The 144,179-nt window shown below is 49.4% G+C and overlaps 2 long non-coding RNA genes across 4 annotated transcripts in view; one reads left to right on the forward strand and one right to left on the reverse strand.

Moving 5' to 3' along the window:
• The window catches only part of LOC132822189 (uncharacterized), a 141,984-nt gene extending 115,495 nt beyond the window's left edge, over positions 1-26,489 (reverse strand). For both annotated transcript variants that reach the window (XR_009645416.1, XR_009645415.1), the window contains exon 1: positions 26,294-26,489. This is a non-coding gene — a long non-coding RNA (uncharacterized LOC132822189). The remainder of the gene's footprint in view (positions 1-26,293) is intronic.
• Positions 26,490-54,110: 27,621 nt separating this feature from the next.
• LOC132822190 (uncharacterized) lies at positions 54,111-109,169 on the forward strand. 2 transcript variants are annotated; one of them, XR_009645418.1, is made up of 4 exons: positions 54,111-54,304; positions 78,748-78,876; positions 80,570-80,782; positions 107,870-109,169. It is a non-coding gene; the product is annotated as an uncharacterized LOC132822190 (long non-coding RNA). The 2 variants fall into 2 exon arrangements; XR_009645417.1 differs by lacking the exon at positions 107,870-109,169 and having other exon boundaries at positions 80,570-81,119.
• Positions 109,170-144,179: the final 35,010 nt, after the last annotated feature.

The following is a 144,179-nucleotide window of genomic DNA, read 5'->3' on the forward strand; positions in this document are numbered from 1 at the left end:
GACACTGATCCTCTGATAATGCTGCACTCCCTCCACACTGATCTCTGACAATCCTGCACTCCACCCACACTGACCCTCTGACAATGCTGCAATCCCTCCATACTGATCCTCTGACAATTCAGCACTCCCTCCACACTGACCCTCTGACAATGCTGCACTCCCTCCACACTGACCCTCTGACAATTTTGCACTCACTCCACACTGACACTCTGATAATGCTGCACTCCTCCCACACTGTTTCTCTGACAATACTGCACTCCCCGCACACTGAATATCTGATGATGCTGCATTCCCCCCACACTGACCCCCTGACAATGCCGCACTCTCCCCACACTGACCGTCTGATAATGCTGCACCCCTCCACACTGACCCTCTGACAGTGCAACACTCCTCCACATTGACCCTCTGGAAATGCTGCGCTCCCTCCATACTGACCCCCTGACATTTCTGCACTCCCTCCACATTGACCCTCTGACAATGTTGCACTCCCTCCACACTGACCCTCTGATAATGCTGCACTCCCTCGACACTGATCCTCTGACAATGCTGCACTCCCCCCACACTGACCCTCTGACAATGCTGCACTCCCTCCACACTGATCCTCTGACACTTCTGCATTCCCTCCACACTGACCGTATTAAAATACTGCCCTCCACCAACACTGACCCGCTGACAATGTTGCACTTACCCCTCACTGATCTTCTGATAATGCTGCACTTCCTCCACACTGTTTCTCAGACATGCGGCACTCCCTCCACACTGATCCTCTGACAATGCTGCACTCCCTCCACACTGACCCACTGACAATGCTGCACTCCCTCCACACTGATCCTCTGACACTGCTGCATTCCCTCCACACTGACCCTCTGAAAATGCTGCCCTCCCCCAACACTGACCCGCTGACAATGTTGCACTTACCCCTCACTGATCTTCTGATAATGCTGCACTTCCTCCACACTGTTTCTCAGACAATGCTGCACTCCCTCCACACTGATCCTCTGACATATCTGCACTCCCTCCACACTGACCCTCTGAAAATGCTGCACTCCCGCCACACTGATCCTCTGACAATGCTGCACCCCCTCCACACTGATCCTCTGACAATGCTGCACTCCCTCAGTACTGACCCTCTGACAGTGCAGCATTCCCTCAGTACTGACCATCTGACACTGCGGCATTCCCTCAGTACTGAACATCTGACACTGTGGCACTCCCTCAGTACTGACCCTCTGACAGTGCAGCACTCCCTCAGTACTGACCCTCTGACAGTGCAGCACTCCCTCAGTACTGACCCTCTCACTGTGCAGCACTCCCTCAGCACTGACCCTCTGACAATGTAGCACTCCCCCCACACTGATCCTCTGACAATGCTGCACTCCCTCCACACTGACCCTCTGAAAATGCTGCACTCCCTCCACACTGACCCCCTGACAATGCTGCACTCCCTCCACAATGATCCTCTGATAATGCTGCACTCCCTCGACACTGATCCTCTGACAATGCTGCACTCCCTCCACACTGACCCTCTGACAATTTTGCACTCCCTCCACACTGACCCACTGACAATGCTGCACTCCCTCCACAATTATCCTCTGATAATGCTGCACTCCATCCATACTGATCCTCTGACACTACTGCACTCCCTCCACACTGACCCCCTGACAATTCTGCACTCCCTCCAAACTGACCCTCTGAAAATGCTGCACTTCCTCCACACTGATCCTCCGACAATGCTGCACTCCCTACACACTGATCCTCTGACAATTCAGCACTCCCTCCACACTGACCCTCTGACAATGCTGCACTCCCTCCACACTGTTTCTCTGACATTACTGCACTCCCCCCACACTGAAGCTCTGATGATGCTGCATTCCCCCCACACTGATCCTCTGACAATGCTGCACTCCCTCGACACTGACCCTCTTATAATGCTGCACTCCCTCCACACTGATCCTCTGACAATCCTGCACTCCACCCACACTGACCCTCTGACAATGCTGCAATCCCTCCATACTGATCCTCTGACAATTTTGCACTCACTCCACACTGACACTCTGATAATGCTGCACTCCACCCACACTGTTTCTCTGACAATACTGCACTCCCCCCACACTGAAGCTCTGATGATGCTGCATTCTCCCCACACTGACCCTCTGACAATGCCGCACTCTCCCCACACTGACCGTCTGATAATGCTGCACCCCCTCCACACTGACCCTCTGACAGTGCAACACTCCTCAACATTGACCCTCTGGAAATGCTGCGCTCCCTCCATACTGACCCCCTGACAATGCTGCACTCCCTCCACATTGACCCTCTGACAATGTTGCACTCCCTCCACACTGACCCTCTGATAATGCTGCACTCCCTCGACACTGATCCTCTGACAATGCTGCACTCCCTCGACACTGATCCTCTGACAATGCTGCACTCCCCCCACACTGACCCTCTGACAATGCTGCACACCCTCGTCACTGATCCTCTGACAATGCTGCACTCGCCCCACACTGATCCTCTGACAATGCTGCACTCCCTCGACACTGATACTCTGATAATGCTGCACACCCTCCACACTGATCCTCTGACAATTCTGCACTCCCCCGACTCTAACAATCTGACAATGCTGCACTCCCCCCACACTGACCCTCTGAAAATGCTGCACTCCCTCCACACTGACCCTCTGACAAGGCTGCATTCCCTCCACACTGACACTCTGACAATATTGCACTCACTCCACACTGACACTCTGACAGTGCAGCACTCCCTCGACATTGACCCTATGACAGTGCGGCACTCACTCCACACTGACACTCTGACAATGCTGCTCTCCCCCCACACTAACCCTCTGACAATGCTGCACTCCCCCCACACTGACCCTCTGAAAATGCTGCACTACCTCCACACTGACCCTCTGACAAGTCTGCATTTCCTCCACACTGACCCTCTGACAATGCTGCACTCCCTCCACACTGACCCTCTGATAATTCTGTACTCCCTCCGTACCGACACTCTGACAGTGCAGCACTCTCTCAGTACGGACCCAGTGACAGTGCAGCTCTCCCTCAGTACTGATCCTCTGACAATGCTGCACTCCATCCTCAATGACACACTGACAATGCTGCACTACCTCAACACTGTCCCTCTGATAATGCTGTACTCCCTCCACACAGACCCTCTGGCAATGCTGCACTCCCTCCACACTGATCCTCTGACAATACTGCACCACCTCCACACTGATACTCTGACAATGCTGCACTCCCTCAGTACTGACCCTCTGACAGTGCTGCATTCCCTCAGTACTGACCCTCTGACAGTGCAGCACTCCCTCAGTACTGACCCTCTCACTGTGCAGCACTCCCTCAGCACTGACCCTCTGACAATGTCGCACTCCCCCCACACTGATCCTCTGACAATGCTGCACTCCCTCCACACTGACCCTCTGAAAATGCTGCTCTCCCTCCACACTGACCCCCTGACAATGCTGCACTCCCTCCACAATGATCCTCTGATAATGCTGCACTCCCTCGACACTGATCCTCTGACAATGCTGCACTCCCTCCACACTGACCCCCTGACAATGCTGCACTCCCTCCACAATGATCCTCTGATAATGCTGCACTCCATCCACACTGATACTCTGATACTACTGCACTCCCTCCACACTGACCCCCTGACAATTCTGCACGCCCTCCAAACTGACCATCTGAAAATGCTGCACTTCCTCCACACTGATCCTCCGACAATGCTGCACTCCCTCGACACTGATCCTCTGATAATGCTGCACTCCCTCCACACTGATCTCTGACAATCCTGCACTCCACCCACACTGACCCTCTGACAATGCTGCAATCCCTCCATACTGATCCTCTGACAATTCAGCACTCCCTCCACACTGACCCTCTGACAATGCTGCACTCCCTCCACACTGACCCTCTGACAATTTTGCACTCACTCCACACTGACACTCTGATAATGCTGCACTCCTCCCACACTGTTTCTCTGACAATACTGCACTCCCCGCACACTGAATATCTGATGATGCTGCATTCCCCCCACACTGACCCCCTGACAATGCCGCACTCTCCCCACACTGACCGTCTGATAATGCTGCACCCCCTCCACACTGACCCTCTGACAGTGCAACACTCCTCCACATTGACCCTCTGGAAATGCTGCGCTCCCTCCATACTGACCCCCTGACATTTCTGCACTCCCTCCACATTGACCCTCTGACAATGTTGCACTCCCTCCACACTGACCCTCTGATAATGCTGCACTCCCTCGACACTGATCCTCTGACAATGCTGCACTCCCCCCACACTGACCCTCTGACAATGCTGCACTCCCTCCACACTGATCCTCTGACACTTCTGCATTCCCTCCACACTGACCGTATTAAAATACTGCCCTCCACCAACACTGACCCGCTGACAATGTTGCACTTACCCCTCACTGATCTTCTGATAATGCTGCACTTCCTCCACACTGTTTCTCAGACATGCGGCACTCCCTCCACACTGATCCTCTGACAATGCTGCACTCCCTCCACACTGACCCACTGACAATGCTGCACTCCCTCCACACTGATCCTCTGACACTGCTGCATTCCCTCCACACTGACCCTCTGAAAATGCTGCCCTCCCCCAACACTGACCCGCTGACAATGTTGCACTTACCCCTCACTGATCTTCTGATAATGCTGCACTTCCTCCACACTGTTTCTCAGACAATGCTGCACTCCCTCCACACTGATCCTCTGACATATCTGCACTCCCCCCACACAGAACCTCTGACAATGGTGCACTCCCTCCACACTGATCCTGTGACAATGCTGAACTGCCCCCACACGGATCCTATGACAATGCTGCACTCCCTCCACACTGACCCTCTGACAATGCTGCACTCCCTCCACACTGACCCCCTGACAATGCTGCACTCCCTCCACACAGACCCTCTGACAATGCAGCACTCCCTCAACACTGACGCTCTGACAATGCTGCAATCCCTCAGTACTGACCCTCTAACAGTGCTGCACTCCCTCAGTACTGAAACTCTGACAGTGCAGCACACCCTCAGCATTGACCGTCCGACAGTGCTTCACTCCCTCAGTACAGACCCTTCGACATTGCAGCACTCCCTCAGTACTGACCCTCAGACAGTGCAGCACTCCCTTAATACAGACCCTTCGACATTGCCGCACTCCCTCCACACTGATCCTCTATTAATGCTGCACTCACTCCACACTGACCCTCTGTCAATGCTGCACTCCCCCAACACTGACCCCCTGACAATGCTGCACTCCCTCCACACTGACCCTCTGGCAATGCTGCACTCCATCCACACTGATCCTCTGACAATGCTGCACTCCTTACACACTGATCCACTGATAACTCTGCACTCCCTCGACACTGATCCTCTGACAATGCTGCATTCCCTCCACACTGACCCTCTGACAATGATGCAATCCCTCCACACTGACCCCCTGACAATTCTGCACTCCCTCCCCACGGATCCTCTGACAATGCTGCACTCCCTCCACCCTGACACTCTGACAATGCTGCACTCCCTCCACACTGACCCTCTGACAATGCTGAACTCCCTACACACTGACCCGCTGACAATGCTGCACTCCCTCATTACTGACCCTCTAACAGTGCTGCACTCCCTCAGTACTGAACCTCTGACAGTTCAGCACACCGTCAGCACTGACCTTCCGACAGTGCTGCACTCCCTCAGTACAGACCCTTCGACATTGCAGCACTCCCTGTGTACTGACCCTCAAACAGTGCAGCACTCCCTCAGTACTGACCCTCTGACAGTGCAGCTCGCCCTACAAACTCATCCTCTGACAATTCTGAACTCCCTCCACACTGATCCTCTGACAGTGCTGCAATCCCTCCATACTGATCCTCTGACAATGCTGCACTCCCTCCATACTGACCCTCTGACAGTGATGCACTCCATCAGTACTGACACTCTGCCAATGCTGCTCTCCCTCCACACTGAAACTCTGATATTGACGCAATCCATCAGTACTGACTCTCTGACAGTGTGGAAGTGACCATGTTCTGAGTCTCCGACAGTGTGTCCCAATCTCAGGACAATACCTCTGACAGTGCAGCACTCCCTCAGTACTGACCCTCTGACAGTGCAGCACTCCCTCAGTACTGACCCTCCGACAGTGCAGCACTCCCTCAGTACTGATCCTCTGACAATGCTGCACTCCCTCCACACTGACCCTCTGAAAATGCTGCACTCCCCTAACACTGACCCTCTGACAATGTTGCACTTACCCCTCACTGATCTTCTGATAATGCTGCACTCCCTCCACACTGTTTCTCTGACAATGCTGCACCCCCACCACACTGACCCTCTGACAGTGCAACTCTCCTCCACATTGACCCTCTGGAAATGCTGCGCTCCCACCGCACTGACCCCGTGACAATGCTGCACCCCCTCCACACGGATCCTCTGACAATGCTGCACTCCCTCCACACTGACCCTCTGACAATGCGGCACTCCCTCAGTACTGACCCTCCAACAGTTCTGCACTCCCTCAGTACTGAACCTCTGACAGTGCAGCACTCCCTCCACACTGACCCTCTGACAATGCGGAACTCCCTCCACCCTGATCCTCTGACAATGCTGCAATCACTCCATACTGATGCTCTGACAATGCTGCACTCCCCCGACACTGAACCTCTGATGATGCTGCATCCCCCCCACACTGATCCTCTGACAATGCTGCACTCCCTCCCCACTGACCCTCTGATAATGCTGCACTCCCTCCACACTGACCCTCTGACAATGCAGCACTCCCTCCACACTGACCCTCTGACAATGCTGCATACCCTCCACACTGACCCTCTGACAGTGATGCACTCTCTCCACACTGACCCTCTGACAATGCTGCACTCCCTCCACACTGATCGTCTGAAAATGCTGCACCCCCACCACACTGACCCTCTGACAATGCAGCACTCCCTCCACACTGACCCTCTGACAATGCTGCATACCCTCCACACTGACCCTCTGACAGTGATGCACTCTCTCCACACTGACCCTCTGACAATGCTGCACTCCCTCCACACTGATCGTCTGAAAATGCTGCACCCCCACCACACTGACCCTCTGACAATGCAGCACTCCCTCCACACTGACCCTCTGACAATGCTGCATACCCTCCATACTGACCCTCTGACAATGATGCACTCCCTCCACACTGACCCACAGACAATGCTGCATTCCCTTCACACTGATCCTCTGAAATTGCTACACTCCCTCCACACTGATCCTCTGACAATGCTGCACCCCCTCCACACTGACCCTTTGACAATGCTGCACTCCCCCAACACTGACCCTCTGACAATGCTGCACTCCCTCCACACTGACCCTCTGACAATGCTGCATTCCCTCCACATGACCCCCTGACAATGCTGCACTCCCTCCACACTGATCCTCTGAAATTGCTACACTCCCTCCACACTGATCCTCTGACAATGCTGCACCACCACCACACTGACCCTCTGACAGTGCAACACTCCTCCACATTGACCCTCTGACAATGCTGCACACCCTCCACACTGATCCTCTGACAATGCTGCACTCCCTCCACACTGACCCTCTGACAGTGATGCACTCTCTCCACACTGACCCTCTGACAATGCTGCACTCCCTCCACACTGACCCTCTGAAAATGCTGCACTCCCTCCACACCGATTCTTTGACAATTCTGCACTGCCTCCACACTGATCCTCTGACAATGCTGCACCAACACCACACTGACCCTCTGACAGTGCAACTCTCCTCCACATTGACCCTCTGGAAATGTTGCGCTCTCTCCACACTGACCCCCCTGACAATGCTGCACTCCCTCCACACTGACCCTCTGACAATGCTGCACTCCCTCAGTACTGACCCTCTAACAGTGCAGCACTCCCTCAGTACAGACACTTGGACATTGCAGCACTCCCTGTGTACTGACCCTCAGACAGTGCAGCACTCCCTCAGCACTGACCCTCTGACAGTGCAGTACTCCCGCCACCCTGACCCTCCGACAGTGCTGCACTCCCTCAGTACAGACCCTTCGACATTGCAGCACTCCCGGTGTACTGACCCTCAGACAGTGCAGCACTCCCTCAGTACTGACCCTCTGACAGTGCAGCACTCCCGCCACACTGATCCTCTGTCAATGATGCACTCCCTCCACACTGACCCTCTGAAAATGCTGCCCTGCCCCAACACTGATCCACTGACAATGCTGGTATCCCTCCACACTGATCCTCCGACAATGCTGCAAACTCTCCATACTGATCCTCTGACAATGCTGCACTCCCTCCACACTGACCGATGAAATTGCTACACACCCTCCACACTGACCCTCTGACAATGCTGCACTCCCTCCACACTGAACCTCCGATAGTGATGCACTCCATCAGTACTGACTCTCTGACAGTGTGGAAGTGACCATGTTCTGAGTCTCCGACAGTGTGGCCCAATCTCAGGACAATACCTCTGACAGTGCAGCACTCCCTCAGTACTGACCCTCTGACAGTGCAGCACTCCTTCAGTACTGACCCTCCGACAGTGCAGCACTCCCTCCGGACTGACCCTCTGACAGTGCAGCACTCCCTCAGTGTTGACCCTCCGACAGTGCAGCACTCCCTCAGTGTTGATCCTCTGACAATGCTGCACTCCCTCCACACTGACCCTCTGACAATGCTGCACTCCCTCAGTACTGTCCCTCCAACAGTGCTGCACTCCCTCAGTACAGACACTTCGACAGTGCAGCACTCCCTCAGTACTTACCCTCAGACAGTGCAGCACTCCCTCAGTACTGACCCTCTGACAGTGCAGCAGTCCCACAGAACTGACCCTCTGACAGTGCAGCTCTACCTCAGTACTGATCCTCTGACAATGCTGCACTCCCTCCACACTGATCCTCCATTAATGCTGCACCCCCACCACACTGACCCTCTGACAATGCTGCACTCACTCCACACTGACCCCCTGACAATGCTGCACTCACTCCACACTGACCCTCTGAAAATGCTGCCCTCCACCACACTGACCCTCTGACAATGCTGCACTTACCCCTCACTGATCTTCTGATAATGCTACACTCCCTCCACACTGTTTCTCTGACAATGCTGCACTCCCTCCACACTGACCGTTTGATAATGCTGCACTCCCTCCACACTGACCCTCTGACAATGCTGCACTCTCTCCTCACTGATCCTCTGACAATGCTGCACTCCCTCCACACGGATCCTCTGACAATGCTGCACTCCCTCCACACTGACCCTCTGACAATGCTGCTTCCGTCCACACTGGCCCTCTGGCAATGCTGATATCCCTACACACTGACCCTCTGACAATGCTGCATTCCCTCAGTACTGTCCCTCCAACAGTGCTGCACTCCCTCAGTACTGAATCTCTGACAGTGCAGCACACCCTCAGCACTGACCCTCCAACAGTGCTGCACTCCCTCAGTACAGACCCTTCGACATTGCAGCACTCCCTGTGTACTGACCCTCAGACAGTACAGCTCTCCCTCAGTCCTGACCCTCTGACAGTGCAACACTCCCTCCACACTCTCCCTCTGACAATGCTGCACTCCCTCCACACTGATCCTCTGAAAATGCTGCACTCCCTCCAGACTGATCCTCTGACAATGCTGCACTCCCCCGACACTGTTTCTCGGACAATGCTGCACTCCCTCCACACTGATCCTCTGATAATGCTGCACTCTCTCCGCAATGATCCTCTGACAATGCTGCACTCCTCCACACTGATCCTCTGTAAATGCTGCACCCCCACCACACAGACCCGCAGACAATGCAGCACTCCCTCCACACTGACCCTCTGACCATGCAGCACTCCCTCCACACTGACCCTCTGACAATGCTGCACTCTCTCCACACTGACCCTCTGACAGTGATGCACTCCATCAGTACTGTCTCTCTGACAGTGTGGAAGTGACCCTGTACAGAGTCTCCGACAGTGTGGCCCACTCTCAGGACAATACTTCTGACAGTGTAGCACGCCCTCAGTACTGACCCTCTCACAGTGATGCACTACCTCAGTACTGACCCACTGACTGTGCAGCACTCCCTCAGTACTGACCCTCCGACAGTGCAGCACTCCCTCAGTACTGACCCTCTGACAGTGCAGCACTCCCTCAGTGTTGAACCTCTGACAGTGCAGCACTCCCTCAAAACTTACCCTGTTACAGTGCAGCACACCCTCAGCACTGACCCTCCGACAGTGCTGCACTCCCTCAGTGCAGACCCTTCGACATTGTAGCACTCCCTGTGTACTGACCCTCAGACAGTGCAGCACTCCCTCAGTACTGACCCTCTGACAGTGCAGCACTCCCTCCACACTGACCCTCTGACAATGCTGCACTCCCTACACACTGATCCTCTGACAATGCTGCACTACCTCCACACTGACCCTCTGAAAATGCGGCCCTGCCCCAACACTGACCCACAGACAATGCTGCAATCCATCCATACTGATCCTCTGACAATGCTGCACTCCCCCCACACTGTTTCTCTGACAATGCTGCACTCCCCCAACACTGAACCTCTGACAATGCTGCATTCCCTCCACACTGACCCTCTGACAATGCAGCACTCCCTCCACACTGACCCTCTGACAATGCTGCACTCCCTCCACACTGACCCTCTGATAATGCTGCACTCCACCCACACTGATCCTCTGACAATGCTGTACTCCCTCCACACTGATCATCTGATAGTGATGCACTCCCTCACTACTTATTCTCTGACAGTGTGGAAGTGACCATGTACTGACTCCGACAGTGTGGCCCAATCTCAGGACAATACCTCTTACAGTGCAGCACTCCCTCAGTACTGACCCATTGACAGTGCAGCACTCCCTCAGTACTGACCCTCTGGCAATGAGGCACTACCTCAGTACTGACCCTCTGATGGTGCAGCTCTTCCCCAGTATTGACCCTCTAACAGCTCAGCTCTCCGTCAGTATTTACCCTCCAACAATGCAGCTCTCCCCCAGTACTGACCCTCTACCAGCGCAGCTCTCCCTCAGTATTTATTCTCCAACAATGCCGCTCTCCCTTAGTACTGACCATCCGACAGTGCAGCTCTCCTGCAGTGCAGACCCTCTGACAGTGCAGAACTCCATCAGTACTGAACCTCTGAGTGTAGCAGTTTCTCTGGATTGACCCTCTTACACTGTAGCATTCCCTCAATACTGACCCTCTCACAGTGCTGCACTCCCTCAGTGCTGACCTTCTGACAGTGCAGCTCTCCCTCAGAACAGATCCTCTGAAAATGCTGCACTCCCTCCACACTCACCCTCTGACAATGCTGCACTTCCTCAGTACTGTTTATGGTCATTTAAGCGGGCATTGGATAGGCATTTGGAAGTTATTGGGCTAGTATAGGTTAGGTAGGATTCGGTCGGCGCAACATCGAGGGCCGAAGGGCCTGTACTGCGCTGTATCCTTCTATGTTCTATGTTCTATGTTCTATGACCATCCAACAGTGCTGCATACCCTCAGAACTGAACATTTGACAGTGCAGCACTCCCTCAGCACTGACATTCAGACAGTGCTGCACTCCCTCAGTACTGAGCCTTCGCCAGTGCAGCACTCCCTCAATACTGACCCTCTGACAGTGCTGCAATCCCTCAATACTGACCCTCAGACAGTGCAGCACTCCCTCAGAACAGATCCTCTGAAAATGCTGCACTCCCTCCACACTCACCCTCTGACAATGCTGCACTTCCTCAGTACTGACCATCCAACAGTGCTGCATACCCTCAGAACTGAACATTTGACAGTGCAGCACTCCCTCAGCACTGACATTCAGACAGTGCTGCACTCCCTCAGTACTGAGCCTTCGCCAGTGCAGCACTCCCTCAATACTGACCCTCTGACAGTGCTGCAATCCCTCAATACTGACCCTCAGACAGTGCAGCACTCCCTCAGAACTGACCCTCTGACAATGCAGCTCTCCCTCAGTACTGATCCTCTGACAATGCTGCACTCCCTCCACACTGACCCTCTGACAGTGCAGAACTCCCTCCACACTGACCCTCCGATAATGCTGCACTCCCTGCACACTGACCCTCTGACAATGCTGCACTCCCTCCACACTGATCCTCTGACAATACAGCACTCCCTTCACACTGATCCTCTGATAATGCTGCACTCCCTCCACACTGAACCTCTGACAATTCTGCACTCCCCCCGCACTGATCACCTGACAATGCTGCACTCCCTCCACACTGACCCTCTGACAATGCTGCACTCCCTCCATACTGATCCTCTGACAATGCTGCATTCCCTCCACACTGACCCTCACACAATGCTGCACAACCCCCAGACTGACCATCTGACAATGCTGCACTCCCTCCACACTGACCCTCTGACAATGCTGCCATCCCACACACAGACCCCCTGACAAGGCTGCACTCCCAGCACACTGATCCTCTGATAATGCTGCACTCCCTCCAAACTGTTCCTCTGACAATGCTGCACACCCCCACACTGATCCTGTGACAATGCTGCACTCCCTCCACACTGATCCTCTCACACTGCTGCACTCCCCCCACACTGACCATCTGACAATGCTGCTCTCTCCCCACACTGACACTCTGACAATGCTGCACTCCCTCCACACTGATCCTCTGACAATGCTGCACTCCCTCCACACTGACCCTATGACAATGCTGCTCTCCCTCCACACTGACCACCTGACAATGCTGCACTCCCTCCACACAGATCCTCTGACAATGCTGCACTCCCCCCACACTGTTTCTCTGACAATGCTGCACTCCCCCAACACTGAACCTCTGACAATGCTGCATTCCCTCCACACTGACCCTCTGACAATGCAGCATTCCCTCCACACTGACCCTCTGACAATGCTGCACTCCCTCCACACTGACCCTCTGATAATGCTGCACTCCACCCACACTGATCCTCTGACAATGCTGCACTCCCTCCACACTGATCATCTGATAGTGATGCACTCCCTCACTACTTATTCTCTGACAGTGTGGAAGTGACCATGTACTGACTCCGACAGTGTGGCCCAATCTCAGGACAATACCTCTTACAGTGCAGCACTCCCTCAGTACTGACCCATTGACAGTGCAGCTCTCCCTCAGTACTGACCCTCCGGCAGTGCAGCTCTCCCCCAGTACTGACCCTCGACCAGCGCAGCTCTCCCTCAGTATTTATTCTCCAACAATGCAGCTCTCCCTTAGTACTGACCATCCGACAGTGCAGCTCTCCTGCAGTGCAGACCCTCTGACAGTGCAGAACTCCATCAGTACTGAACCTCTGAGTGTAGCAGTTTCTCTGGATTGACCCTCTTACACTGTAGCATTCCCTCAATACTGACCCTCTCACAGTGCTGCACTCCCTCAGTGCTGACCTTCTGACAGTGCAGCTCTCCCTCAGAACAGATCCTCTGAAAATGCTGCACTCCCTCCACACTCACCCTCTGACAATGCTGCACTTCCTCAGTACTGACCATCCAACAGTGCTGCACTCCCTCAGAACTGAACATTTGACAGTGCAGCACTCCCTCAGCACTGACATTCAGACAGTGCTGCACTCCCTCAGTACTGAGCCTTCGCCAGTGCAGCACTCCCTCAATACTGACCCTCTGACAGTGCTGCAATCCCTCAATACTGACCCTCAGACAGTGCAGCACTCCCTCAGAACTGACCCTCTGACAATGCAGCTCTCCCTCAGTACTGATCCTCTGACAATGCTGCACTCCCTCCACACTGACCCTCTGACAGTGCAGAACTCCCTCCACACTGACCCTCCGATAATGCTGCACTCCCTGCACACTGACCCTCTGACAATGCTGCACTCCCTCCACACTGATCCTCTGACAATACAGCACTCCCTTCACACTGATCCTCTGATAATGCTGCACTCCCTCCACACTGAACCTCTGACAATTCTGCACTCCCCCCGCACTGATCAACTGACAATGCTGCACTCCCTCCACACTGACCCTCTGACAATGCTGCACTCCCTCCATACTGATCCTCTGACAATGCTGCATTCCCTCCACACTGACCCTCACACAATGCTGCACAACCCCCAGACTGACCATCTGACAATGCTGCACTCCCTCCACACTGACCCTCTGACAATGCTGCCATCCCACACACAGACCCCCTGACAAGGCTGCACTCCCATCACACTGATCCTCTGATAATGCTGCACTCCCTCCACACTGTTCCTCTGACAATGCTGCACTCCCCCCACACTGATCCTGTGACAATGCTGCACTACCTCCACACTGATCCTCTCACAATGCTGCACTCCCCCACACTGACCATCTGACAATGCTGCTCTCTCCCCACACTAACACTCTGACAATGCTGCACTCCCTCCACACTGATCCTCTGACAATGCTGCACTCCCTCCACACTGACCCTCTGACAATGCTGCTCTCCCTCCACACTGACCACCTGACAATACTGCACTCCCTCCACACTGATCCTCTGACAATGCTGCAGTCCCTCCACACTGACCCTCTCACAATGCTGCACTCCCCCCACACTGACCCTCTGACAATGCTGTACACCCTCCACACTGTCCCTCTGAGAATGCTGCACTCCCTCCACACTGATCCTCTGATAGTGATGCACTCCCTCAGTACTCACTGTCTGACAGTGTGGAAGTGACCCTGTATTGGCTCTCCGACAGTGTGGCCTAATTTCAGTACAATACCTCTGACAGTGCAGAACTCCCTCAGTACTGACCCTCTGACAGTGCAGCGCTCCCTCAGAACTGACCCTCCGACAGTGCAGCTCTCCCTCAGTACTGACCACCTACCAGCACAGCTCTCCCTCAGTATTTACCCTCCAACAATGCAGCTCTCCCTCAGTATTGACCCTTCGACAGTGCAGCTCTCCCGCATTATATACCCTCCGACCGTGCAGCTCTCCCCCAGTACTGACCACCTACCAGCACAGCTCTCCCTCAGTATTTACCCTCCAACAATGCAGCTCTCCCTCAGTACTGACCCTCCGACAGTGCAGCTCTCCCGCATTATATACCCTCTGACCATGCAGCACTCCATCAGTACTGAACCACTGAGTGTAGCACACTCTCTGGACTGAACTTCTTACATTGCAGCACTCCCTCAATACTGAACCTCTGACAGTGCAGCTCTCCCACAGTACTGACCCTGCGACAGTGCAGCTCTCCCTCAGTACTGAACCTCTGACAGTGCAGCACTCCCTCAGTACTGAACCTCTGACAGTGCAGCTCTCCCACAGTACTGACCCTGCGACAGTGCAGCACTCCCTCAGTGTTGACCCTCCGACTGTGCAGCACTCCCTCAGTACTGACCCTCCGACAGTGCTGCACTCCCTCAGTACTGTCCTTCTGAGAGTGCAGCACTCAATCTGTACTGACCCTCTGACAGTGCAGCACTCCCTCAGTACTGACCCTCTGACAGGGCGGCACTCCCTCAGTACTGACCCTGTGACAGTGCAGCTCTCCCTCAGTACTGATCCTCTGACAATGCTGCACTCCCTCCTCAATGACCCTCTGATAATGCTGTACTCCCTCCACACTGACCCTCTGGCAATGCTGCACTCCCTCCACACTGATCCTCTGACAATGCTGCACCCTCTCCACATTGATCCTCTGATAAGGCTGCACTCCCTCAGCACTGACCCTCCGATAGTGCAGCACTCCCTCAGTACTGACCCGCTGACAGTGCAGCACTCACTCAGCAGTGTCCTTCCGATAGTGCAGCACTCCCTCAGTACTGACCCTCCGACAGTGCAGCACTCCCTCAGTGCTGACCCTCTGACAGTACACCTCTCCCTCAGTACTGATCCTCTGACAATGCTTCATTCCATCAGTCCTGACCCTCCGACAGTGCTGCACTCCCTCAGTACTGTCCTTCTGACAGTGCAGCACTCACTCTGTACTGACCCTCTGACAGTGCAGCACTCCCTCAGTACTGACCCTCTGACAGTGCGGCACTCTCTCAGTACTGACCCTGTGACAGTGCAGCTCTCCCTCAGAACTGATCCTCTGACAATGCTGCACTCCCTCCTCAATGACCCTCTGATAATGCTGTACTCCCTCCACACTGACCCTCTGGCAATGCTGCACTCCCCCGACACTGATCCTCTGACAATGCTGCACTCCCTCCACACTGATCATCTGAGAGTGATGTACTCCCTCACTACTGACTGTCTGACAGTGTGGAAGTGACCATGTACTGACTCTCCGGCAGTGTGGCCCAATCTCAGGACAATACCTCTTACAGTGCAGCACTCCCTCAGTACTGACCCATTGACAGTGCAGCACTCCCTCAGGACTGACCCTCTGGCAATGAGGCACTACCTCAGTACTGACCCTCTGATGGTACAGCTCACCCCCAGTACTGACCCTCTACCAGCGCAGCTCTCCCTCAGTATTTTCCCTCCAACAATGCAGATCTCCCTCAGTACTGACCATCCGACAGTGCAGCTCTCCTGCAGTACAGACCCTCTGACAGTGCAGAACTCCATCAGTACTGAACCTCTGAGTGTAGCAGTTTCTCTGGATGGACCCTTTTACACTGCAGCATTCCCTCAATACTGACCATCTCACAGTGCTGCACTCCCTCAGTGCTGACCTTCTGACAGTGCAGCTCTCCCACAGTACTGACAATCTGACAGCGCAGCACTCCCTCAGTTCTGACCCTCTGACAGTGCAGATCTCCCTCAGTACAGATCCTCTGAAAATGCTGCACTCCCTCCACACTCACCCTCTGACAATGCTGCACTCGCTCAGTACTGACCCTCCAACAGTGCTGCACTACCTCAGAACTGAACCTTTGACAGTGCAGCACTCCCTCAGCACTGACCTTCAGATAGTGCTGCACTCCCTCAGTACTGAGCCTTCGCCAGTGCAGCTCTCCCGCAGTACTGACCCTCTGACAGTGCAGCTCTCCCTCAGTACTGATCCTCTGAAAATGCTGCACTCCCTCCACACTCACCCTCTGACAATGCTGCACTCCCTCAGTACTGACCCTCCAACAGTGCTGCACTCCCTCAGAACTGAACCTTTGACAGTGCAGCACTCCCTCAGTACTGACGCTCTGACAGTGCTGCACTCCCTCAGAACTTACCCTCTGACAATGCAGCTCTCCCTCAGTACTGATCCCCTTACAATGCTGCAATCCCTCCACACTGACCTTCTGACGATGCTGCACTCCCCCCGCACTGATCACCTGACAATGCTGCACTCCCTCCACACTGACCCTCTGACAATGCTGTACTCCCTCCATACTGATCCTCTGACAATGCTGCATTCCCTCCACACTGACTCTCTCATAATGCTGCACTCCCCCCACACTGACCATCTGACAATGCTGCACTCCCTCCACACTGACCCTCTGACAATGCTGCCATCCCTACACACAGACCCCCTGACAGGGCTGCACTCCCAGCACACTGATCCTCTGATAATGCTGCACTCCCTCCACACTGATCCTCTGACAATGCTGCACTCCCCCCAGACTGATCCTGTGACAATGCTGCACTCCCTCCACACTGATCCTCTGACAATGCTGCACTCCCCCCACACTGACACTCTGACAATGCTGCTCTCCCCCCACACTGACACTCTGACAATGCTGCACTCCCTCCACACTGACCCTCTGACAATGCTGCACTCCCTCCACACTGACCCCCTGACAATGCTGCACTCCCTCCACACTGATCCTCTAACAATGCTGCATTCCCTCCACACTGACCCTCTCACAATGCTGCACTCCCCCCACACTGACCCTCTGACAATGCTGCACACCCTCCACACTGACCCTCTGAGAATGCTGCACTCCCTCCACACTGATCCTCTGATAGTGATGCACTCCCTCAGTACTCACTGTCTGACAGTGTGGAAGTGACCCTCTACTGGCTCTCCGACAGTGTGGTCCAATCTCAGGACAATACCTCTGACAGTGCAGAACTCCCTCAGTACTGACGCTCTGACAGTGCAGCACTCCCTCAGTACTGACACTATGACAGTGCAGCTCTCCCCCAGTACTGACCACCTACCAGCACAGCTCTCCCTCAGTATTTACCCTCCAACAATGCAGCTCTCCCTCAGTACTGACCCTCCGACAGTGCAGCTCTCCCGCAGTATATATCCTCTGACCGTGCAGCACTCCATCAGTACTGAACCTCTGAGTCTCGCACACTCTCTGGACTGAACCTCTTACATTGCAGCATTCCCTCAATACTGACCCTCTCACTGTGCAGCACTCCCTCCGTACTGAACCTCTGACAGTGCAGCTCTCCCACAGTACTGACCCTCTGACAGTGCAGGACTCCCTCAGTACTGACCCACCGACAGTGCAGCACTCCCTCAGTACTGACCCTGCGACAGTGCAGCACTCCCTCAGTACTGACCCACCGACAGTGCAGCACTCCCTCAGTACTGAACCTCTGACAGTGCAGCTCTCCCACAGTACTGACCCTGCGACAGTGCAGCACTCCCTCAGTGTTGACCTTCCGACAGTGCAGCACTCCCTCAGTACTGACCCTCTGACAGTGCACCTCTCCCACAGTACTGATCGTCTGACAATGCTTCACTCCATCATTACTGACCCTCCGACAGTGCGGCACTGCCTCAGTACTGTCCTTCTGACAGTGCAGCACTCACTCTGTACTGACACTCTGACAGTGCAGCACTCCCTCAGTACTGTCCCTGTGACAGTGCAGCTCTCCCTCAGCACTGATCCTCTGACAATGCTGCACTCCCTCCTCAATGACCCTCTGATAATGCTGCACTTCCTCCACAATGATCCTCTGATAAGGCTGCGCTCCCTCAGCACTGACCCTCCGACAGTGCAGCACTCCCTCATTACTGACCATCTGACAGTGCAGCTCTCCCTCAGTACTGGACCTCTGATAATGCTGTACTCCCTCCACACTGACCCTCTGGCAATGCTGCGCCACCTCCACACTGATCCTCTGATAAGGCTGCGCTCCCTCAGCACTGACCCTCCGATAGTGCAGCACTCCCTCTGTACTGACACTCTGACAGTGCAGCACTCCCTCAGCACTGACCTTCCGATCGTGCAGCACTCTCTCAGTACTGACCCTCCGACAGTGCAGCACTCCCTCAGTACTGACCCTCTGACTGCACCTTTCCCTCAGTACTGATCCTCTGACAATGCTTCACTACATCAGTACTGACCCTCCGACAGTGCTGCACTCCCTCAGTACTGTCCTTCTGACAGTGCAGCACTCCCTCAGTACTGACCCTCTGACAGTGCGGCACTCCCTCAGTACTGATCCTCTGACAATGCTGCACTCCCTCCTCAATGTCCCTCTGATAATGCTGTGCTCCCTCCACACTGACCCTCTGGCAATGCTGCACTCCCTCCACACTGATCCTCTGGCAATGCTGCACTCCCTCCACACTGATCCTCTGACAATGCTTCACTCCATCAGTACTGACCCTCCGACAGTGCTGCACTCCCTCAGTACTGTCCTTCTGACAGTGCAGCACTCACTCTGTACTGACCCTCTGACAGTTCAGCACTCCCTCAGTACTGACCCTCTGACAGTGCGGCACTCCCTCAGTACTGACCCTGTGACAGTGCAGCTCTCCCTCAGTACTGATCCTCTGACAATGCTGCACTCCCTCCTCAATGTCCCTCTGATAATGCTGTACTCCCTCCACACTGACCCTCTGGCAATGCTGCACTCCCTCCACACTGATCCTCTGACAATGCTGCACTCCCTCCACACTGATCATCTGATAGTGATGCACTCCCTCACTACTGACTCTCTGACAGTGTGGAAGTGACCATGTACTGACTCTCCGACAGTGTGCCCCAATCTCAGGACAATACTACTTACAGTGCAGCACTCCCTCAGTAGTGACCCATTGACAGTGCAGCACTCACTCCACACTGACCCTCTGAGAATGCTGCACTCCCTCCACATGGATCCTCTGATAGTGATGCACTCCCTCTGTACTCACTGTCTGACACTGTGGAAGTGACCCTGTATTGGCTCTCCGACAGTGTGGCCCAATCTCAGGACAATACCTCTGACAGTGCAGCGCTCCCTCAGAACTGACCCTCCGACAGTGCAGCTCTCCCCCAGTACTGACCACCTACCAGCACAGCTCTCCCTCAGTATTTACCCTCCAACAATGCAGCTCCCCCTCAGTACTGACCCTCCGACAGTGCAGCTCTCCCGCAGTATATACCCTCTGACCGTGCAGCACTCCATCAGTACTGAACCTCTGAGTGTAGCACACTCTCTGGACTGAACCTCTTACATTGCAGCATTCCCTCAATACTGACCATTTCACAGTGCAGTACTCCCTCCGTACTGAACCTCTGTCAGTGCAGCTCTCCCACAGTACTGACCCTGCGACAGAGCAGCACTCCCTCAGTGTTGACCCTCCGACAGTGCAGCACTCTCTCAGTACTGACCCTCCGACAGTGCAGCACTCTCTCAGTACTGACCCACCAACAGTGCTGCACTCCCTCAGTACTGTCCTTCTGACAGTGCAGCACTCACTCTGTACTGACCCTCTGACCGTGCAGCACTCCCTCAGTACTGACCCTCTGACAGGGTGGCACTCCCTCAGTACTGACCCTGTGACAGTGCAGCTCTCCCTCAGTGCTGATACTCTGACAATGCTGCACTCCCATCTCAATGACCCTCTGATAATGCTGTACTCCCTCCACACTGACCCTCTGGCAATTCTGCACTCCCTTCACACAGATCCTCTGACAATGCTGCACCCCCTCCACACTGATCCTCTGATAAGGCTGCACTCCCTCATCACTGACCCTCCGACAGTGCTGCACTCCCTCTGTACTGACCCTCTGACAGTGCAGCACTCCCTCAGTACTGACCATCTGACACTGCGGCACTTCCTCAGTACTGACCCTCTGACAGTGCAGGTCTCCCTCAGTACTGATCCTCTGAGAATGCTGCACTTCCTCCACACTGACCATCTGACAAAGCTGCACTCCCTCCACACTGATCCTCTGACAATGCTGCACTCCCTCAGCACTGACCCTCCAATAGTGCAGCACTCCCTCAGTACTGACCCTCTGTCAGTGCAGCACTCCCTCAGCACTGATCTTCCGATAGTGCAGAACTCCCTCAGTACTGACCTTCCGACAGTGCAGCACTCTCTCAGTACTGAGCCTCTGACAATGCTTCACTCCATCAGTACTGACACTCCGACAGTGCTGCACTCCCTCAGTACTGTCCTTCTGACAGTGCAGCAATCCCTCAGTACTGACCCTCTGACAGTGCGGCACTCTCTCAGTACTGACCCTCTGACAGTGCGGCACTCCCTCAGTACTGACCCTGTGACAGTGCAGCTCTCCCTCAGTACTAATCCTCTGACAATGCTGTACTCCCTCCACACTGACCCGCTGGCAATGCTGCACTCCCCCCACACTGATCCTCTGACAATGCTGCACTCCCTCCACACTGATCATCTGATAGTGATGCACTCCCTCACTACAGACTCTCTGACAGTGTGGAAGTGACCATGTACTGACTCTCCGACAGTGCGGCCCAATCTCAGGACAATACCTCCTCCAGTGCAGCACTCCCTCAGTACTGACCCATTGACAGTGCAGCACTCCCTCAGTACTGACCCTCTGGCAATGTGGCACTACCTCAGTACTGACCCTCTGATGGTGCAGCTCTTCCCCAGTACAGGCCCTCTAACATCTCAGCTCTCCGTCAGTATTTACCCTCCAACAATGCAGCTCTCCCCCAGTACTGACCCTCTACCAGCGCAGCTCTCCCTCAGTATTTACCCTCCAACAATGCAGCTCTCCCACAGTACTGACAATCTGACAGCGCAGAACTCCCACAGTTCTGACCCTCTGACAGTGCAGCACTCCCTCAGTACTGATCCTCTGAAAATGCTGCACTCCCTCCACACTGACCATCTGACAATGCTGCACTCCCTCCACACTGATCCCCTGACAATGCTGCACTCCCTCCACACTGACCCTCTGACAATGCTGCACTCCCTCCACACTGATCGTCTGATAATGCTGCACTCGCTCAGTACAGACCCTCCAACAGTGCTGCACTCCCTCAGAACTGAACATTTGACAGTGCAGCACTCCCTCAGCACTGACCTTCGGACAGTGCTGCATTCCCTCAGGACTGAGCCTTCGCCAGTGCAGCTCTCCCTTAGCACTGACCCTCTGACAGTGCAACAGTCCCTCAGTACTGACCCTCTGACAGTGCTGCAATCCTTCAATACTGACCCTCTGACAGTGCAGCACTCCCTCAGAACTGACCCTCTGACAATGCAGCTCTCCCTCAGTACTGATCCTCTGACAATGCTGCACTCCCTGCACACTGACCCTCTGACAATGCTGCACTCCCTCCACACTGATCGTCTGACAATACGGCACTCCCATCACACTGATCCTCTGATAATGCTGCACTCCCTCCACACTGAACCTCTGACAATGCTGCACTCTCCCCACACTGACCCTCTGACAATGCTGCACTCCCTCCAGACTGATCCTCTGACAATGCTGCACTCCTCCACTCTGACCCTCTGACAATGCTGCACTCCCTCCACTCTGACCCTCTGACAATGCTGCACTCCCTCCACACTGACCAACTGACAATGCTGCACTCCCTCCACACTGATCCTCTGACAATGCTGCATTCCCTCCACACTGACCCTCTCACAATGCTGCACTCCCCCCACCCTGACCCTCTGACAATGCTGCACACCCTCCACACTGACCCTCTGAGAATGCTGCACTCCCTCCACACTGATCCTCTGATAGTGATGCACTCCCTCAGTACTCACTATCTGACAGTGTGGAAGTGACCCTGTATTGGCTCTCCGACAGTGTGGCCCAATCTCAAGACAATACCTCTGACAGTGCAGAACACCCTCAGTACTGACCCTCTGACAGTGCAGCGCTCCCTCAGAAATGACACTATGACAGTGCAGCTCTCCCTCTGTACTGACCCTCCGACAGTGCAGCTCTCCCCCAATACTGACCACCTACCAGCACAGCTCTCCGTCAGTATTTACCCTCCAACAATGCAGCTCTCCCTCAATACTGACCCTCCGACAGCGCAGCTCTCCCGCATTATATACCCTCTGACCATGCAGCACTCCATCAATACTGAACCTCTGAGTGTAGCACACTCTCTGGACTGAACCTCTTACATTGCAGCATTCCCTCAGTACTGACCCTCTCACTGTGCAGCACTCCCTCAGGACTGAACTTCTGACAGTGCAGCTCTCCCACAGTACTGACCCTGCGACAGTGCAGCATTCCGTCAGTGTTGACCCTCCGACAGTGCAGCAATCCCTCAGTGTTGACCCTCCGACAGTGCACCTCTCCCACAGTATTGATCCTCTGACAATGCTTCACTCCATCAGTACCGACCCTCCGACAGTGCTGCACTCCCTCAGTACTGTCCTTCTGACAGTGCAGCACTCACTATGTACTGACCCTCTGACAGTGCAGCACTCCCTCAGTACTGACTCTCTGACAGTGCGGCACTCCCTCAGTACTGACCCTGTGACAGTGCAGCTCTCCCTTAGTACTGATCCTCTGACAATGCTGCACTCCCTCCTCAATGACCCTCAGATAATGCTGTACTCCCTCCACACTGACCCTCTGGCAATGCTGCACTCCCTCCACACTGATCCTCTGACAATGCTGCACCCCCTCCACACTGATCCTCTGATAAGGCTGCACTCCCTCAGCACTGACCCTCCGACAGTGCAGCACTCCCTCAGTACTGACCCTCTGACAGTGCAGCACGCCCTCAGTACTGACCATCTGACACTGCGGCACTCCCTCAGTACTGACCCTCTGAGAGTGCAGCTCTCCCTCAGTACTGATCCTCTGAGAATGCTGCACTCCCTCCACACTGACCATCTGACAATGCTGCACTCCCTCCACACTGATCCCCTGACAATGCTGCACTCCCTCCACACTGACCCTCTGACAATGCTGCACTCCCTCCACACTGATCCTCTGATAATGCTGCACTCCCTCAGCACTGACCCTCCGATAGTGCAGCACTCCCTCAGTACTGACCTTCTGACAGTGCAGCACTCCCTCAGCACTGACCTTCCGATAGTGCAGCACTCCCTCAGTACTGACCCTCCGACACTGCAGCGCTCCCTCAGTACTGACCCTCTGACAGTGCACCTCTCCCTCAGTACTGATCCTCTGACAATGCTTCACTCCATCAGTCCTGACCCTCCGACAGTGCTGCAGTCCCTCAGTACTGTCCTTCTGACCATCTGACAGTGCAGCACTCACTCTGTACTCACCCTCTGACAGTGCAGCACTCCCTCAGTACTGACCCTCTGACAGTGCGGTACTCCCTCAGTACTGACCCTGTGACAGTGCTGCACTCCCTCCTCAATGTCCCTCTGATAATGCTGTACTCCCTCCTCACTGACCCTCTGGCAATGCTGCACTCCCTCCACCCTGATCCTCTGACAATGCTGCACCCCCTCCACACTGATCCTCTGATAAGGCTTCACTCCCTCAGCACTGACCATCCGACAGTGCAGCACTCACTCAGTACTGACCCTCTGAAAGTGCAGCACTCCCTCAGTACTGACCATCTGACACTGCGGCACTCCCTCAGTACTGACCCTCTGACAGCGCAGCTCTCCCTCAGTACTGACCCTCTGACAGTGCAGCACTCCCTCAGTACTGACCATCTGACACTGCGGCACTCCCTCAGTACTGACCCTCTGACAGCGCAGCTCTCCCTCAGTACTGACCCTCTGACAGTGCAGCTCTCCTTCAGTACTGATCCTCTGACAATGCTACACTCACTCCACACTGATACTCTGACAATGCTGCACTCCCTCCCCACTGACCCTCTGACAATGCTGCACTCCGTCCACACTGATCCTCTGATAATGCTGCACTCCCTCAGCACTGACCCTTCGATAGTGCAGCACTCCCTCAGTACTGACCCTCTGACAGTGCAGCAATCCCTCAGCACTGACCTTCCGATAGTGCAGCACTCCCTCAGTACTGACCCTTTGACAGTGCTGCACCCCCTCAGTACTGACCCTCAGACAGTGCAGCACTACCTCAGTAATGACTCTCTGACAGTCCTGCACCCCCTCAGTGTTGACCCTCTGACAGTGCAGCACTCCCTCAGCACTGACCCTCTGACAGTGCAGCACTCCCTCAGCACTGACACTCTTTTTTTCTATTTCATGGAGTCTTGTGGAAATGTGGAGACATAGGGTTTACAGATTCTGCGGAAGCATGAGAGAGACACACAAACCAAGCCCTGTCTGAAACTCTCTGTAATAGACTATTCAGAGGCACAGAGTCACAGAGATGCACAGCTTGGAAACAGACCCTCCTGTCCAACGCATCCATACTAACCAGATATTCTCATCTCATTTCATTCCCTTTGCTCGCACTTGGCTGATATCCCTCTGAACCCTTCCTATTCACATACTCATCCATTTTAATGTCACAATTGTACCAGCCCCCATCACTTCCTCTGGCAGCTACCTGCATGCCCTTGAATAAGTGCTCAAACATTCATACTGTCGATACAAACTCCAATAAACACCAACCTACGAAAGGCTATCATTGTCATCTTCAACACACCCTTTGCTTCATCGTTGTGCTGATTTCAGCACAGGTACAGAAACAGTCTTAGTGACCATCCACCGTCACCCTGTAATAAACTTATTTTCAAATGGGGCTTGCATGTGATTCCCACCCCCTCTAATAGTTACCTGGAAGGTGGGGGTGAGCTTTACTCTCCTTTCTGCAGTCCTTGGGTGTCCCACAGTGATGCTAGGGAGGGAGCTCCAGGATTTTGCCCTGAACCATGTAAAGAGCTCTCTTACTGGAGTACCTTTTTAAAGTTGGGAAGTTAGTGTAGACCAGGAGGACCCGAGAGCTGCTGTCCTGTCAGAGAGAGAGGCCTGGTGGGTCACACACCTCAGGTGAGGGGCGAGGTTGAGAGTCTGGAGGCTTCATGGTAATTTCAGACATGATAGAGATTGAGCCAACAGTGTTGGCATCACGAACCAGTTAGCTGAGATAACTGACCCCACTTTGTAGCAGGGGGGGTTCAATCCCTTGAACAGAGCAAGCTGGAGAATTCAACACTAAAACCAATCTGTACGGACCCGCTGGAGACCTGAAACATCAATACAGAGATTGCTGAAGAAGCTAAGCATGTCCGGCAGCATCTCTGATGGGAGAGGGAGGAAGAGACAGACAGAGTTTACCTTTCAATCCAATGATTTCTGCGGGAAAGCTCCTTCAGAACAGGCCGTTTTGAGGAAGGGTCCCTTGCAATGTGAATTGTTCCTCTCTCTCCTCACCGTTGCTACTGAATATCCCCAGCCATCTGTTTGCTTGAGAATTTGATCTGACCTGATCCAAGCGTCACTGAGTCATTCAGTCTGTGCTCAATGCCCTGAGGCTGCTTCTGCTGAAAGTTGACGAACAGGTTTAAAGTTTTATAAGGTGTTGTATTCGGAGGGCGGGCTACATGGGAGAACAGATACAGAACACAGGCACTTCACAAAGATCCTTGTCAATGTAACTTTGGGATGTTAATTCAGAAGGAACAGCTCAGACCTAACATTTCAGTTAATCAGCCAAGGGGAGTGTATATGTCATGGCAAAGACATGTTGTAAAGACTGTACAGAACCGAACTTTAGTGACTGTGTTTGTACGGAGAGTTTTTTTGTGAATAAAGTCTCTTTTTGAAATTGATATAAATATTTTTTCGAGGGGGATCAAGCATCTTGAGCTGGTGGAGACATTGCCCTTATCTATAATCTTTCTTAAATAAACACTAGACAAGTTAGATACTCCCCGGGTATACACATCAAACGGTCATCGACGGGGAGGAGATGGTGGGATTGTCAGGGGGGCTCAGTGTTGCCTCACCCCACCCCCCGGGTTCGATTCCAGCCTCGGGCGACTGTCTGTGTGGAGTTGGCACATTCTCCCCGTGTCACTGTCCAAAGATGTGCAGGCTAGGTGGATTAGCCAGAGGAATGAAGGGTTCCTGGGATGGGGTGGGGGGTAGGGGGATGCGGTGGGGGGGGGAGAATAGGATGCTCTGACGAGGGTCAGTGTGAACCTGATGGGCCGAATGCTCAATTCAGAGACTCAAATAATGTTCTGGGCCGTGGGGGGAGGCTGTGGGTCATCGCAGTGAGAACAGGTTTGGGAATGATCACGGTCCAAGAGGACAACAGGTTTGCTTTCTGAGATGTTGAGGGTATGATGTTTTCTCGAGGTTCTCTGGGGATAAACTAGCTGAGGGGATGGTTCCTAAGGTATTGAGGGAGCACTATCTGTCAGTACAGGGTGCAGATGGTCGCAAGGTACAGATACACTTCATAGATCATAGAACATAGAACAGTACAGCACAGAACAGGCCCTTCAGCCCACGATGTTGTGCCGACAATTGATCCTCATGTAAGGTAAACCTAATGTACGGACCCTCAAATGTCTGTGACCATATACATATCCAGCAGTCTCTTAAATGTTCCCACTTCGCTTCCACAACTGCTGCTGGCAATGCATTCCATGCTCTCACAACTCTGTGTAAAGAACCCGCCTCTGACATCCCCTCTAGACTTTCCTCCAACCAGCTTAAAACTATGATCCCTCGTGTTAGTCATTTCTGCACTGTGATATAGTCTCTGGCTATCGACTCTATCTATGCCTCTCATTATCTTGTATAACTCAATTAGATCCCCTCTCTTTCTTCTTTTTTCCAATGAAAAAAGTCCAAGCTCAGTCAACCTCTCTTCGTTAGATAAGCCACCTATTCCAGGCAGCATCCTGGTAAACCTCCTCTGAACCCTCTCCAAAGCATCCACATCTTTCCGATAATAGGGTGACCAGAACTGGACACAGTATTCCAAGTGCGTTCGAACCAAAGTTTTATAGAGCTGCAACAATATCTCACGGCTCTTAAACTCAATCCCCCTGTTAATGGAAGCCAAAACACGAAATGCTTTCTTCACAACCCTGTCCACCTGGGTGGCCATTTTAAGGGATCTATGTACCTGCACACCAAGATCTCTCTGTTCCTTCGCACTGCCTTAATCCTGTACTCAGCTTTCAAATTCGACTTTCCAAAATGCGTCACCTCACATTTATCCAGGTTGAACACCATCTGCCACCTCTCAGCCCATTTCTGCATCCTGTCAATGTCCCGCTGCAGCCTACAACACCCCTCTACACTGTCAACGACACCTCCAACCTTTGTGCTGTCTGCAAACTTGCTGACCCATCCTTCAATCCCCTCATCCAAGTCATTAATCAAAGTAAAAAAAACAGTAGAGGCCCAAGGACAGAGCCCACCACTCACCACTGACTTCCAGGCAGAATACTTTCCTTCCACTACCACTCGCTGTCTTCTGTCGACCGGCTAATTCTGTATCCAGACAGTTACATTTCCCTGTATCCCATTCCTCCTGACCTTCTGAATGAGCCTACCATGGGGAACCTTATCAAATGCCTTATTGAAGTCCAGATACACGGCATCCACCGCTCGACCCTCATCAACTTGTCTAGTAACATCCTCAAAGAACTCAATAAGATTTGTGAGGCATGACCTGCCCCTCACAATGCCGTGCTGACTGCATTTAATCAAACCACGCTCTTCCAGAGGGTCATATATCCTATCCCTCAGAATCCTTTCTAACACCCTGCAGACGACAGACGTGAGACTGACTGGTCTGTAATTGCTGGGGATTTCCCTATTTCCTTTGTTGAAGAGAGGAATTACATTTGCCTCCCTCCAGTCCTCAGGTACGACTCCAGTGGAGAGCGAGGATGCAAAGATCTTCGCAAGCGGCGAAGCCGTCACATTTCTCTCTTCCTAAAGCAGCCGAGGACAAATCTGGTCTGGCCCTGGTGACTTGTCAATCTTAACATTCGTCAAAAATTTCAGCACATCAGCTTCCTCAATCTCTATCCGTTCCAGCATGTTTACCTGCTCCTCAATGGTTTCATTCACTACAAGGTCCTTTTCTTTAGTAACGACAGAAGCAAAAAACCCATTTAGGGCTCCCCGTACCCCCTCAGACTCTACACACAAGTTCCCTATGCTATCCCTGATCGGTTCTCCTCCTTATTTGATCATTCTCTTATTCCTCACATATGTGTAAAATGCCTTTGGATTCTCCCTAATCCTTCCTGCCAAGCCTTTCTCGTGCTCCCTCCTGGCTCTCCTCAGACCATTTTTGAGCTCCTTACCCGCCTGCCTGTAATCCTCTAGAGCTGAGCAAGACCTTAGCTTCCTCCACCTTACGTAAGTGGCCTTCTTTATTTTGATGAGAAGCTCCTCCGCTCTCGTCATCCAAGGTTCCTTTATCTTACCCCTTCTTGCCAATCTCAGAGGAACATATTTATGCATCAGTCGCAACAACTGTTCCTTAAACCGTCTCCACATGTCTATAGTGCCCTTTCTATGGAACAATTGCTCCCCAGTCCAGGCTTCCTAACCCACGTCTGATAGTATCATAGTATCCTTTTCCTCAATTAAATACCCTCCCATTGTACATGCTTCCCTCCTTCTCCATAGCTATGTACAATGCGAGGCAGTTGTGGTCACTATCACCAAAATGCTCTCCCACCACAAGATCTGACACCTGCCCAGGCTCATTGCCGAGCACCAAATCCCCTCTCCCCTCGTCGGCCCACCAATGGCCTCTCCCCGCGTCGGCCGCTTTAATGTACTGAGTTAGGAAACCCTCCTGAACACACCTTACAAAAACAGCTCCATCCAAACCATCTGCTCGAAGGATGTTCCAATCAATATTGGGAAAGTTAAAGTCACCCATTACAACAACCCTACTCCATTCACACTTTTCCAAAATCTGCCGATCTATGCTTTCCTCAGTCTCCCTGCTGCTGTTTGGGGGGGCCCAATGAGGTAACTGCTCCCTTACCGTTCCTAATTTCCACCCATACTGACTCAGTAGGCAGACCCTCCTCGACAATAGTAACTTCTGTAGCTGTGATACCCTCTCTGATTTCCTTTCTGAAATCCCTGTATGTGGTGTCCCTCAAGGGTTGGCCAGCACGGTGGCTCAGTGGTGAGTACTGCTGCCTCACAGCAGGGACCAAGGTTCGATTCCAGCCACGGGCAACTGTCTGTGTGGAGTTTGCACATCCTCCCTGTGTCTGCGTGGGTTTGCTCCGGTTTCTTCCCACAGACCAAAGATGTGCAGGTTAGGTGAAATGGCCATGCTAAATTGCCTGTCATGTTAGGTGCATTAATCAGGGGTAAATGTAGGGGAATGTGTCTGGGTGGGTTCCTCTTCGGAGGGTCAGTGTGGACATGTTGGGCTGAAGGGACTGTTTCCACACTGTAGGGAATCTAAGGATCTATCCTTGGCCCCTCCTTTTTCTCACCTACACACTGCCAGGAGGTGATATCGTCCAAAAGCACCGTGTTAGGTTTCACATGTACACTGACAATGCCCAGCTCTCCCTCCCCATCATCCCTCTCCATTATTCCACTGTTATTCAGTTATCAAACTGCTGACCACATTCCCACTACTCGATTGGCTGCATTTTCTCCAATGAAACATTGTAATGGTTAAACCCGTTGCCTTCAGATGCTATTAGAAATTACTTACCCTTACTGCTGAGCCCCTCCCTCTCGCTGGGTGCAGTCTGAGGTAGAACTACACTCTTTACAACATTGCTGTTATATCTGTAACCCTAAGGTGACCTTCTGATCAGATTCTACACAATAGCAAACACCAGGAATTCCAATCTTTAAAATGTTTCTTGTCTCCACCTCACCCCAGTCCCATTGCTACTGAAAGCCCTTACCCGTGTCGGTGTTGCCTTAAACTTGATGAATCTGAAACAGAGCCCTTGATTCCTTGACTGACCCAGAATCTGCTAGCTTTCTGTGTTTCCTGCACAATGACCCCCTGGTCCCTTTGTGGTGCAGCTTTCTACAGTTCCCACCATGTAAATAGCACTCTGTTCTCTTACTATCCCCTCCAAAATGACCAACTTCCCATTTTCCCAAATTATACTCCATCTGGCAACTTGTTGCCCCCTTCTCCTGTGTATCTCTCACACTTACCAATCCTCTTAGAACTTTACAGTTATGCCTTTTCTGACAGATTCCACCCAATTCTTCTAAACGTTAACTGGTTGTCCTGGGCAGTGGGAAGCGTGCAGTGTTGCTCTATGGGAGGACTAGGAGGAGCTTGCTGCCCATTGGTCAGAATGGAGGCCACTTGCCCATCGAGCTGCATGAGCCTTTCACCCCCCATGTCTTATTGATGAGGCACAGCGGCAGCACAGAAGTTAAAAAAGAAGCAGCAAATCCTGCTCTCCACATCTCACTGACTCATGGAACATTCTGTCCCATGTGTCAAAGATCTGCCCTGTTCAGTCACGTGAAGTCCCAAGTTGGAAACTCCTAAAAACCCACATAGATTTCCCCCTGAACTGACTGCTGCCCTCCACAAGGGGTAATGTGTCCAGTCATCCTGGGCCAGGAGGAGGGGGTGGTGCGAGTTTCTAACCTGAACTGACAGTGATGGATTTTATAAACTTGTATTACAGGATATTACAGGTGGACATTCGAATGGGAATCTCAGTAACTGTAATGCCAAACCCTGACAGAATTACTGCATTCATCAGGAGCTGGATATTCACATTGTGTGTGAGTATTGTGTTCCAGCTCAATCCCATTTAGCTGCATAAAAGTTCTCCTTTGAATCATCCCATTCTCTCAATAGATCTTCCCAAACATTCAATGTGTGTCCTGTAATCCTTGTATAATGAGCCGATGGGTGAAAGGTTTATTATTATAACCTGTAACATTTCTAAACCCCTCTGTCACAGTGCAGCCACAATTTCCTCTGCTCAGTTTCCCCAAACCCCTGATTCCCCAATGTCTGTTTGCTCTCTATAAGGTACACATCAGGATTGTGTTGGAACATTCTCCACTTGCCTGCATCAGTGCAGCCCCCAACAATATTAAAGAAAGTGACCATCCTCCAGGACAAAGCACAGTGCCTGAGTGGTGCCCCATCCCCCCGCTTCAGCATTACCTCTCCCCACCCCCGGGGTACAGTGACATCACTGTGTAAAAGGGAAAGGCAGTATTATCCTCCCAGACCATAGGGCTGCTCTCTCATTAGGGAGAGATGGCTGGTGGTGGGTTAAACCTGAAGGTTACCACAGCCCAGGCAAGGGGAGAGGGAGAGAAGGAGAGTCCATCTATTGTAGATGGATATTCTCTAAGTATTAAAAACACCAATATCATAAAAATGAAGCGTGTAAAAAAAATCCAGCCTGACCCTCACTGCCACCCACACACCGCCCCCAGGCTGACCCTCACTGCCGCCCACACACCGCCCCCAGCCTGACCCTCGCTACCACACACACACCGCCGACAGCCTGACCCTCACTGCCGCCCACACACCGCCCCCAGCATGACCCACACTACCACACACACACCGCCCCCAGCCTGACCCTCACTACCACACACACACTGCCCCCAGCCCGACCCTCACTGCCACCCACTCACCGCACCCAGCCTGACCCTCACTGCCACCCACACACCGCACCCAGCCTGACCCTCACTGCCATCCACACACCGCACCCAGCCTGACTCTCACTGCCACCCACACACCGCCCCCAGCCTGACCCTCATTGCCGTCCACTCACTGCACCCAGCCTGACCCTCACTACCACCCACACACTGCCCCCAGCCTGACCCTCACTACCACCTACACACCGCACCCAGCCTGACCCTCACTGCCACCCACACCGCACCCAACCTGACCCTCACTACCACCTACACACCGCATCCAGCCTGACCCTCACTACCAGCCACACACCGCCCCCAGCCTGACCCTCACAACCAGCCACACACTGCACCCAGCCTGACCCTCACTGCCACCCACACACCGCATCCAGCCTGGCCCTCACTACCACCCACACACCGCACCCAGCCTGACCCTCACTACCACCCACACACCGCCCCCAGCCTGACCCACACTGCCATCCACACACCGCCCCCAGCCTGACCCTCACTATCACCCACACACCGCAACCAGCCTGACCCTCACTGCCGTCCACACACTGCACCCAGCCTGACCCTCACTGCCACCCACACACCGCCCCGAGCCTGACACCCACTACCACCCACACACTGCCACCAGCCTGACCCTCACTGCCATCCACACACCGCCCCCAGCCTGACCCTCACAACCACTCACACACCGCCCCCAGCCTGACCCTCACTGCCATCCACACACCGCCCCCAGCCTGACCCTCACTACCACCCAGACACCGTCCCCAGCCTGACCCTCACTACCACCCACACACAGCCACCAGCCTGACCCTCACTACCAGCCACACACCGCCCCCAGCCTGGCCCTCACTACCAGCCACACACCGCACCCAGCCTGACACTCACTACCATAGAACATAGAACATAGAAGGATACAGCGCAGTACAGGCCCTTCGGCCCTCGATGTTGCGCCGACCGAATCCTACCTAACCTATACTAGCCCAATAACTTCCAAATGCCTATCCAATGCCCGCTTAAATGACTATAAAGAAGGAGAGTTCACCACTGATACGGGCAGGGCATTCCATGAACTCACAACCCGCTGTGTGAAGAATCTACCCCTAACATCTGTCCTATACCTACCACCCCTTAATTTAAAGCTATGTCCCCTAGTAACACCTGACTCCATTAGCGGTAAAAGGTTCTTAGTATCTACCCTATCTAAACCCTAATCATCTTATACACTTCTATCAGATCTCCCCTAAACCTTCTCTTCTCCATTGAGAACAGCCCCAAGTGCCTCAGCCTTTCCTCATAAGATTTTGCTACCATTCCAGGCAACATCCTGGTAAACCTCCTCTGCACTCGTTCTAAAGCTTCCACATCCTTCCTACAGTATGGCGACCAAAACTGCACACAATACTCCAGATGACGCCTCACCAGAGTCTTATACAACTGCAACGTGACCTCAGGACTCCGGAACTCAATTCCTCTGCCAATAAAGCCCAGTACACCATATGCCTTCCTCACAGCACTATTTACCTGGGTGGCAACTTTCAGAGATCTGTGTACATGGACACCAAGATTCCTCTGCTCATCCACACTACCAAGTAGCCTATCATTAGCCCAGTAATCCATCATCTTGTTATTCCTACCAAAGTGAACGATTTCGCACTTAGCTACATTGAATTCCATTTGCCACATTTCCGCCCAGCTCTGCAACTTATCTATATCCCGCTGTAACCTACCACTTCCTTCCTCACTATCCACAACTCCACCGACTTTTGTGTCATCCGCAAACTTGCTTACCCAGCTTTCAAGTCCTTCCTCTAGATCATTTATAAAGATAACAAAAAGCAATGGTCCCAAAACAGATCGTTGTGGTACACCGCTAGTAACTGCGCTCCAAGATGAACATAATCGATCAACTACTACCCTCTGTCTCCTTCCAGCCAGCCAATTCCTAATCCAAACCTCTAATGTATCCTCAATGCCATACCTCCGAAGTTTTAGCATTAGCCTACCATGGGGAACCTTATCGAACGCCTTACTAAAATCCATATACACAACATCTACTGCTTTACCCTCATCCACTTCCTGAGTCACCTTCTCAAAGAACTCAATAAGGTTTGTGAGGCACGACCTGCCCTTCACAAAACCATGCTGGCTATCCCTGATCACGTTATTCCTACCTAGATGTTCATAAATCTTATCCCTTACCATTCTCTCTAAGACTTTGCCCACCACTGAAGTCAGACTCACTGGCCTATAGTTACTAGGGCTATCTCTACTCCCTTTCTTGAACAATGGGACCACATTCGCTATCCTCCAGTCCTCTGGTACTATTCCCGTTGACAATGACGACATAAAAATCCAGGCCAATGGCTCTGCTATCTCCTCCCTAGCTTCCCATAGGATCCTGGGGTAAATGCCATCAGGCCCAGGAGACTTATCTATATTCATCCTTTCCAATATTCCCAAAACCTCTTCCCTGCATATTTCCAGGGCATCCATTCTAATTATTTGTGATTCCATATTCACATCAGCAGCAGTGTCCTGTTCCTGAGTGAATACTGATGAAAAGTACTGATTTAATGTCTCTGCAATCTCCTCCGCCTCCACACACAACTTCCCACTACTATCCTTGACTGGACCGATACCTACCCTAGTCATCCTTTTATTCTTGACATACCTATAGAAAGCCTTTGGGTTTTCCCTAATCCTACCAGCTAAAGACTTTTCATGTCCCCTTCTCGCTTCTCTTAGCTCCCTCTTTAGCTCCTTCCTGGCTACCTTATAACTCTCAATCGCCCCTACTGAACCTTCACGCCTCATCTTTACATATGCCGCCTTCTTCCCTTTCACAAGGGACTCCAATTCCTTATTAAACCACGGCTGCCTCACAAGGCCCTTTACACCATGCCTGACTGGTACATACCTATCGAGGACACGCAGTAGCTGCTCCTTGAACAATCCCCACATCTCATTAGTGTTCTTCTCTTGAAGCCTGTTTTTCCAATCCACACATCCTAAGTCATGCCTCACTGCATCATAATTTCCCTGCCCCCAGCTATAGCTCTTGCCCTGCGGCGCATGATTATCCCTCTCCATCACTAAAGTAAAAGTCACCGAGTTGTGGTCACTGTCCCCAAAGTGCTCACCTACCTCCAAGTCTAACACCTGGCCCGGTTCATTACCTAGAACCAAATCCAGTATAGCCTCCCCTCTTGTTGGCCTGTCGACATATTGTGTCAGGAAACCCTCCTGCACACATTGTACAAACACCGACCCATCTAATGAACTCGAGCTAAAGCTCTCCCAGTCAATATCTGGGAAGTTAAAGTCCCCCATAACAACCACACAGACACCCTCCCCAGCCTGAACCTCACGACCACCCACACACCGCCCCCAGCCTGACCCTCAATACCATCCAGACACCGCCCCCAGCCTGACCCTCATGACCACCCACACACCGCCCACAGCCTGAACCTCAACGCCGTCCACACACCGCCCCCAGCCTGACCCTCACTACCACCCACACATCGCCCCCAGCCTGACCCTCACCACCATCCACCCACTGCCCCCAGCCTGACCCTCACTACCACCCACACACCGCACCCAGCCTGACCCTCACCGCCGTCCACACACCGCCCCCAGCCTGACCCTCACTACCACCCACACACCGCCCCCAGCCTGACCCTCACCACCATCCACCCACTGCCCCCAGCCTGACCCTCACTACCACCCACACATCGCCCCCAGCCTGACCCTCACCGCCGTCCACACACCGCACCCAGCCTGACCCTCACTGCCGTCCTCACACCGCACCCAAGCTGACCCTCACTACCACCCACTCACCTCACCCAGCCTGACCCTAACTGCCACCCACACACCGCACCCAACTGACTCTGACTGCCTCCCACACACCACCCCCAGCCTGACTCTCACTGCCACCCACTCACCGCACCCAGCCTGACCCTCACTACCACCAACTCACCACACCCAGCCTGACCCTCACTACCACACACACAACGCCCCCAGCCTGACCCTCACCAGCAATAACATACCGCCCACAGCCTGACCCTCACCACCATCCACACACCGCACCCAGCCTGACCCTCACCGCCGTCCACACACCGCCCCCAGCCTGACCCTCACTACCACCCACACATCGCCCCCAGCCTGACCCTCACCACCATCCACCCACTGCCCCCAGCCTGACCCTCACTACCACCCACACACCGCACCCAGCCTGACCCTCACCGCCGTCCACACACCGCCCCCAGCCTGACCCTCACTACCACCCACACACCGCCCCCAGCCTGACCCTCACCACCATCCACCCACTGCCCCCAGCCTGACCCTCACTACCACCCACTCACCTCACCCAGCCTGACCCTAACTGCCACCCACACACCGCACCCAACTGACTCTGACTGCCTCCCACACACCGCCCCCAGCCTGACGCTCACTGCCACCCACTCACCGCACCCAGCCTGACCCTCACTACCACCAACTCACCACACCCAGCCTGACCCTCACTACCACACACACAACGCCCCCAGCCTGACCCTCACCAGCAATAACATACCGCCGACAGCCTGACCCTCAACGCCACCCACACACCGCCCCCAGCCTGACCCTCACTGCCGCCCACACACCGCCCCCAGCCTGAACCTCACTACCACCCACTCACCGCCCCCCTGACCCTCACTACCACCCACACACCGCCAACAGCCTGACCCTCACTGCCGTCCACACACCGCACCCAGCCTGATCCTCACAACCAGCCTGACCCTCACAACCAGCCACACACCGCCAACAGCCTGACCCACACTGCCATCCACACACCGCACCCAAGCTGACCCACACAACCAGCCTGACCCGCACAACCAGCCACACACCACCCCCAGCCTGACCCTCACTACCACCCACTCACCTCACCCAGCCTGAACCTCACTGCCACCCACACACCGCACCCACCTGACTCTGACTGCCACCCACACACCGCCCCCAGCCTGACCCTCACTACCACCCACAAACCGCACCCAGCCTGACCCTCACTACCACCCACTCACTGCCCCCAGCCTGACGCTCACTGCCACCCACACACCGCACCCAGCCTGACCCTCACTACCACCAACTCACCGCACCCAGCCTGACCCTCACTGTCACCCACACAATGCACCGAGCCTGACCCTCACTACCACATACGCAACGCACCCAGCCTGACCCTCACTACCACCCACACAATGCCCCCAGCCTGATCCTCACCAGCAATAACATACCGCCGACAGCCTGACCCTCAACGCCACCCACACACCGCCCCCAGCCTGACCCCCACCGCCGTCCACACACCGCACCCAGCCTGACCCTCACTGCCGTCCTCACACCGCACCCAAGCTGACCCTCACTACCACCCACTCACCTCACCCAGCCTGACCCTAACTGCCACCCACACACCGCACCCAACTGACTCTGACTGCCTCCCACACACCGCCCCCAGCCTGACGCTCACTGCCACCCACTCACCGCACCCAGCCTGACCCTCACTACCACCAACTCACCACACCCAGCCTGACCCTCACTACCACACACACAACGCCCCCAGCCTGACCCTCACCAGCAATAACATACCGCCCACAGCCTGACCCTCACCACCATCCACACACCGCACCCAGCCTGACCCTCACCGCCGTCCACACACCGCCCCCAGCCTGACCCTCACTACCACCCACACATCGCCCCCAGCCTGACCCTCACCACCATCCACCCACTGCCCCCAGCCTGACCCTCACTACCACCCACACACCGCACCCAGCCTGACCCTCACCGCCGTCCACACACCGCCCCCAGCCTGACCCTCACTACCACCCACACACCGCCCCCAGCCTGACCCTCACCACCATCCACCCACTGCCCCCAGCCTGACCCTCACTACCACCCACACATCGCCCCCAGCCTGACCCTCACCACCGTCCACACACCGCACCCAGCCTGACCCTCACTGCCGTCCTCACACCGCACCCAAGCTGACCCTCACTACCACCCACTCACCTCACCCAGCCTGACCCTAACTGCCACCCACACACCGCACCCAACTGACTCTGACTGCCTCCCACACACCGCCCCCAGCCTGACGCTCACTGCCACCCACTCACCGCACCCAGCCTGACCCTCACTACCACCAACTCACCACACCCAGCCTGACCCTCACTACCACACACACAACGCCGCCAGCCTGACCCTCACCAGCAATAATATACCGCCGACAGCCTGACCCTCAACGCCACCCACACACCGCCCCCAGCCTGACCCTCACTGCCGCCCACACACCGCCCCCAGCCTGAACCTCACTACCACCCACTCACCGCCCCCAGCCTGACCCTCACTACCACCCACACACCGCCAACAGCCTGACCCTCACTGCCGTCCACACACCGCACCCAGCCTGACCCTCACAACCAGCCTGACCCTCACAACCAGCCACACACCGCCAACAGCCTGACCCACACTGCCATCCACACACCGCACCCAAGCTGACCCTCACAAACAGCCTGACCCGCACAACCAGCCATACACCACCCCCAGCCTGACCCTCACTACCACCCACTCACCTCACCCAGCCTGACCCTCACTGCCACCCACACACCGCACCCACCTGACTCTGACGGCCACCCACACACCGCCCCCAGCCTGACCCTCACTACCACCCACAAACCGCACCCAGCCTGAACCTCACTACCACCCACTCACTGCCCCCAGCCTGACGCTCACTGCCACCCACACACCGCACCCAGCCTGACCCTCACTACCACCAACTCACCGCACCCAGCCTGACCCTCACTGTCACCCACACAACGCACCGAGCCTGACCCTCACTACCACATACGCAACGCACCCAGCCTGACCCTCACTACCACCCACACAATGCCCCCAGCCTGATCCTCACCAGCAATAACATACCGCCGACAGCCTGACCCTCAACGCAACCCACACACCGCCCCCAGCCTGACCCTCACTGCCACCCACACACCGCCCCCAGCCTGAACCTCACAACCAGCCTGACCCTCACAACCAGCCACACACCGCCCCCAGCCTGACACTCACAACCAGCCACACACCGCATCCAGCCTGACCCTCACTACCACCCACACACCGCACCCAGCCTGACCCTCACTACCACCCACACACTGCCCCCAGCCTGACCCTCACTGCCATCCACACACCGCCCACAGCCTGACCCTCACTGACGTCCACACACTGCACCCAGCCTGACCCTCACTACCACCCACACACTGCCACCAGCCTGACCCTCACTGCCATCCACACACCGCCCCCAGCCTGACCCTCACTACCAGCCACACACCGCCCCCAGCCTGACCCTCACGACCACCCACACACCGCCCCCAGCCTGACCCTCACTGCCATCCACACACCGCCCCCAGCCTGACCCTCATTACCACCCAGACACCGTCCCCAGCCTGACCCTCACTACCACCCACACACAGCCACCAGCCTGACCCTCACTGCCATCCACACACCGCCCCCAGCCTGATCCTCACTACCAGCCACACACCGCACCCAGCCTGACACTCACTACCACCCAGACACCGTACCCAGCCTGAACCTCACGACCACCCACACACCGCCCCCAGCCTGACCCTCAATACCATCCAGACACCGCCCCCAGCCTGACCCTCACGACCACCCACACACCGCCCCCAGCCTGACCCTCACCACCATCCAACCACTGCCCCAGCCTGACCCTCACGACCACACACACACCGCACCCAGCCTGACCCTCACTGCCATCTACTCACCGCACCCAGCCTGACCCTCACTACCACCCACTCACCTCACCCAGCCTGACCCTCACTGCCGTCCACTCACCGCACCCAGCCTGACCCTCACTACCACCCACTCACCTCACCCAGCCTGACCCTCACTGCCGTCCACTCACCGCACCCAGCCTGACCCTCACTACCACCCACACACCGCACCAGCCTGACCCTCACTCCCACCCACGCACCGCCCCCAGCCTGACCCTCACTGCCATCCACACACCGCCCCCAGCCTGACCCTCACGACCACCCACACACCGCACCCAGCCTGACCCTCACTACCACCCACTCACCTCACCCAGCCTGACCCTCACTACCACCCACACACCGTACCCAGCCTGACCCTACACTAACACCCACACACCGCACCCAAGCTGACCCACACAACCAGCCTGACCCGCACAACCAGCCACACACCGCCCCCAGCCTGACCCTCACTACCACCCACTCACCTCACCCAGCCTGACCTTCACTGCCACCCACACACCGCACCCACCTGACTCTGACTGCCTCCCACACACCGCCCCCAGCCTGACCCTCACTACCATCCACAAACCGCACCCAGCCTGAACCTCACTACCAACCACTCACTGCCCCCAGCCTGACGCTCACTGCCACGCACACAACGCACCCAGCCTGACCCTCACTACCACCAACTCACCGCACCCAGCCTGACCCTCACTGTCACCCACACAACGCACCCAGCCTGACCCTCACTACAACACATGCAACGGACCCAGCCTGACCCTCACTACCACCCACACAACGCCCCCAGCCTGATCCTCACCAGCAATAACATACCGCCGACAGCCTGACCCTCAACGCCACCCACACACCGCCCCCAGCCTGAACATCACAACGAGCCTGACCCTCACAACCAGCCACACACCGCCCCCAGCCTGACACTCACAACCAGCCACACACTGCACCCAGCCTGACCCTCACTTCCACCCACACACCGCATAAAGCCTGACCCTCACTACCACCCACACACCGGACCCAGCCTGACCCTCACTACCACCCACACACCGCCCCCAGCCTGACCCACACTGCCATCCACACACCGCCCCCAGCCAGACCCTCACTACCACCCACACACCGCCCACAGCCTGACCCTCACTGCCACCCACACACCGCCCCCAGCCTGAACCTCACAACGAGCCTGACCCTCACAACCAGCCACACACCGCCCCCAGCCTGACACTCACAACCAGCCACACACTGCACCCAGCCTGACCCTCACTGCCACCCACACACCGCATCCAGCCTGACCCTCACTACCACCCACACACCGGACCCAGCCTGACCCTCACTACCACCCACACACCGCCCCCAGCCTGACCCACACTGCCATCCACACACCGCCTCCAGCCAGACCCTCACTACCACCCACACACCGCCCACAGCCTGACCCTCACTGCCGTCCACACACTGCACCCAGCCTGACCCTCACTACCACCCACAAACTGCCACCAGCCTGACCCTCACTGCCATCCACACACCGCCCGCAGCCTGACCCTCACTACCACCCAGACACCGTCCCCAGCCTGACCCTCACTACCACCCACACACAGCCACCAGCCTGACCCTCACTGCCATCCACACACCGCCTCCAGCCTGACCCTCACTACCATCCACACACCGCACCCAGCCTGACACTCACTACCACCCAGACACCGTCCCCAGCCTGACCCTCACTGCCATCCACACACCGCCTCCAGCCTGACCCTCACTACCAGCCACACACCGCACCCAGCCTGACACTCACTACCACCCAGACACCGTCCCCAGCCTGACCCTCACGACCACCCACACACCGCCCCCAGCCTGACCCTCACCACCATCCACCCACTGCCCCCAGCCTGACCCTCACTACCACCCACATACCTCACCCAGCCTGACCCTCACGACCCCCAACTCACCTCACCCAGCCTGACCCTCACTGCCGTCCACTCACCGCACCCAGCCTGACCCTCACTACCACCCACAAACCGCACCAGCCTGACCCTCACTCCCACCCACGCACCACCCCCAGCCTGACCCTCACTGCCATCCACACACCGCCCCCAGCCTGACCCTCACGACCACCCACACATCGCACCCAGCCTGACCCTCACTACCACTCACTCACCTCACCCAGCCTGAACCTCACTGCCGTCCACTCACCGCACCCAGCCTGACCCTCACTACCACCCACACACCGCACCCAGCCTGACCCTCACTATCACCCACACACCGCACCCAGCCTGACCCTCACTAACACCCACACACCGCACCCAGCCTGACACTCAGCACCACCCACATACCGTCCCCAGCCTGACCCTCACCACCATCCACCCACTGCCCCCAGCCTGACCCTCACTACCACCCACACACAGCACCCACCTGACTCTGACTGCCGCCCACACACCGCCCCCAGCCTGACCCTCACTGCCATCCACACACCGCACCCAAGCTGACCCACACAACCAGCCTGACCCGCACAACCAGCCACACACCGCCCCCAGCCTGATCCTCACTACCACCCACTCACCTCACCCAGCCTGACCTTCACTGCCACCCACACACCGCACCCACCTGACTCTGACTGCCTCCCACACACCGCCCCCAGCCTGACCCTCACTACCATCCACAAACCACACCCAGCCTGAACCTCACTACCAACCACTCACTGCCCCCAGCCTGACGCTCACTGCCACGCACACACCGCACCCAGCCTGACCCTCACTACCACCAACTCACCGCACCCAGCCTGACCCTCACTGTCACCCACACAACGCACCCAGCCTGACCCTCACTACAACACATGCAACGCACCCAGCCTGACCCTCACTACCACCCACACAACGCCCCCAGCCTGATCCTCACCAGCAATAACATACCGCCGACAGCCTGACCCTCAACGCCACCCACACACCGCCCCCAGCCTGAACCTCACAACGAGCCTGACCCTCACAACCAGCCACACACCGCCCCCAGCCTGACACTCACTTCCACCCACACACCGCATCCGGCCTGACCCTCACTACCACCCACACACCGCCCCCAGCCTGACCCTCACTACCACCCACACACCGCCCACAGCCTGACCCTCACTGCCACCCACACACCGCCCCCAGCCTGAACCTCACAACGAGCCTGACCCTCACAACCAGCCACACACCGCCCCCAGCCTGACACTCACAACCAGCCACACACTGCACCCAGCCTGACCCTCACTGCCACCCACACACCGCAACCAGCCTGACCCTCACTACCACCCACACACCGGACCCAGCCTGACCCACACTACCACCCACACACCGCCCCCAGCCTGACCCACACTGCCATCCACACACCGCCTCCAGCCAGACCCTCACTACCACCCACACACCGCCCACAGCCTGACTCTCACTGCCGTCCACACACTGCACCCAGCCTGACCCTCACTACCACCCACAAACTGCCACCAGCCTGACCCTCACTGCCATCCACACACCGCCCCCAGCCTGACCCTCACTACCAGCCACACACCGCCCCCAGCCTGACCCTCACGACCACCCACACACCGCCCCAAGCCTGACCCTCACTGCCATCCACACACCGCCCGCAGCCTGACCCTCACTACCACCCAGACACCGTCCCCAGCCTGACCCTCACTACCACCCACACACAGCCACCAGCCTGACCCTCACTGCCATCCACACACCGCCTCCAGCCTGACCCTCACTACCATCCACACACCGCACCCAGCCTGACACTCACTACCACCCAGACACCGTCCCCAGCCTGACCATCACTGCCATCCACACACCGCCTCCAGCCTGACCCTCACTACCAGCCACACACCGCACCCAGCCTGACACTCACTACCACCCAGACACCGTCCCCAGCCTGACCCTCACGACCACCCACACACCGCCCCCAGCCTGACCCTCACCACCATCCACCCACTGCCCCCAGCCTGACCCTCACTACCACCCACATACCTCACCCAGCCTGACCCTCACTGCCGTCCACTCACCGCACCCAGCCTGACCCTCACTACCACCCACTCACCTCACCCAGCCTGACCCTCACTGCCGTCCACTCACCGCACCCAGCCTGACCCTCACTACCCCCAACTCACCGCACCCAGCCTGACCCTCACTGCCGTCCACTCACCGCACCCAGCCTGACCCTCACTACCACCCACACACCGCACCAGCCTGACCCTCACTCCCACCCACGCACCACCCCCAGCCTGACCCTCACTGCCATCCACACACCGCCCCCAGCCTGACCCTCACGACCACCCACACATCGCACCCAGCCTGACCCTCACTACCACTCACTCACCTCACCCAGCCTGACCCTCACTGCCGTCCACTCACCGCACCCAGCCTGACCCTCACTACCACCCACACACCGCACCCAGCCTGACCCTTACTATCACCCACACACCGCACCCAGCCTGACCCTCACTAACACCCACACACCGCACCCAGCCTGACAATCAGCTCCACCCACATACCGTCCCCAGCCTGACCCTCACCACCATCCACCCACTGCCCCCAGCCTGACCCTCACTACCACCCACACACCGCACCCAGACTGACCCTCACTGCCGTCCACTCACCGCACCCAGCCTGACCCTCACTACCACCCACTCACCTCACCCAGCCTGAACCTCACTGCCGTCCACTCACCGCACCCAGCCTGACCCTCACTACCACCCACTCACCTCACCCAGCCTGACCCTCACTGCCACCCACACACCGCACCCAGCCTGACCCTCACTGCCTCCCACACACCACCCCCAGCCTGACCCTCACTACCACCCACAAACCGCACCCAGCCTGACCCTCACTACCACCCACTCACTGCCCACAGCCTGACACTCACTGCCACCCACTCACCGCACCCAGCCTGACCCTCACTACCACCAACTCGCCGCACCCAACCTGAACCTCACTACTACCCACACAACGCACCCAGCCTGACCCTCACTACCACACACGCAACACACCCAGCCTGACCCTCACTACCACCCACACAATGCCCCCAGCCTGACGTCACCGCTATCCACATACCGTCCCCAGCCTGACCCTCACCACCATCCACCCACTGCCCCCAGCCTGACCCTCACTACCACCCATACACCGCACCCAGCCTGATACTCACTGCCGTCCACTCACCGCACCAAGCCTGACCCTTACTACCACCCACTCACCTCACCCAGCCTGACCCTCACTGCCATCCACACACCGTCCCCTGCCTGACGCTCACCACCATCCACCCACTGCCCCCAGCCTGACCCTCAGTACCACCCACACACCGCACCCAGCCTGACCCTCACTGCCGTCCACTCACCGCACCAAGCCTGACCCTCACTACCACCCACTCACCTCACCCAGCCTGACCCTCACTGCCGTCCACTCACCGCACCCAGCCTGACCCTCACTACCATCCACACACCGCACCCAGCCTGACCCTCACTGCCATCCACACACCGCACCCAGCCAGACCCTCACTGCCATCCACACACCGTCCCCAGCCTGACCCTCACCACCATCCACCCACTGCCCCCAGCCTGACCCTCAGTACCACCCACACACCGCACCCAGCCTGACCCTCACTGCCGTCCACTCACCGCACCAAGCCTGACCCACACTACCACCCACTCACCTCACCCAGCCTGACCCTCACTGCCGTCCACTCACCGCACCCAGCCTGACCCTCACTACCATCCACACACCGCACCCAGCCTGACCCTCACTCCCATCCACACACCGCACCCAGCCAGACCCTCACTGCCATCCACACACCGCACCCAGCCTGACCCTCACTGCCAGCCACACACCGCACCCAGCCTGACCCTCACTACCACCCACACATCGCACCCAGCCTGACCCTCACTACCATCCACACACCGCACCCAGCCTGACCCTCATTACCACCCACACACCGCACCCAGCCTGACCCTCACTACCATCCACACATCGCACTCAGCCTGGCCCTCAGTACCACCCACACACCGCACCCAGCCTGGCCCTCACTACCACCCACACACCGCACCCAGCCTGACCCTCACTACCACACACACACCACCCCAAGCCTGACCCTCACTGACACCCACACACCGCACCCAGCCTGACCCTCACTGCCATCCACACACCGCACCCAGCCTGACCCTCACTACCACCCACACACCGCACCCAGCCTGACCCTCACAACCACCCACACACCGCCCCCAGCCTGACCCTCACTGCCATCCACACACCGCCCCCAGCCTGACCCTCACTACCACCCAGACACCGTCCCCAGCCTGACTCTCACTACCACCCACTCACCTCAGCCAGCCGGAACCTCACTGCCTCCCACACACCGCCCCCAGCCTGACCCTCACTACCACCCAGACACCGCCCCCAGCCTGACCCTCACTACCACCCACACACCGCACCCAGCCTGACCCTCAGTGCCGTCCACTCACCGCACCCAGCCTGACCCTCACTACCACCCACTCACCGCCCCCAGCCTGACCCTCACTACCACCCACACACCGCACCCAGCCTGACCCTCACTAACACCCACACACCGCAGCCAGCCTGACCCTCACTACCACCCACACACCGCACCCAGCCTGACCCTCACTGCCATCCACACACCGCCCCCAGCCTGACCCGCACCGCCACCCACCCACCGCACCCAGCCTGATCCACACTAGCAGCCACACACCGCCCCCAGCCTGACCCTCACGACCACCCACACACCGCCCCCAGCCTGACCCTCACTGCCATCCACACACCGCCCCCAGCCTGACCCTCACTGCCATCTGCACACCGCACCCAGCCTGACCCTCACTACCACCCACACACCGTCCCCAGCCTGACCCTCACGACCACCCACACACTGCACACAGCCTGACCCTCACCACCATCCACACACCGTCCCCAGCCTGACCCTCACTACCACCCACTCACTGCACCCAACCTGACCTCACCACCATCCACCCACTGCCCCCAGCCTGACCCTCACGACCACCCACACACCGCACCCAGCCTGACCCTCACTGCCGTCCACTCAGCGCACCCAGCCTGACCCTCACTACCACCCACTCACCTCACCCAGCCTGACCCTCATTGCCGTCCACTCACCGCACCCACCTGACTCTGACTGCCTCCCACACCCCGCCCCCAGCCTTACCCTCACTACCACCCACTCACTGCCCCCAGCCTGACCCTCACTGCCACCCATTCACCGCACCCAGCCTGACCCTCACTACCACCAACTCACCGCACCCAGCCTGACCCTCACTACCACACACGCACCGCACCCAGCCTGACCCTCACTACCACCCACTAAACGCCCACAGCCTGATCCTCACCAGCAATAACATACCGCCGACAGCCTGACCCTCAACGCCACCCATGCACCGCCCCCAGCCTGACCCTCACTGCCGCCCACACACTGCACCCAGCCTGAACCTCACTACCACCCACTCACCGCACCCAGCCTGACCCTCACTACCACCCACACACCGCCAACAGCCTGACCCTCACTGCCGTCCACACACCGCACCCAGCCTGACACTCACAACCAGCCACACACCGCCCCCAGCCTGACCCTCACAACCAGCCACACACCGCCCCCAGCCTGACCCTCACTGCCATCCACACACCACACCCAGCCTGACCCTCACTACCACCCACACACCGCACCCAGCCTGACCCTCACTACCACCCACACACCGCACCCAGCCTGATCCTCACTACCACCCTCACACCACACCCAGCCTTACCCCCACTACCACCCACTCACCGCCTGCAGCCTGACCCCCACTACCTCCCACACACGGCCCCCAGCCTGACCCTCACTGCCGCCCACACACCGCACCCAGCCTGACCCTCACTGCCGCCCACACACCGCATCCAGCCTGACCCTCACTACCACCCACACACCGCACCCAGCCTGACCCTTACTATCACCCACACACCGCACCCAGCCTGACCCTCACTAACACCCACACACCGCACCCAGCCTGACAATCAGCTCCACCCACATACCGTCCCCAGCCTGACCCTCACCACCATCCACCCACTGCCCCCAGCCTGACCCTCACTACCACCCACACACCGCACCCAGACTGACCCTCACTGCCGTCCACTCACCGCACCCAGCCTGACCCTCACTACCACCCACTCACCGCACCCAGCCTGAACCTCACTGCCGTCCACTCACCGCACCCAGCCTGACCCTCACTACCACCCACTCACCTCACCCAGCCTGACCCTCACTGCCACCCACACACCGCACCCACCTGACCCTCACTGCCTCCCACACACCACCCCCAGCCTGACCCTCACTACCACCCACAAACCGCACCCAGCCTGACCCTCACTACCACCCACTCACTGCCCACAGCCTGACACTCACTGCCACCCACTCACCGCACCCAGCCTGACCCTCACTACCACCAACTCGCCGCACCCAACCTGAACCTCACTACTACCCACACAACGCACCCAGCCTGACCCTCACTACCACACACGCAACACACCCAGCCTGACCCTCACTACCACCCACACAATGCCCCCAGCCTGACGTCACCGCTATCCACATACCGTCCCCAGCCTGACCCTCACCACCATCCACCCACTGCCCCCAGCCTGACCCTCACTACCACCCATACACCGCACCCAGCCTGATACTCACTGCCGTCCACTCACCGCACCAAGCCTGACCCTTACTACCACCCACTCACCTCACCCAGCCTGACCCTCACTGCCATCCACACACCGTCCCCTGCCTGACGCTCACCACCATCCACCCACTGCCCCCAGCCTGACCCTCAGTACCACCCACACACCGCACCCAGCCTGACCCTCACTGCCGTCCACTCACCGCACCAAGCCTGACCCTCACTACCACCCACTCACCTCACTCAGCCTGACCCTCACTGCCGTCCACTCACCGCACCCAGCCTGACCCTCACTACCATCCACACACCGCACCCAGCCTGACCCTCACTCCCATCCACACACCGCACCCAGCCAGACCCTCACTGCCATCCACACACCGTCCCCAGCCTGACCCTCACCACCATCCACCCACTGCCCCCAGCCTGACCCTCAGTACCACCCACACACCGCACCCAGCCTGACCCTCACTGCCGTCCACTCACCGCACCAAGCCTGACCCACACTACCACCCACTCACCTCACCCAGCCTGACCCTCACTGCCGTCCACTCACCGCACCCAGCCTGACCCTCACTACCATCCACACACCGCACCCAGCCTGACCCTCACTCCCATCCACACACCGCACCCAGCCAGACCCTCACTGCCATCCACACACCGCACCCAGCCTGACCCTCACTGCCAGCCACACACCGCACCCAGCCTGACCCTCACTACCACCCACACATCGCACCCAGCCTGACCCTCACTACCATCCACACACCGCACCCAGCCTGACCCTCATTACCACCCACACACCGCACCCAGCCTGACCCTCACTACCATCCACACATCGCACTCAGCCTGGCCCTCAGTACCACCCACACACCGCACCCAGCCTGGCCCTCACTACCACCGACACACCGCACCCAGCCTGACCCTCACTACCACACACACACCACCCCAAGCCTGACCCTCACTGACACCCACACACCGCACCCAGCCTGACCCTCACTGCCATCCACACACCGCACCCAGCCTGACCCTCACTACCACCCACACACCGCACCCAGCCTGACCCTCACAACCACCCACACACCGCCCCCAGCCTGACCCTCACTGCCATCCACACACCGCCCCCAGCCTGACCCTCACTACCACCCAGACACCGTCCCCAGCCTGACTCTCACTACCACCCACTCACCTCACCCATCCGGAACCTCACTGCCTCCCACACACCGCCCCCAGCCTGACCCTCACTACCACCCAGACACCGCCCCCAGCCTGACCCTCACTACCACCCACACACCGCACCCAGCCTGACCCTCAGTGCCGTCCACTCACCGCACCCAGCCTGACCCTCACTACCACCCACTCACCGCCCCCAGCCTGACCCTCACTACCACCCACACACCGCACCCAGCCTGACCCTCACTAACACCCACACACCGCAGCCAGCCTGACCCTCACTACCACCCACACACCGCACCCAGCCTGACCCTCACTGCCATCCACACACCGCCCCCAGCCTGACCCGCACCGCCACCCACCCACCGCACCCAGCCTGATCCACACTAGCAGCCACACACCGCCCCCAGCCTGACCCTCACGACCACCCACACACCGCCCCCAGCCTGACCCTCACTGCCATCCACACACCGCCCCCAGCCTGACCCTCACTGCCATCTGCACACCGCACCCAGCCTGACCCTCACTACCACCCACACACCGTCCCCAGCCTGACCCTCACGACCACCCACACACTGCACACAGCCTGACCCTCACCACCATCCACACACCGTCCCCAGCCTGACCCTCACTACCACCCACTCACTGCCCCCAACCTGACCTCACCACCATCCACCCACTGCCCCCAGCCTGACCCTCACGACCACCCACACACCGCACCCAGCCTGACCCTCACTGCCGTCCACTCAGCGCACCCAGCCTGACCCTCACTACCACCCACTCACCTCACCCAGCCTGACCCTCATTGCCGTCCACTCACCGCACCCACCTGACTCTGACTGCCTCCCACACCCCGCCCCCAGCCTTACCCTCACTACCACCCACTCACTGCCCCCAGCCTGACCCTCACTGCCACCCATTCACCGCACCCAGCCTGACCTTCACTACCACCAACTCACCGCACCCAGCCTGACCCTCACTACCACACACGCAACGCACCCAGCCTGACCCTCACTACCACCCACTAAACGCCCACAGCCTGATCCTCACCAGCAATAACATACCGCCGACAGCCTGACCCTCAACGCCACCCATGCACCGCCCCCAGCCTGACCCTCACTGCCGCCCACACACTGCACCCAGCCTGAACCTCACTACCACCCACTCACCGCACCCAGCCTGACCCTCACTACCACCCACACACCGCCAACAGCCTGACCCTCACTGCCGTCCACACACCGCACCCAGCCTGACACTCACAACCAGCCACACACCGCCCCCAGCCTGACCCTCACAACCAGCCACACACCGCCCCCAGCCTGACCCTCACTGCCATCCACACACCACACCCAGCCTGACCCTCACTACCACCCACACACCGCACCCAGCCTGACCCTCACTACCACCCACACACCGCACCCAGCCTGATCCTCACTACCACCCTCACACCACACCCAGCCTTACCCCCACTACCACCCACTCACCGCCTGCAGCCTGACCCCCACTACCTCCCACACACGGCCCCCAGCCTGACCCTCACTGCCGCCCACACACCGCACCCAGCCTGACCCTCACTGCCGCCCACACACCGCATCCAGCCTGACCCAAACTACCAGCCAAACACCGCACCCAGCCTGACACCCACTACCACCCACACACCGCAGCCAGCCTGACCCTCACTACAACCCACTCACCGCCCCCAGCCTGACACTGACTACCATCCACTCACCGCACCCAGCCTAACCCTCACTACCACCCACACATCACACCCAGACTGAACCTCACTACCACCCTAACACCGCCCCCAGCCTGAACCTCACTACCACCCTCACACCGCACCCAGCCTGACCCTCACTACCACCCACACAACACCCCCAGCCTGACCCTCACTGCCGTCCACTCACCGCACCCAGCCTGACTCTCACTACCATCCACACACTGCCCCCAGCCTGACCCACACTACCTCGCACACACCGCCCCCAGCCTGACCCTCACTGCCATCCGCACACCGCATCCAGCCTGACCCTCACTACCATCCACACACCTCCCCCAGCCTTACCCTCACTACCACCCACACACCGCACCCAGCCTGACCCTCACTACCACCCACACACCGCACCCAGCCTGACCCTCAGTACCACCCACACACCGCACCCAGCCTGACCCTCACTGCCAACCACACACCGCCCCCAGCCTGACCCTCACTACCACCCTCACACCTCCCCCAGCCTGACCCTCACTGCTGTCCACTCACCACCCCCAGCCTGACCCTCACTACCACCAACACACCGCCCCCAGCCTGACCCTCACTACCGCCCACACACCGTCCCCAGCCTGACCCTCACTACCACCGACACACCGCACCCAGCCTGACCCTCACTACCACCCACACACCGCACCCAGCCTGACCCTCACTACCACCCACGCACCGCACCCAGCCTGACCCTCACTACCAGCCACTCACCGCACCCAGCCTGACCCTCACCGCCACCCACACACCGCACCCAGCCTGACCCACACTGCCACCCACACACCGCCCCCAGCCTGACCTCACTACCGCCCACACAACGCCCCCAGCCTGACACTCACTGCCACCCACACACCGCACCCAGCCTGACCCTCACTGCCACCCACTCACTGCACCCAGTCTGACCCTCACTGCCATCCACTCACTGCACCCAGCCTGACCCTCACTACCACCCACTCACCGTCCCGAGCCTGACCCTCACTACCACCCACACACCGCACCCAGCCTGACCCTCACTACCACCCACACACCGCACCCAGCCTGATCCTCACTCCCACCCACACACCGCACCCAGCCTGACCCTCACTACCACCCACACACCACCCCCAGCCTGACCCTCACTCCCACCCACACACCGCCCCCAGCCTGACCCTCACTCCCACCCACACACCGCACCCAGCCTGACCCTCACTACCACCCACACACCGCACCCAGCCTGACCCTCACTACCAGCCACACACCGCTCCCAGCCTGACCCTCACTACCGCCCACACACCGTCCACAGCCTGACCCTCACTACCACCCACACACCGCACCCAGCCTGACCCTCACTACCACCCACACACCGCACCCAGCCTGACCCTCACTACCACCCACACACAGCACCCAGCCTGACCCTCACTGCCACCCACACACCGCCCCCAGCCTGACCCTCACTGCCACCCACACACCGCCCCCAGCCTGACCCTCACTGCCACCCACACACCGCCCCCAGCCTGCCCCTCACTACCACCCACACACCGTCCCGAGCCTGACCCTCACTACCACCCACACACCGCACCCAACCTGACCCTCACTATCACCCACACACCGCTCCCAGCCTGACCCTCACTGCTGTCCTCTCACCGCCCCCAGCCTGACCCTCACTACCACCCACACAGAGACTTTTTCCCAGGGCAGAAATTGTTAACACGAGGGGTCGTAATTTTAAGCTGTTTGGCGGAAAGTATAGAGGGGATGTCAGAGGCGGGTTCTTTACACAGAGAGTTGTGAGAGCATGGAATGCGTTGCCAGCAGCAGTTGTGGAAGCGAGGTCATTGGGGATATTTAAGAGACTGCTGGATATGCATATGATCACAGACATTTGAGGGTTTGTACATTAAGATTACCTTCCATAAGGAACAATGTTCGGCACAACATCGTGGGCTGAAGGGCCTGTTCTGTGCTGTACTGTCCTATGATTTATGAAGTGTATCTGTACCTTTCGACCATCTGCACCCTGTACTGACAGATAGTGCTCCCTCAATACCTTAGAAACCATCCCCCAGTATGTTTATCCCCAGAACACCTCGTAAACCTGTTTGTTAACTTTCAGCAGAAGCAGCCTCAGGGCATTGAACACAGACTGAATGACTCAGTGACGCTTGGATCAGGTCAGATCAAATTCTCAAGCAAACAGATGGCTGGGGATATTCAGTAACAACGGTGAGGAGAGAGAGGAACAATTCACATTTCAAGGGACCCTTCCTCAAAACGGCCTGTTCTGAAGGAGTTTCCCGCAGAAATCACTGGATTGAAAGGTAAACTCTGTCTCTGTCTCTTTCTCCCTCTCCCATCAGAGATGCTGCCGGACATGCTTAGCTTCTTCAGCAATCTCTGTATTGATGTTTCAGGTCTCTAGCGGGTCCGTACAGATTGGTTTTAGTGTTGAATTCTCAAGCTTGCTCTGTTCAAGGGATTGAATCCCCCCTGCTACAAAGTGGGGTCAGTTATCTCAGCTAACTGGTTTGTGATGCCAACACTGTTGGCTCAATCTCTATCATGTCTGAAATTACCATGAAGCCCCCAGATTCTCAACCTGGCCCCTCGCCTGAGGTGTGTGACCCACCAGGCCTCTCTCTCTGACAGGACAGCAGCTCTCGGGTCCTCCTGGTCTATACTAACTTCCCAACTTTAAAAAGGTACTCCAGTAAGAGAGCTCTTTACATGGTTCAGGTCAAAGTCCTGGAGCTCCCTCCCTAACATCACTGTGGGACACCCAAGGACTGCAGCAGGAGAGTACAGCTCACCCCCACCTTCCAGGTAACTATTAGAGGGGGTGGGAATCACATGCAAGCCCCATTTGAAAATAAGTTTATTACAGGGTGACGGTGGATGGTCACTAAGACTGTTTCTGTACCTGTGCTGAAATCAGCACAACGATGAAGCAAAGGGTGTGTTGAAGATGACAATGATAGCCTTTCGTAGGTTGGTGTTTATTGGAGTTTGTATCGACAGTATGAATGTTTGATCACTTATTCAAGGGCATGCAGGTAGCTGCCAGAGGAAGTGATGGGGGCTGGTACAATTGTGACATTTAAAAGCCATCAGGATGATTATGTGAATAGGAAGGGTTTAGAGGGATATCAGCCAAGTGCTAGCAAATGGAATGAAATGAGATGAGAATATCTGTTTGGTATGGTCGCGTTGGACAGGAAGGACTGTTTCCAAGCTGTGTATCTCTGTGACTCTGTGCCTCTGAATAGTCTATTACAGAGAGTTTCAGACAGGGCTTGGACTGTGTGTCTCGCTCATACTTCCGCAGAATCTGCAAACCCTATGTCTCCACATTTCCACAAGACTCTATGAAATAGAAAAAAGAGGGTCAGTGCTGAGGGAGTCCTGCACTGTCGGAGGGTCAGCACTGAGGGAGTGCTGCACTGTCGGAGGGTCAGTGCTGAGGGAGTGCTGCACAGTCGGAGGGTCAACACTGAGGGAGTGCTGTTCTGTCAGAGGGTCAGTACTGAGGGGGTGCAGCACTGTCAAAGGGTCAGTACTGAGGGAGTGCTGCACTGTCAGAGGGTCAGTACGGAAGTAGAGCTGCACTGTCAGAGTCAGTACTGAGGGAGTGCTGCACTGTCAGAGGGTCAGTACTGAGGGAGTGCATCACTATCAGAGGTTCAGTGTGGAGGGAATGCAGCATTATCAGAGGGTCAGAATGGAGGGAGCGCAGCATTGTCAGGGGGTCAGTGTGGAGGGAGTGCAGCACTGTCAGGGGGTCAGTGTGGAGAGAGTGCAGCATTGTCAGAGGATCAGTGTGGGGGAGTGCAGCATTGTCAGAGGATCAGTGTGGGGGAGTGTAGCATTGTCAGAGGGTCAGTGTGAAGGGAGCGCAGCATTGACAGAGGATCAGTGTGGAGGGAGTGCAGCACTGTCAGAGGGTCAATATGGAGGGATTGCACCATTGTCAGTGTATCAGTACTGAGGTAGTGCAGCATTGTCAGAGAGTCATGACGGGGGATTGTTATGCAGTGAGAGAGTCAGTAATGATGAAGTGCGCACTCTCTGAGGGTCAGTGCTAATGGATGGCCATGCTGTCAGAGTGTCGCACTGTGAGAGGGTTACTACTGATAGAGCGCCACACTCTGAGGTGGTTAGTACTGAGGGATCACCGCGCTGTGAGGGGGTCAGTACTGATGGAGCGCCACACTATGTGTCGGACAGTCAGTACTGAGTAATTGCCGCATTGCCAGAGTCAGTACTGAGAAGGTGATGGACTGTCAAAGGGTCATTACTGAGGGAGCGCTACACGGTCAGTGTGTCAGTTCTGAGGGAGTATTGTTTCAGAGGGTCAGTACTGAGGCAGTCCTGCACTGTTAGAGGGTCAGTGTGGAGGGAGTGCAGCAGTGTCAGAGGATCAGTACTGTGAGAGAGCTGCACTGTCAGAGGGTCAGTACTGAGGGAGTGCTGCACTGTCAGAGGGTCAGTGTTGAGGGAGTGCAGCACTGTCAGAGGGTCAGTACTGAGGGAGTGCAGCATTGTCAGAGGGTCAGTACTGAGGGAGTGCAGCACTGTCAGAGGGTCTGAACTTGGGAGAGCTGCACTGTCAGAGGGTCAGTACTGAGGGAGTTCTGCACTGAGAGAGGGTCAGTATTGAGGGACTGCTGCACTGTCAGAGGGTCAGTGTGGAGGGAGCGCAGCATTGTCAGAGAATCAGTACTGAGGGAGTGCTGCACTGTCAGAGGGTCAGTACCGAGGGAGTGCTGCACTGTGAGAGGGTCAGTATTGAGGGAATGCTGCACTGTAAGAGGGTCAGTCCAGAGAGAGTGCTACACTCAGGTTCAGTACTGATGCAGTGCTGCACTGTCAGATGATCTGTACTGTGGGAGAGCTGCACTGTCGAAGGGTCAGTACTGAGGGAGAGCTGCGCTGTTAGAGGGTCAGTACTGAGGGAGAGCTGCACTGTCGGAGGGTCAGTACTGAGGGATTGCTGGACTGTCAGAGTGTCAATTCTGATGGACCGATGCACTGTCTGAGATATTGTCCTGAGATTGGGCCACACTGTCGGAGGGTCAGTACAGGGTCACTTCCAAACTGTCAGAGAGTCAGTACTGAGGGAGTGCATCACTATTAGAGGATCACTGTGGAGGGAGTGCAGCATTGTCAGAGGGTCAGTGTGGAGGGAGTGCAGCATTGTCAGAGGATCAGTGTGGGGGGAGTGCAGCATTGTCAGAGGGTCTGTGTGGAGGGAGTGCAGCATTGTCAGGGGGTCAGTGTGGAGGGAGTGCAACATTGTCAGAGGATCAGTGTGGAGGGAGTGCAGCATTGTCAGACGGTCAGTGTGGAGGGAGTGCAGCATTATCAGAGTGTCATTGTGGAGGGAGTGCAGCATTTTCAGAGAGTAAGTGTGGAGCGAGCGCAGCATTGTCAGAGAATCAGTACTGAGGGAGTGCTGCACTGTCAGAGGGTCAGTACTGAGGGAGTGCTGCACTGTGAGAGGGTCAGTATTGAGGGAATGCTGCACTGTAAGAGGAACAGTCCAGAGAGTGCTACACTCAGAGGTTCAGTACTGATGAATTGCTGCACTGTCAGAGGGTCTGAACTGTGGGAGAGCTGCACTGTCGGAGGGTCAATACTAAGGGATTGCAGCACTGTAAGAGGGTCTGTACTGAGGGAGGGCTGGACTGTCAGAGGGTCAGTACTGAGGGAGGGCTGGACTGTCAGAGGGTCAGTACTGAGGGAGGGCTGGACTGTCAGAGTGGCTGGACTGTCAGAGGGTCAGTACTGAGGGAGGGCTGGACTGTCAGAGGGTCAATATGGAGGGATTGCACCATTGTCAGAGGATCAGTATGGAGGGAGTGCAGCATTGTCAGAGGGTCAGTGTGGAGGGAGTGCAGCATTGTCAGAAGGTCATTGTGGATGGAGTGCAGCACAGTCAGAGGGTCAGTACTGAGGGCGTGCTGCACTGTGAGAGGGTCAATACTGAGGGAGTGCTGCACTGTCAGCGCATCAGGCTGGGGGATACCTGCATTGTAAGAGAGTCAGTACTGAGTGAGTGCCACACTGTCAGATGGGCTGAATGGCCTAATTTCTGCTCCCATGTCTTGTGGTCTACGAGGAATATCTGGAATTGTTCAGTACATTTCTTCTTCTGCTTCCCACAGACCCTGCTCAGCAATGATTCCCGTGTCCAGATTCCAGAGACTGTGTTCAAACAGACTGTCTTCATTTGGTTTTTGAACTTGAAGAGGTTATATCCTCTTTTCCCAGGGTTGGAGGTTTCGTTTCACGTGACTGACCTGCCAGCTCAAAGGGATATTTTCATGCTGCAGGGCTGAGGTTTATTCCTCAGCTTCCGTGTGCAAATCCCAAATGGATCCCATTGCCCCACACTCAGCACAGTCGTGTGTTTCTTATTTCTGAGCTTCCCAATGCTAATCCACTTCCAGAATGACATCCACACTCCTCCAAATCGTATCGCAGGGTAATTGTCTGGGAGAGAGGAGGGCTAAGAGGGGAAATAAAAACCTGAAAGTTCCTTACAGTGACATTAAGGATGAATTGATAATGAGAGAAAGAGTAGGCTGTGGAAGACACAGAGAGTTTGTGCATGGACCCAGAGGGTGTAGTGAATGGATGCATTTTGTCAGTGCTCACTGGGACAGGGTTGGTAATAAATCGTGGAGATGCTCTGTGACACAATTAAATGAGTAAACATATATATAGAGAGAGATGGTTCTGAGTGGTCTGGCCTTCTTACAACCCAATAAATCTCCAAAGACAGCGGAAATGTGTCTCAGTTTAACGAATGAGGTGATGGAGGAAGTAGCAGGTCCATTGGCAAACATTTTCAAATCCTCTCTGGCCACAGGAGAGTTGTCTGCAGACTGACCATGTGGTACTGTTATTCAAGAAGGAGCATGGGATATACCAGGCAGCTCCAGGGCATTCAGGCTAATATCGTGGGTGGGACGTCTGTTGGAAGCAATTTTGGGAGATAGAATTAATCAGCATTTAAAGAGACTGGAATTCATGAAGAACAGTCAGAATGGTTCTGTTAAGGGGAGGTCAGGTCTGACCAATAGGATTGCACTGTTTAAGGAGGTGACCAGGTGTGTAAATAAGGGCAATACTTTCCTGTCGTCGCTTGGAGGTCAGTGAGGCTTTTATCAGGATCCATACCGGAAACTGATAGTGAACATAAAAACTCAAGATCCAAGGAATTTGGCGCAGAATGCTGAGTGACAGGAAGGAGACAGTGATGGCCCAATGAGAAATCTCTGTCCGTTCATGTCTCACTGTTGGGGTCTTGCTGATGTGGCTGATAGAAAAGATTTAGGTTTGAATGGTGGATGGTTAATCATTGGGTTCAGGAATGATATGAAGATTGGTTGGGTGATAAATACTGAGGAGGATAGCCTTAGGTTACAGAAGGGTGGAGATGGCCTTGTCAGATGGACCGATCAGTGACAACGGGTGAGGTGCCTGAAGACTGGAGGGTGGTTAATGATGGGCCATTATTGAAGTAAGGCTGCAAGGAACAGCCATTGAACTGTGGAGCTGTGAGCCTGATGGCAGTGGTGGGTCAGCTGTTGGAGGGCATTCTGAGAGACAACTTACATACATTTGGAAAAGCAAGAATTGATTAGGGATGGTCAGCTTGGCTTTGTTTGTGGAAATCATGTGTCCAACTGTTTTAATGTACAGCAAGATCCCAGTCCCAGAATTACAGAATTCTGTGTCCGGATGACTGTCTGTATGGAGATTACACATTCTCTCTCTATCTGTACACGTTTACACCGGGTGCTTCAGTTTCCTCTCACAGCCCAAAGATGCCATGGGAAATGCAGCATTACAGGGATAGAGTAGAGGATGTGAGTCTGGGTGGGATGCTGTTCAGACAGTCAGTGTGGGCCCAATGGATGGAATGGCTTGCTTCTACACTGTAGGAATTCTAAAATAAATCCAGAGAGACCAGTCATGTTCTGGGAACCTGGGCACCAATCTTGAACAGGGGTGGATGTGGGTCCTCACCGTCTGAAGGGGTTTGAACACAGTCTGAGGCGGGAGCTGGGCTGAGCCCTGAAGTGTTGAGGATGTGAATGTTTTGTGGAGCTACTGTCTGAGGGGCTTTGGGGGTTAAACACAACAAAGTGGTGCTTTCTTAGATATTGAGGGAGCACTTTCTGAGGTACTGAGGGAGCACTGTCTGAGGTACTGAGGGAGCACTTTCTGAGGTATTGAGGGAGAAATATCTGAGGTATTGAGGGAGCACTTTCTGAGATATTGAGGGAGCACTGTCTGAGGTATTAAGGGAGTAATATCTGCGTTATTGAGGGAGAACTATCTCAGGTATTGAGGGAGCACATCCTGAGGTACTGAGGGAGAACTAAGCAAGGTATTGAGGGAGAAAAATCTGAGGTATTGAGCGAACACTTTCTCAGGTACTGAGGGAGTACTATCTGATGTATTGAGGGAGCACTTTCTGAGGTAATGAGGGAGCACATTCTGAGGTACTGAGGGAGCACTATCTGTGGTATTGAGGGAGCACTTTCTGAGGTAATGAGGGAGCACATTCTGAGGTACTGAGGGAGAACTATCTGAGATATTGAGGGAATACTGTCTGAGGTATTGAGGGAGAACTATCTGAGGTATTGAGGGAGTAATGTCTGAGGTACTGAGGGAGCACTTTCTGAGGTACTGAGGGAGCACTTTCTGAGGTATTGAGGGAGCACTTTCTGAGGTATTGAGGGGGCACTTACTTAGATATTGTGGGAACACTTTCTGAGATATTGAGGGAGAACTTTCTTAGACATGGAGGGAGCACTTTCTGAGGTACTGAGGGAGCAATTTCAGAGGTATAGAGGGAGCACTATCTGAGGTATTGAGGGAGCACTTTTGGAAGTACTGAGGGAGAACTATTTGAGGTATTGAGGGAGAACTATCTGAGGTATTGAGGGAGCAATTTCTGAGGTATTGAGGGAGCACTTTCAGAGGTATTGAGGGAGCACTTTCTGATGTACTGAGGGAGCACTTTCTGAGGTATTGGGGAGCACTGCCTGAGGTATAGAGGGAGAACTATCTGTGGTACTGAGGGAGCACTATCTTGTGGTACAGAGTGCAGAGGATAGAAAGGAACAGATGCAATTCCCTGATCATTTCCTCAGGGTCCCCGAGGCACTCTGGTGTTGTCATTTGAAATGGAAGCCACTCCCCATTTCAGAAGATTCTGATCATTTTAAACAATCAATGAAAAATAACAGCAGGATGTGTCTGAAACATGGTTTGGAGGAAAACGTTCATCAATCTATTGTTACTTGTTGCTTGGAGACGTTTTAGAAAAGCAGGCACCTAAACAGACTAATGCTGTCGATGCAAGAGGTGGGGCACAGGAAGATGCAACAAGTCATCTGTAGCTGCTGTCTGTCTCCCTGGAGCAGTCACCATGTGAGATCAGGGTTCAGTCCTCAGAGAGATCATTTCTCCAGCAATACCTCAACCATGTCTTTACCGCCGTGTGTGTGTGTGTGTGTGTGTGTGTGTGTGAGAGAGAGAGAGAGAGAGAGACTGCCCGTGTTTGTGTGTGAAAGAGTGGAAGCATGTGTATCTCTGTGTGTCTGTATATGTGTGCGTGAGAGAGAAAGTGCATGTTCATGTGAGTGTGTGTGGCTGTGTGTGTGTGTTTGAGGGGGGTGTGTCTCTGTGTGCATGTGTGTGAGGGAGAGTGTATCTGTGTGTATGTGTGTGTGAGAGTGTGTCTGTGTGTGAGAGAGAATGTGTCTGTGTGTCTATGTGTCTGTGTGTCTATGTGTGTATGTGTCTGTGTGTCTGTGTGTGTATGAGAGTGTATCTTGTGTGGGAAAGAGTGTGTATGTGTGTGAGAGAGTGTGTGCATGTGTGTGTGAGAGTGAGTGTGTCTGTGTGTGAGAGAGTGTGTGTGTGTCAGTGTGTGTGTGAGAGAGTGTGTCTATGTGTATTTGAGGGAGCATGTGTCTGCGTGTGTATGTGTGAGAGAGAGAGTGTAACTGTGTGTTTATGTGTGTGTGTGTGAGAGCGCCTGTGTGTGAGAGAGATTGTGTGTCAGTGTATATGTGTGAGAGAGCGAATGTGTGTGTCCATGTGTGTGTGAGAGAGAGTGTGTCCATGTGTGTGTGTGAGAGGGTGTGTCTATATGTGTTTGAGGGAGCGTGTGTCTGCGTGTGTATGTGTGTATGAGAGAGAGTAACTGTGCGTTTACGTGTGTGTGTGACAGAGAGCGTCTGAGTGTGTGAGCGAGTGTGTGTCAGTGTGTGTGTGTGTGAGTGTGTGTGTGTGTTTGAGGGATCGTGTGTCTGTGAGTCTGTCTGTGTGTATGTGTGTGAGAGAGAATGTCTGTGTGTGAGAGACTGAGAGTATGTGTGCGTGTGAGAGAGAGTGTCTGTGAGTGTGTGAGAGACAGAGTGTATGTGTGTGTGTGAGAGAGAGTGTCTGCGTAAGGGTGAGTGGGTGTGTGAGAGAATGGGAGTGTGACTGTGTGAGAGAGTGTGTGTGTCTGTGTGAGAGAGAGTGTGTGTCTGTGTGTGTGTGAGAGAGTGTGTCTGTGTGTATGTGTGTGGGAGAGTGTGTCTGTGTGTGTGTGTGTGTGTGTGTGTGTGCGTGTGCATGTAAACTAACCAATCTTATCAGGTGCCCATGAATATAAAACCCAGCTGCTGTTTCAGGTGAATTGGTCCGTGTGTCTCCAAAGACACAAAGGCTGTAAGAGTGAATTAACTGGGGGAAAGAGAGTGCTGTTCATTCCAGTGGGGATTCATCCAGTAAACCTTCCCCACACACTAACATCCCTCTGGCAATGCAGTGACTAGTCCTGCACACAGTGCTCCAGGTACAAACCAATGTAATGTCACCGTAGTCTTACCAGACCATGGGACAGCTCCTCATTACAGAGCGGTGTCTGGTGGTGTTTTATTCAGAGGGTCACCAGACCCCAGCTGAGGGGAGAGGGAGGGAAGGAGAGTCCTTCACAGTAACTCTAGCTAGTGTGGTAAGCTAACCACCCAGCCAACTGAGCTAACCGACCTCACTCCAGGGGCAAGCCCTGTATAACCCAATCATTGCCAGCCTGCACTTCAATTGGAGCCAGGAGCAAGGCCATTCGGCCCCCACCCTAACCCAGAAGGGAGAGCACGGGAAGCTGATGAAGGAAACAAGCCCCTCCCATGTGGCCTTCTGAAATGTATCTGGAGGACATGGCAGACCTGGCCTGCTGTTTTTTCCCCGGGATTGGCCTGCTCCACTTTATAGTGAGAGACTGAGGGGAACCTCGAGGAGATTTCGCTTCTCACTGAGAGGCTGCAACTCCAATCCAAACCAGGCTGCTTCCCTCCGAGACTCACAGAAGAGTGCAGCACTCTACAGATCAGGCCCTTGTGTAGTCATAACCTCCAGTGAGGGGGCCAAGAGCTGGGAGATAGCGCTCAGAACATAAGACCATCCGAAATAGGAACAGGAGGAGACCATTCAGCCCCACGAGCATGCTCTGTTATTCAATGTATGATTCAACATTTGATTCGGGAGCTGAAACCCGGACAGTACAGAGACAGAGAATTCTGCCATGAGGAATCATCAGACGAAAGCGTGCGAGCGCGCACACACACACACACACACACATATATACACACACACACACACACACACACACACACACACACGCACACACACACACATGAATTGTGGAATTCAGGCTGTCTGTGTGAACGGGGAGAGACAAAGGAACAAAATGCGAGAGAGGGGTCTGATAACACAGATCTCACTGCTTCCCTCTCTCTCTCTGCAGCTCTCATGTCTATTTCTGTGTTCCCAGTTCTCTCTCCCACATCTTTCCTTCAATCCCTATGTCTCAACATCTCTTCACACGAAGGATAATCAATGAGGCCATTCTGGGGCCAATCCTGAGGATCCTGAACAGGACCAGGATCATTTAATGGGGGAGCGGGGGATGATGGGCAGAAAGGACTCCAAGCCTTCTGTAATTCTGGGACTGGGATCTTGCTGTACATTAAAACAGTCACAGGCCAGACAGTCAACCCAGACTCATTTACCAGTGTGAGAAAGTGAGGACTGCAGCTGTTGGAGAGTCAGAGTTACAAAGTGTGGAGAGTCGATGGTTCAGGCCTGACCTGCTGGGCTTTTCCAGCACCACACTTGTCCACCCATTTCCCTCTGCCCCAGGGAGTGGGGTTCACAGCAGTGTTGGGGACAGTGAAATGTTTGAGGGGGGCACATTTGGTGAGGTAGGTATTTGGGAGGGAAGGTATTTGGGGAAGGGGATAAATTTGGAAGGACAGTGAAAATGAGGGGCAAATGTTTTTAGGGGGTTCAAAATTATTTCAGGTCTGAAATAAAGAAAAAGAGAAAGGGAGGGTGAGAAAAAGAGAGAGACAGGTAGAGAGAGTGAGGATGGAGAAGGGGGATGAGAGAAAGATGGGGCAGAGACAGACAGTGAGAGGGAGGGTGTGAGAGAAAGGCAGATTGAGAGAAAGAGACAGACAGGGAGAGAGAAGAACAAAGAGAGAAGGGGAAATCAGACTGAGACAACCAGGCGTTGAAGCATGGACAGACTGAAGGGGGGACACTCAGTATTCCAGTTGGTTCCAGCTATCTCTCTCTCAATGGTTTTTCACACTCCCTCTCTCCCATGCTCCTGGGGTTTGCTTCAGCTTGTTTCTCTCCCTCTCTCTCGCTCCCTCTCTCTGGATGGTCAGCCGGTCTCTGTCCCTTGCCATGTTGGTCACCTCAGAAAGCCTCCAGAAAATTCAAGAGATCAGTCTGCAGGTGATCCCTGGTGTTGTTCATTTCTGGATGGTTTCCCAGAACTTTCTATCGTTCTGGCCAATTCGGAGAATCCGTTAATAGTTTGAAGCATTGCCAATCATTTGGATGGCTTGTTGTTGTTAGTTTCTTTGTGTAGCAGGCCCCGGTGCCTTCCTGTCTGGGCCCTCCTTGGTTTGGTGGAGACGTTGTCAGGGATATGTCCGCCCAGGGGAACTGTTGCCTTTGACATTATGCTGATGGGATAACCATCTGGCTGCTGTCTGGCTTTTGTGAGTTGGGTGTATAACTTGTCCAATATACCCAGCATCTCTTGGCTGTCTATCTGTGTTTTAGTAAGGAGGCCGCAACATTTCCCCCATTCCCCCTCCCCCACCCAGTCTTTTGAATGGAAAGAAGCTTATACAATGAATTACATACCTCATTTTAAAAGCTGGTTATATTTCTTGTCAGAGTAGCCTGCTGTTTGAGCGAAAGCCGTTTTGTATATTGGTCAAACCGATTGTCATATGGCTGATAAGTGATATCATAGAATCCCTACAGAGCAGGAACAGGCCCTTCAGCCCATCGAGTCCACAATGACCCTCTGAAGAGAATCCAAGTCAGATCCATCCCCTGATGATATCCCTGAAACTCTGCATTTCCCATGGCTATTCCAGCTAACCTGAATATCCCTCGACACTATGGGCAACCTGTCAAAAATGTACACCATTGAACAGTGGGAGAAAACCGATGCAGATGCAGGGAGAATGTACAAACTTCACACAGACAGTTGCTCAAGAGTGGAATCAAACCCAGGTCTCTGGCGCTGTGAGGTAACACTGCTCACCACTGAGTAACTGTGGCACTCCTAACTGTTTACACAAAACATATTCCGTTTTGAGAATCTATACAGAATTGGGATGCACAGCCAACATCCAGTGAGCAGAATAAATGCAAGGGAATGAGACCTGCTGGCTCAAACTCCTGGAATTCCCTCCCTAAGGACATTGTGGGTCCACCACCTGCAATAGTTCAAGGAGGCAGCTCACCACCCAAACCAGCTCCCGAGCAGCGACGTACAGGCAGTCAGTACTGGGCCCAGCCAGGAACACTCAAACACTGCAAATGAATGAAACGAAGGTGATCACCCGGGGAGTTCCAGCCCCTGGCGGTGTATCCAGGTATTATTCAGCATGATCGTACCCATGTGTTGCAGCCTGTAACCCTAACCACCGGTATCCCGAGATATATCAAGGTGAGTGCAGTTAGGACCACAGCCGATGTGAGAGGAGCCGAATTGGTTAATGACAGGCGGTGGGAATGCCGTGGTGTGAGTGTTCCTTCACATTTACGTAAGGGTTGTCCCTGTCAATGTTCCCTCTATCTCCACAGCATGTGGGATGGAATCATGATAACCCATCCAAATACCTTTTTTAATATAATTCCGATACTTTCGACTTCAAAGATCTCCATCCTAACTTTGTCACTTGGGATAATTGGAATCCTTCGTCCCAAGCCCAGGTGTCCCACCGAGAGTGTCCTTACAGCTGTTACTAACCCAGCCCTGGGTGAGCTGCTGTCACTGACAGTGAGAGACCTTGGTGTGGGTCTTCTCCTGGAACAAATATTGACGCTGTTTGTCACTAACCCGGGATGGGACTTTTCTCGAGCAGTGAGGACCGTTGCCTTCATTTCATCACTTTGTTGCCCTCACTGTTGTCCCTCACGGAGGGCTGAATGGCCTGGTGGACAAAGTCACATGGTGATTAATTTAGTTTGTTTGTCAACATCCAGTCCGTGTATGACAGACTGTCGGTCTGTCTCATCCAAAAATGTATCTGAGTTTGAGACAGGATCAGACAGAGAAGACTTTTTGGTGCTGCCCCCCAGCTGGGTGGCTGGAATGGCGGTTGTGTGCTGACTGAGACCATCAGCTGTCTGACACTGGATAACCACAGGATTCATGGAATCTGAGTTCGGCTGGGGGTCAGGGCTGGGGGCAAAAGTGCAGTTAGCTGGGAGCAAGGCAGTAGCAGTCCCCATCCGTGGGCGGGTGTAGATATATCAGTGTGGGGCTTGTCGTTAGCTCCCTGGGGAGGTAGAATTCCAAAGGCACACACTATCCCATTCTGGAAGGAGGCCTACAGTGTGGAAACAGGCCATTTGGCCCAACAAGTCCACACCGAGCTGCCGAAGAGTAACCCACCCAGAGCCATTCTCCCTACCCAATATTTATCCTTGACGAATGCACCTAGCACCACAGACAATTTAGCACGACCAATTCATCTGACCTCCGCATTTTTAGATTGTGGGAGGAAACCGGAGCACCCAGAGGAAACCCACACCAACACAGTGAGAATGTGCAAACGCCACACAGACAGTCACCCGAGGCTGGGGTCGAACCCAAGTCCCTGGCGCTGTGAGGCAGCAGTGCCAACCACTGAGCCACCATGCCACACCAACTGAGTTTGTATATTCTCCCTGTGTCTGCGTGGGTTCCTCTGGGTGCTCCGGTTTTCTCCCACAACCAAAAGATGTGCAGGTTAGGTAAATTGGCCATGCTACATTGCCTATATTGTTCATGGATGTGTAAGTACGTTCCATTAGTCAGGGCCCCCCTTCAGAGGGCCAGTGGACTTGTTGGGCCGAAGGGCCTGTTTCCACAGAGGAGGGATTCTATGATTCTATGACCGCTGAGACCCACCACTAGTCACAGGCCTTCAGTCAGACTGTTACCCTCTGCTTCCTCCCATCAAGCCTATTGTGTACCCAGTTTGCCAACATCCCCTGGATTCCATGTGATCTAACCTTCCAGAGCAAGGTATCATGTGGAACCTTATCAAAGGCCTTCCTGAAATCTGCAGAGTCTACATGTACTGACCTCCCCTCGTCAACCTTCCTGATCACTGCATCAAAGAACGCTAAGAAATTTGTGAGGCATGGTCTCCCACGCACAAGGCTATGCTGACTACTCCCAATCAAAAGCTATATTTCCAAATGCATATATATCTAATATCTCAGAATCTTCTCAAGTAACTAACTTACCATGGATGTTCGGCTTACTGATTTGTATTTCCCAGGTTTTTCTTTGCAGCCCTTCTCGAATAAGGGCGCAATTGTTGCTTCCCTCCAATCTTCCGGGACCTCACCCGTGCCTAACGGTGATGCAAAAAGATCAGCCAGGGACCCCACAATTTCTTCCCTCACCTCTTGCAGTGTTGTTGGATATATTTGGTTCGGACCAGGAGATTTATCCATCTTCATACATTCTAATGCATTCAACGCATCCTCTCCTGTGGTATGGATTGTTCACAAGAGATCATCACTAACTGCCCCAAGTTCCCAAGCCTTTGTGTCCTTCCCCAAGGTCAACACAGAGGTGAAATAACTCCTGCGATTCTGCACATACATGGCCGCTTTGGTCCTTGAAGGGTCCGAGTCTCTCCCTAGTTATTCTTTTCCCATTAATATACTTCAAGAATCTCTTTGGATTCACCCAAATCTTCTCTGCTAAAGTCATCTGCCGTCCTGATTCCCTTCTTCAGTAAACTCTTGTATCCCCAGGGATTCCCTTGACCCCAGCTGCCTGTACCTGAGCCATGCTTGCTATTTTTCTGTTTAAAGCCTCAATGTCTGTTGTCATCCAGGGTTCCTTATTCCTGCCAACCTTACTCTTCACACTCACAGGAACGGACAGATCTTGAACTGGAGCTATCCCACAGTTAAAGAACTTCCACGTGCAAGAGGTCCCTTTGCCTGCAAACAAACTTCTCAAACCAACCCCTGCAAGCTGCTGTCTAATTCCGTCAGAATGTGCTGTGCCCCAATGTAGATCTAGCACCTGGGGAACATGTTGTTTTACTCCACAATGATTACAATATTAATAGAATTATGGCCACTGGTTCAAAAAGTGCTCCCCCATTGTCTCCTCAACTCCGAACACTCTGGTTGGGTTGTTTCCCTTGTTTATGGAAGTAACTGGACAACACCACCAGCATCTCAAAGTGCACTTGTGACACTTTATCTCTTCTATGTGAATGAATGGGACCCAGCAATCTCCATTTAATCTGGCTCCCATCAAAATTCCCAGGAACAGTACGGCCCAGATTATCAGTGCGCCCAGTTAACTGAAGCAAGGCACAGAAAGGGTTCAAAGTGAATTTCACTGAAACGGTTCTCAAGTAAATATCACAGATTTGTTTGAGAAAGGACTTAGATCTGGAAGAAAGCTTCCTCGAAGTGTCTCCATCTAACCGTTTGGAGATTGACAGCACATCGTGCTCTCTCAATGTTGTCACAGTCAAATACACAAAGGATAGGCTTAAATATTCATATTTCCATCTCACTGACCTGATCTGGGAGAGATGGGTCAGGGAGGCGTAGATTGCTTTGTTGGGTGGGGAACAGTCAGGGAGGGAGAGTGTTGGAAAGAGATGAGCCAGGGTGGGGGACTAGCTAAGGAGAGGCAGATTGAAGAGTTGGATGGAGATTAGTCAGGGAGTGGGTGATTTATTGTTGTGCAGGGATCATTCAGGGAGGGGGAGATTGCAGTGTTGGGTGAGGAGTAGTCAGGGAGGGGGTACTGTTGGGTAGGGATCAGTCAGGACGGGGGTGAGCGCAATGTTGGGGAGGATCAGTCAGGGAGTCGGGGGGGAAACTGTTGTGTAGGGATCAGTCTGGGAGGGTGAGATTACAGTGTTGGGTAGGGATCAGTCAGGGAGGGGGAGATTACAGTGTTGGGTAGGGATCAGTCAGGGAGGAGAAGACTGCAGTATTAGTTAGGGATCAGTCAGGGAGGGGGAGACTGCAGTATTAGTTAGGGATCAGTCAGGGAGGGGGTGATTACAGTGTTGGGTAAGGATCAGTCAGGGAGGGTGAGATTGCAGTGTTGGGTAGGGATCAGTCAGAGAGGAGGAGGACACAGTGTGGGGTAGGGATCAGTCAGGGAGGGGGAGATTGCAGTGTTGGGTAGGGATCAGTCAGGGAGGGGGAGATTGCAGTGTTGGGGAGTTATCAGTCAGGGAGGGGGTGATTGCAGTGTTTGTGAGGGATCAGTCAGGGAGGGGGATATTGCAGTTTTTGGTAGTATCAGTCAGGGAGGGGGTGAGTGCAGTGTTGGGTAGGAATCGGTCAGGGAGGGGGAGATTGCAGTTTTTGGTAAGTACCAGTCAGTGAGGGGCAGATTGCAGTGTTGGGTAGGGATCAGTCAGGGAGGGGGGATTGTAGTGTTGGGTAGGGATCAGTCAGGGAGGGGGAGATTGTAGTGTTGGGTAGGGATCAGTCAGGGAGGGGGAGATTGCAGTGTTGGGTAGGTATCAGTCAGGGAGGGGGTGATTGCAGTGTTGGGTAGGTAATAAACAGGGAGGGGGTGAGTGCAGTGTTGTGTAGGGATCAGTCAGGGAGGGGGAGATTGCAGTGTTGGTTAGGTCTCAGTCAGGGAGGGGGAGATAGCAGTGTTGGGGAGGGATCAGTCAGGGAGGGGGAGATTGCAGTGTTGGGTAGGGATCAGTCAGGGAGGGGGTGAGTTCAGTGTTGCGTCGGGATCAGTCAGGGAGGGGGAGATTGCAGTGTTGGGTAGGTATCGGTCAGGGAGGGGGAGATTGCAGTGTTGGATAGGGACCAGTCAGGGAGGGGGAGATTGCAGTGTTAGTTAGGGATCAGTCTGGGAGGGGGAGGTTACAGTGTTGGGGAGGATCAGTCAGGGAGGGGGAGATTGCAGTGTTGGGTAGGTATCAGTCAGGGAGGGGGAGATTGCAGTGTTGGGGAGGGATCAGTCAGGGAGGGGGAGATTGCAATGTTGGGTAGGGATCAGTCGGGGGGAGGTTACAGTGTTGTGTAGGTATCAGTCAGGAAGGGGGAGATTGCAGTGTTGGGTAGGTATCCATCAGGGAGGGGGAGGTTAGAGTGTTGGGTAGGTATCAGTCGAGGGGGGGGAGATTGCAGTGTTGGGTAGGGATCAGTCAGAGAGGGGAAGATTGCCGTGTTGTGGAGGATCAGTAAGGGAGGGGGAGATTGCAGTTTTGGGTAGGGATCAGTCAGAGAGGGGCAGATTGCAGTGTTGAGTAGGGATCAGTCAGGTGAGGGGGTGACTGCAGTGTTAGTTAGGGATCAGTCAGGGAGGGGGTGAGTGCAGTGTTAGTTAGGGATTAGTCAGGGTGGGGGAGACTGCAGTGTTAGATAGGGATCAGTCAGGGAGGGGGTGAGTGCAGTGTTGGTTAGGGATCAGTCAGGGAGGGGGAGATTGCAGTGTTGGGTAGGGATCAGTCAGGTTGCGGGTGATTGCAGTGTTGGGTAAGGATCAGTCAGAGGGGAGGTTACAATTATGCGTAGTGATCAGTCAGGGAGGGGGTGAATGCAGTGTTGCGTAGAGGTCAGTCAGGGAGGGTGAGGATACAGTGTTGGGGAGTATCATTCAGGGTCGGGGAGACTGTAGTGTTGCGTCGGGATCAGTCAGCGAGGGGGAGACTGCAGTGTTGCGTAGGGATCACTCAGGGAGGGCCTGAGTGCAGTGTTGGGTAGGGATCAGTCAAGGAAGGGAGATTGTAGTGTTGGGTTGGGATCAGTCAGGGAGGGTGATTGCAGTGTTGGGTAGGTATCAGTCAGGGATTGGGAGATAGCAGTGTTTTGGTAGGGATCAGTCAGGGAGGGGAAGATTGCAGTGTTGGGTAGGGATCAGTCAGGGGGGAGGTTACAGTGTTGTGTACGAATCAGTCAGGGAGGGGGAGATTACAGTGTTGGGTAGGTATCAGTCAGGGAGGGGGAGATTGCAGTGTTGGGTAAGGATCTGTCAGGGAGGGATGAGTCCAGTGTTGTGTAGGGATCAGTTAGGGAGGGGGTGAGTGCAGTGTTGGGTAGGTATCAGTCAGTTAGGGGGGGATTTTGCAGTTTTTGGTAAGTATCAGTCAGGGAGGGGGTGATTGCAGTGTTGGTTAGTTGTCAGTCAGGGAGGGGGAGATTGCAGTGTTGGGTAGGGATCAGTCAGGGAGTGGGTGATTGTAGTGTTGGGTAGGGATCAGTCAGGGAGGGTGAGTGCAGTGTTGGGTAGGGATCAGTCAGAGAGTGGGAGATTGCAGTGTTGGTTAGGTATCAGTCAGGGAGGGGGAGATTGCAGTGTTGGGTAGGGATCAGTCAGGGAGGGGAAGATTGCAGTGTTGGGTAGGGATCAGTCAAGGGGGAGGTTACAGTGTTGTGTAGGGATCAGTCAGGGAGGGGGAGATTACAGTGTTGGGTAGGTATCAGTCAGGGAGGGGGAGATTGCAGTGTTGGGTAAGGATCAGTCAGGGAGGGGTGAGTCCAGTGTTGTGTAGGGATCAGTTAGGGAGGGGGTGAGTGCAGTGTTGGGTAGGTATCAGTCAGTTAGGGGGGGATTTTGCAGTTTTTGGTAAGTATCAGTCAGGGAGGGGGTGATTGCAGTGTTGGTTAGGTGTCAGTCAGGGAGGGGGAGATTGCAGTGTTGGGTAGGGATCAGTCAGGGAGTGGGTGATTGTAGTGTTGGGTAGGGATCAGTCAGGGAGGGGTGAGTGCAGTGTTGGGTAGGGATCAGTCAGAGAGTGGGAGATTGCAGTGTTGGTTAGGTATCAGTCAGGGAGGGGGAGATTGCAGTGTTGGGTAGGGATCAGTCAGGGAGGGGGAGGTTGCAGCTTTGGGTAGGGATCAGTCACGGAGGGAGTGAGTTCAGGGTTGCGTAGGGATCAGTCAGGGAGGGGGAGATTGCAGTGTTGGGTAGGTATCAGTCAGGGAGGGGGAGATTGCAGTGTTGGGTAGGGATCAGTCAGGGGGGAGGTTACAGTGTTGTGTAGGTATCAGTCAGGGAGGGGGAGATTGTAGTGTTGTGTAGGGATCAGTCAGGGAGGGGGAGATTGAAGTGTTGGGTCGGGATCAGTCAGAGAGGGGGAGGTTACAGTGTTGGGGAGGATCAGTAAGGGAGGGGGAGATTGCAAATTTGGGTAGGGATCAGTCAGAGAGGGGCAGATTGCTGTGTTGCGTAGGGATCAGTCAGGGAGGGGGAAATTGCAGTGTTGTGTAGGGATCAGTCAGGGAGGGGGTGAGTGCAGTGTTAGTTAGGGATTAGTCAGGGAGGGGGAGACTGCAGTGTTAGTTAGGGATGTCAGGGAGGGGGTGAGTGCAGTGTTGGGTAGGGATCAGTCAGGGAGTAGGAGATTGTAGTGTTGGGTAGGGATCAGTCAGGGAGGGGGAGATTGCAGTGTTGTGTAGGGATCAGTCAGGGAGGGGGAGGTTACAGTGATGTGTAGGGATCAGTCAGGGAGGGGGTGCGTGCAGTGTTGCGTAGGGGTCAGTCAGGGAGGGGGAGGATGCAGTGTTGGGGAGGATCATTCAGGGTGGGGGAGACTGTAGTGTTGCGTCGGGATCAGTCAGCGATGGGGAGACTGTATTGTTGCGTAGGGATCATTCAGGGAGGGGCTGAGTGCAGTGTTGGGTAGGGATCAGTCAGGGAGGGGGAGATTGCAGTGCTGGGTAGGGATCATTCAGGGAGGGGGTGATTGCAGTGTTGGGTAGGTATCAGTCAGGGATTGGGAGATAGCAGTGTTTTGTTAGGGATCATTCAGGGAGGGGAAGATTGCAGTGTTGGGTAGGGAACAGTCAGCGGGGAGGTTACAGTGTTGGGTAGGTATCAGTCAGGGAGGGGGTGATTGCACTGTTGGTTAGGGATCAGTCAGGGAGGGGGTGAGTCCAGTGTTGTGTAGGGATCAGTCAGGGAGGGGGAGATTGCAGTGTTTGGTCGGGATCAGTCAGGGAGGGGGTGAGTACAGTGTTGGGTAGGGATCAGTCAGGGAGGGGGATATTGCAGTTTTTGGTAAGTATCAGTCAGGGAGGGGGAGATTGCAGTGTTGGGTAGGGATCAGTCAGGGAGTGGGTGATTGTGGTTGTGGGTAGGGATCAGTCAGGGAGGGGGAGATTGTAGTGTTGGGTAGGGATCAGTCAGGGAGGGGAAGATTGCAGTGTTGGGTAGGGATCAGTCAGGGGGGAGGTTACAGTGTTGTGTAGGTATCAGTCAGGAAGGGGGAGATTGCAGTGTTGGGTAGGTATCAGTCAGGGAGGGGGAGATTGTAGTGTTGTGTAGGGATCAGTCAGGGAGGGGGAGATTGAAGTGTTGGGTCGGGATCAGTCAGGGAGGGGGAGGTTACAGTGTTGGGGAGGATCAGTAAGGGAGGGGGAGATTGCAAATTTGGGTAGGGATCAGTCAGAGAGGGGCAGATTGCTGTGTTGCGTAGGGATCAGTCAGGGAGGGGGAAATTGCAGTGTTGTGTAGGGATCAGTCAGGGAGGGAGTGAGTGCAGTGTTAGTTAGGGATTAGTCAGGGAGGGGGAGACTGCAGTGTTAGTTAGGGATCAGTCAGGGAGGGGGTGAGTGCAGTGTTGGGTAGGGATCAGTCAGGGAGGAGGAGATTGTAGTGTTGGGTAGGGATCAGTCAGGGAGGGGGAGATTGCAGTGTTGTGTAGGGATCAGTCAGGGAGGGGGAGGTTACAGTGATGTGTAGGGATCAGTCAGGGAGGGGGTGCGTGCAGTGTTGCGTAGGGGTCAGTCAGGGAGGGGGAGGATGCAGTGTTGGGGAGGATCATTCAGGGTGGGGGAGACTGTAGTGTTGCGTCGGGATCAGTCAGCAATGGGGAGACTGTATTGTTGCGTAGGGATCATTCAGGGAGGGGCTGAGTGCAGTGTTGGGTAGGGATCAGTCAGGGAGGGGGTGATTGCAGTGTTGGGTAGGTATCAGTCAGGGATTGGGAGATAGCAGTGTTTTGTTAGGGATCATTCAGGGAGGGGAAGATTGCAGTGTTGGGTAGGGAACAGTCAGCGGGGAGGTTACAGTGTTGGGTAGGTATCAGTCAGGGAGGGGGTGATTGCACTGTTGGTTAGGGATCAGTCAGGGAGGGGGTGAGTCCAGTGTTGTGTAGGGATCAGTCAGGGAGGGGGAGATTGCAGTGTTTGGTAGGGATCAATCAGGGAGGGGGTGAGTACAGTGTTAGGTAGGGATCAGTCAGGGAGGGGGATATTGCAGTTTTTGGTAAGTATCAGTCAGGGAGGGGGAGATTGCAGTGTTGGGTAGGGATCAGTCAGGGAGTGGGTGATTGTGGTTGTGGGTAGGGATCAGTCAGGGAGGGGGAGATTGTAGTTTTGGGTAGGGATCAGTCAGGGAGGGGAAGATTGCAGTGTTGGGTAGGGATCAGTCAGGGAGGGGGTGAGTGCAGTGTTGGGTAGGTATCAGTCAGGGAGAAGGAGATTACAGTGTTGGGTAGGTATCAGTCAGGGAGGGGGAGATTGCAGTGTTGAGTAGATATCAGTCAGGGAGGGGGAGATTGCAGTGTTGAGTAGATATTAGTTAGGGAGGGGGAGATTTTTTTGTTGTGCAGGGACTGAGGGAAATGCTGAGGGCAAAAAGTGGACATGAGATTGCTTTGGCAAATAGGTTTAGGCAGAATCCCGAGTGCTTTTACAAATGCAAAAAGGACAAAATGTTCACTGGGGCGTGAATAGGGCCCCTCAAAGACCAAGACAGTCTGCACGTGGAGCTGCAGGTGATGTGGGAGATACTGAACAAGTAGTTCCTGTAGAAAAGGACATGGAAGATATAGAACAGGATGATGGTTTGGGAAACTGCACTGGGAAATAGATGATGTCTCCTTGCAAAATGTCGATATTACAGAGGAGGAGGTGCTGGATGTCTTGAAAAGGTTAAAGGTGGATAAATCCCCAGGACCTGATCAGGTGTACCTGAGAACTCTGTGGGAAGCTAGAGAAGTGATTGCTGGGCCTCTTGCTGAGATATTTGTATCATCGATAGTCACAGGTGAGGTGGCGGAAGACTGGAGGTTGGCAAAGGTGGTGCCACTATTTAAGAAGGGTGGTAAGGACAAGCCAGGGAACTACAGACTGGTTGACCTGACGTCAATCGTGGGCACGTTGAAGGTCGGATACATGAGGGACAGCTGTTACGTGTTTAGAAATGCACTGTCTAATTGGGGATAATCAGCATTTCTTTGTGTGTGGGTAATCATGTCTCAAGATATTGAGTGATTTTGAAGAAGGAACAAAAAGATTGATGAGGGCAGACCGGTGGATGTGAGTGATATGGACTTCAGTAAGGTAGACGAAATGTTTGCACACGGGAGCTTGGTTAGCAAGGATAGATCTCATGGAAAACAGGGAAAACCAGCCATTTGGATACAAAACTGGCTTTAAGGGAGAAGACAGAGGGTGGTGGTGGAGAGTTGCATTTCAGACTGGAGGCTTGTGAGCAGTGGTGTGCCGCAAGGATCTGTGCGGCATCCACTACTATCCATTAATGATATAAATGATTTGGATGTGAACATAGCAGATATAGTTAGTAAGTTTGCAGATGACACCAAATTTGGAGGTATCGTGGACAGTAAAATATTTTCCTGATGAAGGGCTTATGCCCGAAACGTCGAATTTCCTGATCCTTGGATGTTGCCTAACCTGCTGTGCTTTAACCAGCAACACATTTTCAGTAAAATATGTTCCTTCACATTACAACGGGAACGAGATCAGTTGGGCCAATGGGCTGAAGAGTGGCAGATGGAGTTTAATTTAGACAAATGGGATGTGCTGAATTTTGGAAAATCAACGCTTCGCGGGACTAATACACTTAATGTTAAGGTCCCAAGGAGTGTTTCTGAATAAAGAGACCTGAGATTGCAGGTTCATTATTCCTTGAAAGCAGAATTGTGGCTCGATAGGATAGTGAAGAAGGTGTTTGGTGTTCTTGTGTTTACTGATCAGAGCATTGAGTAGAGGAGTGAGGTGGTCATTGTCTGGCTGTACAGGACATGGGATAAGCCACTTTTGGAATATTGCGTGCAATTGTTGTCTCCTCCCTATCGAAAGGATATTGTGTAAATTGAAAGGGTTCAGAAAAGATTTACAAAGATGCTGCCTGGATTGGAGGAATTGAGTTACAGGGAGAGGTTAAATGAGTTGGGCCTGTTTTCCCTGGAATGTCTGAGGCTAAGGGGGAACCAATAAGGAGGCTTATAAAACCATGAGAGGCATAGTTAGGATTAACAGACATGGTCTCTTTCCCTGGGGTGGGGTAGTCCAGAACTGGAGGGCTTCGGGTGAGAGAGGAAAGATATAAAAGGAATGTAAGGGACAACGTTTTGATGTAGAGGGTGTTGCGTGTATGGAATGACCTGCTAGAGGAAGTGGTGGAGTCTGGTACAATTACTGCATTTAAAAGGCATCTGGATGGGTATACGAACAGGAAGGGTTGAGGGGGATTTGAGCCAAGTACTGGCAGATGTGACGAGATTATGTTAGGATATGTGGGTGGTGTGGATGAGTTGGAACGTAAAGGCTCTGTTTCTGTGCTGTACATCTCTATGACTGTAAATGTTTACCACTATCCATTACCAGCCATACACTTCACTGTTTCCCCTCTTTACCTTGGTCAGTTCTCCCCTCAGCACATGTCAATTGCTTTGGTTGTGATTGTAGGATGTGCTTTATGGTCACTTTAACAATGCATCATCTCACAGAATTCCACAATACTACAATTTGCCAGAGGATATCTCAGTGTGACATTCCTCCTTCACTCAGCGTCATCACCCAACGGTCGATCTGAGACAGTCACGTCCCTGGCCATTTACACAATGTGTTATTTAAAAAAACACTGTCACAAACAAAGATGAGTTCGGAGAACATCACTTTTGCCGATGTGACTGTCCCAGATTATACAAAGACTGAACTGTCCCAAAATTATCGCAGTGCCTTTGCATTACACAGGAATTCATTGGAATGTGTAACAGTGTTGAGCAATGAAATGCTGTTAGGCAGCATCAAAACTGTTCTCCTGCTTGTGGTTTTGTCACGTGTTACCCAGAATCTGCGTTCAGGCTGATACAGCTTCATCATCTGAGGCCAAATACTTTCTCTGTGATGCCTTTATTACCCAGTACTGTCAGGGCTACCCATCCTGCACTCCCTGAGACCCCCTCAAGGAGGTGTACAGTAGAATATACGTGTTCCACCTTTTGTTCACCCTGTCACCACTAAATCTCATTTATCTCTGTGCCACAGTCCAGCCACCTTATTGCAGAGACTTTGTCCATTCCAAAAAAAGAACATTACGATTGATTCTTTCCACAATTTCTTGTCACAGTCCAATTCACTGATGTACAGTTTCAGTTAAACTCTGCGTCTTCCTGTTCCTTTCTGCCTGTCTTCAGCTATATCGCCATTTTCTGTTTGGATTTGGAAAGCTCCTTTCACCTGAACTCTCTGCATCCTCTCTGTCAGTATACAGCCCTGTACGTAAACCGTGACTGTCCAGGACACTGCTCCCAGCAGGGTTGTTTCTAATTCTCTCGTGAGATATTGCTGTCTCCTACTGGCCAGCGTGTATTTCCCACCCCGAGCTGCCCTTGAGCTGAGTGGCTTCCTGGATCTGTTTGGGGACAATTGAGAGTCAACCCCATAGCTCTGGGTCTGCATCATATGTAGGCCAGACCCGCTGCCTATTACAAATTTCCTTCCTGAAAGGATATGAGGCAGTTAGATGGGTATACTGGACACCGGCAATAACTTCTGGATGAACAGTCGGGTGAGAATAGCACGAGGCCATCAGCTGTCCCACTCATAGCTCACCCGTCAGTGAGTACTGATCCCAGTGTAGCATCAATCAAACCCCTTTCACCATGACCATTGTGTAATCCTGATACCTTCCTGCTCTCTGCTGAAATCACTCAGTCTCTCTCCATGTGGTATCCCCCACTGTGTGGGTGTAATTTCTGCCTCTGTCAGTGTCTCTCACTCTTGCAGTTACTCCAGATCCTGAGACAACAGCATTCTCCACTCCAGAGAGACGCAGCAGCACAGGCCATGGATGGAGACTGGGATTTTCCAGGTCTCTGTGAGACTCAGTGCCATCCTCCATGTGTAACCCTCACTACATCAGTCTAATTGCCCATTCTGTCTATTTCTCTGTCTCCCGTAGGTACTCAGGAAGTTCCTGTCTCAGCCGAATTCCTAACTCCTGTCTCATCCATAACCGCATCAAAGACAGTTGGTCAGCCAGAGAGAGATGGAGAGGGAGATCTGGAGCCTTCAGTAAATCCTGCAGCCGGTAAGTTCACTCACAGTAAACAGCACAGGGAGGAGTTAGTGACCTTCTGTATTCAGACCCAGAAGACAGGACATAGACACAGAGCTGGGCAAGGAACAGCAACATTCTAGGCTTCATTCCCACCATCTTGTGCTCTCATCTCCGCTGCACTGGTCCTCACTGAGACATCTCTCTGTCTCTCGCTTTCTCTGTCTCTCTATCCGTCTCTCTCTCTCTCTCTCTCTCTCTCTCTCTGACTCTCAGTCTCTCTCTCTCCCTCTCTCTCTCTCTCTGAGACTCTGTCTCTTTTTCTCTAACCCCTCTTTCAACCCTTCTCTCTCTCTCACCCCCCACCCTCTTTCTCTATCTCTCTTCCCCTCATTCACTCTCGCTCCCACCCCCTCACACACTCTCCACCTCATCCCTCTCTCTCACCTGACTCCCTCTCACTCTCTCTCTCTCGTGTGCCTCACCCTAGTGTCATTCTCTCTCTGGCTCGCCATTTATCTCTGAGGAGAAAGTGAAGTCTGCAGATGCTGGAGATCAGAGCTGAAAATGTGTTGCTGGAAAAGCGCAGCAGTTCAGGCAGCATCAAAGGAACAGGAAATTCGATGTTTTGGGCATGAGTTTATGCCCGAAACGTCGAATCTCCTGCTCCTTGGATGCTGCCTGACCTGCTGCGCTTTTCCATGAACACATTTTCAGCTCGCCATCTATCTCTCCCCATCTCGCTCTCGCCCCTCTCTATCTATATTTCTCTCTCTCTCCCTCGTCCCCTTCTCACACTCTCTCTCTCGCACTCTCAGACCCTCTCTCTCATTTCCGTCCCCTCTCTCACTCACACGTGCACCTCTCTCCCTCTCGCTTGCCCCCTCTCTCACCTGTCTCTCTTGCTCGCACCTCACTCTCCCCCTCTTTCACCCCTCACTCTCTCTCTCCTCTCTCTCATCTTCTCCCTCATCTCTCTACCCCCTCTCTCTGCCCTCTCTCTCTGCTCCATCTCTCTGCCCTCTCTCTCTGCCTCCTCTCTCTGCCCCCTTTCTCTGCCCTCTCTCTGCCCCCTCTCTGCCCCCTCTCTGCCCCCTCTCACTGCCCCCTCTCTCTGCCCCCTCTCTCTGCCCTCTCTCTCTGCCCCATCTCTCTGCCCTCTCTCTCTGCCCCATCTCTCTGCCCTCTCTCTCTGCACCCTCTCTCTGCCCTCTCTCTCTGCTCCCTCTCTCTGCCCTCTCTCCCGACACCCTTTTCTTGACACCTTTCTCTCCAGTCTCCTCTCTCCACTCTCCTCTCTCCACACTCCTCTCATACAGCATGAAGGTTGACCATAACAGGATGAAATTGGCGAGATCACAAACAGTAAAATGATGGATTTTTTTTCGGTTTCTCATTTCTGTGTCAGACTGAGCGTCCCCATTGGTGTGAGCGCGGAGTCTCCTGCGGGCTCTGCTGGTCAGTAAAATGTGTCTGACGGTGAGAACATTGAGCAGCAGAATCAGGAGAAATGGGACACCCGGGGTTAGAATGTTGTGGAGGGTCTCGATTGTGGCCCAGGCAATGGATAATCGAACAGGTGCTTGATAACAAAACAAGGGATCGTTATCCAGCCGATACCGAGGTGTGAGAATAAAATACCAGGAAATGTTCTTTAAACAGCTCAGCACAGTCATGCTCCCAGAACCACAGCCGCCGTTTTCTCACTGCAATATTTACTTTTCAGCTTCTGGCAACAAATGGCCACAAAACGATCAAAGGTGAAAGTGACGGTGAACCAGACAGAGCAGTCAGTGGCTGAATAAACCAGGATGGCGTGGATATTACACACGCGGACGGAGTACAGGAAATAAAACTGTTCCTGATAAACAATGGGAATGTGTCTCAGGATCAGATCGAGGATAATGACCAGGAGATCCGCCGCTGCCATGGCCGCCAGGTAACGTCTGACACATGGAGACAATCCACAATCTTTATAAAGCAGGACGTAGATGGTCACTACGTTAACTGTGAGGAAGGAAAACAAACCCATTATCCATCAGCCTGGAGGCAAAGGGACCCGTTTGATCGGGGACCCAGTGAGATTTTCAAATGTGTCCCTGTATTCAGGGATTTATTAAAATAATTGGAGCTTGAATAACAAATGGGAAAGTCTGAATTACTGACAAAAATGTGACATAAACCACAAACCCTCTCTCCCCAAACACACAGAGACACATCCATAAGGACAGATGGTTTCTAGAACATTCCCACACACTCGATCACTCGAGAGCAGACACAGATCACTCCTTCCCAGTTCCTAATATGAAGGGTGGAAACATTTCTGTCCTGAAGGATTCTCTCCCAGTTTCCTGAAGACAAACGAAGTTTGGGATTCCCGTATTTTGGTATAAATTGTCATTGATCCTGTGTCGTGGAGAAATGTAAACGCAGGGAAAAAATATTCTCCCCTTTAACTGCCCGAGGGGCCTTCGGAACAGTGTCTCCTTCTCCCTGGAATGGGATCTCTTACCGTTTGTTCAATTCACTGACGTCCGCCGTTCACAAACAAACAACGTCAGGGACAGAACGTTCCGGGGAATGTCAGTTATAGAATGTCGGGGACAGAACGTTCCGGGGAATGTCAGTTATAGAATGTCAGGGACAGAACGTTCCAGGGAATGTCAGTTATAGAATGTCAGAGATGGAAACTTCCGAGAAACTCCGTGACCTGTCCATCACCTTTCCCCCTATCCACCCCACCACCATGATGTACTGTGCACAGGCTACATATCCATCCAGCACGGGAGCTGTGCAGACCACATCATTGCATTATCCATAAACGTCAACCAGACAATCTGACCAGCACAGAGACCTGTGCAGTGATCACCCGTGAATTCATCTGTAATCCAGGAGCGGTTACCCTCCCAGCATGTAGGACTGTGTACACCACCCCAGTGCATTGATCTGTAAATCAGAAGTTATCCTCCCAGCATGTAGGACTGTGTACCCCACCCCAGTCCATTGATCTGTAATCCAGGAGCAGTTACAATCCCAGCATGTAGGACTGTGTACACCACCCCAGTGCATTGATCTGTAACCCAGGAACAGTTACCCTCCCAGCATGTAGGACTGTGTACCCCACCCCAGTGCACTGACTTGTAACCCAGGAGCAGTTACCCTCCCAGCACGTAGCACTATGTACCCCACCCCAGTGCATTGATCTGTAACCCAGGAGCAGTTACCCTCCCAGCATGTAGGACAGTGTACCCCACCCCAGTGCATTGCTCAGTAACACTGTGTTCGATCACTGCCCAGTGTGGGGAAACTTGCAGCCCATGCTGGAAGTGACAGGATGTACAGCTCCCACCCATTTACAGCTCTATATCTCCACTGCGCTCTGACGAGGGGGTGCTGTGGGTGTGAACATCACTGCCAGAGAAAGATGGCGGGGGAATCAGTTTAAATATCATCACATGGGAGAGGTTTGGGGTATAGACAGAGGGGGAGACTGAGAGACAGTGTCATGGAAGGATGTGTTCCCAGGTTTCAGAATGCTGAAACGGAGACACTTCAATAACATCCGGTAACATGAGCCAGTCTTCCCAGGAAAGATGGAAAAAAGGGAGATTGGTGTGAGGTCAGATGAAACAACAGCTGCTGTGTGGTTTTGAAATTACGTTTATGTAATTTTAATAAGTGTCTTATTGAAACAGTATATTGCTGTAGAGTTGGAGTAGGGTAATAAGCAGTTAGGAGAAAGAGGGTCCCAGAGTTGTGAATAGTTGATGTAAAATGTTCACTTTCTGAGTTAAAAAAATACATTGATATTTTGTATTTCAACACTGGAATTTGGGAGTTCTCTATCACTTATATATCAACAGTTTACAAGGTAAAGTGAGCATTTCTTTATGTTTAATTAAAGTTACCAGATGAGCTTCACACTGTGCCATAACAATTGCTGTGTGTGTATCTGTGTGTATCTGTGTGGGGCAGGTCTGGCTGTGCTCTGCGGTGCTGAAAGTGATGCAATGTCACCCTCTGCTGGCCTGCACACGCCACTGCACAGGCATTGGCAGAGGGTGAAAACCAACAGGGAATCATTCAGAGAGGGGGAGGGGGAGAGTGAGGACAGCTGCTCACAGCACCATCCAAACTGATGTCTTATCCATGTACTGATCTAAATGTCCTTTAAACGTTGTAACTGTCCCTATTTTCACCAGTTCCTCTGGAAGTTAATTCCACACACAAGCCAGCTTCTGTCTAAAATAATTACCTCTCCTGACTTTTGTAAATCTTTTTCCTCACGCCTCAAAATATCCCTCTGTTTTGAATCCCCAAATCTCGGGAAAAGACATCAGCCCTTCAGCTTATCTGTACCCCTCACTATTTTATAAACCTCTGTAAAGTTACCCCTCCATCTCATACTCTCCAGTGAAAAATGTCCCAGCCTATTCAGCCTCTCCTTATAGCTCAATCCCTCCATTTCCAGCAACATCCAGGTTAAACTCTTCTGAACCCTCTCCAGCTTAATAATATCAAGGTCAATAATATCAAAGAGAATAGTCAAGGTATTTGTTAAGGGTACGGGGGAGACCAAAACTAGAGGACATAGGCTTAAGGTGAGAGGGTAACATTTAAAAGTGACTTAAAGGCAGCTTTTTCACCCAGAGGGTGGTGTGCCTATGGAATGAGCGGGCAGGATGACCAGACTGGACACAGTATTCCAGAAGAGGTCTCACCAATGTCCTGTACAACCACAACATGACGTCCCAAGTCCGATACTCAAAGGACTGACCTATGAAGACAAGTGTGTTAAACACCTTCTTAGCCACTTTCTATATCAGATGCAAATTTTAAAGAATTAAACCTGACAGCCTAGGTTTCTGTACTACAACACCACCAAAAGACCCTACTTTTAATTGTATAGGTCCTGTTCTTGTTTGATTTACCAAATCCAATGCCTGGCATTAATCCAGACTAAACTCCATCTGTCTCCCCTCAGCCCAGTGTGTGATATGACTGCCACCTCCCCCTCCCCCTTCAATTTTAAAATGCCCACCCCTCTCCAGGAGGCCTGCACACTCCGGCCTTGATTTTCACAAAGACCCTAAGCTTGGTTTGCCTTGTGTTGTTAGAGGGAGGAGGGACAGATTGCAGACACAGTCAGTGGGGAGGAGAGGCTGGACAGTAATCAGCGGCCTGGTATCATTTCATGATTTTAGGAAGAGGGCAGACACACGTTAGAGGTGGGTAAGATTGATCGGTGTTTTGGGGTCAGAAAGTAAGCTCTTCCTTCGCCTCTGGTGTTCAGTAATAAATGTCTATTTGAGACCCTTCATTGGACAGAGTGTTTCTGCGGGATTTCTTTCCCTAATATTGCAGACTACAGATAATAGCGATTAAAGATGGCTATAGTTAATTTCAATATTCCGCAAGTACACTCAATATCCTACAGTTGAGACAAATATCTTGCATTTGTTTAATAATACAAAGTGTTTTTTGTAATTCAGTAATAGTAACCTGATTATAATCAATCCACACTGAGCTGGAAGCGGGCACTAAAATATTACCCAAAATCTGGGTATGGTAGTATAGTGGGCAGTGTCCGTGTCTCTGAGCCAGAGCTCTGGATTTGATTCCAATTCCTGAACTTGTGTGGTAGTGTTCCTAGCTCTGGATGAGAAGGCCTGGATTGAAGTCCTGCTTGGTGCAGAGGTATGTCACAGCATGTCATAACAGGCTGATGGACAAACACACAAGTGGATAATGTTACAGCTTTATGGGTATTGCCGAGTGGTGCTCGTGTCCCTACCTCCGGGTACAAAGGTCTAGGTGTAAATCCCACAGAAGTGTCTCCTAATATATCTGAACAAACTGATTAATCTGGTTTAGAATTGTGACTTGATGGAGAAAGAACAGGTGTCGGTGTTGAATTTCAGCATTTCGGCCCGGGATTATTGAAAGTACAGCCATTCGTGTTGATTGAAGTCACATTTCGCAGCAGGAAACGTTCATAAAATCAGAACGGTCATGGATAGGGTTTGTAGTCAAGGTTTCTCCCCAGGTATGGGGCGTCCAAAACTCGACGGCATTGGTGGAAAGTGAGAGGGGAAAGGTTTTGATGAGGCCTAAAGGGCACCTTTTCACACAGAGGGTGGTGTGTGTATGGAATGAGCTGCCAGAGGAAGTGGTGGAGGCTGGTACAACTACATCATGTAAATTTCATCTGGGTGCTGACAGACATACCGAGTTTTTCCAGCAATTTCTGTATTTCTTTAAAAAATGCATTCATTTTAACACACACATTCTGAATAACTTAGACATTTTTATTTTTAATGAAGCAGGAACATAAAAACATATCTTCAAATCGACCAAGACCATTTTCTGCTCAGGGTATGGCTCTGTGTATGACAGCAGCAATGATGCACCGACATGGAACAGGGAATGTGATGGAGACATAGTTTGGACAATGTACATGGGATAATATCTGGACAAAGTTCTTTCAAGTTACAATTGCAGAGTGTGTGTGTGTGTGTGTGTGTGTGTGTGTGTGTGTGTGTGTGTGTGTGTGTGTGTGTGTGTGTGTGTGTGTGTGTGTGTGTCAGTGATTTTAGAACAGGACATATCGAATCTTTATTTGCAATACCCAAACACTTTGCCATTCATCTTTCCATCATAGTTTGAGTAACATTGCTTCGGATCATAAACGTGCTATTTGAGCAGATTAAAGATACTAGCCTGACTTGTTCCTAAAACTGACCCTGACCCAGTCTGAGACCGATATCATCGGCTATGCCACTGACCTGGTTACATTTAACATTTGTTGTGAGCAGTGCAGGAGTGAGACTAGAAAAGGAAACAGTGACCCAAAAAGCCGGGGAACTGTAGTCAGTGAGCCAGATGTCAGTGGTGGGTAAGTTGTTGGAGGGGATTCTGGGGGATGGCATTTACATACATTTGGGAAGATAAGGGCTGATCGGGGTAGTCAACGTGGCTTTCTGCATGGGAAACCATGTCTCATTAATTTGGTTGAGTTTTTTGAAGAGATGACAAAGAAGCTTGATGAAGGCAGTTTGGTTGACATTGTCTATATGGACTTCAGCAAGGTGTTCATTTAAAGAACAAAGAGCAAAGAAAATCTTACAGCCCAGGAACAGGCCCTTCGTCCTCCAAGCCTGAGCCGATCCAAATGTACTGTCTGAATCTGTCGGTCTATTCCTAACCACCTATATCCCTCTGCTCTCCACCTACTCATGCATCTGTCTAGACGCACCTTAAGTGAATCTGTCGTGCCTGCCTCTACCACCTCTGCTGGCAAGGCGTTCCAAACGCCCACCGCCCTCTGTGTGAAGTACGTACCGCGTGTATCCCCCTTAAACATTCCAACTCTCACTTTGAAAGCATGACCTCTCGTTATTGAATCCTTCACCCTTGGGAAACGCTTGTCTCTGTCCACCCTGTCTATACCCTTCATGATTTTGCAAACCTCAATAAGTTTCCTCCATCTTCTTTTTTCGAGTGAAAATAAACCTAACCTACTCAGCCTCCCTTCTTCGTAGCTCTTATTTCATTCTGATTGGTAGACAGATTAATAAGTTTCAGTCACATGGGATACAGAAGACGCTCATCACAATTGGCTTGAAGAGGGGTATTTTTCAGACTGGAGGGTTGTGAGCAGCAGTGTGCTGTAAGAATCACGACTGAGTTCACTGCATTTCATCATTTATGTAAAGGATTTAGATGTGAACATTGGGCCATAGTTAGTAAGTTTACAGACGATATCAGAAATGTGGTGTAGTAGATTATCTCAGAGTACAACAAGACCACAAATAGATGGGACAAAGGGGCAAGGAGTGACAGATGAAGTTTAATTTAGATAAAGACGAGGTTTTGTATTTTGTGAACGCAAATCAGGGCAGAAGTTATACACTTAATGGTCAGGTCCTGGGGAGTGTTGAGAAACAAACGGACATAGGGCTGCAGGTACATTGTTCCTTGAAAGTGGAGTCGCAGGTAGATAGAGTGGTGCAGAACACATTTGGCACATTTGTCTTAATCAGTCAGAGCATTGAGTATAGGAGTTGTGGTGGCATGTTGTATCTGTACAGGATGTTGGTGAGGCCACTTTAGGAATACTGCATACAACTCAGTTTTCTGCAGAAATGACTTACACAGATGTCCCAGGACTGGAGGTTTGAGCTTTAGGGAGAGGTTGATTAGGTTGAGGTGTTTCCCCCTGGAGTGTCAGAGGTTGAGGAGTCACATTATAGAGGTTTATAAAATCATCAAGGGCATGGATATACTGAACAGCCACGCTCTGCTCCCCAGGATAGGGGTGTCCAGAACAGGAGAGTTTAGGATGGAGGGGAGAGGGGGAATGATTTAGAAGGGACTGAAGATAAATGTTTCACACACAGAGTGGTGTGTGTTCAGAAAGTGCTGTCAGAGGAAGTGGTGAAGGCGGTTACAATCGCACATTTAAAAAGTATCTGAAAGAGGAGGGATATTGGCCAAATGCTGGCAAATGGAACTGGATCAGATTTGACATCTGATCGGAGTGAACAGATTGGACTAACGGGTCTGTTTCCATTCTGCATGACACTTTGATTCTATCAGAGGAACGACGAATAATTCTGAATGGACCTTTCAAGTGGGAATCCACTTCACTGGAAGTTTATTGTGCCTCTATGTTCACACTGATTGACAGCTGCATTAGCTAAATATTTGACAGAGAAGTGGAGCTGAGACCACAACCTGATCAGCCACCATCTTAGTGTCTGGTGGAGAAGGTTCAATATATCTAATGATTCACTCCTGTCCCTCAATCCCGTGTTCCTGTGTTCCATTCAGCCCATTAAACCTGTTAGGCAGGAGCATTTAGAGGCTACTTACTTCTATAACCTGGTGCACAGAAACAGAGGAGATCATTCGGCCCCTAAAGACTGACCCACATGGTTTGATGTGATTTGAGAAATGTAATTGTAAAACCCAGGCTGGGTATGAAAGAGGCACCTCCTCTCTCTTCACAGAGCTTCCCCTCTCTGCAACTTGTGCTCTATTTGTTGATCATGTTGTCGACCCAAATTCACTATGAATACAGCCCCCATACCTCACCCAGTGATGGCTCACAAAATCCTCTGGTCTCCCTGACGGCGACATTCAATACCAGAACATCCATGAAAATAACACCCACTAACTTTCCAATAACAGAATGTGAGAACATCAGACACAGGGGCAGGTCGTTCACTCCCCAAGCCTGCCTTGCCCTTCACTAAGATTGTGGCTGATCTATTCTTGGTCTGAAATCCTCTTTCATACCCAATTCCTCATAGCCCTCACCTCTCTGACAGGTCAATATCCATCTACCTCCTCTTCAAATACTTTCAGTCATCCGGCTCCCCGAATACTGTTGAGAAGAGAAATTCTGATATTCAATACCACCTGTTTGAAGAAACCCCTTGCTGCTCCTATACCATGGCTTATTGATATGAACAAAAGAGGTTGAAACAAGGGGTCAGGTAAAAATGACTGGCCCTGATATCAAGGCTTCTGTTGACAACAAGGAGCTTAACAAATCTGAACTTAATGGGAATCAGAGAAAATTCTCCAGTGTTTGGAGTCAAACATGGCACAAAGGAAGATGTTCACCATCTCAGTCCTGGGTCACCTCTGTGGGAGATCCTCAGGGAAGCTTCCTCTTCACAAACATCTTCAGCTGCTTCATCAATACCTCTCCGCCCCCACCCTCCCCACCATAAGATCAGAAGTGGGGATGGTCACTGAAGATTCCACAATGTTCAGAACATTTTATCCCCCGTCAGCTCCTGAACTGGTCTGTGTCCATGTGCAGGAAGACCAGACTCCATTGAGTTATGTGCTGTTAACTTGTCTGTAACATTCATGTAACAGCACTGCCTGACACTGCACATTGCCACAGTAAAATAAGAGTTCATTCCGCACCTCACGCTGGTTTCACAGGAATATGAGGAAGTCGTTCAGCCCATTGACACTATTGGAGAAAAATAGGGACAGCCCATTCAGTGACTCCAGCCTATTACTCAGGAAGAGAAGAATGCTAGTGTGATGGACCACACCAGAGCCCCTTGAAAATATTTTAAAGCAGTACCCTAAACTCTAATGTTTTCTTATTTTAAAGGAAATGTAAAGTGTCTGTTCCAGATTCAACGTGACTGGTCAAACTACTCGGTGTGAAGCGAAATACCATTTATTTAAACACGAAAGATGAAATAAAACCAAAGAAAGAGAAATTTAGAATAACATAATTCTATTGGACAGCTTAACAGAATAATAGAACTAGGAACTATTACTAATGAACTAGTCCAACATGGGAAATTCCAATAACCACAAAAGGAAAATACAGGAATAGAAAACAGCAGCTAGAGAAAATTCAGAGAGTGTAGCAGCCAGGAGACATTCTGTGAAACTTCCAACTCTGTGGAGACCCCCATAATTTCTGATGTTACTGAGAAACTAAAACCCAGTGATCCTAATCTGTGAGAGCTGGCCACACCCATTCACTGCATTAAAATAAACCTAAGGCCTCCCTCGCTGTTTACTCAAGTGGTCTTAACTAACCAGCTTCGTAACGATCGTTCAATATCTCTCTTAAAAGAAACCAGGATAAAAAAGCCTCTTAAAGCTACAGCATCATCACACTTGTCAGTACATCGAGCTGTCATACAGGAACCAGGAGCAACGCAATCAGGCCCTTGGCCTTGTCCAGTCGAACGAGGAAGAAGCCAGTCAGTCCCTTGAGTCACTTACACAGGATCAGTAGGAGGCCATTCCCACCTCAATGCACTTACACAGGGGCAGAATGAGGTAATTGATGCCGATTCCTGATGAATGTCTTATGCCCAAAACGTCGGTTCTCCTGCTTCTCGGATGCTGCCTGACCTGCTGTACATTTCCAACAATCGACTCTCTAGTCTGATCTCCAGTATCGGCAGTCTGAGGTGTCTCCTAATTGATGCTCCAACATGATAAACAATTGGAGCAGAGGCTGCACAGACAGACTGCTCCACGTTGTTCCTCATGGCTCTGTTGCTCATGATACGCATGTGGGACTTTAATTTGGTTTTCACGTGGTGAGGAGGGAAGCCATATGTGTGAAGTCTAAAGAAGGCACCTTCCATCTCCGAGGTGACAGCCTGGTGTTCTCTGTGTAGAGCAGAAGCTGATGGGAATGGCTACCTGTTTCAGATGGAAGGTATTGTGGCGGCTGTTGGGGATTGTGAGTAACCTGACGTTCAGTACAGGTTCACACGCCGACTACACAATAACGTGGGGAGAGTTAATGTAGGTATATAAACTATTAGGAAATACACGTTGGACTGATGAATGGACTCTCTAAGTTCAAATAATGCTGATCTTGTTCATGTTGATCTTGTCCAGTGCACGTCCTGTTCAGTGTAACCGTTATGCCTTACTCTGTCCAAGTCTATTTCCATCCTATGATCTGTCTGGCCATGTTTACTATAATCTGCCTCCACTGCTCATAAATAAAGTGTTTCCTTGTACTGAGGTACACGTGGCAATAAATCAAACCAATCAATCCTGGGTAAAGTATGAATTTCTCTCCCTGTCAATGTCTGTTTGGAAATAAGTGATCTCTGCCATTCTTCGTGTTTCAGCATCACTATGTTTTAATCTCTCACAGTTCTACAGATTAAACACTCAGCCTCTTCACTCTATTCTCATGATACCATCACCCGTGTCTGTGGTAAGGAGATCATTCCTTACAAAGGTGACCAATTCTGTAGAGAGTGCCCCAAATACTCTCTCAGCAAGGCTCCACAACAGCAGGAAGATGGTTTTACTTATGTACTCGAATCATCTTACAATGAAGGACAGCACACCATTGACTGCACCCATTACTTACACAGGGTTTGATTCGGAGCGGTCAGCATAGACTTGTAGTGGGAGATCATGCTTCGAAATTTGTTAGAGTCCTTTGATGAAGTGACCAGGAAGGTTGATGAGGGCCGAGCGGTAACCATAGTCTCTATGGATATCAGTAAGGCCTTTGATAAGGTACCACATGGCAGGCTGCTCTGGAAGGTTATATCGCATGGAATGCTGGGGGAACAGGCCAATTGGATGCACAGTTGGCTTGATGGTAGGAAGCAGAGGGTTTAGTGGAAGGATGCTTGTCAGACTGGAGGCTGGGTCCATTGCTGTTTGTTATCTATGATTTGGTTGAGAATGTACAAGGTATGATTAGTAAGTTTGCAGATGGCACTAAAATAAGTAGTATCGTGATCCGTGAGGAAGTTATCAGAAATTGCAGCAAGATTTTAATCAGGTGGGGAAGTGGGCCGAGAAATGTAAAATGGAATGTAGTGTAAATGTGTGAGGTCTTGCCTTTTGAAAACTTAAATCAAGGTAGGAGTTTCATGTTGAATGGGAGGTGTGTCGTGGGAAGAATGACCATTGGGTTCAGGTGCACGGTTCTCTGCGAGTGGAGTCACAGGTAGACTGGGCAGCGAGGAAGTCTTTTGGCACACTGGCCTTCATCAGGCAGGACATTGAGTATAGAAGTTGGGAATTTATGTTGCAATTACACAGGACTTTGGTAAGGCCGCACTTGGAGTATTGTGATCAGTTTTGTCACCTTGTTATCGGGAGGATATTATCAAATGAGAAAGAGTGCATAAGAAGTTTACAAGGATGTTGTCAGGACCCAGTGGTCTGAGTTATAGGGAGAGGTTGAACAAACTAGGACATTTTGTTTAGAGTGTAGGAGACTGAGGGAGGACCTTATAGAGCTGTATAAGATCATGAGGGATACGGATAGGGTGAATGCTCTCAGCCTTTTTCCAAGGTTTAGAGAATCGAGAATAGAGGGGATGAGTTTAAGGTTAGAGGGGAAGGAATAAAAGAGAAACTGAGGGGCCACTTCTTTCCACATAGGCTGGTACGTGGATGAGCTGCCAGCAGATGTAATTGAGGGGGGTACATTAACAACATTTCAAAAGCATTTGGATAAATATGTGGATAGGAAAGGACTAGAAGGATATGGGCCAACTGCAGGGAAATGGGGTTAGCGTGGATGGACATTTACAAGGTAGAGTCAAACCCCTCTGTTAATTAAAACCAAACTCCCAGAACAGCTCACCTCACCTCGTAATCTGTTACAATATGAGCGACACAGATCTCCTGCATTCCACTATTTTTTTTAAAAGAGCAAGTCAGTTTCTTAACTTTAATAGCGAATACTAAACAACAACTATTCACAAATACAAGCCCCTCTGTTTCTTAACTACTTACTATCTGACTCCAACTCTGTAAAAGTATGTTATTCCAACAACCCACATATTAAACATTACAATCTGAAGACCACACAGTCTCTATCTTCCCCGCTGTCTTCACTCTTCCAGCTGCTGATCTCCCTGGGTCATTTTTTTTTACTGCAAGTAGGTTTTACATGAACATGTACCTTTGATAGAGAATATTTGAGTTGGCCAGTTAGCATTCCTTCTCTACAGCATTTACTCTGCTGTTGGATTGCAGTGGCTCTCCCTCTAGTGTTCAAATGCTGGGTTTACATATTCTCCATGATACAATAATTCTCATAATTTGATTGCTTTCAAGGTGTCCAAACAATAATATTCACATTCTGCTGGCTTCGGGTATCCTGAATCTTATTTAAACTCTTTGGTTGTATTTGAATTGTTGTCAAAGTAGCAACCAAAACTCAGGTATCCATTTCCCAGCTAATTGTTACATTTGGAACAGTCTGACCTTTAGCTGGCATCTATGGCTATACTTTCTATTCAGCAAAACCCCGTTCTCTCTTAAAGTGACCAGACATGCTTTCGGCTTCAAAACACTTCACATGTTTAGAAAAAGAAAATGAAGCTTTTTCCTCTGATTCTTAACCGCATTATTCTGAAATACGGAGTATTAATCTCAGTTATACCATTCATATTAATTCCACCCACGTATATAGCACTGGAATAAGTCAAATCTTATCTACACTTTTTCCTTTAAATCCACGATAACACATCTGCTATCACATTTTTAGGATCCACAGCATGTGTATTTTAAGTTCAAAGTTTGGTAACATGAGACTTCAATGAAATATTCTCATATTCTGGTCTTTAAATATTTCAAAAATACAAAAGGATTGTCGTTGTTGTCTACAACCATCTGCGACAATTTGTCATGTAACCATTCAAATGTTGTCAGGCCAGTACGAAATTCAATCATTCTTTTTCTATAATTGAAATTTTGTATTTTTTTTCTGGTGGATATTGAGTTTTTTGGACAAGTAGCCAATTGGCCACTCAATTCCATCATCAACTTTCTGTGTCAACACATCTCCGACCCCTATATCCCAAGCATCATGCACAATTTTCAAAGGGTTTCAAAATATTTGGTGTAGCTAAATCTGGTGCGGGGTGATTAAACCTGCTTTAACATTCTCAAATACCTCCTGGCATTGTTCTGTCCACCACATTCTGTGACCTTCTTTCATAAATCCATCAGTGGTGCCAATACGCTGCTGAAGTTTGCAACAAACTTCCGATAGAATCCACTCAGTTCCAAAAATCGAACACCTCTTTCTTCGAGGATGGTCGTGGAAATTCCTCAAAGCCCTTTATCTTTGTGTTGCATTGGATCAACCTTCCATGTCCAATGTAATGTCCCAAGAACATCACCTCTGCCTTCGCGAATTCTGTTTTCTTTAAGTTTATTACCAGGTTTGCTTCTTGTAATCCTTCAACATGCTCTGCCAAATGTCACATGTGGGCTTTCAATCACTTGCTGAAGATCACTACATCATACAGATAAGTTGCACAATTTGTTCATCTGGCCACAACTCTGTTCCTGAGTCTTAAATGTGGCTGGAGCATTATTCATTCACATGACATTCTGTAACATTTTTGTCATATTCGGTATCATTACCAGATAGTTTAACTGACTCAACACTTTTTTAATTTGAAAGGGGCCACTAAACCTGGCTTTGAAGGGATTTCCTACCACTGGTGGCAATACTAATACGTCATCCCCACGGGAAATCGTTAAAGTTTCAGTGTTTTTATCTGCCACTTGCTTCACTCTACACTGTGCCCTTTTCAGGTGCTGTTTAGCTGACTCACCTACTTCATCCAATCTCTCCCTCACCTCAGATAAATAATCCAAGTGTGAGATCTCCGACTTTGGTCCTGTCAATTTATATTTCATTCATTTCAAAGGGCCTCTCACTTCATGTACGAATATTAACTCAAAGGAAGGAAAATGAGTAGATATATTTGGGGCATCTCTATGGCAAGCAATATAATGAGACGCCTTTATTCCAATAATTCGGGTAATTCTAACAGTACGCTGTTAATATTGTCTTCAGCATCTGATGCCAACTTTCCAAGGCTCCCTGGGATTCGGGATTGGACGCACTTGATTCAAACTGCTGTATGCCAAAACTATCCATCAAACAGCTGAGCGGTAAAATGAGACCCTTGGTCTGACTGAATCACACAGCGTAGCCCACAGTGAGTAAAGATAGCTCCCAACTCCTCTGCCTCCCTTTTTGCCTTCACACCCCAAAATGGAATTATCCCTGGAAATCGGGTAGACACGTCCATTATGATCAGCGGATGTTGGTTTCCACTTTTATTTCAGAAAGGGGAGCTCCACAATTAATCATAACCCACATGAAAGGTGTATTCGAATACAGGGTTTGGCAATAAAGGTGCTGGTTTATACTGCCTGGGACTTACCTACCATTTGGCAGGTATGAAATGTACAACAAAAAATAACCACGTCCTTGTGCATTCCAGCCACTAGAGATGCTTTAGCCTGAGTCTTCCGTACATCAACTCCTTTGGCTTTTATCTTTCGGTTTTCCTTCCTGTTGGAACTTATGAGAGTGGGATCTTTTTACTACACAGTCTGGAAAAATCCCTGGGTATTTTTCTTTTAATTCCCCAGTTCCCTAGTCTTACTTTGGCTTCTCCACCACAAGGGCTGCCTCTCCCACCTTGGATCCTGCTAAATCATTCCCAAGAACAAACTGTATTCCTGGAACTGACACTCTATCGTTCACTCTCGCTGTTACTTCCCCAACCTTGATTTGGCACTCCAACCTGATGTTACACAGGGAATGCTTAATTTCTGTCCCCATTCCACAAATTATCACGCTGTTGAGTAACATGCCAGAAAGAGTGAAAATACTTTCATCTCTTACTATCAGAGGGGGAGGGAAAGTGAGGACTGCAGATGCTGGAGATCAGAGTTGAAAAGTGTGGGGCTGGAAAAGCACAGCAGGCCGGCAGCATCCGAGAGGCAGGGGAGTTGACATTTCAGGCATACGTCCTTCATCAGAAAAGTGGGGGGTAAGGGAGAGGGAAAGCGGCTGAGAATTACATTGGAGGGTAGGGGTGGAGCTGGGTGGAAGGGAGCTTGAAAGGCGATCAGTAGATGCAGGTGATGACTGATGGTGAAAGGTCGGAGAGGAGGGTGAAGTGGATAGGTGGTAGGACAGCTGGAACCCTCAAACTATACAGCATCAACGTTGACTTCACTAATTTCCAAATCTCCCCTCCCCCAGCCTCAACCCAGATCCAACCGTCCAACTTAGCACTGCCCTCTTGAACTGTGCTAACTGTCCATCTTCCTTTCCACCTACCCACTCCACCCTCCCCTCCGACATATCACAATAATTCCCATTTATATCTTCCTATCGCCCTCCCAGTGTCCCTCCCACCAGCCCATCTCCTACCCTCCGAATTCTCTTTCAGCCCCCTGTTCCCCCCGCCACATTCCTGACGATGAGTTGATTCCTGATGTGTCGATTGTCCTGCTCTTCGAATGCTGCCTGATCTGTTGTGCCTTTCCGGCCCCTCAGTTCTCAACTATTAGAGACTGAGCAGCTCCCGTATCTTGGAAAATTATAACTACTTGTATTTCCCCCACACCCCGTTTTTCCTTAGTAAGGTTTATCTACGGAGGCAAATTCTTTATACAGACCAGGCACTGCCTCCATACCCAGCCCCTGCCTGGGCAGTGCACTCTCCTGCAGCTCCTCGGTTCCATTTCGGGTCTCCTTTAACAGGTTCACTAATACCATTGGCTTAAACTCTTTTACCACATCTTTTCCCAAAGTGTCTTCCTTCAATGCCCAGCACTGTGTGTCCCAGCTTAATGCAGTGAAAACACCTTTTCACAGTGCCCTTCTTAAACCATCGGCACTGTAATTTTTATGTGTTCCACTACATTATTGTCAGAACAACTGAGGCCTTTCACTTCCTTTCAACCCCTTGGACCTGTTTTTTCATCTGTGGTAAACTATTGCCAGTGTGCCTTTCTCTATGTTTTGCAGTGCAGGATCTCCCCTTCTCTCAATTTTTATCACACACAAGATGAAATCCTCCCAGAAGCTAAATTTCATCTCATGCACCAAAGCATCTCATCTGCCCTTTCTGCTACGCTTCTCACTTCTTGAACTTTTTGTTCATTCACATGAATTCTTACCATCTCTGGAAGTGAGTCTTTTAACTCCTCCCTTCGAGCCTCACAGGTCTTATCCATTTTTAAAGCCTGCATCCTTCTATCAAAATGACTGTGTTTAATTCTTTCAAACTCAATATAAGTCTGACCTGGTTCTGTCTCTATATTTCTGAACTGCTGTCTATATTCTTCTTGTACGAATTCATAAGCACTCAAAATAACCTGTTTGCATCTGCATAATCTCTTGCTCCCTCATGAGACAGCACGGCACATACCTTTCAAGCTGTACCCACCAGCTTAGTCTGAACTAGCATTAGCTACAGGTTCACGGGACATGCCATCTGCCGAGCCAGTTTTGCAAATGAAATAGAAGTGGTTTTGGCATTTTTCGCACCGAAATATGGCAATGTATTAACATAGTTGTATACATCCCTACATTATCCCTTCATCTTTATCCTGCTAATTTAACTTTCTTATCTAATTCCAAACTTCTGAATTTCAAATTCTCCTTCTCTTCCTTTTTCCTCTGTTTCTCTTTCTCTATCTTCTCTCTCTTTCTGTTTCTTTCTTTATCTTCTAACTCCAGTTGTCATATTTGCAATTTAAGTTTCTCGAACTCGACTGCAGTTTCCTGCTTCTCTGATAGACCAAAGAGCTTGACCAACTCCATTATGATGACAGCTTTCCTTTTGTACCTGGTGAAACCTAATTCTAATCTACATGTTAATTCTAGGAGTATGCCCTTCCTTTGTCTTTCTACACTTGCTTGGCAAATTTGGGAACCACCTTCAAACCTCAGAACGTCTTTAGTCATATTAAAAGCCATTTCTTTTAATTTAACCAACCACAAGGAAACAAAATTAAATGAATTTTCTCACCTGTTTTATTTGAAGGTCTACGTCACTAACTGCCAAGTGATGGAATCTGCTGGGACCTTTTGTACGCCAAAGCTGTTCAAATCTGTCTAAATCCTATACGACAAGCCCTCAAACTGTTATGATGTCGCTGTTGAACTCCTCGTTAATTAAAACCACACACCCAGAAAAGCTCACCTCACCTCGTAATCTGTTAAAACACGAGTGACAAAGTAGTCGCAAATTCCACTATTAAGAGAAAAAGAACAATTAATAAGTATGTATTTTAACTCGCTGAGCTTGATGGTTTGTTTTCAGATGTTTTGTCACCATGACTAGGTGATATCATTAGTGAGAGTTTCTGGTGACGCACTGGTGGTAAGTCTCGTCTTTGTATTTCTAGGTCTTGGTTTCTTAAGGTGCATGATGTCATTTCCAGTTTTTTGTTCAAGGCAAGGTAGATAGGATCTAAATTGATGCGTTTGTTGATGTACTTCTCGCTAGAATGTCATGTTTCTAAGAACTTTCGTGCGTGGCTTTGTCCTAGGAAGTGCGTGTTGTCACAGTCAACGTGGTGTCCTTCTTTTTCTGAATGAATGGAAACTAATGATAGTGGGTCGTGTCTTTTGGTAGCCAGTTGGTGTTCATATATCCTGCTAGCACGACAACAGGACAGTCGGAAATGGAGAAAAAAACGATTTTATATACACTGTTTAATCAGTGTGTGTTCAGATAAGTAACACTCTTCATATGTGTATAACGCATTCTGAATGAACAACTGAGACACAGTTAACAAAAAATGATGCACATGATGAATAAAATTTTTTAAGCATTAAAACATTATTTGATCCTCATCTGAAGTGATACCTTCCCTTTCTCTCAATGTCCCCCCTTTTCTGGGATTCCCAACTCTAGTCTCTCATTTTTATCAGAATGTGTGTTAGAAATTCTTGTTTCTGGTTTCCAACCTATTTCAGTTAATCCCCTTTCTACCAGGAATTAAATATATTGGTCTGTTGGGTTCTTTCCAAAACTAGTGTCTGTCATATTATTGGAGAGGAAAGTTATGGCATCTGACCCAGCGTTTGAACATATTGCTCTGCTGTACGTGCACTGTACAAAGGACCACAGCACACAGGAATTGCCAAAAGATTGAGGGAAGTACATCTACTTCTTTCGATAATATAGTTTTCTCATTTTCCACATCTCCATATCTATATCCTCTCTCTCGTTCTCCCTTTGTATCTAGTTAAGAAATCCACCAATCTTCGTGGCCCATCTCTCAAACTCATTCTTTCATTTTATACGTAATGCTTTCTTCAAGATGTAATGTGGTTATAATGAAGCAATGTAACTACAAAGACATGCAGGAGGAGCTGGCCAAAGTTAATTGGAAGGGGAGCTGAGCAGGAAAGACCATGGAGCAGCAATAGCAGGAGTTTCTGGGGATAATTCGGAAGATAATACCAGAAATGCAACCCCAAGCTGATGAAACATACTCATGGGAGGACAAGGCAGCCAAGAGTGACAAGGCATCAAACCAAAAGAGAAAACATACAATGTGGTGAAGATGATTGGGAATCCAGAGAATTAACTGGCTCTGAAACTACATAACTCTGGTATCAGACACTACAGAGCTCTTAACCATTGTCAGGGAGAGAAACAGAGGAAACACATTCACTTTAAACACAGAAGATGGCATTTCTCAAGGGAAAAGATTCAGGTGAATTAAACATTTGAATTAACATCAGTTAAATGCTTTTGCAGAATGTGTCAGATTGGAGGCAAGACCCGGGGAGACAGATCCTCAGCAGAATGAGAGTTTGAAATTGAAGTATTACCACATCAGAAACCAGGTGAGGTCACTGAGTACAGGACTGATGGGTGAATGGTCTCAGTGAGAATTGGGGAACAGACAGCAGAATTGCATTGCAGATATTGCAGCTGGAAACTGTATTCATGTATTGCTGGAGACCACAGCAGCAGGAGAAGCAGACCTGCATTCAGCCACAACCTGTAACTTTTTGCCAGGATAACACCTCAGTCTGTCATTACAATAAACACCATCTATGGCTCAGTGACGAGTGTGGGTGAACATGTCAGAGTCAGAATCACATGAACCTTAACCTGATGCTAACTCATTAAAGCTACCTGACTTGACCAACAGATCAGAACGAAGCCCTGCAGTCCTGCCACATTCAGTTATAAATGGTGATGGACGATTAAACAAATGACTGGAGGAGAGGGCTCCACAAACATCCCCATCCTAAATAATGGAACAGACCTGCACATCAGTGTAAAAGAGAAGGATGTTTTATCTGCACCATCCTCTGCCAGAAGTGTTGAGTCGATGATACACTTCACCGTCATCATGATGCCCACAAAATCACAGACGCCAGTCTTCAAATATTTCGATTTGCTGCATGTGAGATGAAGAAACAGCTGAACACAGTAGATACGACAAAGGCAATGGGTCCTGACCCCATTCCTGCAATAGGACTGAAGACTTGTGCTACACAACAAGCCGTGTCCCTGGGGAAGCTGTTTCATTCCAGCTCCAACTCTGACATCTCCCTGGCAATGTGGAAAATTACTCAGCTGTGTCCAGTCCCCTAAGAGGGGAATAATTACAATCTGACCAATTATCACTCCCTCATTCCCATCACGACCGTCAAATTGTTGGGAGTTCTTTTTGACAGAACTGTCAAGCAGCATAGAAATACCCTGCTCAGTGTGGTTTTCGACAGGTCCCCATGTGGAGATGGTGCTGTTGTGGAAATATCACTGGATTACTAATCCAGACCAGGATAATGCTCTGGCAGCGGTTGGAAGTTAAAAACAATTAATAAAATATCGAGATCTAAAACCTGGGGTCAGTAACAGTGACCTTGAAGCCAATATCGATTGTAAACAGAATTTCCTTCTCCAATGTACTTTTAGGAAGTGAATCTCCCGTGATTTCCTGGGCTGGGCTAAAACAGACTCCAAAGACCCTGACATGTGATAAACATTTCAATGGTCTCTGAAACTGCCAAGCAAGGCCACTCACTTGTATCAAACTGCACCGAGGTCTGAAAGGATGAAACCGGACAGAACATCCGGCCTCAGCATCAGTGTCGGAAAAGGGAATGGGAACACAGTCCTGTCGACCCTGCAGAGACCTCCTTCCTAACATCTGAGAGCTTGTGACAACATTTACAGAGCTTTCCCACAGACTGCACGGAAACAGCGGAAAAGGAGTAGGTCATTCAACACATTGAGCCTCCCCCATTCTATTTCATGTAAAAAATCTCCTCGATACACTTACCCCACATGATGTACATATCCGTTAATGTGAGTAACCTTGGGAAGTTATAAAATAGGAAATGCAGTAGTACGTTTGGTCCACCGAGTTTGCTACCCAATTCAATGTAATGATGGTCCGTCCTTCATTTCCATTCCGTACTCCTGCTCTCCCACCATCCCTTTTCTGTCTCTAAATCCTTACTTATATTCAGTGTCTTGGTTTCCAGGTGCGAGAGAATTACCCAGGGTCACCAATGTCTGAATGCAGCCAGTTATTCTCAGCTCAATACAGTGTGACCTGCCTGTACCTAATACTGTGGTCCCTTGATTTAGACATCTCAGACAGGGGAATAATCATGTCTGCTTCCAATCTGTCTCACCCTGTCAGAGTTTTGTATATTTCACTGCGATCTCCACTCATTTTCCTAAACACCATTGAATACTGGCCCAGTCGCCCCAAACTCTGTTCCCATAACAAGCCTGTCATCCCAGAGACCAGTCTGGTCATCCTTCACTGCTCTCCCTCAATGTCAGGTTTGTCCTTTATTAGGTGAGGAGACCAAAACTGCACATAATGCTGCACAATGTTCGAGATGGGGTCTCACGAAGGCCCTGTACAGCTTCAGTAAGACACTCTTACTCCTCGACTCAAATCCTCCTGAAATGAAGGTCAACACACCATTTATCTTCCTCACTGCTTTCTGTTTCTGCAATATTGCTTTCAGCGATTGGTGTACAAGGAGATGCAGATCGTTTTCCGTGTTATAGCTCCCACTTGCTGGTTGTATATACACTGGTCAGCGTGCCAATGCCATTCCGAGTATTGACATCTGGTTACAGAACTCACTGCGCTGCAGGGGCCTCAGAGGTTTATGCAGAAGAAAACAATAAAACGGAACATAAGTCCCTTTGTAGATCAACATGTTTCAACCAATCCTTTTCAAATGGTAGGCTGCCAATTTATCGTTTCCACCAAAGGGCACACTGTCACCTCTATCCATATTGTTCTCCATCTGTCACGTATTTACCCTTTCACTCCACTTGTCTTAGTCTTCTTGGTGCGTTTTTACATCCTCCTCACCCACTCACAATCCCAAAAAAAACCCAAGGGAAAATGACCTTTTTACAGTGATAGTATACTCACAACTCCACCATCAATAAAATGATCCATCAAAATATTTAGAATATTTCTAAATAGACGTGGTCGTGAGTTGGAAAGATGGTCTCTGAGGATCTTTGGTGAATCATTTCATTGCAGCATGTAGATAGTGAAGCACTGCTGCTGCTGCTGCTGCTGAGGGTTGATGGTGGAGCATTGTGGGTGAAGGGACAGTCAAACTGGTTGCTTTGTCCTGATAGTATAAAGATTCTTGAGTGTTGTTGGGGCTGCACTCATCCAGGCAAATTGGGAGTCTTCTATCGCACTTCTGACTTAGATGATGGACAGACTTTTGGAAGTCAGGATGTGAGTTACTCGCCGCAGTATTCCTAGCTTCTGACCTGCTCTTGTAGTTACTGTGTTTCTGTGGCGAGTCCAGTGAGTTTCTGAGCAATGATTACCCATCAGGACTTTGATACTGGGGGATTCACTGATAGTAACACCATTGAATGCCAAGGGGCAGGTTAGATTGCATTTTATTGGTGATGGTCATGGTCTGGCATTTGTGAGGCCTGAACATTACTTGCCACTTGCCAGCCTGGATACTGTCCATATCTGGTCGTGTTTGAACATGGACTGCTTCAGTATCTGAGGAGCCACAAATGTTGCAGAACATTGTACAATCATTGGCGAACATCCCCACTTCTGACCTTAACATGGAGGGAAGGTCATTGATGAAGCAGCCCTGAAGATGTTTTCGGTCACTGCTCGAGGGACTCCTACAGACATGGAGCTGAGTTGACTGACCTTTTTCAACCATGACCATCTTCCTACGTGTCAGGTATGATTCTAACCAGCGGGGAGTTTGCCTCTAATACCCATTGATTCCAGTGTTGCTAAGGCCCCTTGATACCACATTTGGTCGAAGACTGCCTTGATTTAAAGGGCTGTCACTCTCACCCCACCTCTGTAATTCAGCTCTTTTGTCCATGTTTGAACTAAGGTAATGAGGTCAGGAGCTGAGTGACCGTGGGGGGGAGCCCAAACTGGACGTCATTGACAGGGTATTGCTTAGCAAGTGCTGCTTAAAAGCACTGACAACTTCCACCACTTTACTGATGATCAAGAGTAGACTGATGGGGTGGTAATTGGCCCGAATAGATTTGTTCTGCATTTTATATACAGGAGATACTTGGGGTAATTTTCATGTAATCGGGGAAAGCCGTTGTTGTAACTGTATTGAAACAGTTTGGCTAGGAGAGTGGCAAGTTATGGAGCACAAGTTTTCAGTACTATTGCCAGAATGTTGTCAGGGTATGTACCCTTTGGAGTATCCAGTATCTCCACCCATTTCTGGATATCGCGTGGACTGAATCAAATTGATTGATGACTGGTAACTGAATTGCTGAGGACCACTGGAGGGGGTTGAAATGGATCATCCACTCAGCACTTCTGACTGAAGGTTGTTGCGAATGCATCAGCCTTATCTTATACACTGAAGTGCTGGGCTCTTCCATCATGGAGGAAGGCGGTATTTGTGGAGTCTCTTCCTCCAGTGAATTGTTTAATTGTCCCCAACGTTTCTCGACAAGGTGTGGAAGGACTGCAGAACTTAGATCTGATCCTTTGCTTGTGGGATCACTTAGCTCTGTTTATCACTCACTGCTAATACTATTTGGCGCACAAGTTGTCCTGTGTGGTGGCTTCACCAGGCTGACACATCATTTCCAGGTATGCCCAGTGCTGCTCCTGCCATCCTGCGCATCCATTGAACCAAGGTTGATCCTTTGGCTTGATGGTAATTGTTGTTAGGGGGATACACCAGGCCATGAGATTGTGTGGCTGCACAATTCTACTGCTATTGCTGACCCACAATACCTTATGGACACCCAGACTTGAGCTGCTAGATCTGTTTGAAGTCTGTCCTATTTAGCACCGTGATAGTACCACCCAAAATGACGGAGGTTATTCTCAATGTGCAGGTGTGACTTTGTCTCCACAATGACTATGCGGTGGTCACTCTTAACGATACTGTCATGGACAGATACTTCTGCAACTGGCAGATTAGCAAGGCTGTGGTCAGTATGTATTTTCCTCTTGATGGTTCCTTCACCACTTGTCAGTCTAGCAGTTATATCCTTTAGTACCAGGCCAGCTCGATCAGTAATGCTGTAGCTGAGATACTCTTGGAGGTGGACATTGAAATCCCCCACCCAGAGTACATCCTGCGTCCGTGCGACCCTGAGTGCTTCCTCCAAGTATTGTTCAGCATGGAGGAGTACAGACTCATCGGTTAAATGTAGCTGGAACATAGTAATCAGCAGGAGATTTCCTTTCCCATGTGTAAACTAATGCCATGAGACTTCATGGGATACGGAGTCATTGTTGAGGACTCCACGAGCAATTCCATTCCAACTGTATCCCAATGTGCCGCCACTTCTGCTGTATCCGTCCTGCTGATGAGACAGGAGATTTCTGGGGAAGGTGATGGGGAGTATGGGACATAGTCTGAAATGGATCATCCACTTAGTATTTCTGACTGAGGATTGTTACGAATGAATCAGCCTTAGCTTATACACTAAAGTGCTGGGCTCTTCCATCATGGAGGAAGGGGTTATTTGTGGAATCTCTTCCTCCAGTGAATTGTGTAATTGACCCCAACGTTTCTTGACTAGATGTGGAAGGACTTACACCTTACAGAATCATACCATACAGACAATGTCAGGCTGTTGCTTGACGAGTCTGTTTATTTCTATTCATTGTTTCCTGCCAGATGTCCCATTCTAGAAACATGTCCATATATTAGCCCCAATCCACTCAGATTTGATTTTGTAAACTGGGCTTGGAGCTGTACCAAAATTTTTCTAAAAATCAAAATGTTTAACATATATTGCTTCTCTTTCATTTGTCTCCCATTCTGTTTCTCAAACATAACTCCCATTTCATAAATCTATGTTAGTGTTGTCTATGACCATTACTTTAAACCCCAATAATTTATCCTAAACAATTTCCTGACTATGTTCTATGTTCCATGTACTCTATCATTTTCCCACACCAGACTTGGTTTTCCTTGTATTGTTAGGAAGTTCTGTGAAGACAGAACTGAAGTAGTGGCTTCATAGCTCTGCCATTTCTCTGTTCCCCATTCTCCATTCCCTGGTTTAAAACTGTAAGGAAACTGTACATGTTGCTGATATTTTTCACATTGACATGATTTATCAAGTTATTTCAGTTCACTCTTATAATCCTTGTGAATATACTCTTCAGAAACTCATCAATTCCCACCTTAAACTGCTCAATAATTGACCTTCCACAACATACACTCTCAGGAGCATAGACTCTGTGCCAACAGAAGTACAGCACCATCTATATTAGTCCCATCTCCCTACAGCAGGCCCATAGCCTGGAATGTTATGAAACTTCCAAGTGCTCGTCCAGGTACGTTTTAATGATTGCGAGGTTATCTGAGATTATTTCCCTCCCAAGAAGTAATCCCAGAACACAACATCCTCGAGCTAAATCATCTCTGAAACTCAAACGTTTCACTTTAAAAGTGTGCTCCTTTGTTCTCGACCCACTGACTAAAAGGAACAGCTGCTGTCTATCCCCCCTGTCCGTGTCGCTTATAATCTTATCCTTCTGAATCACTGACTCCTCAGCTTTCTCTGCTCCAAAGTAAACAACCCGAGCTTATCCAGCCTCTCTCCATAGCTGATATGCTCCATCCCAGGGAACATCCTGGTGAATCACTTCTGCACCCTCTCCAGTACACTCACATCCTTCCTGGAATGTGGCTCCCTGAGCTACATACAGTACTACATTTTGGCCGAACCAAAGCCCTGTATTACTCTTATAATCTACACCCTGATTAGGAAACACAACACCCAAGGTCCAATTCTTAACTATTCCATTACCCTGTCCAGTCACATTCAATGATGTGTGGAGAACCACACTCTGAGGTTCCCAGTGTGCTGCCATTCATTGAGTCCTCCCCTGCCTGGTTCCTTCTCCCAACGAGCATCACCTCATATTTATCAGGGTTACATTCAATCTGCCATTGGTCTGACCATCTGACCATTCTATCTGCATCTTCTGGTAACCTAAGGCATTCCTCCTCACTGCTAACCACTCAGCCAATCGTTATGTCAAACATGCACTTACTTATCACACCTTCCCCACTGTCCACCTAGCCCCCTCCACATTATATATATATATATATATATATATATAGATACACCTCTGATCCCTGTGGTACACCAGGGGACACTGGTCTCCAGTCACACAAACAGCCTTCTCCCACCGCCCTCTGTCTCCTGCTACTAAGATAGTTTTCGTTGCAACTTGTCAAGTTTTGCTTCATATTGTGAGATTTTACTTTATTTGTCAGTGTCCCAGGTGGAAATTTGTCAAAGACCTTCCTACAAAACTAAACAATCGACCTCCTCAAACTAATTCAATCAAACCCATTAGATGTGATTTCCTTCTGATAAAGTCATGATGATTATCCCTGATCAAACCTTGCGACTCTGATTGGAGTTCGATTTTCTCCTTCCCTATTTTCTCCAGTAGTTTCCTTAACAGTGATCTAATACTCGCTCTTCTATAGTTCCCTGGTCTATTTCTCCCACCCTTCCTGTGAAGTGGAATCGTATTAGCAGTGCTCCAGTTCTCTGGTACCTCCCCTATGGTCAGATTCTAATTAAAATATTCAGTCCGCAATGCAATCAACATGTGTATTGCTGCTTCCTCTGAAATACATGTATGAAGTACATCTGGTCTGTCAGATTTATAAATACTCAATCCAGCTTTCTTTTCAAAGAAGATCCCAACACTGATAAGAATGATCTCAGATTTTACTTACACAAGCCCCATGGTCACTTGGTATTTCTGGAAGAATTTCTGGACATTCTTCCATGAAGGTAGACACCAAAGAAACTGTTTCTTTTCCCTGCAATTTCTCTGTTCTCTGCAATAACTTATCCTGAACACACACCAACTGCACCACATTTGATCTTTTTTAAATTTTTTTCATACATTGATAGATGCTTTTTAGCAGTCTTTATGTTTTTCTTTCGCTTGCACGCTTTTTCTCTTTTTGTTTTTCTTCTCAGTTTCTTGGTCATCCTTTGCTGGGTCCTACATTTCTCTGAATCCACTGGCTTACTGCAACACCTGGCATTTTTCTAAGCTGCCTCCTTTCATCTAGTAGGTAGATGAAGGTGGGGTTGAAAGTGATAGTCGGAGAGGAGGGGGCGCAGATTGATAGGAAGGAAGGTGAACACATAGCACCGATCAAAAGGTCGGTGCTGACTTGGAAGGTTGGAGTGGGATAAACTGGGATTAGGGGAAATGGGGATTTCCACTATGATCCCCCGTGGTTGGATGGTCCCAAGGCAGAAGAGGAGGCTTTCTTCCTCCAGGCTTCTGGTGGCTCGGATTTGGCGATGGAGCAGGTCTAGGACCCTCATGTCCTTGGCAGATTGGGAAGGGGAGTTAAAGTGCTCAGCTACAAGGCGATGGAGTTGTTCAATGTGGCTGTCCCAGAGATGTTCTCTGAAATGATCTACAAGTTGACCTCCTGCCTCGCCAATGTAGAGAAGACCACATGGGTTTAATGGATGCAGTAGATGAGGCGTTTTGTCTCCCTTTATCACCTATCACTTTCAACCCCACCTTCATCTACCTATCGCAATCCCAGCTACCTCCCCACTGCTGCACCCTCTTCTCATTTATCCCTCAGCCCCCTTGGCCCATAAGCTTCATTCCTGATGAAAGGCTTATGCCCAAAATATCGATTTATCTGCTCTTAGTATGCTGCCTGACTGTGCTTTTCCAGCACCACACTCTTCGACTCTGATCTCCAGCATCTGTAGTCCCCACTTCCACCTCACACCTTCATGGCTTGCAAGACTCAGATTTATTACTTCAAATATAACAAAAACTGTCGTGTACTCAAACAGCATAAAAGAAAACCAATGCGTTGTGGTCACTGTTCCCAAAATGTCCTTTCCGGCAAAATTTTCAATTAGCTCTTCTGATCACTCAACACCAATTCCTAAATAACCTGAACTCGAGCTCAGTGCTCAACATAATGTTCATGTAAACCATCTCACACGTGGTCATGAAATCCATTTTCCCAGCATTAGCATTAATTGGGTTAACACAGTTTAGAGATAATTTAAATATATATCATTACTGCAGTACCCACAAATGTGTATATCTCATTTCCTGTTTTATAACATGTCCAGCATTTGTATTGCAGCTTTCACTTTGATATATAACTCCCATCAATGTTTGCTAATCCTTGCTGTTTTTTTAATCCTCACCTTACTAGATTTTGTGGAATCTGAGCGATGTGGGCTCTGGGGAGATTAATGGCAGAGATCATCTCGCCACATCATTTATGATCTTCGCAAACTTTAATTTCTCCAGATCTCCCGTTATGCGGTGGAGTAGAGAAGGACAATGATCTTCCAACAATGCTCTGTATTCCTCCAGAGAGCTGAGACTGCTCTAACCTGTGTGGGAACTTTACAGCAGGCTGGGAAAGTGCTGCTGCTGCACAGGGAGATTACATCTGGAGTAGAGTGTACAGATCTAGCCTCTTCAATGAAGAAACGGTGTTGTTATATTGGAAGCAGCTCAGAGATGGTTCCCTCAACTGATTCCTGCAATGAAGGTGCTGGCGTATAACGAAAGGATGATCAGGTTTATCCAGTAGCCATTGGAGTTTACAAAAAATAAAGAAGATCTTATTTGAACATAAATGGCAGAAGGAGTCAATGAGTGAAGTGAATTACACAGATAGTTGAGTAATCCATTCCGTTCTCCAGCCTGTTACACAGGAACAACAGGATGATATTCAGGCCTTCGACCCTGTTACACCAAAACAGGACGAAGCTATTCAGCCCCTGGAGCCTGATATACATTTACAGAAGGAGGCCAATCAGCCACTCGGGCCTATAACAGTAGGCCATGCTGCACCAGTATCCAGTTAAACAGCAACAGGAGCAGTCCATTCAGCCTCCTTCAGTCTGTAACATAGGAACTGGAAGAGGCCACACAGTGACTAGAGATTGTTACACTGGGATAACAGGAGGCCATTCAGACTCACCAAGCCTATTGCAAGGGAATTGGATAATGACAGAAACTATCTGAGACTTCTTTCATGAGAAAGGAAGAGGTAATTTAGACATGCGTCTGTTATATGGGATCAGGAGAAGACCAATCACTCCCTCGGTCCCATCTCCGGGATACATGAGGAGACCATTCAGTATTTCCACCTGTTATGAGAAGACCCATCAGCCCCTCAAAATGTTACACAGCAACGGGAAGATTCCATAATCTCCCAATCCTCTAAAGCATCAACAAGAGGAGGTCATTCTGGCCTTGGAGACGATAACATGGGAATACCAGAAAGACATCAGCTCATCGATTTTGATGATGAGTCCATTCAGTGACACATGGCTCTTACACAGCAATTGGAGCATATCTCTTAAAGTCTTGTGCCCATTAAACAGGAATTCAAAGAAAATGTAAAGGTTTTCGAAAGGGAAGAACTTATAATAATGGTATACATTAGGGACTAAAGTGTAACAATAAATTATGGTAATTTAAGGCAAATTCTTAGAGTCCATTGTTCAGGACATTTGCAACGTTAAACCACAATCCATCAGAGTCAACATTGATTTACGAAGGCTAAACCGTGTCTGAATTGTTTGCTTGAGCTATTTGAAGATGTCATAAACAAGGTGGGTCGTGGGAATCCTGGAGATGGAACATATCTGGTCTTCCTGAAGGCATCGGATATGTCGCTTCTCCAAAGAGTAAGTGGTAAGATCAGACAACATGGGTCTAGGAGTAATTTATTAGCTTGGGTTGAGGATTGGATAACAAATAAAATTGAGTCAGATGGAATAAATGTGTCATTTTCTTTTTGCAAATGCAATTTGTGGGGTGCCATTGATTTCAGGACTCATGCCTCAACCATTTGCGATCGATGGTATTACTGTACTCGGTTGATGGGATAGAAAATGCGATGCCACATTTTCAGATGACACTAACATTGGTAAGAAATTACTTCGGAATGATGATGCAAGAGATTTAAAACTATATGGATAGGTTGGAAGAATGGGCAACATTTGACAAGGAAAATTAAAGTGAATAAATATGGGGCTATTCAAGTTGGCCAGCATAATAGAGAGACAAATTATTATCTAAATGGGGAGAAACTTCAAAGTGCTTAGGTGCAGAGGGATCTGGGTGTCTGCTTGCATATCACAGAAAACTTGCTTGCGGGTACTGTAAGAAATGAGAACTGCAAGCATAATGCCAGTGTTTACTTATAAAATGATAGAGTAGAAAGGGAGGGAGTGTTGCTGTAGCTATGCAAGGCATTAGTGAGGCTGCAACTGGAGTACAGTTTGGGTGTGTTGTGGTTCTGCTCGCCGAGCTGGAAGTTTTTGCTGCAAACGTTTCGTTCCCTGGCTAGGGAACATCATCAGTGTGGCGAGCAGAACCACAACAACGGATACCCGAGCTACAAATCTTCAATCAGATTTTAAAGTTTGGGTGTCCTGCAGAATGAGGTATTTCCATTGGAGGCAATTCAGAAGAGCTTCATTAGATTGATTCCATATTTGAAGTGTTTGTCTTATGAAGAGAAATTGAGCAGTTTAGGCCTATACTTTCGAGTTTATAAGAATGTAAGGAGATCTCACTGAGGTCTGTAAAATGCTAAAAGTCATTGAATGCGGAGATGTGGAGCGGATTTTTTTCATGTGTCGCAATCTACAACAAGAGACTAGAGTTTTAGGATGGAGAGATGGCAGGAAAGTGGAACAGAGGCCACGTTGACATCAGCCTCATCGAGGGGTTGGATTCCTCACAAATTCTCCTTGTTCTTATTCAACTCTTTGACTGTGTTGCCCAGGAACGGGGGAGGATTGGGGATCATACAGGAAGCAGGCACTCAGGATAAATCAGTCTCAATCAGTTAGACAGAATGCAACCAGTAAGGTCACACAGTGACCAGCGCTGGGTTCTCAACTATTTAGTCTATATCAATGATCAGGAGGATGGAACAGATATACAGATGCTGAGTTTGGTGATGTCGCTGTGGTAAGCAAGAGATCAAATTATCAAGAGAAGGTGGAGAGTCTGCAAATACATTCAGAGAGGTAAAGGCAATAGATAATAGTTTGGCAGGTGGAATTTAACATGATATAACCTGTCATTTCATTTACAGGAATAATGGAAGGCAGTATGTTACTGAAATGGAGAGGGATTACGGGACTTAATGATACTGTGTACTGGAGGGTTCAGTCAGATCCGTTCAGACATGAAAGGTTTTGCTACATCCCTGATCGTATGCTCCCAGACACTGCTTGCGACCCTATTGCTCTCCGTGCACATGGAATACTTTGACGTGGTTGATTGGTGGTGGGGATGATGTTTTGAAACGAGCATCGAGGGGACGTCTCTTATCCAAGATATATTTATTTCTTTCTACGTGGAGACCCGATGACGATGGGAATGGCTGACTGCTTCTGAATGAAGAGGCCGTGACTGCTGCCAGGACAGTGGGTATTCACCAACATGATGTACTGTGCATGGACACACTGTAACATTAATAGAGAGAGAGCTCCTTCAGTTCCTCTACCTCTCCCCATTGACATGGGTACTCTGCAGATGCAATGTACACTATCGGGAATCCCACTATACCACTGGATACACCCGGCAGCTCCCTGCTGTGGGAGAAACAATGCTTCTCATCCACCATATATATCCGCCATCACTGAATGGTTAACACTGATGTTGAGATACTGGGAAATGATGGATATGTCACCTAGTCCTGCCTGGAAAGTTCCAAATCATAGAAGCTGAATGAAACTGTGACCCTAACAGCCACTTGCAGCACCGTCCTCCCCCTGGTATGAAGCTGCAGGTCGTGTTGAAGGAGGTGACACCGCTCTGTGACCAGCTCCTTGTTCAATCAGGATCCCCTCACACTTTGATCCTAGGTTAGGTGGAGCTTGGGAAGCTGTTCCTGGAAAACCAGGTGTGGATACAGCAGATCCCTTTCCCCAGACACACTCACTCCGTGGTTTCAGAGCTTCCCCTCTCTGCAGCCTCTGCTCCGTTTGTTGATCATATTCCAGACCCAGATGTTGTAACTACTGTCCCCATGCTCCATCCCGAGTTCGGTCACCAAATCCTCAGCTCTCCCTGAATGTCTGAGGCAGCTCACAGCACAACCTCCAGCAAACCAACTCCTCCACCAACTTTTCAATAACAGGAGTCAATCAAAAACCCCTCGGCTACAAGTGTTGTTGACCAGACCAGATCCCAGCAAAATATTTTAAGAAGGCCGCTTAGACACAAAGCTTTCCTTATTTTGAATATAGTTGGGAAGTGTGCGTTCCAGATATGTTGTCAAACCACTCGACATTAAACAAAACATATTATAATCTATTAAAATCCAATCAAAGAAAAGAACATTTTGGGATAGCTTATGTTGGAACCCTTACACAACAATAGGTACCGTACTTTCTTGGTATACACCGCTTGACACAAAGATATATTCAAATACAGATTCTTACATGCAGTTTTCCAATCCAGGAGAAATCAACATCAACAAGAGATCTCAACTAGAAAAGCAGCTGGGGATCATGTATTGACACTCCCAACCCTTCTGGGATCCCCAACAGCTTCTGAATGCTGCAGCTAAAACCCAAACGAGTAAACCTGGTCTGTGAGAGCTGGCCACTGCCCTTCCATTGTTACCACCATTTAATTAAACCTAAAGGCCTCCTCAGTTATTACTTAAACAGTGTTGAAACAGCAGTTCTGCACCTCTGCCTTTATAACCTCTCTTCAAAAACAACCTTAAAGAAAATAACCTCTTTGCAGTGAGAGTGCACTCACAACTCCTCCTTTAATATAATCATCCATCAATGGACAAAGATGGATTAATTTTAGACCTCCTAATCGTCCTCTATTTGTAGACGGAAATGCATATATAGGTAAAAACAATGACTGCAGATGCTGGAAACCAGATTCTGGATTAGTGGTGCTGGAAGAGCACAGCAGTTCAGGCAGCATCAGAGGAGCAGTAAAGTCGACGTTTCGGGCAAAAACCCTTCATCAGGAATACAGGCAGAGAGCCTGAAGGGTGGAGAGATAAGTGAGAGAGGGGTGGGGGTGGGGAGAAAGTAGCATAGAGTACAATAGGTGAGTGGGGGAGGGGATGAAGGTGATAGGTCGGAAGGAGGGAGGAGTGGATAGGTGGAAAAGAAGATAGGCAGTCAGGACAAGTCAGGGGAAAGTGCTGAACTGGAAGTTTGGAACTGGGGTGAGGTGGGGGAAGGGGAAATGTGGAAACTTTTCAAGTCCACATTGATGCCCTGTGGTTGAGGCGAAAGATGAGGTGTTCTTCCTCCAGGCTTCTGGTGGTGAGGGAGCGACGGTGAAGAAGGCCGAGGACCTCCATGTCCTCGGCAGAGTGCGGGGGGGAGGTGAAATGTTGGGTCACAGGCGGTGTGGTTGATTGGTGCGGGTGTCCCAGAGATGTTCCCTAAAGTGCTCTGCTAGGAGACGTCCATACTCCCCAATGTAGAGGAGACCGCATGTCGAAGGCTCCTTTAGGGCCTTGGATGGAGGTGAGGGAGGAGGTGTGGGTGCAAGCTTTGCAATTCTTGCAGTGGCAGTGGAAGGTGCCAGGATGGGAGGGTGGGTTGTAGGAGGACGTGGACCTCACCAGTTAGTCACGGAGGGAATGGTCTTTGCCGAAGGCGAAAAGGGGTGGGGAGGGAAATATATCCCTGGTGGTGGGGTCCGTTGGGAGATGGCTGAAATGTTGGCGGATAATTTGGTTTATGCGAAGGTTGCTAGGGTGGCAGGTGAGCACCAGGGTCGTTCTGTCCTTGTTACGGTTGGAGGGGTGAGGTCTGGGGGCAGAGGTGCGGGATTTGGACGAGATGCATTGGAGGGCATCCTTAACCACGTGGAAGGGAAATTGCGGTCTCCAAAGAAGAAGGCCATCTGGTGTGTTCTGTGGTGGAACCGGTCCTCCTGGGAGCAGATAGGGTGGAGACGGAGGAATTGGGAATAATGGATGGCATTTTTGCAAGCGGTAGGGTGGGAAGAGGTGTAATCCGGGTAGCTGTGGGAGTCGGTGGGTTTGTAAAAAATGTCGCTGTCAATTCGGTCATCGTTAATGGAGATGGAGAGGTCCAGGAAGGGGATGGAGGTGTCAGAGATGGTCCAGGTAAATTTAACCTCAGGGTGGAATGTGTTGGTGAAGTTGATAAATCGCTCAACCTCCTCGTGGGAGCACGAGGTGCACCAATGCAGTCATCAATGTAGCGGAGGAAGAGGTGCATATATATATTACATTGACACTGAGCATACAAATGTTCCCAACTCGATTCGATTTCAGTCATTTTACTCCGGCCACAGAGTGCCTTTGTCTTTCTTCATCCAAGTCTCCACAACGTGTCAAAACTTAGGTTTTCTCATCCTATCACCTGTATAATTTCAAATTGAATGGCAGCAATAATAAGCTCAATCGAAACAGACAGGTATTCTTCTCCCTAAACTTCTCCAAAAAACTTTAAGGGGTCACTGATTGTCAATCACTGATAAAGATTTGTCATTCGCAACTTAAATGCTGAAATGTTGTAATGCCAATGCCAAGCTGAAGGCCTCCTTCCCCATTGTGGAATAAACGTGTTGGCGTTTCCACTGGACACTCCAACCACAATTTACATAATGGAGCACTTCTTATCTCTTCAATAGTCGCTCTGAATGACATAGCTCCTCATGTCTCAGCACAAAAGAATTACATACTTCTGTACCTCTTAATGCTGTAACCTCTTTACCCGCTACTCCTGGCGTATGCCAGTAAACCTTACTCTCACAGGGATATGTTTTAAGAAGGTCTCGCACATTCTTCTCAATCCCTCACAGAAACCAAGCTTTGATTTCTGAACTCGATCATCATCATCATCAGCCATTACAGTTTCTAAGCTTGCCATTGTAACTCTGCTCTTCCACTCAAGTTCTCACAACTACAGGAAGTGAATTGTTGAACTTCTCCAAAATAAGAATCTCTCTAAGAGTGCCATAACTTTGCTCCGTTTTTAATGCTCTTACCACCTTTCAAAATTACTTTGTTAGATTCTTTCAAACTCAATATGCGTTTAACCACGGACGCTATTTTAGATTCCTGAAACACTATCTGTTGGCTTCTGTCACAAGCTCATATGCACTTCAGATGGCTTTCTTTACGTCCTCCTCCTCCTCAGACACCGCGTCTGATAGGAATGCAAATACCTATCAGCTTTGTTTGAATCAAATAAGTCCACATGTTCACTGGGCACTGCATTTGTTTAGCCACTTTCTCAAATGAAATTAAAAAGGCTCCCCCATCATTCTCATCACATTTAGATAATGTCTGGATGTATTTAAACAGATCCCAATCAAGCCTTTGTCTAATATAGGGTCGCTCATCCTCACTAACCTCCTCATCCAGCCTACAGTCTACCTTCATCACCGCCTTCTATGTCCATTTTCCACTCTAATTATTAACCTTTGAAGTTAAATCTCTCTGCTTTTCTTCTTTGTTTTAATATTTCTTCTTCATTTTCTGTTCTTTTATTACTGCGCTTCATCATAATTCAAACTGTTTCAATTCCTTCTCATGTTCAAGGTGCCTCATTTGAAATTGAATTCTCGCCATTTCCAAAGAGTCTGATGACAGATCCTCCAAGTGTAATTGCTGAGCTATAGCTGTAATTATCTCTAATTTTCACACAGACAAACGCAACCCCAACTGCAGCTTGTCTGCCAGTTCCTACAGCTTTGCCTTCATCACCTTTTGTAAAACCCCCAACTTCACTTCTTCCACACCTAGAAAACTCTCAATGACTGAAAGAATGTTTATACACAAAACACTGTTTAAACTAACCGAATTCAACATCTGGAACAAAAGACCCTAACAGCTACCATACACGACCTTTGAACCCAATAGCCTCCTGGTGCGTACTCTCCAGTATCTGCATGAGCTTATTCTGGATTCGCTGGTTTCACCCCACAATCCAAAAGTGTGCATGTCAGGTGAATTGGCCATGCTAAATTGTTTGCAGTTTTCAGGGATGTGTGGGTTAGGGGTAAATGAATAATAATAGGGTAGGAATGAGTCTGGGGAGATTACTCCTCGGCGGTTCGGTGTGGATTTGTTGGGTCGAATGGCCTGTTTGCAGACTGCAGGGATTGCAATTCTAAACCAAATTTGGTATTATCGATGTCGAACCAGACAAAAGTCCCCAGTTTGCTATAGACCAACCAGACTGTCTCAAACTATTTTAAGACGATAGCTTGGATGCCAACCTTTTCTTATTTTAAAGGTAGATGTGAAGTGGATGTTCCTGATGTGATGCTACTAGTCAAACCAATCACCATTAAGTAAAACACAATATATTTAAGCACTCTAATGAAAACCCATACAAAATGAAGAGGATTTTAGAATAACTTAACTATTGGAAACCTTAACCAAATAATGGATACAGTACCTTCTACAAATGAACTGTTCCAATATACTAACATCACCTAAACACACTCCATGGTAAAAAGGCGCATTCAGACATACAGTTCTCCAATCCAGGAGGAAACAGCATCAAGTGAAGCTTGAGAGAGAATAGCAGCTCGGGATAATTTACTAAAGCTTCCAACCCTTCTGGGACGCAAGCACCTGGTGACTTACAGCTGTAAGGAAATAACTAGAAAGCCTGGTCTGTGTGAGCTGGCCATTGTTACTACTATTTATTAAAAAACCTAAAAGTCTCGTAAGTTATTTACTTGAGCCATTTTCAGTAGGCAGTTGGCCTTTAAGATCTCTTGTTAAAAAAAAGAAAATAACCTTTTTTTAAAAAAAAAGTGACAGCATTGTCACACAATTTAGATGCCTGGTCCTTTACTCAATGTTACTGATTGTGTTACTGATCGCAACGTCACCTGAGAGGAACAAATATAGGTACAGACCAAGTTACAAGGATGTGTCTCATAACTTCTGAAACACACCTGTCCGTGGACCATCACATGGGACATACCGGGAAGTGAACAACAGCCTGACACACACCATTTCACTGTTTCTGAGCTTCACAATGCCAGCACTCGATACACTGGGGAGCCAAAACCCAAGGCCAGGGAAAGATACAGAGGGACTGAGAGATTCACATTAAAGACAGAAACAGGCAGTTAATTAACTTGGAGGAGGTTGTGGAAATATAGGAAAATAGACAGGGCAGTGTGACTAACTGGAGAAGTGAGATCTTCGAGATTAAAATTACAAGAATGAGAACATTGACTACAGGCATTGCCAGATCAGCTGAAATGGTTTGTTAAATGAAATTCTGAATCTGCTTGACAGAACACCACAAACAACATAAACTGGGACAAGATGACAGTCCAGCATCGAGGGCTGTGCAGACCATGCTAGTGTGTTGCTCAGTAAACTGCAGTATCTGCCCAGTATGGAGAGCATTGCAAACTTTACTATCATATGCTAACTATACTCGCATCAGATGACTGCCTACAATGGGAAGGTTTGCTCTATCTGCGCGTGTGTGTGTGTGTGTTCATCAGAGACTGAGGGAGAGAGTGTGCACGTGTCCGATTGGCGTGGTTGAATGTGAAACTCAATGTTTGAGAAGGAACGCACATGGAGGAAACTATTTTAAATACGAACAACTGGCAGGCTTTTATTTAATCGACAGAGAGAGAATGACAGAATTTTCATGGACAGATGAGATAAAGTGTTTGAAAATGTTAAAATAAAGGCATTGCCATAAAAATAGCAATATATATCCGCGTGAACATGAATGACAGATGGATGGGGGGTTGGTGTGTGTTCGAATCAGATTTGCTTCAACAAGTTTGAAGCCAGAAGCGTCAGCAGCAGATTATTAACTTCATTAAGACTGTATTTTATAACTCAAAGTTCAAACAGGAGATGGAATAAGTCAGTGAGATACATCGCGGAGTGGTGAGTATTTCAAATTAGAAGTGGTCAGGACATGGTGTCAGGAATCAGCTCATGGTCAAAGGGATCTCCCACAGTTATGACTCGTCTGCTTCAGCTGCAAGCATTTGCCAGGCATGGGATGGAAACACTGGAAGGAAGTGGAGTTTGTAACCAGAACAGTAGGCAGTGACCTCCATGCTCTTAATATTTAAATAACAAAGGCAAAGATACTGTATAATGCGGTTATCTGCTGAAACTGAGTCGGTCAACACAGAGACCCATAAGTAACATTGCCAGAGCAGAGGGATGCAGTAATTGAACACTTTCATTGATGTAGTTAGTAGTGGTCTGTAGAGTAAATATCTGGATTCAGAGTTTCAACAGGAACCATAATAGCGGATAGAAGTGTAGAAAATATGAAAGAACAGTAATACAGTCATAACTAATTTATAGATAAAAAAAGGACAATGACACTTACCAGGAACACCAACGCTAGCCAGGAAGGGATAATAAATACATTGTATAATGCGAAGAGCGTAATAGATCCGCCAATAAAATGGCAAAAAATAAAATTCAGAAAAAAGCCAAACATAATAGGATAAACTCCTGCCTATTGTTGGACTATTCCAGTCTAATGTTCTCAGATTCTGTTCCATTGTTGGTACATTCCAATCTAATGTTCTCAGATTCTGATCTCTCCTCCACCTCTCTCTGGATCTGCTGATCCCTGTCAGTGCTATTGGTGATGGTTCCCGCTCATGTTGTGGAATAACACATTGAATGGCGCCCAATTATCATTAAAAGATGGAAACCCTCCATTGGGATAATTAGTATCCATCGAGACTGGCATTAATCACAGTCACTGAACAAATAGGATCAGTTAACCAGTTCCATACATCACTTTTCATATCGCTATAAAAGGGAACATTTACTGGTTTTGAATGGAATGGATGAGGGTGCTGAGAGATGGACCATAAATCTCTCAATTTTTATTTCTTTTTCCTTGCATACGAGATTATTAACAGAACACTGCATGGGTCTATATGTGTCCCACTCTGTTTATGAAAGAAAGCAGTTATAAAATAACAGATCGGCTACATAAATAAAAAAACGTCAGATGGGCAAGTTTCTAGATGTCTTAACCTACAGTATGATATTTATTGACCAGTGTGAGGCTATGCCGGGTTTTAATGCCCTGTTTTCAAATCCTTTCATAACCTTGAGACAGAGCACTGAGACTGCTGCTCAGCAACAGGCCGAAACAATTCTGTCCCTATGGGCCTCTTACAGAGAGATAAGAGAAGGCCAGTCAGCCAATATTAGCCTGTTGCTACTTGAAAAGGTGGACCTCTGGAATATTGGCACATTTTGCCAACAAAATCAGTCAAAATAAAAAGGATTTCGCTGCAGCTGTGTGAGGTGTAATTGAGAGGGCACCTGGAGTTAATTGTTTCTGTAACTGAGAAGGGTTGGACCTCCATCGATACAGTTTACTGGCTGCTTATACTCCAGGGGTTGCTGTGTCATTTAATGTCTCGTGGCTGTTATAAATTGATAGGAGGATCCCATGCAGTCTTTCGACCCTGTTTCAAAGGAGCAGAAAGTGTTTATTTAACATTTCAAGTCTGTTACGCATAACTATTATGTTTAAACTAGTTAGGGAATAGGAAAGACCTGGCGTAAACAATAAAGTTCTAACTTTGAACAAGGCTAATTTTGAAAGTGTTAGTTGAGCCCTGTGAAAGGCTAATTGGAATAATCGATTTGCAGGTAAAGGGATGGTTGGAAAATGCAAGGCCATCATAACTTGGTTTCAGAGAGTCCAGAGCCAACGTGTTCCCATTAGTCAGAGGGGCAAGGATAGTGGGTGCAGGGAGTACTGGATGGGTAGACATATTGATGCTCTGATCAAGGTAAGAAAGGAGGCATATGTCAGGTAAATAGAACTGAAATCAAGTGGCTCCCCAGAGGATTAGGGCAGCAAGTGTATAGTCAACGGGGAAATCGGGCTAGAAAAATGTGAATACGAGTTGGCTTTAGAAATAAGGTTAACGAGGTATCGAAGGAATTCTACAAATCTTTTAATGGCAAAAGATTAACTAGGGAGGAATAGGGCACCTAAAAGACCAGTAAGGCTACCTATATGTGGAACCACAAGAGATGGGAGGGATATGAAACGAGTATTTCTCCTCAGTATTTAACGTGGAGGGAGTTACAAGAGCGAGAGAATGAGGAAATGTATAGTGATATCTTGAAAAGTGTCTATATTACAAGGACGTGTTGGACATTTTAAAACACATAAAGGTGAACAAATCCTTGGGACCTGATCAGTTCTATCTTAGATATTTGTGGGAAGCTACGAAAGAGATTTCTCTGCATTTTGCTGATATATTTGTATCATTGATTTCCACAGGTGAGGTCCCAAAAGACTGGAGGGCTGCTAAAATAGTGTCATCATTTAAGAAAGGAAGGAAAAATCAGGTAAATATAGATCGGTGAGACTGACGTCAATGGTGAAAAAATTGTTGGAGGAGATTTTGAGAGAAAGGATATGTATGCATTTGGAAAGACAAGGACTGAAGAGGGCTTTATACATTGGAGATCACATCTCACTGACTCGGTGGAATTTTTTGAGGAAGTGATGAAGACGATTGAGAAAGACAGGACAGTGGATGTTGTTTTAATGGAAATCAGTAAGAAAACCAAAATATTCTACATGGTAGACTGGTTAGCAAAGTCAGACTGCCTTGGATCCAGGGAGAGCTCGCCATTTAGATCCAACATTTTCTGGAATATTGGAGACAGGGCGTGACAGTGGACATTTGTTCATTAAACTTGGAGACCTGTGACCAGTGGCGTGCCGCAAAGGTCAACAGTGAGTTCACTGCCTCTTGTCACTTATACAAATCATTTGCATTTGAGTATATGAAGTATGGTCAGTAAGCTTGTAGATAATACCAAATTTGTTGGTGTAGTCGACAGTGAAAAATGATATCTCCGAACAAAGAGAAAGTTGATTAGGTGAGCTGAGGGATGGGGATGGAGTTATATTTAGATAAATATGAGTTGTTGCATTTTGGCAAGACAAATCAGGGCAAGATATGTAGGTAGGGTTCTGTCGAAAGTTGCCACTCAAAGAGAACTCAATTGAAATTATAGAATCCCTACATGAGGAAAGAGCCTATTCGGCCCATCGAGGCCACACCACCCTCTAAACAGTATCCTACTGGAGAAACCCCTACCCTGTCCCTCTGAGCCTGCATTTCCCATGGCTAATCCACCTCGCCTACACATCCCTGGGTATTGGGGCAATTTAGCATGGCCAATCTACACTTGCCGGTATATCTTTGTACTGTGGCAGGAAAACATGGCACCCAGAAGAAACGCACGCAGACACGGGGAGAATGTGCAAACTCCATACAGGCAGTCATTCAAGGATGAAGGTAAACCCAGATCGCTGTGCTCTGAGGTAGCAATGCTAGTCACTGAGCTACTGTGTTACCTTGTGGTGCAGGTTCTCAGTTCCTTGAAAGTGCTGTCACAGGTAGACAGCGTAGTGAAGAAGGCACTTGGCGATCTTCCCTTTATTGGTGCGTGCTTTGAGTCTATGTGTTTGCAAGACATGTTGCCCCTGTCCAGGACATGGGTTTGGCCACTTTTGTAATACTGCCTGTTAATTCTGGTCACCCTGCTGTCGGAAAGACGTTGTCAAACTTGAAAGGGTGCAGAAGAGATTTAAAAGAATGTTGCAGGTGTTGGAGGGTTTGAGCTACAGGGAGAGTTTGAATAGGCTGGGGCTATTTTCAAGTGTTAAGGCTGAGGGGTGACCTTAAAGAGGTTTATAAAATCATGAGGGGCATAGATAAGGTAAACAGTCAATGTCTTTACACCAGGATAGGCGAGTCAAAAATTACAAGTCAAAGGTTTAAGGTGAGAGGGGAAAGATTTATAAAGGGAAATGAGGCACAACACTTTCAAAGAGAAACTGCTGTGTATATGGACTGAGCACCCAAAAGAGGTGGTGGAGGCAGGTACAGTTACACCATTTAAAAGGCATTTGAAGGGTTTAGAGGGATATGGGCCAAGTGCTGGCAAGGGGGATGAGATTGATTAAGGATATTTGGTCAGAATGGACGACTAGATCGAAGGGTCTTTTACGGTGCTGTACATCACTGAGACACTGTTGACTCTTGAGTGTATAACACAGGAACAGGAAGAGGCTGTTCAGGTTCTGAATTCAGTCAGTCAGCTTGTTTGCTCAATTACTGAGAGTCAAATACAAAAATACATCATTCAGATTTTGATGGTGTTTTACAGAAACAGGAGAAAGGCTTTTAGTCAAGAGAATCTGGAAGGAATGTGAAGAGGCCATTCAGTCCCTCAACTCCATTCCACAGGAGCAGCAGATGAGCAGAGAGCTATTGGAGCCTTTTTGTCAGTAGCAAGAGGAGGACGTCTATTTTCACAAACTTGGGATCAGGAGACATCACTCAGTTGCTCAAGACTGGGACACTGGAACAGGAGGTTGTCACTCAACTGCTCAAGACTGGGACACAGGAACAGGAGGGATTCACTCGTCCTCGAGACTTGGACACAGGACAGGAGGCCATCACTCAACTGCTCGAAACTGGGACACAGGAACAGGAGGCAGTCACTCAACTGCTCGAGACTGGGGTTCAGGGACAGGAGGGTGTCATTCAACTGCTAAAGACTGGGATTCAGGGACAGGAGGCTGTCACTCAACTGCTCGAGGCTGGGACACAGAAACAGGAGGCTGTCACACAACTGCTCGAGACTGACACTTGGAAATCTGGAGGCTTGTGAGACCCCAGGAACCTGTTACACATGGACAGCAGGAGGTGACTCACTTCCCACCAGCTTTGGCCACTGGGAGAGAAGGGGAGTTTGCCTGTTACAAACAGAAATAGATGAATAAGTTGCATTCGTGGTTCACACAATCCTGCCCCACCATTCACTTAGAGCACGGCTGATCTGATAGTGATTCCCTCATTCCATTTTATGGAGACTCCCCTCTCTGCAGCCTCTGCTTCATTTGTTGGTCATGTTGCAGACCCCGATGTTGTAACAACAATCACCATGACTCATCCAAAGGGTCCGGTCTGATCAGATGAGTCAGGGTTTGAAGGGTCCAATCACAAGAATGAAAGCACAAAATAAAGGCATTGTTTAGTTCTCTAACATTCGCAAACCAACTCACATAACCAGCCCATCCATTGTACGTTCAGTATGGAGCACTTGCAGATCCAGCTAGCGAACTGCTGAATGAACCCAGCAATGTCCGGAGTGGAACTCTGTGCAGCCCACAACAATGCTTGATCTATAATCCTGGGCTAAATGTCCAGAGTGGGGAGCTGTGCAGACTGCACTGGTTCATTCGTATATAACCCCAGACTGTTCCATTATTCAGTAGCACTGTGTTCGATCACTGCCCAGTGTGGGGAAACTTGCAGCCAATGCTGGCAGTGACAGTATGTGTAGCTCCCATTCATTCACAGCTTTATATCTCCATTCCGCCTTGACAAGGGGTGCTGTGGGTGTGAAAATCACTGGAAGGGAGAGATGTAAATTGAAACAGTTTCAATACCAATAGTTCCGATTCAGGCGCATACCACTCCAGTATTTAAAGATGAAATAACTGAGATAATGTTGAGTGAGATTTTGTGGATGGTGCAAAGAAGTAAGAGGGAGTTGGTGATGTTATAGTGGTTGTACCATAAGCCTCCAAATAATCAATGGGAATTAAAGAATCAAGTATGCAGGGAGGATGGGGAGGCTTGCAGGAGCAATAGGTTTGTCATAATAGGTGTTTTAATTATACTAACAAAGACTGGGACTTCCAGGGGTTTAAGGACTAAGATGGCACGAAATTAGTTAAGTATGTTCAGGAAAGTTTCCACAAGCAGCATATAGAGGTTCTTACTCGGGAAGGGACAATATTGACCTAATGTTGGGACATAGGGCAGGATAGGTGACGGAGGAAAAGTGGGGGAGTATTTTGGGACCGGTGACTAGAATTGTATTAATTTTAAAATAGCTTTGGGAGGGACAGAATTGGTCCACAGATTCAAGTTCTAAATTGGGGCGAGGCGAATTTTGCTGGAAGTATACAGGGACTTGCAAACGTTGATTGGAGTAGCTTGTTTCCAGGCAAAAGGATCTCTGGTAAGTTGGGGGGGGGGCGGCTTTAAAAGTAAGATGGCTCGAGTTCAAAGTCTATATATTCCTGTGAGTATGAAGGGAAAGTGAGGCAGGAAGAGAGAACCCTGGATGACAAGAGATAATCAGGCTCTGGCCAGCAAAAAGGAGGGCTCAGTTTCAGGTAGCTGGAATCAATGGAATCTCTGGAGAGACACGGGGATACAGGAGTTTACTGAAGAAGGAAATCAGGAGGGCGAAAAGGGCGAACAAATAGCCGTGACTGAGAAAATTAGGGTGATTCCAAAGATGTGCTTTCAGTATAGTAAAGAAAAAGAACGACTAGAGAGAAAATAGGACGCCTTAAAATCCAAAGTGGGCATTCATGGGTAAAACCACAACAGATGGGCGAGGTCCTCAATTTCCCCTCTGTGTTTACCATGAAGAAAGACATGAAGATCTGTGACCTTTGGGTGGGTTAGTTGTCATGTCTTGGTACCGTTAATATCACAGTAGAGGGGCTGTGGGGCATATTAGAATGCATAAATTCAGATAAATCTCTTGGTCTTAACCAGATATATCCAAGAGCACTGCAAGAGGCGAGAGAAGACAATTCAGGGGCAAGGTCCCTGAAGAGTGGGCAGTAGCAAATGTTGTGCCCTTATTCAAGAAGGGCTACAAAGAAAAACCTGGGAAGTATGCACCAGTAAGCTTCACATCTGTTTTCAGTCAACCACTTGAGAAGGCTCTGAGTGATAAGATGTGCATGCATTTGAAAAGGCAGAGTTTGACTTGGAGCAGTCAGCATTGCTTTGTGCATGGCAGATCATGCCTTACAAATTTTGTTCGCGTTTTTTGAGGAAGTGACCAGGAAGGTTGACGAGGGCATTGTGGTCGACATGGTCTATATGGATTTCAGGAAGGCCTTTGATAACGTTCCACATGGTAGGCTGCTCGAGAAGGTTAGATTGCATGAACTCCAAGGTAATCTGGGAATTGGCGACACAATTGGATAGTCATTGAGAAGCAAATGGCAACGGTGAAAGTATGCTTGTCGGACTGGAGGCCTGTGACTAGTGGAGTGCCTCAGGGGTCGGTGCTGGGCCCATTGCTGTTTATTATCTATATCAATGATTTGGACGAGAGTGCACAACTCAAGGTTAGTAAGTTTGCAGATGACACTAAAATAGGAGTGATCCAATGAGGAACATTAACAGAAATTGTAGCAATACCTTGATCGGCAGCAGAAGTGGGCTGAGAAATAGCATATGGAGTGTAACATAGATAAGGGTGACGTCCTGCATTTTGGAAAGTCAAATCCAGGTTGGAGTATAATGATGAATGAGAGAGCCTTAAGCAGTGTAGCAGAATAAAGGACATTAGAGATCAGGTGCACGGTTGTCTGAAATTTGAGTCACAGATGCACAGGACAGTGAAGAAGGCTGTTGGCACACAGACCATCGTCAGGGCATTGAGTATAGAAGTTGGGACGTTTTGTTGCAATTATACAGGATATTGGTAAGGCTGCAGTTGGAGTATGGTGTTCAATTTTGTTCACCTTGCTCTTAAAAGGATATTATGGAACAAGGAAGAGTGTAGAATAAATTTCAGAGATGTTTCCTGGGCTAAAAGGATTAACTAATGAGGAGAAATTAGACAGGTTAGAACTTATTTCTTTACAACCTAGGAAACTGAAGGGGTTCTTATAGAAGTGTAGATAGTTTGTGAGAAGATTTGTAGCTCGGATTTTCGTTGTTGTGGCTCTGTTTGCCGAGCTGAGAATTTGTGTTGCAGACGTTTTAGCGGACAGCTGGAACTGACAACCGGGAGCGGCAGATACAAACTATTATAAATGTCGGAGGAAACATCACAGAATCGCTTCACAGGAGGCTCCCAAGCACTGAGGATGTCACCTAGACAGGAGACGAAACGTCTGCAACACAAATTCCCAGCTCGGTAAAGAGAACCACAACAAGGAGTGTAGATCTTATCAAATTATGAGAGACGTACATAGGGGTGAATACTTCATTTTTTTTGTCAAGTTTGGGGAATCGAAGACTAGAGGACATCCGTTAATGCTTCGAGAGGAATAAATAAAAATTAACCCGTAGGGCAACTTTTTTACACAGAGTATGGTACACATATCGAATGAGCTGCCAGTGGAACTGGTTGAGGTGAGTACAATAATAACATTGAAAAGGCATTTGGACGAATACAGATAGGAAAAGATTAAAGGATACAGAGCAAGGGCAGAGAAATTGGATGAGTGTGGATGGACATTTTGTTCGGCATGGAACAACTGGGCAGACGGGACTGTTTCCATCTGTAGAACCGTACGACTGTCAATCCGTGTGTTTTGGGATAGAGACAGGGAGCGGGAGACTGAGAAAAAATGTAATGGAAAGATGTGTTCACTGTATCCAGAATGCTGAAATGAAGACATTTCTACAGGATCATGCGACACGGGTCAGTATTATAAAGAATTATGAGTGAATGGTATATTAGTATGAGTTCAGGCGATGGAGAGTTTTGAATGAGCATTTGTCCTGCAGCTTTGTAACTGGGACAGAGGACAGCAGAGTCTTCGGCTCATTGAACTGTATAAAACAGTAATTTGTCTCAGTGTCATTTTCATTGAGTGTGACAGAGGGATTGTCTGTACGAAGCTGAGCTAGTTTCCTGGTGCTATCTTATCGAACTCATCTCATTAACTACCCACTCCACCCCATGGTGTCCCTCTCATTCAATACCAGCCCGATTCTCCCACCCATCATGAATGACCAGATGGCACTCCAGCACTTTTACCCCAGTTTTCTTCAAACGCCTGTTCGAGGGTATTTCCCATGGAACGCACTCTCCTAACAATATATTCCATCTGCTTTATACTTTCATGCGACAGCCAGCATGCTTTACACAGACCAAATAAAAATCTACACTTATTTGATGATTATAGATGTCCAATCATACTTAGTAATTCTTGTTATTTTACTTGACTCGCCTAAATGATATTAAATCAAAGACAGCTTCTAAATACGTCTTGTTATAAAATACAATTTCGAGCAGAGAACGTTTTTACCCTCAGCCATTGTCTTGACCGTTATCTGAATTGTACCATTTTCATTGTTATGAGTGTTTCGCATGCTCTTTGCCTGTGGCTGTTTCTGTCTGTGACAGTTGCACTGTCTCTCACTCAGTTAGTTGGACGGCAGGTTTATGATATAGAGAGAGATCAACAGTGCAGGTTCAATTCCCCACACTGACAGAGGGTCCCATGGTGAGGACACTCTCTCAACCTCGCCCCATCACCCGAGGTGTGGTGACCCTTAGGATAAACCAGCATGAGTGGTTTCTCTAATGAAATTTCTTTAGGACTCTATTCTATCAATGTTAGCATTTTATTTTTTTTTTAAATAGTAATTTTATTGACAAGAGATTTTTAATAAAATAATAACCCAATAACACCAAAGTCAAATAACTGAACAAAATTACATGCATGTATATGTACATACAAAACAAGTTAAAAACACTAAATGGACAGAAGAAAAACAAAAATAAACAATAAATAATTAATAAGTAGTACAGCTCAGCATAACAAAACGATAGCTCTCGTTCTTCAAGAGCATTTACTAATACGCATTTTTATGTTCATAATTGTTCCTCGCTGGATATTAGATTCAGTAGAAAATATCGTCATGATTATATAAAAGCCCTTCTTAATGTGACAGATAAACCTGCATCGTGGTATTCCAAAAAGGGTTGCCATGCCTTACATAAATCTCTGGTTTTTGGTGCACCATACTGGTGAGAAAGTCCAAAGGGATATTCTCCATGAAGAACTTACGACGACCCGACAGATCCGGGGTTTTCAGACATCCAGCACAACAGAACATGTTTCCTAGCACAGAAAGTAAGGATATATATTTTCTTTCCTCATGTGCATCTGTGTAAGGTACCCTGAGCAGGCCAAGAAAAATAAAAACCAGGTCCATCTCCAATTCAGTCCCCAATACCTACTCTATCACACCTAACACAGTGCTCCAATATATATGAAGCCTGCAGTAGGACAACAAGCAATGAGTAGGTGTGCCTGTAGTCATTCTGCATTTATGACATGCTGAAGATAATCCCACATTGCATTTTGAGAGACAATCTGTGGTCAGATAGACCCTATGAAGAATTTTCAACTGCATGGAATGTGTCCTGTTACAGATCAAAATCCTTCGAGCATTTTCACAAATATCCTCCCATGTCTCCGAAGTGGTCTGAACCCCCCCAACTCTCTCTTTCAGGCATCACAAAGCTGCACAGTCTCTTCTGAGGGGACCCGCTCCAAGTCATGATAAAGGGTACTGACAGAGAGTGTATTATAAGCAATAAGCACCCACTTCTCTATATCAGATATGTAAGAGTCTGGTAAAGGAGTTCTTTTTTAAAAAAATCAAATATCTGATCTGGGAAAAAAACAGAAGAGGTCTTTACTAGGGAGTCGATACTTACGAGTTATTTGATCAAATGATGTCATTCTTTCTCCGTCAAATAGCACGTGGTGCCTCACTAGTTAGCACTGCAGCCTCACAGCACCAGGATCCAAAGATGTGCAGGTTAGATGAATTGGCTATTGATAAATCACCCATTGTGTTCAGGGATGTGTAGGTTGGAGCATTAGTCAGAGTAAATATAGGATACTAGGGGAATGGATCTGGGTGGGTCGAAATCGACTTGTTGGGCCCCAAGGCTTGTTTCCAATCTGTTGGGATTCTATTAATTCTAAATTACTCAAGCAAGTTACACCCCTGGCTTCCCACAGTTCAAACCTGGAATCCATTATCCCCGGTTGACAACTCGGTATAGCAATTGTAGGGATAAGAAACACGATTATGACTGTATTACCCTCGATATGACGCATTATCAATACTGTTAAAACATGAATGACAATTATTGGGTTATGAAAATACTCCACAAATGTTGTCATTTTGTCTCAGAACAACAGACTAATAAGGGTTCAATAACTAACCGTATTAACACCGAGTCCTCAGCGGCCCAGACACTAGCATAGGATAATAAAGAGCTTAATTGATAGCTTTTAATCTGGGAGATCTACTCCCCACACTCTGTGGGGTGGTTGCAATTTGGTTAGCTTGATAAAGAGTCGCTTATGATGCCAAATAAAAGAGCTAAACCAGCCATGAAATCTCCTGAATATTTGTCTGGGAAACATCAAAAGAAGCATTCACCCGGGGTATAGCAAATAAGGAAGGACATTCATTTTAAAAGCAGCTATCCGATCGAGCCAGGATATTGGAAGTGCCTCCCATCTTTGAAGGTCTTGTTTAATTTTGTCAAACAAATGGACATAGTTCACATTAAATAAATGATCAAAGATGGATGTAATGAATATACTAAAACAGGGAAACCACCCTCGTGACAATTTAAAAGGAAACCAGGATTTGCCCTCAACATCAGGTATTTCCCTGAGACCTCCCATTGGGATGGCCACAACTTTGTAAAATTAATCCTATAGCTCGAAAATGTAATAAGCGAATTAATGCATTGCATCACGTGAGCTGCCAAGAACTGTGGGATTTGACAAAAACATAAGACCCTCATCTGCATACAACATAATCTTATGTTACTTCTATCTTACTTCTGGGGAAGGAATGTTGGGATAATATTCCCAATTGTGTAGGATGCCACCGTATCTAAGATTGTTGCAGGGATGGAGAAGAGATCAATCCTAGCATTGCGAGAAAATTTTATTTTTGTTTTTCCTTCTTCTGTGAAGGATAACTGAAGTATTTGCTCCATTGGTCTGCTAATTCCCTGTCCCCAATTATCTGGTATCAGACTGTAAAGAAGGTGCACCTTTTTCTCTTAATTTTACCATTGACGTATTTTCAGAAGATATTGCAAGTTCATTCATATACACTTCGATAAGATATTCTTCAGAAACCCATCAATTCCTATCTTAAGCTACTGAATGATTGACCTTTCACGGCTATACAATCACAGAAGCACAAACTCTGTACTATCAGAAATACAGCACAGTCTACATTAGCCCCACTTTGCAACACAAAACCCGTCGCTCTCAATCTTATGGCATTTCAAGTGCATAACCATGTATTTTCTAATGGTTTTGAGATTACCATAACATTTCCTCTCTCACGAAGTGCATCCCAGACCCCAACATACATTGGATGAAAAACAGTCCTCAAATCCTTACTCAGCCTCAAACCGTTCACTTTAAGAGTGTGTCCCTTTGACGAAATGGATCAGCTGCTGACTATCCACCCCGTCCATGTCCCTCGCAATCTTATCCTCCTGATTCACGTCCCCCTTAGTCTTCTCTGCTCCAAACTAAACAACCCGAGCTTGCCCAGCCTCTCTCCACAGCTGATATGCTCCATCCCAGGGAATATCCTCGTGAATCTTCTCTGCACCCCCTCCAGTGCAATCACATTCTTCCTGTAATGTAGTTCCCAGAACTACACACAGTATTCCATCTTGGCTAACAAAAGTTCCGCATAGCTCTTATAATCTATGCTTCGATGTGTACAGGCCGTATTTACGCTCCCGTACGCTTTCTCAAATTGTGTGTTACCCTGTCCAGCCACATTCAGGGATGTGTAGAGAAGCACCTTCTGAGCTTCCTAGTGTGCTGCCATTCATTGAGTCCTCCCCTGCCTGGTTCCTCCTTCCAAAGTGCATGACCTCATGTTTATCAGGGTTACATCTCATCTGCCATTGATGTGCCCATCTGACCACTCCATCTGTGTCTTCCTGTAACATAAGGCCTTCCTCCTCACTGCCAACTACCCGGCCAGACTTTGTAACAAACAGAAACTTTCTTATGACGCCCCTCAACCCATATTCACAGCTGCATCGTTTTATGATAAGGTTTACAATCAGAAAACATCAGCTTATAGTCCAACGGGTTTATTTGGAGGCAACAGCTTTCGAAGCGCTGCTTCTTCATTAGGTGGTTGTGATGAAGCACTTCGAAAGCTAGTGCCACCGAATAAACCTTTTGAAGTATAACTTGGTGTTACGCAATTTTTAGCTTTGTCCACCCCAGTCCAACACCAAAACCTTCGAATCACAAATATTAAGAGACACAGCACTGATCCCCGTAGTACACCATTGGACATTAGCCTCCAAGCACACAAACAGCCTTCTACCACCACGGTCTGTCTCCTACCACTAATGTTGATTTGGATGCAACTTGGAAAGTCACTAAGGAGTCCTACCTGTTGCCTAGTTATTCTGTTCCACTGGATACACTTGGAGAATATCTGTAGATTCTCCCTAATCTTGCCTGTCAGTAGGTTTCCATGCCCCTGTGTTAGTTAGTACCCTCCAAGTGAAGAATTTCCACCATATTGCAGACTTAACTGGCCTGTCCCAGATCCTGCCATTATTTGTCTTGAGTGTGGAATAGACAGCGAGGGAAGCGTTCTGTTAATTTCCAACTTGTCATACGTTTCTTGAATTTTCTAAATTTCACTGTGACCCGCCTCTCATTCTTTGAAACTCTGGCGAACACAGGCCGAGTTTCCTCATCAGGCAATCTCACCATCTGAGGGATTAATCTGGAGAATTTGCATTGCACTTCCTCTGTGGTCAGTATATTCTTTCTGAGATTCGGTCACCAAAACAGTACACAACACTCCGGGTACAGTCCCACCAACACACTGTGAAACTGCTTAAACATGTCTTTACATCAATGTTCTGACTTTCTTAAAGGAAGGATAACCAAACTGTAACTTTCCAATTACATATATTCCTCCAAATAAAGTATTATGGATAAACGTAAACATTCATTGCATTTACGAACTCACTGAGATCCTATAGAAACTCTTCCGAAAATCCAATATATGCCATGTCTACTGTTTCCCCATTATCTATGCTGTAAGAAACAACTTCAAGCAATTCCGAAGTTTAACAAGTATGATTTTTCTATCAGAAATGCATGCTGATTCTCTCCATTGTTGGTGTTGATTTCTAAATAGCAAAAATGTCATGCTGTGTCATAGATTCCAACAGTTTCCCTACGAATGTCAAGTTAACTGGTCTGCAGTTCTCCACACTATGTCTTTTTCCCTTTGTAGCTGTTTGGATCCCTTCCATTCATCTGTATTGCTTGATTCACGTTTATCCACAATACTTTCCGGTCTCTGCAGAATGCACAGGAAAATAAAACACAGTCATCAACAGTGCAATTAATATTACTGTTGGTGATTTATTTCCGACATTTCGATTGGAAGTACATCTATTTCGTCAGACTTGGCAGTGCTCAATCCAGCTCCATGTTCAAGTACTACCTTGTTACTGATATGAATTGACTTTATGTCTTTAGCTCCAGGAGTCCGATATGATCACTTGGTATTACTGGGGGATTTTCTGAATCTTCCTCCATGAAGACAGATGCAAAGTAACTGGTTGTTTTCTTGGCCATTTCCCTGTTCTCCACAAAGACTTCTCCTCTCCCGATTACAAATTTCCACATTTGACCTTGCTTTTGTTTTGTTTCCTTTGAAATATAGATCGCAAATTGATGCAGTCTTTGTGTTCCTGATTGTTAGCATGCATGTTCTCTTTTTGATTTCCTTTTCAGTTTCATGAACTTCCTTTTTTGGATCGTTAATTTCTGACAATTTTCAGGTTTCCACAATAGCTGGAATTCTTCTGAAGTAACTTCCTATGATTAGCATATTTTCTAATTTGTTATGTTAACCATCATTGAGTCACTTTCTCACTCTTTGATGTTTGTACCTGAAATAAATAGATGTATGTTTCAGACTTTGCAGTATTTCTAAAAACTCCTGGTCCTGACCAGTTATATTCAGGAACACCGCAGGAGGATAGGAGGATAGAGAAGAAATTGCGGGAGCACTGCTTGGCTCTTTTCTATCATTGCTGGCCAACGAGTGAGGTCCTGGACAAATGGAGCGTAGCGAATGCTGAGCCTGTATTCAAGAAATGCTGCAAAGATAAACGTGGGAACTAAAGAACAGTAATCCTAAAATGTAGTGGGTAGGTTACTTTAGAAGATTTGGAGAGATTGGATATACATGCATTTGAAAGACAGGGTGTGGTTCAGAGAAAGATTAGAATGGTGCTAGAAAAGCAGAGCATGTAAGGCAGCATCCGAGGAGCAGGAAAATCGATGTTTCTGGCAAAAGCCCTTCATCAAATTCAACACGGGGTTTGTGCAAGGGAGATCATGGCTCACAATTTTGTTGGAATTCTTTGATAAAGTGACCAGCAATGTTGAGGAGGGTATACGTAATCTATATTGATTCCAGTTAGGCCTTCAATAAGGTTCCACATGGTACGTTGCTCTTGAAGGTTAGGTTAGATAGCATGGAATTGAGGGGAGCTGGCAAATTGGGTACAAAATTGCCTTGATGGTAGGAAGCAGAGATTAATACTTGAAACATGCTGGTAAGACTGGAGGCCTGTGAATAGTGCAATGCCTCAGGAGTTGATGCTCGGGCCACTACATATCACATATATCTATGATTTAGATGAGAATGGACAGGCATGACTTGTAAGTTTGAAGACAGCACTAAAACCGGCGGCATCATGGAGAGGGAGGAAGGATTTCAGAAATTTCAGAAATTACAGCAGTATCTTGATCAGCTGGAGAAGTGGCTGAGAAAGGGCGAATGGATTTTAATATAGAACAATGTAAGTTTTACACTTCCTTGCATTTTAGAAAGTCAAATCAAGGTTGGAGTTTCATGGCAAATGGTTGGGTCCTCAGGAGTGTAGGAGAACAGAGGGACCTTGGGATTCAGGTGCATGATTCTCTGAAAGTTGATTCAGAGGTAGACAGTGAAGAAAGCTTTTGGAACACTGACCTTAATTGGTTTATATCACTGAGTACTGAAATTAGGGAGTTATGTTGCAGTTATAAAGGATGCTGGTGAGGCCATATTGGGAATATTATGTTCAGTTTTGTTCATTTTGCTATAGAAAGGATGTTATTAATTGGGAAAGACTGCAGAAAAAAAATACAAACATGTTGCCAAGTTTTCAACGGTCTGAGTTATAGAAAGAGTTTGTACAAGCTAGGACTTCTTACTTTTGTTTGTATGAGACTGAGGGCGGATCATATTGAAGTCTATCAGATCATGTCAGGCATGGATAAAGTGAATGTACCCAGTCTTTTTTTCCCAGGGTTTGGCAATCACAGACTAGAGGACATCAGTGTAAGGTCAGAGGGGACAGAATAAAATGGAAACTGAGGAACAACTTTTTTAACACGAGGCTGTTACGCATATGGAATGAGAAGTAGTTGAGGCGGATACATTGACAACATTAAAAAGGCATTTGAACAAATTCATGGACAATAAAGGATAAGAAAGATATGGGACAATGGGTGGGAAATGGGTTTACGTGGATGGGCATTTTGGTCGGAATGGACAAGTTTGGGTCGAAGGGCCTGTCTCCATGCTGTCGGACTCTATGACTTTAACAATCATTGCTTATCTCCCACTGAATGTTACATTGTACTTTCCCAATTCACTGAAGATATCTTGACACTCTAGCCTCCAGTCTTCCATGATGTTTGACTGGATTATTCAAGCATTCTATATTGTATGCAGACACCGTATAAAATGCATCTTATAAATGCCATTATTCCTTAAAAGCTGCTTCAGACCAAGGTTAATAATTCGTCCTTCTGACCATACAACATCAAATCCGAAATAACCTGCTCTCTAGTTTGCTTCACAACATACTCTTCAACCCACCTCATATACACTTACGGAACTTATTTTTCACAGTTTCAGCAGTCACATTGTTAACGCAGTTTAGATACAACTTGAGACCATTCAATGATACTGCAGTATCCACAATACTTGCCTATCTAATTTCCAGAGCATATGATGCTCAGATTTTCTGCTCCCGTTTTGGTTTTGATATGTAACACACCAATATTTGCTTCTCCTTGCCATCTGTAAATTCTACCTAAACTGATTCGGTGGAAGCTGAGGGACAGGTCTGTGTCGTTATTAGTGATAGATCTGGGCAAGGCATTCAGGGAGGCTCACCTCGACGCTGAGGTGATCTGAAGAAATGGCTCACAATACTGGACAAGCAACAATGTCCTCCTCACTGTGTTAGGATAAGAGTTACCATGTACTCTCTGCTCCCTCGCACTCACTGTATATCTGTTATAGCACCTAACCCCGAACAAGGTTCACGCTCTGCCTCCAAATAAGGCTCAGACACTACCACTCTCACTATTGAATTCAGCAACTAATAATACTATATGGATTCAAAACTGTCGACTTACTCATTCCAGACACCTCACAACTCCCCCCACCTACACCAGCACAAACAGCAGGGTCACCCATTCCCACTCTCTCTCCATCCCTTTCTCCCATTCAAGGAGAAACAGCCTGGAATAGGATGGAAAGGGCCAAGCCGGGGAGTGGAGTGCCCGATATCCGTTCCCTCACTCCCCTTCCCGCGCCATGTGGGGAGGACTGTTAAAGAGCTGGAGAGGACCAGAACACCTCGTGTGGAGAATCTGAAACATCCACGTCCCACTGACCAGTTAAGGAGCAATGTTCAGTGAAAGACAATTCTCAGTTTAAACCCACTGGCAGTTCCAACAACAGTCCTTATACTTCCAAACAAAACCCACAGATACCTCACTGCACAAAGACGCAGACCCAGAAATACACAGACGAACACAAACAATACGTACAAGGAGATAGGCATACACACCCGTATAAACACACGGAGACATATACAGTCACATACAAGTAGACATAAATACAGACAGAAACGCATGCTGAAACACAGACAGACAGATGTCGACACGCAAGCACACAGATTACAAGCACACGGACACACATGTGCACAGGCACATACACACAAACAGAGGCACAGACACACACACATACATGCAAACAGAGAAAAACACAGACACTGACACGCAGACACACACATATAGATACACGCACAAACACTCACATACAGACACACAGAGGCACAGACAATAGTGTCATTAAGACACAAATCGATAGGTTTTTGATTTGAAAAGAGATCAAGGAATCCAGGGAGAAGGCAGAAGAATGAGATCGAGGTACTAAAAAGAAATTAATGAATGGAATTTCAGACTCGATAGGCTGAATGGGCTCAATCTGCTCATTTCCTTAATGCTCCTGCAGTATTATGCTATCAGGCATTCTCTTCCTGAGACAGCAGCAGAGGCTGGGTGCGATACATATTTGATTGGAAAGGGTCAGTGGGCATGTGAAATAGGTTTGGAGTCAGGAATGGTTTATCTTTATTCCTAATTATTCTGTCCTTATGTCTGAATAGAGTTGGTGATGTGATGTTCAGATAAAGTAGTTTTAAAATAACAGTCCCACGATAAAATAAGGATGTCCCTTTCACTTTAGTGTTGTGCTACCTGTGGTGTCCTCATCCTCAGGGAACAGTGAAGACTCTGCTATTGAAAGTATTCAAGGCTGAGCTCGACTGATCTTTACTGGATAGAAGTGTCAGTGTTTATTGGGAACAGACAGAAAACGGATGGTCAGACACATTTGGATCAGCCATGAACATTTTGAATGGTGCGGCTGAATGGGCAACTCCTGCCTTTACCCCATGTGTTGTTCCCTCAATTCACCCGCGAGGCTGTTCCAGAGACATACTGCTGTCCCTACCCCATGTGTCGTTCCCTCAATCCACCCCTCGATGTTGTTACAGGGTTGGGGACCACGCCATTACTACAGACAGGATCGTTACAATGACACAGGAGGAGCCCATTCTGCCCTTCTAAGGAATTACACAGTAATATAGAATGAAGTAATTCAGCCCGTTCAGTACACTACACAGTCCAGGAGGAGACCATTCAACCCACCTGAGCCGCTACACAGGAACAGGGAAGCTGTCACGAACAGGAAATAGAGAGTAGAGATAAATGCTTATTTTCAGGCTGCAAAGCTATAACTGGTAGAGTGCCTCAGAGATCACTGTGAGGTCATCAATGATCAATAATCTGTATCAAAGATCTGGAGGAAAGGGAGGGAATAGCTTGGAGCTCAATTACCTCATACAACAAGATGTTCATTCAATGTGTCGTCAAATGAAGGTAGTGAGTCTGCAATATGACGCAGGCAGGGAAGGTTAGTGAGCAAACCTTCAGCAGAAATTGCCTATTTTGGCATGAAGGTTGAAACAATAGTAAACAATTTAAATGGAGAGAGATTGCCGAACTCTATGATATAGGAGGTTTCCATGTTCTTGCAACATGAATAATATGAAGTCAGATGCAGCAAGTGATTTGGAAGGTAAGTGGAATGATGCTGTTTTTGGCAAAAGGTATCAGATTTAATTACAGGAATGTTTTACTGCATCTGTACAGGGCATTGCTGAGACCACACATGATACATTGTGTGCAGATTTGATCCCCTAAACTAAAATAAAAAGATATAATTCTTTTCGAAGGTTTTCAAAACGGGTTCCCTTTATTCATTCCTGGAATGCCGGCCTTTTGTTATGGGGGATTATCAGTTTTGGTCTTAGCTGAGAAATAGTATTGAACCACTCATGACTTTCTGAAAAGTGTATCAGCTGGATACATATTATTTCCTGTCAGGGAGACTAAAGCTAGAGAATAAACTTTATGAAAAAGATGTATTGATATTAGCACACATACTATGAAGACACCTACCAATATTTACAAATTACACAGACACATGTCAGCATGTCTTCAAATTATAAAGTGGGGACATTTTGTTTGCGATTGGAAGGAATTGTGTACAACAAGAGCAATGACGCACCTGCATATAATCCATAATCAGGTTTTCCAGAGAATGTTCCAGGAGATCGCACATGGTCCAGTTTGGTGTTCAGTTGGCATAATTGTTTGTTCCAACACCGCGAGGGAAAAAAATATTCACTGCCTGAGAAGCAGCAGTCGATTGAGCCCTCTCTCTTACTTTGTTCTGCCCGATAGCGAAGTGTGAGGCCATAAAATCCTTGAGTCATCTTTACCACTTGTGAGGATTCATTGGAATCTCTCCACTGCCTGAAACGAAGGGAATTCAGCCAAATCCAACTGTTCCAGAAAGTAATCCCCCTACCATTCGCTTGTGTGAGCAGAGTAACTTGAAAGGCAGAATAACATTTGGGGCACTCTGCAATTTTACCATTTATTATGAGTTCAACTTTCTGTGTCTCACATTTTTCTCGAAAATGACCTACTCAGATCTATATCATTGGCCACACCACTAAACTGGCTGCATTTAAGATTGGTGTAACCAGTGGAGGAGTGGGACTGGAAATGGACATAGTGACCCTCTAAAATTTGTTGGAACACAAATGAGAAATTCTCAAAAGGATGTTCAAGTGGAAATTCCCTTCCTCAGAGGATTGTGGTGCCTGGATGTTTGCATTTATTCAAAGTTGTTTTGGGTATGTAGTAAAATGGTATACAGACAGAAATGCGCTGCTGAGACCAAAAGCACATGGAGCGGTGACAAAGTATCTAATGCCCACTCCTGCTGCTTAGTGCTATGTTGCTATGTTCTATTCAACCCCTCACAGCTCCTGCAAAGAGCAGAGGGAGGCCACTTGTCCCAGATACCTGGTCAACAGTAACACTGGATCTCATTCAGTCCCTCAAGACTGTCACACATGGCTTGGTGTAGGTTGGAAAATGTCATTTGATCCAAGGACGCCTCTGGTTTCATTACAGAGTGTTTCCTCTCTGCAACTTGTAGTTCATTTATTGGTGATATTATAGACCCAGATTCACTGTGAATACAGTCCCCATACCTCAACCAGATATGACTCACAAAATATTTTACTCTCACGGATTGCAACGTTCAATAAAAAACGTTCAGGAAAATTACAGCCATTAATTTTGCAATTACTGAATATGAGGACAAAAGAAACAGAATCAGATAATTCGGATGATCAAGCCAATGTATGCCATCATGGGTGATCTACTGTTGACAGTAACTCCTCTTTAATGCCTAATTCTTCACCTCTTAGCTCTTTGACAGGTCAAAAATCTATCTACCTCCTCCTTAAATGCTTTCAGTGACGTAGCACCCCTAGTTCTCTAGCCCAGATAATTGCTAACAGTGATTACCTTCTGTGACAGGAAAACACGCCCTACACATACATTGTTACCTATTGATATGAACAAGAGGCGAACACAGGGGCTCAGGAAAGAGTGGATGGATTTGATACCAAGGCAGTATTTGACTGAGGATGGCATCGGGACCACCTACTTATTAGAGCTGAATGTGGATCAGGTGTGACTTTCCCATTCGACGAGGTCTTTCAGAACACAATACAGAGGTTTGGGGTCAGTCACCAACAATCCTCTCAGTCCCGGGACATCTCTGCGGGAGATCCACATGTTAGCATCCTCAGCACAAGTATATTCAGCTGCTCCATAAATGTCTTTCCCCATCATAAGATCTGAAGTAGGTATGATGACTGAAGATCACAGAATGTTCAGAACATTTTGTCCCCCATCAGCTCCTGAACCATTCTGTGTCCATGTGCAGCAAGACCCGGACAGCATTCCGGTTTGTGCTGTTAAAGTGTCGGTAACATTTATGTAACAGCACGGCCAGACACTGCACATTTCCACAGTTAAAAGAGGAGCTCATTCAGCATCACAAGCTGTTTGCACACGGGTATGAGCTAGCATTCAGGAACAGGAAGAGTGACAGCACATTCAATACTCCTGCCTGTTACACAGGAAGAAGAGTGGTCTGTTCAGTGCATCGAGCTGTTAAACAGGAACAGGCGGAGTCCAATCAGACCCAAAAACCTGTTCCATGAGACCAGAATGAGGCTATTCATCCCCACGAGACACTTATACAGGAAAAGGAGGGGGTCATTGATATTCCATCATGAAAAACCAATGAAACTGCACCGATAGAGGACTCCATGATGTTAATCATGGTTCCATTGTTTGTAGAGCGTGTGCTGCTTTAACATAGTTTGCTGGCAATGAGGACGAAAGCCAAATGGTTTGTGCCAAGTCTCAAGGATGCATTTCCATCGCCGAGAAGACACACCCATGTTCTCCATGGAGGTCAGAATCTTGTGGGAATTGTTAACTGTTTTAGCATGAAGGTATTGTGGCTGCTGTAGGGATTGTGGATAACGAGACTTTCAGTGCAGGACTCATACACCAAATGTATTAATGTGGGGAGAGTTTATTCAAAGACTAGCGCTCTGTCTCTCTCATGCAACATGGGGATTGGGTGTGGAGTGAGGGGAATATTCACAGAGGCTTTTAAACTATCGACAAACATGTAACCCGAGTAAAAAAGAAGCCATGGAATTTTTCACCGTTTCAATGTCTATTTAGAACATCGTGAGTGACTGTCCCTCCCCATCAAGTTTCAATGCAATCGCCTCTCATTCTTTTACAACGCCAGAAACTAATCTTCACTGTCTCCTCATGGTACTATAATCCCAGGGATTAGTCTGGTGAAAGTCCACTGCACTTTCTCTGTGGCAAGGCGATCATTCCTTATAAAGGAGAGAAAGTCTGTCCACAGTGTTACAAATACTGCCTCAACACCACTCTCAGAGATTATCACAATAACTCTTTTTCCTCTTAGACATCTTCACTTCTTTCCTATGATGTAAAAAGACTTTCATTCTCTCTCCGATGCTGGAAAGAGTTAACGCTCTTAACGTGAATGCATTTTTGGTGCTGTCGGGATTATTGATAACATGGTGTTCATTGCAGGATCACGCATTAATAGAACTGTGTTAATTTTGGGACAGTTTATTCAAAAGCCTGAACCTCTCTCTCTCTCTCTCTCTCTCTCTCTCTCTCTCTCTCTCTCTCTCTCTCTCTCTCTCTCTCTCTCTCTCTTTCTCCTCTCTTTCTCTCTCTGTCTCAGTTGAAATAGGGAGTTGGGGGTCGTTGGGTGGAACGTTCTCAGAGGCTCATAAACTATGGAGAATCATGTAATCTGAGTGCAAAAACAGCCATGGAACTTATTACTGTTTAGAACATAGAACATCATGAGTGATTGTCCATCCCCCGTAAGGTTCAACGCAATCAACTCTTATTCTCTCACTGAGCACCACTTACTGCTCATGGTGCCATCATCCCTGGGAATTAGTCTGGTGAAACTTGAGAGAAGCTCTATCCACAGTACCCCAAATACTGCTTCAACAACACTCTCAAGGTTTGTCAAAAAACATATTTTCTCTCACGTAGATATCGCCATTTCTTTCCTGTGCCACTGAAAGCCATTCCTTCTCCATGCACTATGACTGACATGGAATTTATAAGTCCCTTACATCTGCACGTCAGCCCCAATACAGCCAGCATCAGAGATACCTATGGAAATGTGCATCACTCTCGGGGATGATCACGTACCTGAATGGAAATGAGATGTAGCAATACAGAAAACAGGCAGAGAAAGGGAGCTACCTTTACCTTTGTTCTTCTCTCACAGGATGTATGAAGCCTTGGTCAGGGCAGCATGTTATGCAGATCTTGAACTGAGTGCCTGGTTCAGCTATTCCACAGTACCATAAAGAGTAAAACGCATAGCTATGGGTTTGTAGTGCTACAACACAGGATAAATCTTCCTGCTTAATTAAAACCATCATCAGAGAAAAGATTTATCCCATGCAGTAATCTGCGATAACTCTAGTGTCCAAATCTATTTAAAATAAAAATTAACAACTTTATTTCTTAAAGTGTAACAAAGAATAATAAACGAACGACTAGTTACAACTTCTTCCTCTAACCTGTCTTTACTCTTCCCACTCCACAATACTACACCGATAAGACTCCTAATTAAGATTTACAAAGCAAAACTTCTCATCTCAAAACCAGGAAGGAAGCTTCCGGTTCTTCTCCATATTCCTGTCTTCTTTTCTTCTTGGGTACTCTACTTCACCAGTTACTAATCAATAAAGTTACCGATAGGAGAGATATTTTTCAGGCAGTCTTTGCATGCTGGTAGCTTTGCAGGTCTCCTCTCAACTGTTCAATTTTCCATGGTCTTGTACCGCCAAACTATTGGATTGTATCATTGGCTATTAAGATTGTCAATATAATAAATTGAAACTTGGTTGGAGGTGGGTAATTTGGGGTATAATTTAAAATGATTTGCTGAATTTGTTTCGAAACAATGAGCTAATCGGATTGTTCCACCAAATGTTACATTATATCTATTTTTCAGAACTCTTGGTGCTGTCAGGTAGTTATTGTTGGTTTTTAATTCTCTCAAAGGTACAGTTCACCCACGTGTTCATCAAAGAAGTCACACAGAAACCTGACAATGGAAGCATGACACATTGACTTCCCTCAAGAACTTGAAGCAAGCAGTTTGATCTTGTAACAAATGAAAGTGGCTGCTTTTAAACTCCCCAATTTCCTTCATGAAATATCTACAGACCATTATTCTGTGACTCTAGATTATGAGTCAATGGCTTGACCGCCATAAACTGTCTTCCTTTATGTTCAGGGAACAAGTTAAACATTCTTAAGAGCAATTATTTAGTGGCAGACATGTGATTACAAGGAATGAAACTGTTGCATTTGGACTGAACAAAGGCACAAATGGTTTATTCAGATATTGCACTGAGACTGAGGACGAGACTGGGATATCATGATGGTGGTATTGGACAGGATTGGTGAGTGGGGATGACATGGAGATGTAAACCTGTGAAGGTCAAAATGGATTATGGAGTTTGAGAAGATTCTGGTTCCTTCTCGCATATCAGTGAGTAATTTATAAATCGTAGTTTCGTAGTCATAATATATAAGGAAAAGAATTTATGTTTGGAACTGAAGACGTTGACTTGCACTTTTCAAAATGTACATATCATGAACAGAATTTCAGTTCAACCCGGTTTAGTCGACAAATATCATGTCTTACCAGGAACACCAACTATCACGAGGATGGGATAGTAACCATCTTGAATAATCCAAAGGATATCCTGGATCCGATATGCTCATAATATACAAGGCTGAGAAAGTCAGTGAAGACACAAGGATAAACTCCTTTCCATTGTTGGAACATTCCAGCCTAATGTTCTCAGATACTGATGTAGTTTTGGAACATTCCAGTCTAATGTTCTCAGATTCTGATCCATTGTTCGACCATTCCAAGCCATGGTCCTCAGATTATGAACAATTATTGCAACGTTCCTGTCTAATGTTCTCAGATTCTGATCTCTCCTCCCCCTCTCTCTCGAGCTGCTGATCTCTGTTAGTGCTGTCATTGATGTTCTACTCAAGCTGTGGGATAACACAGTGAATAAAGCCCATTTATCTTTCAATGATGGAAACGTTCTACTGTGATAGTTAGGATCCATGGAGATGAACATTAATCACAATCACTGAACAAATAGCCCAATTGAATCCCTTTGAGTTCAATATTGATTTTATTAAAATTCAAAAGAACGTTTACAATTTACTCATTTGGCTTGGGATATGTAGGGTTGGCTGAGGGAAGGAATATTGGAGATGGTAGATTGATTGCGTGTACTCATTTGATCTGCCTTGGACATGGGAGCAGTGTCAAAGGATTGTCAGAACAAAAACAAGTTTCTCCGTTTTTAAATGGAAACATACAGTTTGTAGCTGCTGATCAGTGATTATAATGTCGCTAAAATTTGGAGAGAACTTTTCTATTCCATAATCTGACAGGCAAACGTGCCTCGACAACATGAGTTATAACAGACAAATGTCATGGTTATATTAACAGAGAATATGATGTGACACACAATTCAAATGGTTATTCGAGGATCAGAGAGGGCAGGTGAGAGTCATGCTGTTAATGTCATCGATGTCAATCAACTGTGATTAAGTTCTATGCAAGGTTTTCAATTGCAGTGTGATTATGATACTGGGGACATGGCTGCAGCGACTGGAGGGAGAGAACATGATATTTCCCTGTCATCAATATTGGGATGTTACTCTTTATGAATCATAAGAAAATCAAGTTCCAGGGTACATCTCCAATGATGAACGAGGAGAGCCAATATTAATTTTACGACCAGAGTACATTGGAGCAGAAATTTGGCCTTTCAGCCCAGTGAGTCTGCTCCGCCATTCAATGATGGCTGTTAACCTTCTCAACCCCATTCTTCCGCTTTCTATCTGTAACTTTTCATCCCTTTTACAATCAAGAACCTATCTGTCTAACTCTTAAATATACTCAATTTCTTGGCCTCGACAGCCTTCTGTAGCAGTGAATTCCCTAGATTCACACTCTCTGGCTGAAGAGGTTCATCTTTATCTGTGTTTGAACAGGTCTTCTCTTTACCCTGTCCCCCTGGGTCCTAGTCTCCCTCCATTGGAAATATCTTCCCAAAATCCACCCTTTCCAGGTCATTCAATATTCTGTAAGTTTCAATTAGACTTCCTAACATCTTTCTGAACTCTATCAAATATAGACTCAGGGCCCTCAGATGTTCTTAATATGTTAAGCTTTTCTTT

The sequence above is a fragment of the Hemiscyllium ocellatum genome, chromosome 14, assembly GCF_020745735.1.
Source record: "Hemiscyllium ocellatum isolate sHemOce1 chromosome 14, sHemOce1.pat.X.cur, whole genome shotgun sequence".
Classification (NCBI taxonomy): Eukaryota; Metazoa; Chordata; class Chondrichthyes; order Orectolobiformes; family Hemiscylliidae; genus Hemiscyllium; species Hemiscyllium ocellatum.